The sequence below is a fragment of the Saccoglossus kowalevskii genome, chromosome 21, assembly GCF_978046115.1.
Source record: "Saccoglossus kowalevskii chromosome 21, keSacKowa6.1, whole genome shotgun sequence".
In the NCBI taxonomy this organism is placed as follows: domain Eukaryota; kingdom Metazoa; phylum Hemichordata; class Enteropneusta; family Harrimaniidae; genus Saccoglossus; species Saccoglossus kowalevskii.
The window spans coordinates 18,050,433-18,194,611 of NC_140661.1; the positions used below are offsets into that span (position 1 = coordinate 18,050,433).

Here is a 144,179-nt window from a genome sequence, read left to right on the forward strand (position 1 = left end):
AGATTTCATTCCAGTTGTGTAAATTGTATACTGAAGTTGGCCCCGGATTTGGTTTCAATTCATTTTCGGGTTCGACTTGAGTGACAGCCTACATTCCCACGATGTTCCCATGTTTCTGTCACTTGATATTTTAAACACATGCGTTTTTAGGTAAGACGCACGTGTACTGATAAGAACAATTCGTTTAAAGGGCGGCAGTCGTCGTGCCGCGTTCTGTTCGATATGGGACTCATAGCGACGTAAACAACGCGTGTAAAATACATTGTTTATTTACATGAAGTTCGAACACGCGCTGCGCAACGACCACCGCGCTTTAACTTACAAAACTTGTAGCCCCCCCCCCCCGTAGCCCCACGGTAACACGCCTCAGTATGGTCGCGACTACTGCAACTTGTGCTTAATAATATTAATATTCATATTATTATTTATAGTTATTTTTATGCCGCAGCGGCAGTTTTGACATTGATGAAATACCCAGCTCTAAATAGGATTATACGACCAGCAAAACAACCATAGGTGGGTTTGAAAATGGAACTCCGGAAGGAAGGAAAGAAATGGCCTTACCTACATTCACAGTCCTTTGATCTACCGATAATTCGACGTATGTTTATTGAGCCACGGACTACTCGTATAGCCTGTACGCCATGATATTCAAGTTGGTCATTATATAACTGTTCACCTGCTACAATTTCAATATGCAAATTTTATGAAAACATTGGCAACAGATAGTAACTTTTTCCGAAATAGAATTTCACTGAATGTTTTTGAAAGTTTGCAACTCTCGCCAAACACATATTCATAGATGGCGTGATGTTGCAAATTTTAAAGCGCTACAATCTGGAGTCGCGCAGCGCGTGTAAACAAACAATGTATTTTCAGACTTTTACACGCGTTGTATACGTCCAATATAAAACACGGTGCGGAGTGATTGGAGAGCTTTAAGTCAGATTTCTACCTCCATGGTCAGATGAAGCACCACGGATGTGGGCTCTTCTGGGAGATAAATTCCTCCCCGCAATAACATAATATGATAAGCTAGACCATAGAGCTATACATCTCCTTTCCGGTCCATGGCCGGACGTTATATCTTCAAATAGACCGCCGACCCGTCCCGCCTACTCGGGCTTTACAATGTATATATAAATAAACCCTGTAGATAAAAGTGACATATTTTTAGCTCTATGAAAATACTGAACATCACATGTGGCCACATACTGTGGAATACGTTGAAATAGCTGCATGCAATTTTAGCGGATTTGACTCATGGCATGAATCTTAAAAGCGCGGCAGTCGTCGTGCCGCGTCCAGTGTTCGATAAGGGACTCATAGCGACGTATACAACGCGTGTAAAATACATTGTTTATTTACATGAAATTCGAACACCGCGCTTAAAGTATCGACTTGTCCAAGTAAGAATATACTTTCTGTTAAATTAGCTGCATCTTGAATTAGCAAAATTACAGATTAGCAAAATTAGCTAAAATAAATGCTAGCTAAAAAGACATGTTTTACATTAGTTAGTTTTTAATGGTTAGAGACATTGATAACTTATTATAATTACTTGTATTAGAGAGTTTAAGATTTGCGTACGTAACGGGAACGTAACGTGATGTTCTAATTGCGTTTGCGTTACGTTCTCGGGTGTCAGAAAACGATTAAGTACAAGCGCCCACAACGGGAACGTAACTGAAACCAGAACCATGTCAATCCGTCTCTCATTGGGCAAAATAACTACCTAATAAAATTTGTTATGTCATTTCACGTCCGGAATCAGAATTAGTAGTTAGTTCACAGACATTTGACAGAGCTCTCACTATTTCCATCCACTCTGCTGAGGTCCTAGGCCTGTTTGCCGAATCCTCTTTTAGCAGATCAATGTCATGCGTTTTCACTGGGTATAAATGTCAGCTAAAATGCATCCAATATTTCTTATTTCATCATAAATATTCAAAAACACTCTAATATAAAACGTTTTATCAATGTCAATGAAAATTATTCAAAATTGACAACGAGAAAAGCTCTCGGAAATCAACTACGAGTGAGTCAGTCACCTTGATCACGTTCAAAACGACTGCCGAACGACCAGGCAACCGATGACGTCATTGGTTTGTGCGGAGGTCATGCACAAAGCAGTGACGTGTCCGTTCTCGTTCCGTTCTCGTATGCGCATCTTAATGTCTCTAATGTTTATATATTTCCGAGTCCACATTATGTTTAATTAGAATAATACAACTTGAACGTATACTGCATTCATGAGTGACCGGTCGCGCACAACGGCGACCACGAAGAGATACATTAGGCCGAAAAAAAAACTTATGTTGCCCTCAAGTCGGAAAATTTAAAAATTGGTCAGATTTTTTTTTTTTAAGCGACATGACTTTGGTAATTCATAATAGTTGATCCAGCTTTTGCTGTCATGCACACAGCAAACGTGTTCGCCATACCGCTGTACACACGATGACAAACCCGGAAGTGAGAATACTGACAGCACTAAAACAACGTGCATAAGCCGTCGTTTTGTTTGTGATGTAGGCGGATAAGAGTTTTAATATAAAATGTCACGTTTTGTAAATTCAATAACATTTTGTGCATTTCATAAATTAAAAATTATATTTACTACAACAAACGTGTTGTTTTTGATTCAAAAAAATGTTTTTATTTAATTAAGAAAATACTTGGTGCGGCGATACTTTTAATATTGTGCATCAACTATCCGTCGATTCGCAAATGTCAAAATGGCCTGAAATGGCAAAAGACGTGTTTGCTCTTCAGACAGTATTCGGAACATGACAGAAAAATACAGATCAACCAGAGGTTCAAAGTCGTCACTTAAGCCCCCGGGGACCCTGGGGATCAAACAAATGATTTTTAGAGGAAACCCTTTTAACTGCTTAAAATGGTGAGTTTTTAATAATTGGGCCTATTAAAAAAAAACAAAACCGCCACCCGATATTTCATAATTTTCGGTCGGTCGCTGAGAACAACAAAACAATTTTTTTTACCTTACTTATGCATTAAGCGCACATACGACGACTCGCAAAGCGGAAGAATAGCATAATCAAAATTAGTTGACGAATATTCTGAATTCTACAGCAGGGCTGTAATATCGTTTAATTAATTGATGACTGATGACAGTTGATATAATAACTAGTCAGAATACTAGTACTCTCTGAAAAATAGACACTCCCGTGAGTGTCTGGTTGCCATGGAAACCACGTACAATTTTCTCAAACAATGTATGTACTAGATTTATAGACGATTGAACGTGCACGATTATGGTGGATTATGTCTGCGATTGTTGACACTTTCATCTAATGCATGACGAACACATTCTCAAACTAACACGCTACATAATTTTAACTCTAAATATGCAAGATAACACCTAATTTGCACATTGCGGACAGTAGTGGCTATTGACATAGTACATCACCTGGACTCGTAATATTCAAATTGCGATGTTGGCATTTACACTATATATAGTGAATGGTAACCTGTTGACATCAAACCAAACTCAGCTCAGATTTTGTCGACAGCACTCAAGAGGAGAAACTGTCTGTAACAAAGGCGTTGTGTATTACTGATCTTTCGTCCGTCCTCAGGGGGAAGCAAATCACCTGGTATTATAGCATCATGCCGGTACAGAAGGTTTGTCCGTCTTCTTTACTGGTTGTCTGTCTTCTACCCACTTTAACGCCAATGTAAATCGATCGATGGTGAAAAGGACAAATTGCCTGGCAGCAGTGCTCGCAGTTCCCAACTACGTCCGGCCATGGAGGTTACCTCCATGGTCCGGCTTTATATGTGGACGGGTCGAAGCTATCTCTAATGTTTGTCCCCAACATGTTCCGGGATAACTTACTAGTTGTTAATTTGGGACCTGGTCAGCGAAGCTAAGACAATCGCTGTTAAAGAAATAAAATATTTTTATTTTCCTCCTGAAAATGTCATCCAATTCATTAGTAGAACTTGAAGTAGCATAGTCGCCACACCGCGTGTTGTTTGATATAGCCCCCCCCCCCCCACTGACGTATACAACGCGTGAAAAACACTTACTGAATTCAAACGAGTGGCCGTGGATATTCGGCATAAAATCAAGCAATGAAACTTGCACCCTCCATTAACTAATTTTGTATGACGTCATCGCAACATCTAACAGTAACTGGCTGATCGTCTTATTCGAACACAGACACTGTACTGTAGCGTTAATATTTCACGTAAACAATACATCCTACAACGATTGTACAAGTCATGTGGGCCAATGTCGAACACTATTTTGTATTGCATGCTAACTATTTCCACTGATTGTTATTACCATGTAAATTGGGCTTTGCGACAAATCCAGAAATATTAGAACACTGCACCGTAGCTCTGTGCTGACGGTAGTTGTATCCATTAAATCGCCAAATCAGTCAATTTTTGTTTTCGTAAGCAACTTTACATTATTTTTTTGTGTGACGCGCCTATACATTTTAAACTACCGGATTCCGTTGAATAAGATCTCTTACGAACTGTTGGAAAATAGAAGGCGCGTGTGGTCCTTGGCCCTAGTGGGGTGGGGGGTTCTGCATACCAATTAGTAGGAATGCAACGTTGAGCCACAGTCAGTCTGATAGAGGGACTGTGATTGAATCGACACTTTCCAGAAACTTCTATTTTATATATTTTTTGTAATCTAGATAAATTAGTCACAATGCATACGAGACGAAATAAACTCTCGAAACCAATATCTGAATGATTAGTTTTCTGACGTGCACTGCGAGATCTCGCATAATGTGCGAAAGGCGCGGACCGAACGCCTGCTACAAAAATTGAATGATTTAGATCAGTACCTTGAGATGTTCAGTTCAGCAAAATTGAGCACCAAATGTGTATAGCATATTATTTGGCGTGACCCCTCCCCCCCCAAAAAAACTTTCCATTCAAGTTTGTCGAATACCACGCCACGCTACGGCCATTGTCTGTCCTGTTTTTGCATTCGATTTCATATAACTCTCTCTCATTTCTTCAAACGTCACGGTTTGTTTTTCGAATTTCGAATGGCATGTTTCTCACGAACAATCCAATAGAAATTTTTTTGGTGCTTTTTTTAACTTTCGAATAATGGCCCAGTCTATCATTTCCATGTAAGATTTGTCGTCGTTTGTAGGACCCCGAGCTTATAATAGTCGGCCCCTTATTCCGTGCCAATTCCTCTAGGGATAGACATTCAGGTCATGCTGGCGGACAAGATGTTTTTTTTTCCTCTTAAAATGCTACAGTTGTCGCCCAACGCGACTTTCGCGTAAACAATGTGTTTAAGACGCGTTGTATGCGTCGATATGGTTTTCATATCGAACAGGACGCGGCACGACGAATCAATTTAGTATTGGCCAGTATTGTATTTGATCCAACTCTACTGATTATTTTAGCGCGTTTTATTTTTTTTTGTTAATGAAAAGGATGAAGTTATCCCTCGTGTTCATTGCCAGCTTATTTTCCCCTGCATGTTCGTTCATTTATCAGTTAATGTTGAGATGTATATAACAATTATGTATGTATTTGTCTTGTATTCTAAATACTAGTAAGTAGGATTGGCGGGGTATTAGACCACCACTCTCGCAATTTAGAAGTCAACTTCGTTTGAATCCGAATAGCAGGCACAATCAAGATTGCATAAACTAAAGTGGAGAGGGAAAAAAAAATTTATCCGAGACGAAAATTTTGTAATATATATATTTTTTCAAGCGCCCCACCCACCCGACCCCACTAAGCGCTACAGTCGTAGCACAGCGCGTGTTCGAATTTCACGTAAACAAAGCATTTTACGCGAGTTGTATTCGTCACTAGAAGTAGATCGCTACATAAATCGAACACGACGCGCCGCGACGCGACTGCTTTAACCCAATTAAAATGTGATATTTTTCATTGCAACAAGGTTACAAATTAGAACCCGAATCTCAAAATGAGTTTGCTGCTTGACACCAGTACCACCCCTCCCGTTGGTGACAAAAATGTCGTTAATCATAGGAAAGTAGTTTCCAGTCAAATATCCATTTTCAGATCTTGTAGTTGTACCAGATCCCAATCAGTGTCACGGTGCAGAAAACTTGACATCTCCAAATACGCCTCACAACACTAAATTACCCGGTGATATCAGGCACTAAACACAAAAATTAAAGGGCGGCAGTCGTCGTGCCGCGCCCTATTCGATATGGGACTCGTAGCGACTATACAACGCGTGTAAAATACATTGTTTATTTACATGAAATTCGAAAACGAGCTGGGAACGACCACCACGCTTTAATGCAATCAAATCAGTACTGTGATTTAGTAGAGGGTAAAAATTGCACACTGCCAACTCAACAGACCCAGAAAGCAGACTTCAAGGTTCAAACTTGATACAAATGAAGCAATATGTTAAATTAGCTACAATTTAGACTTTTTCGGGTTAGGGATGCTAATCTCACAAAATGTCGCATATCGGTTGGACACTGAGCTGCGACGAACTAACTTATTTTGAACAAATGCATTAACGATGTTTACAACAGCGACTCTAGTGAACACTCGTTTATGTCCCTAAGAGTTAATATACCACGCTATTTAGTTTATGAAATATTCCCTATCCGCCCGGGCCCACCGTCAGGTTGACAAGCCTGACCTACATTGAACACGTGTGAAATAGGCGCATATTTCTATTACCCGCGGAAAAGGAACATTCTATACATACTCTTTATCGTGCACAGTTGCCTAAATGTGCAAGTATACCTAAACGTTGCTAAAATCGCATTATTTTCCACTTTTTCGAAAAACTGAAATCACATGCTGAGCAGAAAGACGCAAAACAGTACTTTTCGATTTTAAAGTTCTCAGCGAGTTGGGGAAGCCCAATGAGCAAAAGTGGGACAATCGATTTTTTTCGCGGCCGTATTTCAGAATTTGAGCAATAATTAGTTCCGTCCATCGTAGTCGTTGTAGTATATGAACTAAGTCGCGAAGATTAAACAAGCATTTAATATCGAATGAAATGAAACAATTATCTGAACAAATTGCAAAAACGAACTGGCAAAGATATCGCAATTTATCAACCCCCACATGAAAAATGGTTGTGTCTGTCCTGCGTAGTCTGTAGGATGAGAATTAGCACGTGATAATGATGCCAATGTATTTTAGTCTATAACACTGAGCAAAACCTGTGCCATGTTTTAGCCATTTTCTTCTAATCATGGCTTATTTTTGAATATTCCAATACCACAGGGCTTTTCACAGGATTGTCGCGGAGACGATTATCTCGGAGAGATTCCATTGACTGCACCACACATGGGTGCAAACCCATTGCATTGTGGCAACACGGACCTCTTCCATAGAATCAATGCAATTCTGGACAACTCGCTAAACTTGTCTGGAATCTGTGCGAGTCCTCCGCCTAAGTTTGGCAGCGAACAGCTCTCCCGCAGTGGACGAGACTATCGCGACGGTAAGATATTTTTTTCTTTCAGTTATGTGTCGAAGTTAGTTGGTTTTACATTGTCATTTAAAATGAAAACTCATTTTATTGCTCTCTGATGGGTGGGAAGAATTATTGTGTCTGGCCATGAGATCGACACGCCGCTCTGACTGTGACATGAATACATTTTAAAGCAATGTCGCATATACGTATTTTCAGTCTCGCTCAAAAACGCAACGCAACGTAGCAAATATTCACCAACAGGTTTTTAAAGACGTAAATCTAGTAATCAAATCATCCGAAAATGAAATACTGGTATGTTATTGTTATAAAGAGGTTAAAAAGCGTTTATTTTCTTTAATGTCAGTGGCCTCAAAAGTTGAAAGGTAAAATTGAGATTCTTTATTCTAGACCACTGTATTGTCAGATACATTGTTGGACTTTTAATTACAAATTAAAAAAAAAATTAAAATAAACAGTATTTGTATGCAGCAGGTACTTGTAGTATTGTCCCGAATGGAAATACAATTGTAATCTTACTACATTCATTGACAATGTGTTGTAAAATTATAGAGCTAGTTTAAACTGCTTTTAAAACTGACTTTTTACGGCTTCATATTATTATAATCGAGAGATTCATTCATGCAATGTTTTCGATACCAGGATTTCTTTGTTGATAGGTCATCCAGTCATATTTGTCTGAGCCAAATATATTTAGACTAGCACCACTGTAAAAGGGATCTATTGTTTCAAGACGGCTCTATATTGGAATAATTTTGTGCAGTTTTATGTTGCAAAAAAAGTTGCTTTGTTGCCAAGCAATGTTACATTAGACTGTTCAATGACATTGCTACATATTATGTGACTAGTTTCAAACCTTGTGGCTGCTCTTGTGCAACAAAGGCATTCCCTTTATCTTTATAAATATTCATAAATTTCACAATTTAAAAAAAGAAAAAAATTTCCAATTGTTTGACTAGTATGACAGTTGTTGAAAATTATAAATGTTGAGGGAATGCCTTTGTTTTGCCAAGAGTATATACTGATGTTGTCAAACCCATGTATACCTGTGAACTGTTTTCATTTGAAAACATTTAGATTATATTAAATCAAACAAAAACATTTGATTGGCTAGGCTGGCAGGTGCCTCACCACTCTGTGAAGCACTGGTGCATCACATTGAGTTCCCAAAGTCTCGTCACAAGCTCACTCAATGAGCAAACTGCAGTTGAAGTTAATCAATCTTTGTCTATAAATGATAACATGCATGGTCTTGTTGACTTCGGTGTATAAATAAAACAACAAATGTACCTCACTAATAATATTCATGTCAAATTTCAATGAAGCCATGCATGACACAATTAAGTAGCTTATCAATTTCTAGCTCAGTGTGGCCTAGTTAAATGTGAAGGAGTATTAACCAACTAGAATTCCATATCTAGAATCCTGATCAGTAATACCGTATATATAGATTTTGTGAACTTATTTTAGCTTTTCAGTAGTTTGTATGACTGAATGTCTGGCATCAACTTGTTTCATTGCTTAATCATTTTCAGGTTCGACTGACAGTAGTGCTACATTTTCAGATAAATATTTATTACATTATTCAGTGTTCTATTATTGCAGTGTCGCAGTTACTGCGCAGTGCACGTTTTGTTAAATGTTTTTATAGTTGTGTATGTCTCGAGGGTCCCACGATGGATGTATAATAAATTAACAAAATTTTGATAAACTTAATTTATTTTGAAGCACATTTTGTCAGTGGCCTGATATCAAGCGACTTGCTCTTGTTTAATAGTGCAATGCACTTTAAAGCTGATGAAATATTTGTAAATACTAGCATTTGAAACATTTAAGATATTTGAATGGTTTAATTTTGGGAATCTAAAAACAGACTTTGTTGTGGATTCAGTCTGCCATAATTTCTTAGACATTCCTTGATTTATTTTTGTTCAAAATTAGAAGATATATGTATTATTATTAAGGTCAAGATGTCAAGTTTTGCAGACAAGCCTGGGTTAATTTCATTTTTTGAGCATTAATATCTTGCATGATGAATTATTGATTTTTGCATTATTTAAATTGTGTCCCAAGCCGGGACGTAATGGGTTACATTGTAGATCTGGAAGGAGGGGGTTGAAATGATTAGTGACAAATTTTATTATAAAAACACAAAAGCATTGAACCTTCATCATGAACATGCCATATTATGGACGATGTTGGTATGGGAAATTGTGTGGGTCTGTCCTTTGCATCCATAGCCTTGTCCTCAAATGGTGCTTTACGACTAGTTTTGATATCCATATGAGAAATTCAGTCAGCAGGTGCTTGATTAGTGGTTGTCACTGGTATGGTACATTAAATTGCCATATAATGACATTACAATAGATTTTTGTGTATCTGTGTCACATTTAATATTGGGAACTTGCCTGGTACGAAATATATTTAAAAAAGAAAATATTCTTATTAACATTTTATAAAAGCTGAGTGAGGTATTGTGATTAAATTAAATTCTCAAGGTATAATGTTCCTGATTACTGTCGCACCATTACTTTAAAATGGTTAATTTTCTCTTTGCAAGTGTTCTTGTTTGTTTTTGGACACTTCTTTTGAATTTTGTTTTTAAAAAAAAATAGGCCAGGCATAAAATGTGTTAGTGCACATAAAATTGGTTCACGGGGACTAACAATGGTTTGTCTTTCACTTCCCAGACTGCAACATTATGAAGATGTTAAATTTGGCGAATTCACACTCACCATTTTCTGTGGATGCCTTTCCAATGGTAACTTCGGCGTCCATGCAACCCTATCAGACCAACCCACCAATTAATACCAGTGCCTGCCCCAAACCCAGCGTTCCCAATGTGTACTCCCAAGATAACAGCAAACTAGACAGTCTATTCAGTGGAGCTGGCCTTCCACTTGACTACTACGTCAACTGTCAACATCTAGATGCCGATAGCAGTATGTCAACTAGCTCGTTTGGATCCCCATCCCCTCCATCTCCTCAACCATTCTGGGATCCTGGCTTCAGAGCTAAAGATCGTCTGCGCAGCACAAGTCCCTGTGATTCAGATACTAGTGGTGTCAGCTCTGGTGGCTCGGAATCGATGGTTGATGGACTGTCAGATCTCATGGTAGGTGTTGCACATTTAACCCATTGAATACTGGTATCATATTATTTAAATATTTTGCACATTTGTTGGGTGGTGGTGGTGGTAAAAGTTGACCAATCACTATGCATTACCAGATGCATGATAGTAAATTGACTAGTGTTTGAGGGTTACTTGCCGCGACCGGCACTCAGAATTTCCGACCAGGGGAAAAAATGTTGGCGATTGGCACTATTCTATTTGATAGACACAGGATATCACTGAATAATCGTTCTATCGTCTTTGTTGGTTTTAACACACAACACAATGCAAAAAATTAACACTCAATAAAACTTTAATGCAAGAAGACAAAATCAACGTACACATGTGACATCGTCCTTATGTGTTTTTGTTTTAACCTCAGATTGACATTCTGTTAGTTTAACAAACGAACCAGATCGGAATAAGTCGTACATCAAGATAATGAAAGTGACGACGACGACGACGACGACGATAAATAAACTGAAGGATTACCATTGCAAGTTTAGTTGGGTGGGATTTGTCGAGTTGAACAATAACTTGCTCACTTCACAGGCAGCGATGCGTCAAGTGCCGTTAGTTTAATCTGCACTTCGAGTGTAGTAACATTCATCAATGTCTTTGGCTACATGACTCGTTCATAAAATTAAATTCATAAGCGATATTCAGTCAGCAATACAAGGAATACTTATTTCTCACTATTAATTTGATTTACCAGCATTCCATTGGAAAAGAAAACAATTAAATTCTTGTTTCCACTTTGGCCGTAACAGACGACATATTATGACAAAAAAATGGCTGCCAGGTCAGAGGTTAATGTCTCAAAATACGTATTTTAGACATGATTACGAAAATAAAGTGTATATATTTTTTCACTTTTATCAAAGCAGATTAATTTTACATTGAAATTTAAAATAAAAGTTAAAATAAAGTAGTTAAATCCTAGCTAGTAGAATGGAAAAATGAATATTAATTATCTCGTGAATATATTAATTATCTCGTGAATATATTAATTATCTCGTGAATATATTAATTATCTCGTGAATATATTAATTATCTCGTGAATATATTAATTATCTCGTGAATATTAAATAGCGACCAGCACTCAAATCGGGCCCACTTCAATAATTGATTGATTGATTGATTGATTGATTGGAGTCCGGGAAGCAAAATATTGGTTAACGCAATCCCTGTTAAAATTTGCCTAATTAACTAGTTCCTTATCAAACATGAGTTGGACAACTTTTTTTTTTTTTTTTTTATATAAACAGAGGACTTTGAATATTGATAACCAAGCAAGACTTCAAAGTCAATGTCAAACTCCAACTCAGAGTGAAGTGATAAGAAGACCTCAACCAAGACGTGCACCAAGACAAGACGACCTTGCCTATGATGATACCTCTGTTGTCGCTGGCTTGCTATCAGATCGACGTTGGACTGGTTTAGACTCGCTCCTCTTTCCAGATCCCTATGGTATTGAACAGTTGGCAAAGCAGTCAAGACAAGCTGCAGGTAATATTGCTGTAAAGACCACTGAATCGCTTTAATTACGCTATCGCTATAGACAGGTTTTCGTAAATTTTGGAAACTTTGTGGGTGGCATAAAGAATATAGTCCTATGAAACTAATGTCGTCATGCAATCATGAGTCTCTAGTGATGAAAAAAACAGATGGTTAACAGTATCTGTCTATCCAATTCATGCTGTTGGTCTGTATTCATTGTAAAAAATGGGATTGAGGTGAGATTTATAAATGAATATAATCGGTTGTGTAGGTGCGGCTGGTGGCATCCAGTCGGCATACTTTTTATAACTGTCTGCCAACTAAAATCAACAACAGATTACAGCCCATCGTGTACTTTAGTTCTTATAGGTTTACCTCCTGCCCAACGGTCTAATATTTCCACCATTCAAGAATTTAAAATTTAATTCAAAGTTTACAACCGAGATTTCTAACAATGTGCATCATACTGTACGGTTCATGATTGGATTAAATAAAGGCAGTTGTCAGTGAATTATTCAATGCTAGCTAATTCTGACCATCACGATTGCACATGCAAATGTTTTGTGTCAGCTCGGTTAGGCATTTTATCACGCCATGCAAAACAAAAAACTTTTTTTCATTCAGTATTCAAGACTCTAGTAGATATTATCAACAACAATATTACAATACCCACTATCCGTCCACATAAGGAAACTATAAAATTATTTTATTTATTCTGTCTCTAGCTATGTGTGAGCCAAGCTACACCTGGAGTGGTCACTTGCCAAGCAGACAACATAAAAATCCCACCTACTCTTGCAAAGTCTTCCTTGGTGGTGTACCATGGGACATTACTGAAGGTGAGTACATCCGACCCCCCATGGGACTGGTTGGTGAACCCTAGACTCTTGCTCTGCTAAGAGTTCTCGGTTAAATTCCTACCCAGGGATGAGTCATTTATAGGTGAGTGTTGCACCAGATGTTGCAACCCTTGGTTATACGATGATGCAATTATCAACTCACTGATGTGAATCGGGGCAAACGTAGTTTATTTGCATTCAGATGCCCGTATAGATGGTCCGGTCCGATCCGGTCAACTGGTTATGTTTAGTCTTAATGTTTTTTTTTATAAAATTGCACATAAATGAGTAGTGAAGGAGCACATGACCTCCAGCAGGAGCACATTACTTCCAGCAGGAGACGGCCTACCCCCCTCTCCCCCAAAACAAAAAAAATTCGCACCACCATCTCTGCTGTGATATCTGAATGAATACTATATCTGTTTTATACTCTATGTTGATGAGAATGAGGTCATCTGTAGGCAACAGCTGTTGCAGAAAAGTATTTAATTTCATGTGTTCAATTTTTTTTATAGATTATCTAGTCAATTCTAGGGTTAATATTTTTTAGTATTTTGTACATACAGTCACAGAAATGCTGGAAGTGAATACAGTTCTTAATTGAATTTATTTGCAAAAATTTTTTTTCTGACTGCCAAAACTAGTTTGCGATGTGAACCTCAGTTGTTAATATTTTGATCCATTTTTCAATTCAAATGGACCCTAGAGCAGTATTTTAACGCTATGGAAACCACAAGTTTTAATGCACTCTATTTCTGACTCCAGCATGCAAAGCAAACAATGGAGGTCTTTGCAGTTAGTGTATGTATACACGAGTCTGTTGCAGTGATATCTCAATAACCACATGTTGGTTTTTGATGAAACTTGATGCATAGATGATCTGAGCTAATGTGCATATTTGTTTAGGTTTTTGTTTAAATAGGCTAATTATAGCATTTTTACAATTTTCTTGTGTTCTATTAAACAGATTTCAATGAAAATGGGTACATAGATGTCCTGGGATATTGCACAAACAAGTTTAGTTGTTTGATTGAAATCCCCATGCATATTAATGACCTAATTTGCATATTAATTGGCCAATTTCTCTTGCTTTACAATAATCACCGGATTTCAGTTAAATTTGGTACATGGGTCCACAGATTTGATGTGCATTTTGTATCATGGGAAAGGGGTAGGGCCCATGTATGCACTGTATACTGAATAAGCAACCATTAATATTGAGAATTGTCTCTTAAAACTTTCAAATTGAAATTTCATTTTCAAATCAATGAAAGGGGTTGTGTGATCTTATTAAGATGCATAATTGAAATTCCTTAGAACTGTAGCAGATAAATGCATGCAACCAGGCCTATAGAAGGCACTGGAGAAGAGGCATGATTTGCATATCTGACCATATATAGTCATGTAACATTATGCATAATTATATTATAGCATTGTCAATACCAGTGAATTTTATGACGTCATTGCCACAGATTATTTGCGATAATGTATGTCATTGTTTGAGCATCAAGGCCCTGTACCATGCATATGAATGGTAGCACCCTTTGCACTCCATAATGTGCTCGGCTACGCTTCACACATTATGTTGTGCTAAGTGTGCTTTCATTCATTATGAGCCACTGGGGAGTACATTATTGTTTAACTATATTGGATGTCCCTAAATGCACCAGCATTTACAACTACTATGAATTCATTTGACTCGAAATATGACTGACTAACTTATAAAACACACTTGCAGGTATGAATATTTGCCATTCATTTTAATAGAAAATTTTGCTGGGTTAAAATTGTTTTTATATAAATTTTTAGCAGTGTCCATCCTTAACAGGTTTACCATCTTGCACTCAGAACTACGCAAGACAAATGAGAAATAGTCTCTTGATTGGGTCAACATTTTTACAACAGATTGCTCAAAATGCGCTTGCAGCATAAAAACCTTAATCTATACTTGTTTTGCAAAACAATTAAAGACTGCATTTTGTTTTCGTTCAATTTTTTTCGCCCCATATATTTTGATGAATTTTGAAGAATTTGCGGTAATGACTGAATGACTACATCTGGGGTGAAAAATTTGTGCTGTGTGAACAGCTGGTAAATGATTGGTTGAATCAATCACAAATCTATTTCCTGTTATGTGCATGCTGTTATGTTGGGTCAATATTGCAATACTTTAATCTTGCTTAGTGTCTAAAATAAAGTACCATTTCGACAGTTTACCCTTTCAAGTTTTCTCAATTCCAAAGTCTTCACGGGGGTTTTATTGAAACATTTGCATTTCAGGGCCTTGTTTGGCGGCCACTAACGCATGACAAGACCAAATAAAACGACAAAATAAATGCGTATATTTGTGAAAAGAAAATTGCATCTAAATATATATAACATGCACATGCAAAGATTGCATGAACAACATTTTAAATTTCAGTTTTATATTTAGCATTGTATTGAAATACAGAATTGGAGAAAAAAAAATGAAAGAATAAAATGCACAAAAGTTCTCCATTTTATATATAAAAAAAAATGTTAGCACATTAACAATTTATAGCTATATACAAATTTGTGTTTGTAGTGGGGAAATTATATATACAAATATTCAATTTTTATTGAAGTCATTTTATGAGTATTTTTTTTTTAAAAACTGTAATAAAAAATGTACAAAGTGAGAATCTTGACCATGTTCGTTTTACCAATCCTTGACGATCACATTAGCACGACTGCTGGTGTATTTATGTATATTAAATTAAAGAAAATCTTGTCAGAATCGAGAGTTCATTAATTATATTGTCTCGAAAGTCAGACCCCTAGAATTTGCTAACCTTCCAAGAAAGGTTATCTGAATTGGTCACTGTCCAGGGGTTGAAATACTCTGGTGCACTATGCACATAGATTGTTAGCTAGTGCAAGTAAACTCAAAGTACAATGTGCATGTAGAAATTAACACAACATTTTCTAGTTATATTCACTAAGCCTAAATTAAGTTCAACCAATGTTGTAAGACAACTAAAAAAAAGCAAATTCTTTCTTGATCGCATTGATAGAGAACCCGTAAAATTCATTAAAAGTGGTGGCCATGCATTTCACAACAAGTTAGTGCAGGTAAATTTCAAATTGAACATGCACATTGTGTATGCAGGGAAAAAAATTCTATTTCAATTCCTGCTGTCATTCAAAGGGGCATTATTCTCCAGGAGATGTCATTCCTAAATTGTCGGTGATGGCCTATAGTCTTCCTGGCGCAATGTTGTGCAGGTGGTTGTCTGCTCTCTTGTGCTCTGGTTTGTTAGTCCCCGTTCGGACGCAGTCCGAAAACGGGGACTTATGTTTTGCCCTGTGTGCGTCCGTGCGTCCGTGATCACCTGTATCTTGAACATGCATGGACCAATTAAGTTCAAACTTCACTCATACATCACACCTTATATGGGACATATGCACATGCATTTTTTTCATGATCCGATTAACGATAGCCGAATAGCGGCCATTTTAAGGCCGAAAATGCATCAAAATCGCACATTTTCACCATTCCGGACCCGGATCTCAGTTATGCATGGACGGATTTTGTTCAAATTTGGTACATACATTAAACATAATAGGACCTTGATGCACGTCATTTTTTTTTTTTGGATCGGGTTCGAAATGGCCGACTGGCGGCCATTTTGTTTTAAAGAATTCAGTTCTGGATCCGTATCTGAGACATGCTTGGATTGATCAAGTTCAAACTTCACACACACATGGTACATCATGTCACAAATAGATATGTGCATTTGTTTCATGATCTGCTTAACAATAGCGGAATGATGGCCATTTTAAGGCCGAAAATGCATCAAAATCACATATTTTCACAATTCCAGAACCGGATCTCAGTCATGCATGGATGGATTTTGTTCAGATTTAGCACAATGTGTTGTACATATGCAGGTGCATTTCGGTCATGATCTGCTTTGAATGTATATGTCACTCAAATATGAACGGAACGGGGACGTGTCATTGACAATGACTTGTTCCATTTAATTTTTAACTAGGATTTCTTCATTTTTGGGTCGTCCTTAATTTTCTGCCAAACATTAATTACCAATATTTTTTTTTCTTGGCTGCTGTTTTCCCACTGATATTCTGGTGGCATTTTCTATTTGGTGGATAAATTTAAACTTTTAGTTTCCCATATGTTGCTTTTAAATGGTTTGTTAATGTCAGCCTGGAATAACAGCACAGTGTGATTGGCTTTGGCTTGATGTAGAGCAGGTTCATCTTTGTTGCAAAATGGCCGCAGAATAAATTGAATGACTGTGTATGGAAACTAGATTCTTCGCAGCCAAATCTTCTCGTGTCGCGCTATCTCATTTTAGTAGAGCTGTTCATATAGGTGATAGTCTGTTCCAATATCCCGGGCAGAGTTCTATTTCAACAATGTGTCACTGCCGCCACGCAATCTTATCCTTGTTGATTAGTGGAAGGGTTTTTCTAGAGAAAAACTGCAAGAGGGAGCACTGCAATTCAGTGGAGCCACCAAGTGGGGGAGAAAAGGTTCTCCCTGCCAGGGTGTGGAGAGTTTTTGAGAATTCTAAGTTACAATGGAGCATTCTATGGCTTCCTTGGGGCCAAAATTACTGTCAGACAGGTCACAGTTCAAGACTGGCCACACGCGATTCCTGGTCAATCAGAATGTTGCCAGAGAGTCTGCTCCCCAGGGTAAGGGGCGCATGGCCATGATACTTGACTAGAACATTGTGGCCCCGGCAAATTCTGTGAAATGACTAATTTTCACTTGGTTTAAATTTCGCTATTTACCATTTCAGGCATATTCAGTGGGTTTTAAATTCTTGGTTTTATCATTTAGATAATGTGTTCTATGCTAAATTTCACATATTCACTGGGTTTTTAATTTAACTCATTTTCCAGTCAGTGAAATAAGCAAAATTAAAACCCAGTGAATAATTAACCCCTTTAAATCTCAAATTATAGAACATATCAACTTTTTTTTGAAGGCAATTCTTCTAACAATATCTAATAAACATTAAACGTAAACATTAATAAAATATGAAGTACACAATAAAAGACTGCCTGAGATCGCAATTTAAAACGGACATCTGCATACATTGACTGGATTCCATTCCAAATGTGTGCTATAATAATTCTGTATGCGATGCAAACGTGACAGTGTTTGAATGCGATGCATCACTGTTGATGCAGTTTAACCCAATTAAAGATTTGAATATTTGATGAGGACAGATAAATTTTAGAATACCAATACTGCTGCTTTTGAAATGTGAATTCCATTGTCTACTGTGCTAGACATCTTATAATCAATGATTTTGTTATTTTTTTACAGCGGGTTTACAGAATGCTTTTAAACCATTCGGTAATGTCAAGATTGAATGGCCAGGGAAAGATGGTAAACACCCAAGATATCCACCCAAAGGTAAGGGTTAGTTTTCCCAATTTATCAGCTTTGTATCTGTTCACAAGTCTGATACTACATTGACCCCCTCCCCCCACAACCTAAATAGTTTCTTGTTCACCATTGCAATAATGTCGCTATCTGCTGTGATGACACATCTCTTGAATTGACCTTTTCACCACCAGACTTTCTTGCCAAAATTTGTTTCAATCGTCTGAAGGAAAATGCTTTAAACCGGACTAATTTGTGACTAAGAGGGAACTGGTGATGAAAACGTGTCAATATTGTTACCTGCAATTTTGTAGTTGCGATAAATACCGTATGTTATTTCACAATTTGATCATTTTCAAATTATGCTAATTGCTTTGGGTAAACAAATGTCTTCTCCTCCAACTATTGCTGATTTAGTGAACTTTTTGTAGAATATTCTGGTCATGTATGCCGATATTTATGACTAGTTTCATTTTATAATTAGTCCGAAAACGGACTGCTTATGGATTAACGCGTGCATGCATGCATTGGTACAAGATGACTGAATGTCACTCTTTTTATTGTTGAAAAATCATCATAATTGAGTCGGCTTCGGATCCATATCTGACACATTTACGTTAAAACTATCTTAAATTTGATAACTAATGAGGACTTGCCACTCGCGGCTCGTTTACTAACCAGTAGCTATAGTTTGTTTGTTAGTTGCTGGCGACCATTTTGTTTAACAAATACTGTTCCAAAGTCGCATCTCTGCCGTCACTGTTCATTTTAAAACTTTATACATTTCTGAAACTTGACAGTGCAATTACTATAGATTTTTTTTTTTAAATTTGGTATATACATTGAACACAATGGTACCTTATTAGTGAATGTTGTCTTGTACTAAAAATAGAGGGTAAATTTGTCATGTTCACAATTTAGGCCAGACTTTTATTATCCCTTGTTTCGCGAACCCGCCGAATGAACTGGAGCCGAAAATGAAATAAAAATGAAATTTTAATTCAGAGTAATTTCTCGCGCCCGCCGAATTGCAAGTGCAAAAAATTACTAAAAAAAATTATTTTTATCTTTTTTTTTTTCCCCGCCCGCCGCATACCAAATCCAAGTTGTATTTTTGTGGGAGTATTATGATCAAAGTCTCGCGCAGATGAGAAACAAGATTATACATGGAATAAAATTTTTGTTCATTTCTTCTCTCCGATCAATGATCTCACTTACAATTCTTTGAGAATCACACAAATCAAAAAAAAATTTGCCTTATAAAAACTAGGATTAAAGTCTGGCCTTATTGAACTAACGTGTTATTGTGGAGCGATGTGTATGAAAAACAATTTACATTATCTGATTAGTTTTCTTTTATTTTCTTAGGGTATGTGTACATTCTCTTTGAGAATGAGAAGTGTGTCAAGGCGCTGTTGCAGTCGTGTACCCACGATTTCAGTAACGGAGGAGATTATTACTACAAATTGTCGAGCAGAAGAATGAGATCAAAAGAGGTGAGAAAATCACCTGTGTCTGTTATGTTTTATTGCATCTTTAGAAATGACATATTTATCAGTATACAGCAATAAAATGTTACAAAATCGTTTAAAATGAAAAAAAACAGGACTCTTCGCACTCCTTTCACGTGTTTCATCATCACCAGTTAAATATTGAATACCGTACTTCCCAAGCAAAAGCCCTTTCAAGAGTATAAGCTTTTAGATATTTAAAGAGGTGAGGGCATTCCAGAGTATTGGCCCAGGGTGTTTGTACCAGGTGTCGACAACATTTATTAAAATATCCATGTAAGGTGTATTGGTACTGTAGTTTGGTTCCTGCTTTTAAGAGAAAACTTGCATTAATTTTAGAGTGCATGACTGGCGAGCATACAGAACATTTTCTATTCTGTTATTTACTCAGGATGAACCCCGATGTTGCAATACTTAAAGTAATCCGTAGTAATTTTTAAAATGCCAAAAATGCGATCGTCAAGTTGTGAAACCTGGTCATTGAACATCGTATCCATTGAGACTATCGTGAATGAGCAAACTATTCTTTGGCACGACTTGTTTGCGACTGTAAAAGGTTTAAATACTTCCTCCACCCTCGATTTACCTGTTTAATTGTGAATCAACAGCTTTTAGGGGAAAAAAATCAAAATCGGTATTAATAAAATGCACGTTTCTTCATTGTAAAAAGTGTCGGGAGGGAGAAACAATGACTCGTTTTGCATTTTCTCTCTCAAAAAGACATATTTCTCAGACAAGTACTGTGAATGAAAAATGTAATTTGGATAATTTCCCCATGGTTGGGAAGACGGTTACAATTTTAAACCCACCAAAAATTGTCTTTTCTGAGGTGGTCCTAGAGTATAAGCCCACCCCCTAATTTTCCCGATTTTTACATTTTCAGGCCCCCGGGCTTATACTCGGAAGTACAGTATAAGAAACGTGCAGGAAAACTTGGAAATAGGAAACTGGTAGTAGCTTAAATAAACCAAATAGCAAAAAATGTTGTATAAAATATTCTCCAATCTGTCTGACCACGTTGTCCGTATGAACTTGGATGTGTAGAGGCTTTGTCATTCATTGTCTGTGCGAATAGATTTAACATTTGAATTGCTTTATCTGTAGGTCCAGGTGATCCCATGGATTATTTCAGACAGCAACTCTGTACGCAATCCATCTCAGCGCTTGGAACCGAGCAAGACAGTGTTCGTGGGGGCCTTACATGGTATGCTGACAGCTGATGGATTAGCGCATATGATGAATGACTTATTTGGGGGTGTTGTCTATGCGGGCATCGATACTGATAAGCATAAATATCCAATCGGTGAGTTGTATATTTCATTTGTTAAAAGTATGTTCACCTTTGTATATTAATTGTGGTATCGAATTCATTTTCAAGACATTGTTGGAAAAACTTTGTTTTGGAATCGGTCAATCTGCCAACAATTGAAGTGATTTTCATAACTGGTAGGAAGACGATGCATTATAGTATGCATGCGTGTTCGCCCCTGGATACAAACAGTATTATTGTTCCGACACAGCACTTTGTTTTTTAGCTCCGCTGTCAACTTTGTGGAGCGGAGCTTATCATGAGTGATTGTCCATCGGCGTCCGTCGTCGTCAGTGTTTTACTTTTTCAACTTCTTCTTGAAAACTACAAGCCTGAATGCTTTGATACTTGGTGTGTATGTACCTGGGGTAGACCTGTCTCAGATTTGTTCATTTCGTGATGATATCTTCAATTATCTAATTTTGATGAATATTTGTCATTTTTGGTAAACAGTGATATTTTTGATTTCTTGTTGAAAAGTCAGATTGCTATACATATTGTTCATTTTATAATGATATCTTCAGTTCTTTAATCGAAATGTGCCATGCTAACAGCGGAGCTATCTCAGCCAAGAGGCTGCTTGTTCATTATCCTGACTGCCACAGTGCTAATTCTGACTTTTTAGCTCCACTGTTGACTTCGTCAAGTGGACCGAATCGTATTATTGATTGGCCGCCATCGTTTCTGATTGGCGTCCACGTCAATTTTCAATTTTCTTGACTTCATCTTGAAAATCACGAGTCAGATTGCTTTGATACTTGGCGTATACTGGGGTAGACAACTCTTAAATTTGTTCATTTCCTGATGATATCTTTAATTCTTTAAATTTGATGAATATTTTTTGGTAAAAAGTGGTATCTTTGACTTCTACTTGAAAACAGCAAGTCTGATAGTTTTGATATTATACATGTAGGTATCTTAGGTGGACCTCTTAGATTTGCAATTGTATTGCTAACAGCTATCCCAACAGAGGCTGCTCGTTAATTTTGAGATTGCTGAAAATTTAATTTATGTGTACTTGTAACAGTGTAGTCTGCGTGTTCTTGAGGCTGCAAGTTAATATTTTTGTAAATCTAATTATGCAAATTAGTATATAAATTGTGTAAAAGTGTGTCGAGAGATACTGATGTCGTTTATTTTTTAGTTTTTCATTGACATTTGATTGACTAAAAAATGCCCAAGACACGTGATGTTACAGTGGATGTTGGCGATGTTACAAACAGTGGTTAAATTTGACAATTTTTTTTCTTCCTTGCAGGATCTGGACGTGTAACTTTTAACAACCATAAAAGTTTTATGAAAGCTGTGACTGGTGCCTTTGTAGAAATAAAGACTGCGAAATTTACAAAGAAGGTGAGTTTCACTGTATGGTAAGTTAGTGTACAACACCATGTGTGCATTTACGAATGTAAATGAACCAAGATCCCAATATTTAAATGTTTGCAAATGGTTTTTAAAGACTTGTCAGATTTCAGTCAACTGACTATACCTTTTACATTGCTATTCATTAGTATCATTTTGATTGGGTAGTCGCTGGGCAGACCCTTGTGTGGATTGGGTAGTTGCTGGGCAGACCCTTGTGTGGATTGGGTAGTCGCTGGGCAGACTCTTGTATGGTTAATTATAATTTTTTTCTTTTCTTTAAAAGGTACAAATTGATCCTTATTTAGAGGATTCTTTATGCAGTTCTTGTCAGACTCAGCCTGGTCCTTTTTTCTGCCGTGAAATCACCTGTTTCAAGTACTACTGTAGATCCTGTTGGCTTTGGCACCATTCGCTCGATGCCCTTCGCAATCACAAGCCTCTGATGCGCAACAGCAAAAGCAGAGAGAGTGGTGCAGGAGCAGCAACTACTATCATGACCAACTATGCTACAGCTGATCTCTGAATATGCAAGGCATGACATGATGGTAAAAGTGCTTTCTCCAGTTCCAGATGGTGGATGATCCACTTAGCAACCAATGATGTTGCCGAAGAATGATGCATAAATCGCCAGTCTGATGCTGATCAAGAGAACTCCATGTTTAACCTGCTGGAATATCATTTTATCACTATATTAATGAACGAAAAAAAAAAAAAAAAAATGGGACACTTTTGTCTGCCGAAATATGGTGCTAAGTTGTCTCTGTTATGGGTGACCAGCAAATATATTTCTTAAAGGTGCTATAAGTTGTGTGAAGTGAGCTAAGCATTCTGGGATATACCGTAACTTTTAATTCTAGTTAACTTTCAATTTATTCAGAGTGATTATGATGGAAAATTTCTGGACTAGCGCAATCATGATAAACATGGGACTCCATCCATGACAAACTAGCATTTGTAAAACGTTCTACTGGGATTTGAAATCACAAGCAGCTGAACGGGGGGTCATTGAAAACATGACGCTACTAGAAAGTTGATTTTGAATACTTTTAAAATAACAAAACAAAACAGATAAAAGGTTTTAAGTGATGTTATATTTTAAGGCTTGAAGCCATGGAGGTCAGGGTTCATTTTAAGGTCAGAAGGTGACATTTGTGACCAAAAGACTTAACATTGATGGGCAAAGGAAGGGTTTTAAAGTTGATATAAAACTACTGAGGGCATGCCATTGAAATTCTATGCAGTTCTTACTGGCTACACACGTACAATATTATTATTGCCCCAAAACTGCATTTTTAGACAATCCATAGTTCCTTTGTTTCATCAGTATTTTTTAACTTCTTCATGGCAAATTGTATTTCAGTCTCGTTCCGAATTCTTTACACGTCGGAATATGCCAAAGTATTTCTTGCAAGTTTACTTGATGGCAGACATTTTTAAAATGAAGCTTTTCAATTCAATAACCTAGACAACCTGAACTTTTAGACTACTGGAATCATAACTATACAGTTTTTAAACACTCTTTACTTTCTCTAAAAATCAAGAGACATTGCCAATCGCTTCAAAGATTTTCTGGTTATATATAAAGTTTTTTGATGGGTTTTACATTTTTTTTTTTTAGGGGTACAAATAATCCTGTGATATTTACAAAATTCTTTTGACAGGACATTTACATAATGCAATGCAAGTTGTCACCAGAAACTTTATACTATTTTTTTTGCAAGTTTTGTGCTTTAAAGAAATGTGAAAAACAGTCTGCTTGACAAATCTGAGTTTGGGTTTGCACATGACTGATTTACCGACTATGACTGGAAATGAAATACGACGCTGAATTAAGATTCGTACTTAGCTACGACGTGTTATTTGTTGCCAGTTGTTTTTTTGGCATTTTGTAATGTTCACTAGTTTTTTATTCCTCTAGTATTGTATCATTTGATTAGGTGAGAGAAATTTGTTTTTTTTGAAATGTACAATTCTTTAAACAAAGATGGTTAATTTATATGTAGTTGAAAATTTTAATGAAAAGACAAAAAAACCTTGATGTTCATTCAATTTTGAGGCTGAACCGTTTTGGTGCTCTATATTTAAATGACGGAGTTCAAAGGTCAAGTCGACTTTTTGAAGTTCTAGTTCAGACATCTCTTACCAGGGTATAACGTTGTATTTGAACTACCTTCAATATTGTAGATTCACTCTTGCCTAATGCATTTAACTTATTGTCTTAAAAGTAAAGTTTGTTAATGTTGCAGCATAATAATATCCGCTTCATTATTTTGTCAGAACTGTGAATGTATACGAGGCATGATTTTATTTACAGCAAGTCTCAAAAGTATTGGGGCAGCAGATTTTCTCCCTGATTTATAGGAAACTGTTTCTCTACTTTTCTCTTCGTTTAGTTTCAATCGGTGTTCAAGATGGCTACCCCATATGGTAAATATCGGAGTAATCGCATTTATCATATTATCACTTGTGTGCCAGCTGACTCTGGCCATTCCCAGGCCTCGCAAAGCAAACCATTCAGGGGAATCCAGACATGCTCCAGGCTATGTAAAAGCATACTATGTTCCCCAATGCGATAGACACTTCCAGAGTGGACGCGACCACGAGTCGGCACCAGCGAGATTCGAAAGCCAACTGTTTAGTCAAAACCCAAGCAGTTAGCCAATTTGCTAGCGAGTTTGCAAATTGGCTGCCCCAATACTTCTGAGACTTGCTGTAAACGTGGTAGTACAGATTCAGATGTATTGCATGTACGCAACATGCCAGTTTGAGCAATCTGCCTAGCAGTACCGCAGTTGTATAATCAGTGGCATGGAGTTCATGTAAATTCATGTCAGGTTCGCATGGTTTCAAAGCAAACCACTGCAGTCTTCGTGAACCTGTGCTGTACTTGACCTTTGTTAAATTATTTGATTTGATTGGAGATGCCCGAGAGTTTGATCAATCTGCATTCTTGTAAGTCTCGTCAATTTCAAATATGAACCAATAGATTTTGTCGTATGGTTTCATCTTTGATTACGCTGACATAAAAAAAAAAACGAGACAACAATTTCTCCCATGGAAACTCGTCGCAGTATGTGCTGCTTGATTTAGTCAAAGATGAATACAGGTTTGTAGTGGAAGTTCTGCCAAGTATAATGGTGAGTTGAAGATGGCGTAAATCATACATTTTTAGTCCCCATTCGGACGATGTCTGAAAACTAGGACTATTAATTTGGGTTCCGTGTGTCCGTCCGAAGCCATTTCTCAGACACCCTTTGACCGATCTCGTTCAAACTTTGCATACAGACAATGTATGATGACCTACATATGCATGCCAATTTTCGTTATGATTTGATTAATTATGGCTGACTGGCAGTTCAAAGTTGAATGGGGCATTTTCAATCCAACTTTGTATGATCATATGACCTTGCATATTAGGTTACAGTGCAAGCCATATTTCGATACTCTAACAACAATACCAGACTGGCTGCGTTTTTCTTTCATGCTATTTCCTCTGTAAGATATAGTTCAGAAGTTTCACGTAGGTACTATATTGACAGTTACACAATCTATAATCTGTGTTTGTGTTAAAAAAAACATTGATCTTTCATTTCTACACGTCTCTTGTACTGAACATTTATATTGACTAATACTGAACAGGGACTATGAATTACCAATGCTTGTTATCACTATAGATCATGCGATCCATTTTTCTGGTTATTTTATTTTAGTAAAACCACAAGTCTTTGTTTTTATGCTAATTGTAAACTGACCACACTTGTATATCATATGCAGAGCGTAATTTCTACACTAATTGTAATTGCTTCAGATATGTGTGGCATATTTTGTAAACATTAATCAAACCCTGGATAAGAGTAGGCAGCTTCAATTGCAGTGCAATGTCTGGAGTTGACAAGGAAAGACTTCATCCTCAATTATTGAAAAAAGTTGAGGGTTCAAACCTTTTGTATACTGTAGAATACTTTATTTTTGCTTGGAATTGATTTTCTCTGAAGGGATGATCTAGTGAAAATAAAGTCCAGCGAATATACATTTTTCCTATGTTACATTCAAAAATCAGCGGAAATAGGTGATTTTCCGTACAATTGCGAGATCTCGCGAGATGCATGAAAGACGCGCGTCGAACGTCTGCTGTAAAAATCGAACGATTTGATTTTCAACTCAAATTTCTTTATTTCGTAGCTCACATCGACCGGCCGATCTTCGACAGAGGAATATTGCTTCTGAATACCCTCACTTAATCGAAATTGTCTATCATCAAATGTGTACAGCACATTATTAAGCATGGAAATGTCCCCCAAAATACTTTCGCGTTTGTTGAATCCCACGCGATGTTTGACGCCACTACGACGCTATGACCTTTGTTTGTCCTGTTTTTAAGTTCGATTTCACGCATAACGCGTGATTCTCGCAGTGAACGGAAAATGAAGTATTCTATAGTATGTAAGTTTACATGCGCTGTGCACTGGTAAAGCAACAGACTGCAGAATCTTTTAATTTTTCAGTCTGCTTTGGTGTACACGTTATTAATTGAATCTGTGACGTTTACAAACTCATTCAAACTTCCATATCAAACACTGGGCACATACACGTGTACCATTTTTCTCTCTCAATATTTGTATGAATTTCATCAGTGTGCTTTGAAATACATAGATGGGGAAAATCTTAATTGAGTTGCATTTCCATATTTTTAAAATAAATCCTTTGAATTACCCCCCCCCCCCCCCAAATGTTGAAATCTACTTAGCAAATATACCCAGATAAAATTTGTAAAAGTAGTTCTTCAGATGTGTAAGCATGCTAAGATTAAGTGCACAAATCAAATTGGGCAATTAACGTGCATGGACACCCCCACCCACCCCAAAAAAAGAACCTAATTAGGCCTACAGTATGTAGCATCACTGAGAAATCTTGTCAGTCAGGCACTTACGGTACTAGTTTAAAACAATATTATAATTAGAATATATAACACGTCATCAACAAAACATTATGGCAAAGTTCCAATGAGGTTCCTTTCATAAAAACTTAATACAAAGACCAGTTTACTGCTTTTACACGTCGGAAGGAATATTGAAATGCAATTCACAGGTTAAAACTGTAAGGTTTATTGCAAGTCCTTGACATGAAAAATCAAGAGATTTGAGCTGAATTGAAGATTGTCATCTGTCATATTTTTTTATGGGTTATTGCCTTCAGAATACCGAAAATGAAAAATAAAATTGCGTCGTGGATAATTTACTTTTTGCACTGGTGTCCATGGTGAAACTATTTGTTTACATCTCTAAACCTGCTCAGTGGCATGGGATGAATATGTTACATTGACGTCTTATACTGGAAACTGACTAACTTTTCCATTTTATACAATGGGAATTTCTCTCCCAGAATGCTCTGCATATATATATATATATCGGTGTATATATATATATATATATATATATATATATATATATATATATATATATATATATATATATATATATATATATATATATATATATATATATATATATATATATATATATATATATATATATATATATATATATATATATATATATATATATATATATATACATACATACAATGACATTTTAATTCTGCTCGGACTTCCTTAGTGTTGTATTCACAAGACATCCAAGTCAAAATACATTTTGTCTGTATCTCAAAACAGCAATGCATGGTGGGATTTATTGTAGTTAACACGATAATAACTAATTTATAAATGGTGAAATGTGTCTCGTTTCAAATGGAATAGCTCGTGAACGTTGCAACTTTCTATTGGTTTTTGGCTCAAGTTATTCAAAATTTAAGACGTAATACAATTATAATATAGTATAATAAAATATAATCTGTTTAACAATGTCATGTGCACATTAATTAGCACCATACTTTAAAAACACGCTTGATTCATGTAGGGCAGACAAACGCTCTGTAAATCAGGATTGTGGTACAAGTCTCTCAGTGTATTGCGCCAGCGGATTCTCGTCCACGTACTTCTGTACAAACCAACAATCCAGTCTCAGTTTTAGATCTTCAGCAACAAAGTGGTCTAATGCAGCCTGCAAAACAGTAATTGAAAAGGGCATTACATGTATCAAGTTGTTGCTTTAGGAAAGATTTAGGGAATGAAGGATGATGCACTCTCCGCTACTGTGTGATAGCAACGCAAAGACTGGGATGTGCACAGACCTTTTCCAAACCCTGTTATCGTTTAATAATGTGCAGTGTAGAGTACTGTAAATTACTTTATATTCGCTTGAAATTAATTTTCGCTCAAGGAATAATTCAGTGAAAATGAAATCCAGTGAATATATCGTTTTTCCTATATTTTACATTCAACTTGTGAAAAAACCAGTGAAAATAAATTCCATACAAAACATTCAAAAAGTCTTTTCAGCGAAAATTAATTCCACCTAAAATAAAGTATTTTACAGTATTCAAGTTCAGAAGACGGACAACCAATCCCACAAAAACCTGGTTATAATACCAACACACTTTTTCTGCCAAACTAGTAATGTAGAAACCAGGGATATTGAAATAAAAATAAATACCTCTCTAGAGAATCCAAAATATCAATTTAAAGCATACTAACCTTAGCTAGACATTTGGCAATACCTTTTCCTTGATATGCCTCCGGTACCTCTGTGTGGTACAGATTCACTATGTCTTTTCTGACAATCTCGTACTGAAGTAAAGCCTTTACTTGAGAATCTATAAACAAGAACACAAAGGTCATTTTTACACCCATGATATTTATAAATACAAACAATTTGTTATAAATTGCTTTTTCAGTAAAAAAAATACTAGCCTGATTGTTTTTATATTTGATACAAGTAGCGTTCATGTACAGCGCTCTTTAGCATGGGCCAAGAGGTCAAATATGTCCGTGCTAAGAAAACTTGTGTGAACGTTTAGCACAGGTTAAGAAACTGTATGTACGGATTAAATCTGGCCTGTTTTAAGACACGGTGCAGATCCTTAGCATGGGCCACAGTGTGCACAGGCTAACAAAGTATGCATGAACGCTTAGCCTGGGCAAAAGCGCCCAAAATGCCATTGTATTCAATGTTCATTTGGAAGATTTACTATTATATTCATAACTATTCATTTCAGTATGCCATTTCCGACATGGCAATCAACGCGAGCACATCAAGAGATATTTTTCTCATGAAAAAAAAATGAACCAAAGATGGGACTACTTCCTGTTACCCTGCAATCTGCACTTTCTGAATTGTTTTAAAATCGTGTAGAACCATTGTTTTAACCATGGGAGAACAATCCAAGACGTGGGTAGTATTCTGTTTACATAGCATTGTTACCGTTGGTCACAACTAAGCATTACTTCAGATTGACGTTTACATGTAAACAGGCCATGGCTACACAAAACAACCGTAGGACATTTTATAAGCCACAGGGACTGTGAATAAACGTGTAAGTAACAGCAAAGTCGTGTGACCGAGGATCTAATACTCAAGGTATATATAGAACTCACCTTTTTCAATTTTCACGTAAAATTCACGGTTTACTTTGTCATGTCCAACTATGTATTGCATTTTGCGGGATTTTTCAGTTACAGAAAAACCACTTTTGCGTGTGGCTGCCATGTTTAGTACGGAACAACGCGTACACAACTGCAACATACGATACGGTGTTCTCAACATGATCCAATACCCCAGAAAAAGCTGGCGACCTTTGACATCATGCCACCTGACTATGTTACTAATGACCCTCTGCTTTATGGGTAGCGGCGCCATTTTGAAACAGTGACCCGAAGAGGCCAGACGTGTAGAGCTTGATTACGTCAAAAATACGAGGTAAAATTTAATTTTATAACAGTTGTTATTATTGTTTTTATCAAAACATCCGTCTCGTACATTGTTGTCTGATGGTTCATCAGACAAAATAACACTTGCACCCTTCTTCGTAAGTTGTTGACATTTAGTGAACTTCATTTTTCTAACGGACGTAAACAACCCAATGACAGTCAGGAGTCGGTTCACATCTCTCAAAATAATAAACACAATATTTCCGTATACATTGCATTGAATTTTTTGATTAATAGTTCTTTCTATCAGCCATACCATATTAGCTGTTTCGTGCATAATGTGACAAATATTGATTTTTAAATCAAAGCTTATTCTGCGTACTAAATCAAATCGACGTGATGGGACATGTTTTTTTTTGTGTGTCGGCGGAATTCCTTTTCATTATATTTCCCCTTTCTTTGAAAAAATAGGAGGTATTTTCATGCTATTTAATTAAATATATGATTTGCATTGCATGTGGTCAGCGCTGTACACATGTTCCATAAAAGCCTGTTTCCAAAATTTATATAATTTTTTTTTTAAATGCGCCAATATTACTGTTCTTGTTAACTGAGTTTGGCATATTAAAAGTACATTGTAAAGAGAGAATAAATTTGTTTGAGAATGAAAATGTAATTTCATAAACTGCATGAACATGGACACTTCACATGGAATACTTTTAACCTTTCTTAGTGGTATTTGTCATTTGTGCGCTGCAAATTAAAGTAATTTGATCAGTACTACTCTAAAATACTTTATTTCAGCTGGAATTAATTTTCGATTGTTTTGTATGGAATTTATTTTCACTGATTTTTGACACGTTTAATGTAAAAAGGGATATTCAATATTTAATTTTCACTGAATCATTCCTTCAGCGAAAATAGCAAAAATTTATTCCAAGCAAAAATAAAGTATAAAATAAAATTAAAAATTGTGAGACATTAAAGTAATATATTAATAATTAATAGTTTTTTAAAAAGTGTCTTGTGCACTAATACAGTGCATGCATGAGCATGATTATTAAAATCAAGCTTGATCATTCTTTATGATTATGTGATTATATTGAATGATCAAGCATGTAGACATGTAAATAATTATTTCAACATTGGTCATTAATTATAATTAGTAGTTTTGTCAAGCAATTTTAGTTACATTTATAAAAAAAATGCCATGCCATGGCTATGTGCCCCCTTACCTTAAAATTCTGATTGGCCAGGGATCACTTGTGGGCAAAATCTTCAACTGTGACCTGTCTGATAGTAATTTTGGCCCCAAATAAGCCATAGAATTGCATTTTAACTTATCAAAAACTCCACACCCGGGGAGGGAGAACCCTATCTCCCACTTAGTGGCTCCGCTGAATTGCAGTGCTCCCTCCTGCAGTTTTTTTTAGAAAAACCCCTGGGAATATTCTGGAATGCAGTGATGTGAATTGTAAATCATAAAATTCTGTGAGTTGTCTGTCATATCTCAAACTTGGAAGGTTTAAACACTTTTAGGTAAATCTATTTTTCGTAAAATCCCAATGAAGTTATCGATGGAAATTACTAGTATAAGGAATTCTGACTGTGGGTACTACATGTACTAGTACATACCGGTACACTATTTCAGAACAATAGGTCAAAACACTAACATTATGGGCCCGTTATGCGAGAAATTCAATATGGCGACCAAACCGAACCACTTTAATTATTTTATTTTTCTCATAATGAGAAGCTACATGCAACATATCAAGTTGATTGTTTTAAGTACACGGAATAATGCCAAACATGATTTTGAACATTTTTGACCAACATTCAAGATGGTAACCATATGGAAAAATGGATGTGAATTTATTTTGTGACATTTGACATTTAAAGGTTGAAGTCAACTTCAATTTTCACAGTAACTGAAATCATTGGCATTATACATGTTATATATGTTCTATTCAGATAAAAACGAAACAATCGTCTTGAGCTGAGCTTAAATTGGTTTGGATATTGATTTGTTGAAATATTGTATGCATGTGCATTGTCACTATAACACTAAGGTAAGTCTCTTTGCTGACACAAATGCTTGATTGCCCTAAACTACTAGTGCAGTGATGTATAGGTGTGTTACAATTTGGGTCAAATCTCAAATTCTTTGTAAAGTTTAACATTCACCTTAAGTACTATGAAAGTAAAAGTTGTTCACATTTTCAGGGTTCCTGGTATTCACTTATTAGCTCTACTATCAGTGATAAATACTTTGCTAAGTTGTTAGTCCCCCATCAGACGAAGTCCGAAAACGGGGACTATTAATTTGGGATCACTTCGTCCGTCTGTCCATCCGTACGTACGTACGTCCGTCCAGAGCTATATCTCGGACACCCATTGACGGTTTTCATTTAAATGAAGACAATACATTCAATTTACTTTATGATCGAAGCAAAAATGGATGACTGGCGGCCATTTTGGATGTAAAATTTGCTATTTCTGATACCAAAACATGTCTGCAGCAGTTTCTCGGAGATGACTGTGCCGATTTGGATCAAAGTTGGTATGGTGATCATACATATTGGCTTATAGGTGCACGTCATATTTTTTTGTGATTCGAACAAATATGGCTGACTGGTGACCATTTTGTTTTTTGTGGTACCCAAGCTACTTTCTCTTGAATGCAATGAACGTTTCTCTTTAAATTTTGTGCAAAGATAGTATACCAAGGGATACATTTGTACCAGCATTATTTTTGTGATTCGATTCAATATGGCTGACCGACGCCCAAACTTCCTGTAAAAGTGTTAAATCGTCATTTTTTACATGTCCGTGCCTGTTTCTCAGAGATGACTAGGCCAATTAAGATCAAAGTTCATATGTAGATAATACATATTGGATTATAGGTGCACATCATATTTGTTTTCGTGATTTGAACAAATATGGCTGACTGGTGGCCATTTTGTTTTTCATGGTTATCATGCTACTTTCTCTTGAATGCAGTGAACGTTTTTCTTTAAATTTTGTACGAAGGTAGTATGCCAAGAGATACATCTGCACCAACATTATTTTTGTGATTCAATTCAATATGGCTAGCTGACGCCCAATTTTTATGTAAAAGCACTATAAATCGTCATTTTTACATGTTTGTTGCTGTTTCTCAGAGATGACTAGGCCAATTTTGATCAAAGTTTGTATGATGATCATACATATTGGATTATAGTTGCATGTCATATTTTTTCTGTGATTCAAACTAATATGGCTGACTGGTGGCCATTTTGTTTTTCATGATACTCATGCCTACTTTCCCATGAATGCAATGAACATTTCTGTTTAAATTTTGTACAAAGACAGTATACCAATAGATACATCAACATGAACATTATTTTTGTAATTTGATTCATTATGACTGCCCAATGTCCAAATCTCGTGTAAAAGCACTAAATCATAATTTTTAGATACAACGTACTGTAAAACATGTCTTTTTAGCTAGATTGCTAATTTAGCTAATCTGTAATTTTGCTAATTCAATGTGTATGGTGTTATTGAAAGCTATGCTAGCGAGATACAACGTACTGTAAAACATGTCTTTTTAGCTAGATTGCTAATTTAGCTAATCTGTAATTTTGCTAATTCAATGTGTATGGTGTTATTGAAAGCTATGCTAGCGATGTACAATGTACAGCTAATCTGTAATTTTGCTAGTTTAAAAGAAGGTACATTCTCACAGTAAGAATATTTGCTCTTTAGCCAAATTCAGATTCTCTTAATCTGTGCACTGAGTCAAGTTCGCTAAAATGGTACATGTATGTAGCTGTTTTAATATTTTACAATACATGTAGTATATTTTTCTCTATTTCAGGTTATATAGTACTAATCATGATTGAGAGTGTACAAGCTAGGCAAAGAGGAGCATACGACTTTGGTAGTCACTATGACAATCTATGTCTACTTCAGAATACATGTCCCCTACATTCTGTCAAAGCACATATTGAGGAAGGTGTTTTAGATGTAAATGCTGATAGAATACGCCTATCAGATTGGACACCCTTATTGAATACGCTGGCCATCAATAAAAGTTTACAGTACATTGGGATTCGAAGTTACTATCAAAATTGTGATGATGGTGAGTGTGAAATTATTGTTTTTGTTTTAAAAGTAATAAATAACGTAATATTTGACCTGAGTATATACAAAGTACTTTTTTGGAAAAACATGCTAAAATTGACATTTTTGGAACTATTGCCATTGGAATTCTTGTCAGGGAATTATTCTTTTAAAAAGAAGTGAAAGAAATGAAAAAGATGTTGAAATATGATTTAAGATTTTCACCATAGAAACCAATAGTTAAATGGCTTGAAAATCATCATTTTATTTTAAGACATTTTTTATGCAAAAAATAGTTCAGTCACCATTTTTTTTTACTTTGATTTTGTGAGAAACAGCATAACTGTGCTCTCGCTGTCGCTCGCAAATGTCGTAAATTACGAAATTTGGACAAGATTTACGAACAAAATAAATATCTATTAGTAGGATTTACGAACACATTTTGTACAAAATACCCTCGCAAATCGCCCTCATTTAATTGTCAAGACTCGACTGTGATCATCACGCGTGTTACGGTTTGAGTGATTGCCATTTTAAAGTTAAACAATGTCCCGTTACTTCTAAGATTGCAACAATTGTTACATGGTGATCGCGATCAACACGGAACTGCCACTGAATGTATTTTTCCACTCTTAAGTTATTTTGGTGTCATCGCACATGCGTAGTTTAGTCGACATGTGTTTCAAGATACCCCGCGACTTTACTCTCAGTATGGGACGGTTTCATGTCGCCTTCAAACACGTGATTTGTTTATTTATTGAAAATGGAGAGTACTAGTACGTCAAAAAGGAGCAGACAACTGCTCGACGAGTATTTTTTACGACGAGATGGAGAAACCGCTAAATCGTGTTCAGAACCAGAAACCCATGGGTGTCCTAACCCTGACAGCACCAAGAAACGGAAAGTTGATCGTACTGCAGCACGATTTCAGAAATAATGGAAGGTTAGCTGCGGTTCCATAGCCTTTGGTGCGACATACAATCTAATTTTGCCCTACCAATTTCATTCGGACGTCTTGTTTTTATTTTTGTTGTTGTATGTCGAACATGGGCCGGCCAGTGTCTGTCACGTAAATAATGCGGTCGGCAACATAGGGCTATGATTCCACAGCTAATGGAAGGTGAGACAATGTTAGCGAATCGATCGAAAAATACTATAATTTGTGTAACATTCTTACCGGGCATTCTTAGCATTGAGATCGAGTTACAAGACCGAAAGTTACTTTAGTTACTTTTTCACTTTAATTTAGAAATTTCGATGAAAATAAATAGTCATTTTGTGTCGTCATAAACGTCAACATGCGGGTTTGCATGAGCACGGGAGATAACTTCATAAGAGTATTGATTGGCATAGAGTTTTTTTCTGAGAAATTTTCCGTGAAAATTTATTCACAGGATGACTTGTGTTCTAGGCAGTGAACTTAGTGAACTTTTGAATGATGACTATTTTCCCCACTGTTAACAATGTGAGCTTATCATGCATATGTTTAATTAATACTGAGTTATTCAAATAAAGGTTCTGGTGTCTACATTGCATATTTTGTTGTGATGTTTTGTTGTACCATCATAAATGGTACATTTTGTGGAGCAGACTGCCTAATTTGATGTCATGAAATTACAAAGTACACACAAAATTAGAGCTCAGGTTGCACCAGCAAGCACCATTTTCAGCATGCTGTTCTTGTTTTCGGCGGACGACAGAGGGGACACCTCCCTCTCCTTCTCTCTTCCCCGTTGTGCTCAGTCGCGGGAAAATGCTCTGCAGTTTCCAGACAAAGTTTACTAATACTTTTTTCTTGATTAGTAAATTTACTATTACCTAGCAAATTCCAGAGAGAGCCCAGCATAAAATAAAGGCATATGATAAAAGTCAAGGAATCTTGTGCTAATGTTAGCAAACTTCCTGAACCAGTCTTTCCCTAACCCTATCACCAAACTAACTGTTTTCATTATTAAACTGTCCCTAACACAGTATTTACTACCATGTGGGCGGAAGCTGCCTGGTATTACCAATATTTTTTCTATACTTAAACGTCATGTAGATTTTATTGTATGTCACATGGAGATAATTGTTTCGCAAATTGTTTTTGAACATTATTTTATTTATTTTTAGATAAAGTGTCAGAGTCCCAGAAATATACTGCAAAAAAGAGAGCTCCCCCTATTAGGAGTAAAGAAGTTACTTACAGACTATGTACAGCACTAAAAGATTGTCTCTCAGTATCACCTGCATTGACCATACTAGAGTTACAGGGACTACCCCTTAGGGAAAGAGATCTCACTGCTCTCTCAAAGGTAAGATAACGCTTATTTCTCTATGAATACAGCACACATGTTCAGTTCGGTAGTGGTGATCACATGATTTTCATACTACTGGGGAGGGGTTTTTCACTTTTTGTGTTCTTGACTCAAAATTTTGTTTTACTGGAAGGCGAATGTGCAGGGTAGACAATAATCGGCCATGGCAGAAATGGCCAAGAAGTAGTGCAGTGTTACTGTAGTTTACTTTGGAAATATTTATTTTACCATATAATAATAATAATAAAAAAACAACAACATAATAGTCACAATATAACAGGTTTAAAAATTAAAACATGCACCATTCTGTGCACTGTACCATGAAATTATTTTTCAAACTTTTTGTTTGTTTGATATTTGTGTTTCATGAATGTCTACACTGCCAATCTATTTTTTTAATGCAATGTACAGTAAAGTAAAAATGTTACAAAGTCACACATGTTCATTTTTAGATTCCAGCAGTTATGCTTTTCTGTTTAATGTTTCCAATAGGATGTTTTGTCTACCACAATGTGAACCTTAAGTCATTAACCTTTTCAACACCAGTTCCCTTTTTTCATCAAAAATTCACAAAAATATTTGTGTTATTTGTGTCTGCACTTTTCCTCAGAAGATTTGACGAAAATAGCCAAATTGTTTGAGTAAAAACTAAAAATTGTCTCATTGCTAGAAATATTGAAGAATAGAAGAAAAAAGTGCAGAAAAATTGAGACACGAAAGGCTGCTGGTGAAAAGGTTAATGTTGCACAGAGATTTGTTGTGGAGCAACTAGTTCTGCTTATTTCCTGACGTGTCATTAACTCAATAGAAAATCATACATTGAAAAAATTACCTTGAAAAATATTTTAGTATACATTTGTATATTTACTGTAGTTTAGGAATTTGCAACTGGGTAAAAGAAATAAGTAAAAACTAAGAAAATCAAAGGACACACCATTTTGTTTGCTGCAGCCACATATCGTCTTGATTTTCAAGACCTCTATCCCCGGCAGTTAACAAGATGATCTAACTTGATTTTTTTATTCTATTTCGACTTGAGTTCCCTAGAAAATCAACCCTGATGACACACTGACCAAAATATAGTACCGGAAGTCCTGCCATAATTTCACAAATGTTTCTTTGTTCGTAAGAGTGGCTTGTTCTGCTTGTATTAAAAGAACGATAGACTGTTTACTGAGAGATCCTGTGTTATGAGTGAAACAGGACAAACAAAGCTCATAGCGTTGTAGTGACATCAAAACATCGCAAGAGATTCAACAATTGTATATTTTTATAAAACTATTTTTTGAGTATTTCCATGCCTAATGATATGCTGTACACATTTGATGATGGTCAATTTTGATGAAGTAAGGGTATTTCAATACCATAGTTCCCTCTGAAAGATGGGCATCTCAACATTGAACTATAGAAAAATTAGATTTTTGCAGCAGGCATTGATTTGCATCCTTCACACGTTATGCAAGATTTTGCTGTGAACGGAAAATCACAAATATTTTAGTGATCAAGTGTTAATTTGTTGCCGTTCTCTTCACTCCTTCACTCACATCAGTTTATGTGTATTATTTATTTTTGACAGGGTATATCAAAGAATAAATCTTTAAATCATTTATCTTTGGAATACTGTATGATTGGTGACCAAGGTGTGCAGATTATATGCCAAGGTCTCAAGAACTCTGTAACCATTCATTCCTTGAATCTCACAGGGTGTTGTATGACATGGAAGGGAGCTGATACGCTAGCAAAGGTCATCAAGGTTAGGATTATTATTTTATACACAATAAATGTACAGTTGAACTTATGTTAGTGACTATCTTTAAATAAACACCACTTACCCATAGTGACAGCCTTTGGGCTGTTTGAATGAAATTTACCTGTAAAGTTACATGTATAAAAATCTAATGTGAATTAATTAATCAACTTGCATATAAAAGACTGTTTGTCTATAAAGTTGAATTTCTACATATTGTACACCAGCAGGGAAAAATTTATCCATTCAGAAACCACTTTAGAATCTTTATTTTGAAAATGTGCATCATATTATTGACACATTCAAAATGCACACATTTTCCATAATGGAAGAAGACTGTACTATTGATTTTGCTGGCAGATGTCACACAGCATATGTTCGAAATTTATGTAAACAACAAATTTATTTTACCTGGGTTGTATATGTTGCTTGAGTTCAATATTGAACAGGGCATGGTGTGACGACCACCTGCCTTTTAATATCATATTTCTGTTTTCTTTCTCAACTACATTCCTACTATTTACGCACACAAGAATAAATCGCCATTAATGCTGCCATTATTAGTCTCAGTTTATAGATTGACCCCTGTGTGTCAGTACCTACCGGTATATCCTAGATTTGCCAGACTTGTTACATTCAAAATTCACACATACATAATACATAATATTATACATATGCACATCAATTTATTTCACGATCTGATTCAAGATGGCTGAGTGGCGGCCAATTTTGTGCAAAAAATCATCAAAAATCAAGCTTTTCTGGTATGGATGGATTTTGATCAAACTTGGTACATACACAAGACATTATGGGCCCCTGATGCACGTCATTTTATTTTTCAAATCTAATTCAAAATGGCTGACTGGCAGCCATTTTGTTTTAATGAATGAAGGTGTATCTCTGATATGGTTTGACAGATTATATTCAAATTTTATATATTCTTAATAAATCTTGTTATAGATATACAGATGTATTCAAAATGGCCATTTTGTTTTAATTAATGCTGTTCCGGAGCAATACTGTAAAGGGGGTAATTATTCACTGGGTTTTAATTTAGCTTATTTTGCTGACTGGAAAATGGGCTAAATTAAAACCCAGTGAATATGTAAAATTTAGCATAGAACACATTATCTAAATGACGAAACCGTGAATTTAAAACCCACTGAATATGCCTGAAATGGTAAATCAGTGAAATTTAAACCCAGTGAAAATTAGTCATTTTACAGTATCTCTCCATATAGACAAGTACTCGTTTGACGATCAGACTGAATGTCAATCATTACAATGTTAACAAATCATCATATTCAAGCATCAGCTTCTGGATCTATATCTCTGACATGTTTAAGTTAAACTATATTACTGTAAACAAGTTTGATTACTAACGGGGACTGTGCCATACATGGCTTGTGTTAGTTTGAAAATATAATACCGATATATTTGGCTTGGCTGCCATCAGATCACATTTTTCCTTCTTCTGATTTTTTGCGATAATTTTATGGTATTCACTGAGAAAGAATTTTGCGAAAGCCACCGAGAAATTTTACTGCATACAAAATTTTATGATTTTCACTGAAAAATTTTGTCTTGCGAAATTGAATCAATTTAAAGTATATACGGTAATATGTATAGAACATGGACATATTGAATTCAACATGGTTACTACATGGCATGTACATAGTTACCATATGGCATGTACATAGTTACCACACGGCATGTACATAGTTACGACATGACATGTACATGGTTACCGGTTACCACGATGGCATGTACATGCTTACTACATGGCATGTACATGGTTACAACAGGGCATGTACATGGTTACAACATGATATGTACATAGTTATCACATGGCATGTAGATGGTTACCACATGGCATGTACATAGTTACCACTTGGTATGTATGTGGTTACCACATGTTATGTACATGGTTACGACATGGCATGTACATGGTTACCACATGGTATGTAAATAGTTACAACATGACATGTACATAGTTATCACATGGCATGTAGACGGTTACACATGTACATGGTTATAACATGACTTGTACATGGTTACAACATTGCATGTACATGGTTACCACATGGCTTGTACATGGTTACCACATGGCTTGTACATGGTTACCACATTGCTTGTACATAGTTACCATGCGACATGTACAGCGATTTGATAATAACCTTACACTTGTTCATTTCAGCACCAGGCAACCAAGAGGCACAGTGAAGCATGGCAGGATAGCTTAAGGTATAGAAGACCAGATTTAGATAGGATGTCTGGACTGAGGAGACTCACACTTAATTCAAATTCTTTGGTCAATGATTCAGGTGCCATTGCCTTTGCGGATGGACTTCGGGATGATCTATGGCTCAAAGGTCAGTCGTGCCTCAGATTGCCATCACATAATTTGTATACAAGATGCAAATGATATATTATTTGTTTGAACATTTTCATTGCTTGCAGCAAATCACAAATTTCATTTTAAGTCAATTTGTCACCTTTCACAAAATAAATCCACACAAATGTTTCCAGATTTAATAAAAAAAATAATTGTTAAATAATGTACCAAAAGTTTGTTGGGGATCATGAAGATGATGTGTTAAAAAGTAGTAATCATTCAAATTTGTGATTTGATACTTATAATAGTTTATTTGATGTGTAGCTCTTGAAATGCAATAGCAAGAATTGTGCTTGCATGTTGTTTTTTAAAAGCAAGTCTTTGAATATCAGCTGAGCTGCAGCATAAAAAAGTCACTTTATGTTTAAATTATGTTTTAAGTTTGGATTAAAGCAATCCCCTGAACAGTGTGATACATACTGGTTTAATATGATACAAGGTTTTCACAAGTTTTGAAGGCAGAATTGCGTTACCGGTAGTATTGACCAACAAGTAAAAAAGCTTGAAACAACCCAGTACTGCCTGAGTGCATACTTTCTGGTATTTTTTGATAACCTCATTATTACATATTTTTCATGCTTGTTGTAATACTTTATTGAGAGGTGATGGCACGTAAAATAAGTTCCTAATTCTGTCTCACTCTATAGCGCTTCTGCGTCCAATCTATACATAGGAGAGTGTTCAAATGTGATGTCAGTAACCTTGAATGCTTCGCTGTTGGTGCGTTTATCCCATATAAGGGAAAATTTGAAAAGTGCTGAATATGTTTTTACAAAATGACTCATTCTGTTATTTTTTATGCTGGATATACAATAATATAGTTTTAAATTATTTGTGTAGCTCTTGATATGCAGGGGTGTGGTATATCAGATGTGGGTGCCAAGGCATTATTGGATGTACTCAAAACCAACTCAACATTAGTAGTTTTAGATGTCAGGAAAAACCCTCTAATTGGTGAGTAGCTATTGCACTCTTGTTTAGTCTTGATTTGCTTCTATGCTCTCTAATGAAAGTATCGGTAATTATTCTTTATAGTGTTAGTGACGACTGTCAATATCATTGTTACCTTTAGAAGCTCCCTACAGCCCAATACATGTACAATTTTTTATTACCTCTTTTTTTAGCAGTCACCTAGTTGGCCAAACTTGATTTTCTGGGATTCGATTTTGGACTTGCAAGGACACCCTGATCACTATCACTATAGTACTGTATGTATCATAGGTTTCTGTGTCATAGTCCGATCATCATATATTTCTAATTTTACAGATAGAGAATTACTGAAAGACGTTATGGAGCAAGTACTCATTAACAGTGGTGGAGAAGAGGTTGAGGTAAAAATTGACATATTAGGAGTAGTACTGAATATGTATTGCAGCTTATGTTGATAAGCCTCTGAAAATAAAACCAGTTTTTTTCATTACTAATAGGCAAATAAACAAAACAGATTACATCTGTTTAGTATCCCTGAAGTTACCACTCTTTTTGGATTTAAATACTTTGTAAGGAATACCTTAGAGCATCGGGAAATGCAACAAATTGGCTTTTTACATCCCGAAATTTTAAATATATAAGTTTATGTGTATGACATGGCTAATAAATGTAAATATGTTTGGTGAATATTTGTCTAAATGCCGTCTTATTTTGAGATTTAAAAATATTGTTTCTTTCAGTATAAATGGCTAAAAATGTCTTCCCCTAAAGATCCAAGCAAGAGAGGTAAATCTCGAAAGAAGACGAAGACACTGAACAGTACGTTTGGTAGAAAAACAACCATCAGGTTGCGTTCAGGTGCATCTAAGACGCATGGTAAAACAGTGGCTTGCATTCGGTCGGCAAACAGGCATTCCGGATACTCGCCACCAAATGTCAGTAAACCTGGACCTGGGTTCATTCCGTGGAGGACTGCTGCTAGAGCTAGTAGACACAGGTAATTTCTATCTTGTATGTAGATGGGAAAATTGTACTGAATGCCAGATTTGAAAATGCAGAAAATGACATCAACAAATTATGTGTTGTTTAGTAATCTTTTACAGTGAGCGCAAGATATTTACATACACCTAACTCCCGCATCCAACAACCGGTAATGGAATAGTCCAACTACTCCTCATTCCTCGCAGCCAAACTTCAACGGCATTCTGCGTCCGGTGTTTTGATTAACTGTCACGTAGGCATGTATGCAACTTTATTGCGTCTACAACGGTCATTGAAGTGTCTGGGGCTGTTGCAAAGTTCCTCGGCAATTGCCTACTGGGTGCGGGAGTTAGGTGTATGTAAATATCTTGCAACCGCTGTAATAATATGACTAACTTTAGGGTAAGGGCAATTAGGACCACTATACATTGTCAGAATTGCTCTTGGAACACGTCTTGATTCATCACCCAAGTCTTAACATCTTATGGACGCACATGAATATTAGCTAAATGAATTGCAAACACTTGCATTCATACCTTCAATTAATGCATAATATCAGTAACAAATCTTCGAACAAATCCAAATGTAAAACAAAGCATGCACTAATACTGTGATAAAACAGCTCTCTGATTAACTTTAGGTCAACTTTGTTTTTATATCACAGTGCATTTTTGTGTGTGTACCTACAGTACATACAATTGTCTGTTCATGGTTGTATGTTGTAGCAGTGGACGCTGAAATTCAGCATGATTCACTCGACCACAAAACTGTTATCTACAAAATGTTATGGGTTAGTAGCAACTGGAATTGCACTTGAGTTTGTTGACAACAGTCAAGTGTAACATCATCAATGACATGTTCTACAGAGGATGTTTAACTGAAATACATAAATTCATTCCTTGCTTCCCAAAAATACTTCTGACATTGGGGCATCTTCCATTCATTACATGGAATGCTCTGATGCATTGTCACGGCCCAGTGCTAGGTAGCGACAAATGTTACCTCTCAATGCCAGGAAGTGACAAGGATCGACAAAAAAAGATTAAATGACAATCAAAATATAAATTTATTTGTTCTGCGTGCACAAGGTATCATTGGATTGTACAGTATGCCAGGCATACAAAACTATTTACTGTAAACACCAAAATTATGTAGAACTGTAAAAGAATTATTCACTGGGTTTTAATTTTGCTTATTTCGCTGACTGGAAAATGTGCTAAATTAAAACCCAGTGAATATGTAACATTTAGCATAGAACACATTATCTAAATGATAAAACCGTGAATATAAAACCCACTGAATATGCCTGAAATGGTAAATCAGCAAAATTTAAACCCAGTGAAAAGTAGTCATTTTACAGTATATGAAAAATACCCAAGATTATTTACAATGAATTACTATACATTCAATATTGGTCAAATACAATACATACCTCAAATATCAAGAACTCATGAATATAACTTCTCCAACTGTATGTGACTAGACTATAAAATGCTAATGTAAATACATATGATGGATACACTCATTAACCCATAGAATCAGAAATGTGCATATAATAACACCGGCATTCTCAACGTATATAATTCCTTACAAACTGAGGTCAAGCATTCAGAACATTTCATGATTGTGGCCCAATACCCTAACACAATCATATTATAACAACCTAACTCAAAACTAATAATATTATAATTATTCAGAATGCTTGCCCCATAAAATAGTTAATCAATTTCAATATGATGTCATTCAAATACATATCATAGGCATAGGGATTTCATATAAATACAAATATGTATGCAAATACCCATGACTTCAGTTTATGAAAAAGGTCCACAAAAAATACCTTTGACCACAGTAAAGTAGCATTGAACAATAACGCTGGAACGGCGACATAGAATCACTTATTTGAGATGATGACATTCATGCACCTTGCAGTTCTCTAACTATGAAGTTGAAGTTGGGGGGCTCGACCGGGAGCTGAACCCAGAACCTTTCACATAATTTGCCCAGAAATTAAGGGTCTAGTTTTAGAGTCAGCAGATCCCCTTGCAACATGACTGACTTCGCAAACACACACAATGCTCATCTCTTTGTGCACATACGAAATGTCAATCAGGAACAAAAGAGACCAAAATGCATATACTTCACAGTTTGAAAACCACAATACATTTTATTCTAGAAAATAGTGTATTATGGGCATCATGTTTTTTCTCGTCAAAATTTTTTTGCAAAATTTTGCTGATTTTTATTTATTTTTTTCTATTACTATTTTGATAATTTTTTACCAAATGTATACAAGTCCTATTTCTTCCCTATGGTAACTTGATTCATATATTCAAAAAGTTATGAAAACAAATTATATGTTCAAAGGCTTAATAACATCACCAAAATTATAAATTACCAAAATATGTCATGTGGAGGTGCTGTACTCATCTCTTCATACATTATCTACCTTCTTAAATCCACAGGGGATTTCCACATGACCGAGAGCCAGGAGAATTATCTTTTGAGGCAAACTGTGAGACCTCCACACCAGATATGTCATCTGTTGTTATCAACCGTACAAGTACACCATCAGACATGGACACTGAGATGTCAACGCCTATCACAAGTATGAGATTATTACAACATGATAGAGATACAATAGATCACAAAGATGACTCAAGATTTATTATCAAAGACATGAAAGTATGTAAATTGCTAATAGTTTAGTTTTACCTTGACGACTGTGTACTGTGATTGAATACAGACTGTTATAGTTGTTTTCATTTCTGTACAGTGTCTGGAGTACTCACTGAGGTCATAAGGTTTAAAGGTGGTTTCTCGACCAACGTTTGATGATGAATATGAAAACTCGTTTTTCAGTTGCTAAAGCCTCTGCTGTTTGGGTTCAATATGACATTGATAGTGCAGATTTGGCCAATGAATGTCAATCAAAATACAGAGGCTTTGGGAACCAAAAAAACAGATTTTTATATTCAGGATCAAGTTCAAACCTTTTCTTCTCAGATAGTTAAAGAAAAGTGCCTCAGCACTTGTACTAGTTTGCAGAACCAGTCGTTAGTACTCAGAAATAAAATAATATCAATGTTCACTACTTATATGCATCACTCTTAATAAAACAATTCATGAGCAAATGTTGTCACTTATCGCAAACTAGTGGGCGACATTGGACGTTCACATACTAGGAGATCTCTTATTTTCTGCTTAGAAATGATAATTCTGACTCAAATGATAACATATTTTTAAAATTTCTGTGGACTGAACTGTGTTTTTGTTTTTGGAGAAATTTGCAAATTTTCCCTTTTTCAGTTGTGAGAGTTGTTTGTGTGTTTTTGAAATTTAGTGTTAGAAATTCTATTCGGTATAATTGTATCATTTAGAAAGATAGTTTTGATCAGGCGACATGTTTTATTATACATTTAAGTTTATAATACTCTATATATTTTTCATGTGTGAGGTTACAGGTAGGTGTATGTTTTCAAATATGGCGTTAAAATCTACCGGTACTTAGTTTTATTGACTCCTTTTGAGTTGTATTTGTTTCAGTGTACCAGGGAGTACTAGTTACGGAGAAAATTTAGACAAAAGACGTCACAGTGCAAAGACCTATACACAAATTTTAGACCATTGAAAAGCATATGCTTGGGAAAAATAGGAGGTAATAGCTTCACATTAAATGATCAATTTCTGAACACAGTATAACTACAATCTGGTATACCTGCTATTTTTTTCCCTATAGGTAGAGCTTGAAGAATTAAGAAGGCGACTTTTTGTTGAGAGTAGAACCCGTGCTGCAGCTGATAGCAGAATAATTGAGGTGTGTGAACTCTTTATGTATGCATTATGTTTGCATGAAAAATGAGGCCATTTCATTGAATACATCCATATAAGTGAATGCCTCCTGCAAAAATGTGTGCATGGCGTGACAACCATCATCCTGTAATAAAAATTCTCATGATCCCATCCCTTCCTCTACTACTGTTAAATACTTTATTTTCGCTTGGAATAAATTTTCGCTATTTTCGCTGAAGGAATGATTCAGTGAAAATAAATTCCATACAAAACACCCAAAAAGTCTTTTCAGCAAAAATTAGTTCCAGCTAAAATAAAGTATTCTACAATACCTTCTAGTTGTGAGAATGGAATGAGCTGTATCACCATTTATCCTGTCTTTCAGTTGGAAGTTGAAAACAGTCGTCTAAAACATCAGATTCATTTGATGGAAGCCCGAGGACCATCATCACCATTTAGAAGCAAACCCACAAAAAGTGGCATAGGAGCAGATGACTTTGAAGATGACACTGTGTTAGACAGTATAGAGGCCTCATTCAATAAATTTCATGCATTTCTTGATCTACTCAGAGATGCTGGGTAAGTTAGCTACAATAGTTTATGTGTTGAATGAAGCCCTGATACAAGGATTCTTCTGGTACTAGTATCTAAAGTATGTCCAACCGGAGATGAAATGTTGACGCTGTGCAGGCAGGCTGTGAAACTTTATCTTGGGGAGGATTTTATATTCAAAAGAGATCAAATAGGAGGGCTTTATTTGATTTAAAATTAACAGTTGTTTCAAACTATCTATGCAAACTCTTGATGCAAAGAAATTTATGCCATAATGTTTTTCTGCATTTGACCTGAAACAACAGGTCAAGTCTATCATTAAACAATCAAAATGCTGTGTAGTACTGACGAAATTTTCCAGAAAATTCTGATTATTGATAATGTAATTTTTTAACGCAATGTGAAAGTGAATTACCGCTATGTTAAAAAACAATCTGTAAACACTGATTTCAACAAAAACACACCCCTCCCCCCAAAATGGTGATTCAAAGGAAGTATTTAACGTCTCTCATGGTGGCCAACAAGTCACCTTGAAGCCTAGATTAATTTTTTACACCCCATTTATGATAGTCTCAATGGACACTGATTATTCAGAAAAGTAAAATAATCTCCAATGACCAAGTTTCACAACTTGACAGTCACATTTTTGACATTTCAAAAGCTACCACTCAAAGAGATATGGATTTCTTTTCAGTATTGCAACATTGGGTTTATCTTGAGTAATAACAGAACAGAAAAGTGTGAACCATGTTGCTTTGTTTTCTCCTAAAAGCACAAACTAAACCGCCCTTGTCAGGGCCACTACACACTTCAAAAAAAGAACTAACATATCAATCACGATTTCCATTCAATGAAACACCATTTACACACATATTCTAATAAATTTTAACCAATCACTGATGCCCAGTAAAAACAACTGGGTGTATGAATAGAGGGGTTGGCTTGTACCCAGGCAGGGGGTTATGAACAGGGAAGTATGGTATTTTCCAGATAGCTCAATGGGCACTGTGTCTGGTGCATAGCCTTTGTTTTTGTTTCAGGTTCAAACACAACCTTTGTGGTTTCTTAGTAGATAGTAATACTTGGTCATCCTTTTAAAAGTTCTAGAACAGTTCATAAGAACAATGGCATATAATAGTCCTAGGACATTTATGGTATGGAAGTCCCTAGACAACTTATGAGTCAGTCTCTGAAACAACACATTGAGTGTAAACTCTCGCAATGGGATATTCTTGGGAGTGGCTTGTATATCAAACATGGTCTGGGTTTATTTTTATAATATTACCGGTATCCCAAATAAAATAGGAATGTTATGGAAAAGACAGACACAAACACTAATATGCCAATCTGCAATGAGCAGTTGTGATTGGCTGTCGACAACATATGGTATGACACCACATGGAGTCATTCTCTTTTAACTCTATGAAGTTGATTTTTGTCACCTTTCACAAAATTTAGTCTACACAAACTTTTCTCTAGTTTTTAAAAAAAGAATTTGATCAAGAACAGTAACAGTAGCCAATAAAAAACTATGTCCTTTTGGTCTAAAAGAATAAAAAAAATAATAGAAAAATACAGAAGAATTTGCAAAATATTGCACAACAATTTTGATGACTAATGTATGGTGTTTAAAGAGCTTATTGTATGTATTTGATGATTTAGTAATTTATGTTTTCTTTCAGTCTTGGTCAGCTGTGTACTCTGGTTGGCTTATCGCCTGAAGACATCATGAGGCCTGGAGTAGCATCCATACTACAACAGTATCAACCACAACCAACCCATCCAGTATTGCACCAACCACAACCAATCCATCCAGTATCACACCAACCACCCCCTCCACCACCAGCATCACATCAACCCCCTCCGCCTGTTGCACCCACGGAGGCTTGGATTCGACAACCAACAAAAGAAGACGCCGCCACTCAAGAAAAACAAAGAAACACTGACACAGATCAGGTGGGAGGAAAACAAAACAACTTTGGGAAGCGAGATGATGAAGCTAATGTTGTCAAGGCTGGGTATGAGGAGGATGGGGTGGGCAATCATGAGTTAGCTAGGGGGGGCCTCGAGGAGGAGATCATCGACTCGTTACAAGAGGGGCTCACTCCTCAGCCCATTGTGATTGAGGAAGAGAGACATCAAACAGAACAATAGAGCAATGGCTCGAAAATTAATTTACCAATGAATGTGATTTTGTAATGCCGATCACACCATAAGATGAAATATAGTGCGCTTCATTCATTAATTAAATCGTTCAGTGCTGATGCACTTTGTATCGTATCTTTGCAGAAAGACTTTTGAACCATGTATTTGTGAAACAAATGTTGATATTTGAATACAGCTGTTTACATCTCATGACAGCAAAACTAGAAATATGCAATGACCAATAAAAGTGCGGCTTGTGAAATGAACACTGCTACAAAAGCTACTGTGCTCGCTGTCTCGCAGACTTCTGTGAAATGGTCACTGTGCTCGCTATCTCACAGATCTCTGTGAAATGGTCACTGCCTCGCAGACCTCTGTGAAATGGTCACTGTGCTCGCTATCTCACAGACCTCTGTGAAATGGTCACTGCCTCGCAGACCTCTGTGAAATGGTCACTGCCTCGCAGACCTCTGTGAAATGGTCACTGCTTCAATATTTCACAATGTTTCTTGAATTGTGAACATTTTTCTCCCACAAAATAAAGCAGTACCAGTTCATTTGTGATGTAATGTAACTGGTCATACAAACTATAAACTCATGGGTTTAAAAAAATCATTTAGTGTTTAGAAACAGTTCTGTGCAAGCTTGCAGTTGAATTAAAGGCAAAATTTCATATGTTAAAAAAAAAAAAAAATGCTGCTCTCTTATTGGTCTGTCTACTAGGTGTTAGGGTTTGGCAGCCAATCAGGTACAATCTTGTATGTAGCCTTGCATTGTACTTCACCACTGGGGTACTATACTATATTGTTGGTTAAGCTTGTTACAGAGAGGGCCAAGAAAATTCGTGTTAATTGATTGGTTTATTAATTGGGACATGGTCCAAATTATTTTTTGGATAAATCTTGTGAAAGCTGCAGGCAAAATTACAGTGTGCAGACCATCTTTTTGGAGTGACACAAACTTTCTCAGTAAAGAATCTGCTAATTTCTATGTAGATTGTACATAGGTGCTCATCGTGCATGAGACAGCCACAAGACTTGTTTTCCCTCAAATTGTGTTCAATTCACATTCCACCTTTCCCTTGAACTATGTAACCCTTGTATTTGGAAAAATGGGCAGGATAACGAGAGAGAATTAAACACTTGGTAAATACAAGTCTCTTGGCTCTCTCTTCATCAAGATCTTAACGTTTCCTTAATGGCCAAAAATGGTAAAAATAAAATTTCGCTGAACATTCCGTAATGATTTATTCTTGATTAAATTTTTTTTTAATTTATTATTCATGTCAATATATGCACTTGTAAAAATTAATGTATTTTTTTATCCACTTTATACAAAGTGGCAATGTACTTATTAAATAAATACTTTATGAATTAGTAGCAGCTACATTGGTGATTATTTCTGACCCAGTCGCATGACTGATGAATCCTAACCAACTAAAGTTATGTTTATATTTTTTTATTTCGCTTAAACCAGCAGAAAGACACATGACCATTAGAAAGTACGATGGGGGGGGGGGGACTTTGAAAAAAAATACAGGGGAAAAAATACAAAAAAAAACAGATACACACACATTTGATTTAGACAAGCGCATATGTATACAGTAACTTCATTCATTGTGAACAGATCTTTCTCAAAACTAAGTGAAAACAAATTTTCATAAAGTTTCGAGTGGTCAACCCCTAAAAAAATTGTTTCGTTTGATGTCTATCAATCAACTTTAGGAAATGTACCCAGAGTTTTGCTATGTTTAAATTAGGTGAAGATCGACATGAATACATGACATGAAATCACTACCCACCCGTACGGTCGCGACTGGTGATTTTCTAGTCTGGCTCGTAAAAATTGAAACTTGCATGACCAGGGGTTTGGGAAAATATTTTGGTCTTGTTCAATCCAAATTTTAAAATGTAATTTAATTAATAATCTTATTCAATAAAATTGAATGCCCTTTCCTTGGAAAATAGGGGAGAGTTTACAATGGACTAGAAAATTTGTTTCATCCACAATTATAACTGAACCAAAATCACATGGTTTCTTCTCAGTGGCCAAGTTTGAGAATATATTAAAAGAATTGCTTGAGTCTTGAAAAATTATTTAGTCCAAAAATTGCTAACATTTATGAGGTACATCATTTTTTTGGACAATAAGTTGAATCTGTGGACTAGGTGCAGAGACATAACATGAAATAAATCACTTCACTGATTTTTCCATTACATAAAAAAGTTAGCAAGAAGGAAGTCTATTACATAAAAATTTAGCAAGAAGGAAGTCCATTACCCCGGTACATAAAAATGTCATAGGGAGAAAGCCAATAGTTGCACTACATGTATATCTTTATTTCAGCTTGTCAGAAAATTGTTGATCTGACTTTCTACTTGAGAAACATTCGCTGTAATCTTTTGGGCGGTGTTCCATAAAATGAAATGATATTTCTTTTACTCTGACATCCCTTCTTCAGAGCTATCCGAATTGGTGTAATTGACAAGTAAATAAATAAGTAATTCATTGTACTTTTCTGTCCAGTTAAGTTACTGATCGTACAACCAAATAATTATATTTGTGTTAATTTTCTTTTCTTTTTTCCTCAATATAGTCACTAACAATTGTTGATGTGATACAAATGCCATCATTGGGTCCTATTTGTTTATCGCGCTTAAATGAGTGCGCCCTCAAACACAATATTTATAAATCCTTACATTACTGTCCGGTTGATCAACTTGAATGGGATAAAAAAAATTTACGAGTCATCATTGAAATTATCTTCTAGTCGCATCTTTTCACGATGTACTCTGTTGACCGCAAACTGTATTTGACCTAAGGAATATAATTCTACCAGTAGATTAACGCAGATCTCATTTTGATTTGTTGATCGGTGTCATCATCTTGGGGCGTTGTGTCGTCTGATTTGATTGAAGCGGCCATTTTGAATATATTCACCAGTTGTGACCGATGTCATTGATCTTCCGAGTAAACAGCAGTCAAGGATTCCATGCCCCCTGTTACAGAACATTTGCATACAATTGAAAGTAGTCAACAGTCTGCTGCTGTCGTCATGTGGATTGAATCCATGATGTACATTGATGAAACGAGTTAAACGTGGAATTAGATGGTGATTTGATCGATGTTTCAACGTGGATCGGAAACTTTGGCTCAGGCTCCGTTTAATTCACAATTACAAGTGTATTTGTAAAACGCATCATGAGTGTTGACCAGCAGTACGAAGGTGGGTATATATTTTTTATGTCCATGATCTGCATCGATTTTGTGAAATATGCTTGTTACTTTTTCTGTTGAGCTGATGTAACTGCGATCGACGTAGTTAAACCCGGAGGTTAAACATTTCCAAAAATAAATATATAATTGACTTCCACGGACACGTTTCAGTGAAATTGGAAACTGCGATAATATTCCACATGCCGGTAGATTGTATCACTATCGTACGTGAAATTTGACTCTTATTTTTTCTTATCTCTCTCTTATTTTCTTTCATATGCAGAGGCCTCAGTTTGGTAAGTTAAAACTTTGTTGCTCTTCAGCTCGGGGCCATATAAACTTGGCATGGATGATGCAACTGAAAAATATATTATAGGGGTTGACCATTATAAATAGGGGTCCGGGGTGATTTTTGGAGATAATTCTATAGAGAAAATTACAGAAAAATAAATTTATATTTAAAAAAAAAAAAAAATCTTTCAACAACAATAAATTAACTAAAAACTACTATCACTTTGAAATATGTGCATGCCATTTTACATGAATTTGACTCAATGCATGAATTAACAGAATCTAAAATGTTAACCATCCCTTTCTGGAATATACTTCATTTCGCGACATCTTGAATTAATGAAATTACGGATTAGCTTAAATAACATGCTAGCTAGAAAAAAACAAGTTTTACAGTAAGCGAGGGAAGACATTATTTACATTTAAAAAAAATGTCCACTACAATTAAACCAGAATTTTTCTTGTTTATGAAGTTATTCTATTTAATATTTGATTCTCTTCATTTTGCAAAAAAAAAATGTTTCCATCGCCATACCCCCATTCTATTAAAGTTTACAATTGTCTAATTGATCAAAGTCTGATAGTACTGTACAATAATTTATTTTAGCTGGAACTAATTTTCGCTAAAAACACTTTTTAGTTTTGTAGGAAATTTATTTTCACTGATTTTTGATGAGTTGAATGTAAAATATAGGAAAAAAGGTATATTCGCTGGATTATATTTTCACTGAATCATTCCTCAGCGAAAATAGCAAAAATTAATTCCAAGTGAAAATAAAGTAATTTACAGTTTTTGATATGCACAGTGACTGTTCCTATGACCCTTTGTACAGCACCCTAACTCCCAGGTTCCTACTGCCTAACTCCATTTGTGCAGTTTAATTATTCTGCTTTAAATGTGCTGAATCACGGGACTGTGGCTGAATGTACTACACATGTTTTTTTCCAGTGCCATGTGTAAACATGTGTTCATTGTTGACCTTGTGTTGACCCTCACTTTTGGACATGAATTAATTCTGTTTTGGCAGTGATTGAATCAACAATGTACAAGAGTTATCAGCAAAAAAAAGAAAAGAAAAAAAGTTTCTGTTCAGTTTGTTTACAAAATAGGTGTGGGTGCCATTTTTTGCATGATTAATAATAATAATAATTGTAATGATAATTGATTAAACTTAGATATCTTTGAGTTTTTTTTTTCTAAAATTTTTACACCTGTGTTAAACCATGGAGGTAAAAACATAATCTGTTTTTTACTTCCATGGTTAAACTGAGTCAAAAAGACTTTGTCTCTCTTTGTAACATATCAATCAAAGAACATTCATATCCTGGTTTGCATGGTGATTGTTTATAACAATTAAAGGCCCAATTCACTTGCCCAGGGCAAGTGTGAATTGGAGGTGTGGCTATTCTAATGCATGGTGTTAATCACTTGCATAGCCTATGACGCATCCTGTTTCAGCGGTCCAGCATCACGTGACTTTGATTGACAGTAGTAATTATTCAAGATTAGTCGCGCATCCCTTTCCCCGGTTCATGTTTTTTACTTTTATCCGCCAAAATCTCAGCTCGTACACAATTTATTGTCATAAATATTACACACAGTCACTGCTGTGATATTCATAGTCACATGCATCCACTTTGGCACGACATAATCGACCTGTAAGTTCGAGAAAACACGTTTTTACCGGAGCTTGGCTGGAGCTGTTTACTACAGCGTGACAAGCAAGGAAATAATCCCTATTGTTTAGGAGCGTATTTATAGTATACCTGGGCCTTTAAGTTAGAAGTGACATCATTGATATTCAAATATTCAAGGAAAAAAACAAACCATAAACTAATTTGCATAAAATCAGGTTAGCAGCTGCTGCCGAGGAATGCCGAAAGACGCACAATGTGGATATTGAAATGTTGATCAGAAACTGTGAGAATTGTGCTCGTATGATAGAGGGTATTCAACAGATTGAAAAGAATCCAGTCAGAAAGGTAGGTTTTATTATCATAGCTACAGCAGTAATCTCACTAAATTATGTTGGATGTGCGTCTCATTGAACATGGTGAAATACGTTGTTCATTTAATTCTGTGGAGCAAAAACCAACAAAAAAATCTTGTTTAATAGTTGATCAGTATAGTTTTATGACAGTATTTGTGGATGAGCTTATTGCTGTACAAAATCCTTTGTGAAAAATACAAAATTGGGGTCACAGTCCAAATTTCATATTACTTATTGTAGTTGTCTGGGTAAGCGCCCAGGGTCCTGAACATGGAAAATTGCCAACAACTAGGGGTGGTGTATGCCCGAACATCCCCCTGCAAAGAAAAAAGGAAATGGTGTTTATTACTTCACTAATAACAGTGAAATATTAATTCTAATTGTAAATTTTTTAATGAATAGCTCAAAAAAAATCATTTATCAGCAATAAGAATAAACAATGTCTCAAAATGTTTGGGTTATTATGTTTATTAAGTTGTTTGTCATTTGTCCCACCATGAATGCTTTTCTTGTAATCCCAGTTCATGATGTTGTATACTGTAAACTATTATTTTAGCTGGAATGAATTTTTGCTGAAAATGCTTTTTTGGGTGTTATGTATGGAGTTTATTTTCACTGATTTTTGATGAGTTGAATGTGAAATATAGAAAAAAAGATATATTCGCTGATTTTATTTTCACTGAATTATTCCTATAGTGAAAATGAATTCCAAGTGAAAATAAAGTATTTGACAGTATATAATGTGGATCATGTCAGACGACTTCTGCCAAAACAAAATCCATTGTGTATATACAAAATTGTAGACTTCATTTTTACATAAACATTTTTTTGTACATGTTTTTATTTCTTAATAGTGATTAGTAGACATTTTGACATTGAGCTTTGAAAGAAGAAATTCAGAATCAAATTTTGCAGCCAGGAATGTTTTTAAACAAGGAAACAGGTGCAGCGCCCTCATGCAATGTTTGGTTCACAAATTTCATGTCATACGTGTGATCTCACAGTGAATAGAGAATCCATTCCTGCATGATATGCATAGTGTCTTAGATTTACATGTAGTATACACTGGCTGCAGCATATTAATCAATAATAATTAAGGCCATGGAAATTTTAAAATGGCAATTTTTTTTTTTTTTTTAATACTGAGCTAAAAGGGGGGAAATTTGAGACAAGTAGAGTACAAGCGCATTTTGGAATGCTTTAGAAGGAAAAAAGACATTCAAGGCACATAGTTCAAAATAATGCGCACGGAAACGAGAAACAGAGAGTGACTAACCCCTACCTTTGTCAGGTTTTTAAGATCAGAATGTTGCATCTGAGGTAGCAGGGATCGAAATACTATGGTGCACACTGCATTATGCACATAGATTATTAGCTAGTGCAAGTAAACTCAAAATATAATGTGCACGCTGTGCATGTAGAAACAACATTTTTTCATTATATTCACTAAGCCTCAATTAAGTTCAACCAACATTGTGAAACAACTAAAAAAAAAACGATTCTTTCGTGATCGCATCAAACGAGAACCCGTAAATTTTATTTAAACTTTAAAAGTAGTGCATTTCACAACAAGTTAGTGCAGGTAAATTTCAAATTCAACATGCACACTATGCATGCAGGGAAATAATTCTATTTCAGTCCCTGGATAGCCAGGTTATTCGGACAGTAAATAATGGTCACTTGTCATGTACATTGCAGAAAGCATTGGATGAACTGAGCATCGCCATATGTAATCATTTGACGGTATTGAAAGCCAAGAAAGAACAGTTAGATGATTGCATGCTGGATAGCTCCGTATCAAGTCAGTCCAGTACAAGTGGTAAGTTGACTGAATTCATGTTCTGACCAGTGTACTGTAGGTCGTACTGTTTAAATACATTCCTTATTGTTGTAGTCAAATTAGAGCGTTAATCAGACCTTGTCTGGTGAGCTAAAAGCGGCTCTCTTGTACACTAGTGCTTGGACGTTGCGAGTTTGATTGAAATATAGAGGGCAGTATACGTAGTCATTGTGCTGAATGATCCAATCCTGCATGTGTACTATTGTTTCAACAGATGCTGGTAGCAAGAGTAAAGATTCCGCAGCTGACAGTGGTCAGAAAAGTAAATTACGTTGCGCCATAGCCGACACCATAGTACAGAAAGGACATATAAAGTTTGATGATGTTGCAGGTCTTGTTGAAGCTAAGCAGACGCTAAAAGAAGCCATCATCATGCCTGTACAGTATCCGCATTTATTCACAGGTGGGATGATCTATTTCAGATACCGTACTCGACCGCGTTAGCGCTCATGCCCGGGCAAGCGCCCACCCCCCACTTTTGCGCAATTTTTATATTTGGGGTCACATTCGGCAAAGCGCCCACCCCTTCAAAATGCAACTAATTTAAAACTTGGCCTTGCGTAACGAATCTTTATAATCGTTTTTATATGATACAGCGTGGATATCGATCGCTGTGAACATGTTGTGAATGCGTAGAACACGGTAACCGTGCGTAAACTACGCTTCGACAATGACCTGTTAATACAAGTAAAATGCGGTAAATAGTTCATGCCATATTCAGTTTACCTCTCAAAAATGACTAGTTACTAGTTTTTTTGGAAAAACCATGTCGTTTATTTGCTGAAATCAATTCCAAGTGATCGTACTTCGACATTGATTATTCACTTCCGCATTGTGTTACCAGAAAGTCTTCGAGAATTTCCGAAGAATTGCGTCAGTACATGTCACGATTTCAACTATAAGCCAAGGGTGGACAAATTCCCCTATTTTTCTCGGGTTGGACTATTACCAAATAATGACACAAATGTATGGGATATTATATTTTACTTTCATTTATAGTACTTGTAAATAAATTAATAATACGGCCATAAACATATAATTAACTTACACCACTCAAATGCATAAATAAAGTTACATTACAAGGATATGCTCTAAAATACAGGAAATAATAGGGTCTACTTATCAAATAAATGTCAAGTACATTCCAGCTGGTCCGAATGGCGTACGAGTCTTCACCACGTGGCCGGTCTTTGTTGTATCACGAAACTTGCAGAGCGACGTTCCTTTGTCTTGATATTGCGTACAGGTAAGGACTTCGGGCGGCACTGACGAATTTCGCGGATCACTGAAACGACCTGAAACAGAAGACACCTAAAACAAGCTCTAAATTCAAGAAAGGGAAACAAGAGGAAAATAAACAACACATGTCGACGGTAAACCAAAAAGTGACCAAAACCCTCAGCTTTCGTACGCAAAGCATTGTGGATTCAAAAACGCCATCAACGGCCAAAACCACATTTAATCAGACACAGTGGAGGGCGCTATTGAATTGAATTTCTAAATCAAAATACATTTAAATCTGTTTGTAATATTTTATATTTAACTTGAGCCATACATAACAGTACAACACAGCATTCTGATTAGTTAATAACCAACACGACCCATTAGATCAAAGGACGCTGCTGTAGGTCAAGTCTGCAATTGCATCATGGCGGAAAGTGATTTTCATCGAGAGTTTGCGTACGATCCAACGACTTCGTCATTGGAAATAATATGACAATTTTGACTTCGACTGTGTTCCAACAGAGTTAAATGTTTTTAATTCCGTAAATTATGGTGGTACGTAATTATTATTGTAATAAAATGTGCGTATTTTTTGTGACCATTTCTGTTTCTTCATTGTGAAAATCAATGACGACGCAACTAATTTAGTAATTTTATTTTTCCTCAAAGACGTAATCTGTCACTTGATGAATCAAAATTTTCGTTTGCACTCTTTTTCGAGGGGGGTGCTCGGGTAAGCGCCCACCCCTACAAAATCGTGATTTTCTGAGTTGAGGCCCCTGGGTGCTAACGCGGTCGAGTACGGTAAATATCATGTGTAACCATAGACAATAGAAAGAGCTTAGACGTGAATTTCTGGTGTTTTCTTTGATGAGATGTCTATTCTTGAATCTGAACATCACATATCAAAACACTTGTCATTTTGCTTGTACAGAAACACAAATGTTAACATTTTGCCAATTTCAATTTAACAAATGAATGTAAAAATAAACCTATGTTTTATGTACCGACAAAGAAAATGCATAGTGAAGTGTATTTATACAGAAAATACGAAAACTGGGATGAGTTTTTTAAATCCAATACAATTGCACTGTAGCATTTTAAAAGTCGAATTTCATTCCAAGTACCACAATTTGTAGAGCGTTGAACAAGCAACTAGGAATTGTGCCAGACACTACTGTAAAAGAGGTGGCGGAATCACTTGCTCACATAAATTGACACGACACGCAATATTGCGCTGAGCTCTCCTACCATTCACTTTCATGTTTGCCGCAGTTAAACATCTCTTTATTCCAGGAGCAAGGATGTTAACTGCTGTTTATATCTTTCATCATCTAATGTTTGAACATTATGGCAGCCATGAAAGCCAACACTGGCACTCAGGGTAGTCAAGACGTACACTTAAAATTTCGTTTACATTACTTTTCAGGTGGCAGAAAACCATGGAAACGAATTTTATTATATGGTCCACCCGGAACTGGCAAATCAAGACTTGCACAAGCCGTGTCCTCGGAAATTGATTCAGTGTTCTATTGTGTGTCCAGTTCTGATTTGGTTTCAAGCTGGGTTGGTGAAAGTGAAAAGTAAGTTTGAAAGGGGCATTAGGCCAAAAAAAAAAAAAAAAAACTTATGTTGCCCTCAAGTTGGAAAATTGAAAAATTGGGTCGGTCGGTCAGATTTTTTAGTCCCCGTTCGGACGCAGTCCCAAAACGGGGACTTATGTTTTGCCCTGTGTGCGTCCGTGCGTCCGTGCGTCCGTGCTTCCGTGCGTCCGTGCGTCCGTGATCACCTGTATCTCGAACATGCATGGACCGATTGAGTTCAAACTTCACTCATACATCACACATTATATGGGACATATGCACATGCATTTTTTTCATGATCCGATTAACGATAGCCGAATAGCGGCCATTTTAAGGCCGAAAATGCATCAAAATCGCACATTTTCACCATTCCGGACCCGGATCTCAGTTATGCATGGACGGATTTTGTTCAAATTTGGTACATACATTAAACATAATAGGACCTTGATGCACGTCATTTTTTTTTTTGGATCGGGTTCGAAATGGCCGACTGGCGGCCATTTTGTTTTAAAGAATTCAGTTCTGGATCCGTATCTGAGACATGCTTGGATTGATCGAGTTCAAACTTCACACACACAAGGTACATCATGTCACAAATATGTATGTGCATTTGTTTCATGATCTCATTAACGATAGCCAAATGGCGGCCGCTTTAAGGCCGAAAATGCATTGAAATCGCACATTTTCACCATTCCGGACCCGGATCTCAGTTATGCATGGACGGATTTCATTCAAATTTGATACATACATTAAACATAATAGGACCTTGATGCACGTCATTTTTTTTTTCGGATCAAGTTCGAAATAGCCTACTGGCGGCCATTTTGTTTTAAAGAATTCAGTTCTGGATCCGTATCCGAGACATGTCTGGATTGATCGAGTTCAAACTTCACACACACAAGGTACATCATGTCACAAATATGTATGTGTATTTGTTTCATGATCTCATTAACGATAGCCAAATGGCGGCCGCTTTAAGGCCGAAACTGCATTGAAATCGCACATTTTCACTATTCCGGACCCGGATCTCAGTTATGCATGGACGGATTTCATTCAAATTTGGTACATACATTAAACATAATAGGACCTTGATGCACGTCATTTTTTTTTTCGGATCAAGTTCGAAATAGCCGACTGGCGGCCATTTTGTTTTAAAGAATTCAGTTCTGGATCCGTATCCGAGACATGTCTGGATTGATCAAGTTCAAACTTCACACACACAAGGTACATCATGTCACAAATATGTATGTGTATTTGTTTCATGATCTCATTAACGATAGCCAAATGGCGGCCGCTTTAAGGCCGAAACTGCATTGAAATCCCACATTTTCACCATTCCGGACCCGGATCTCAGTTATGCATGGACAGATTTCATTCAAACTTGGTACATACATTAAACATAATAGGACCTTGATGCACGTCATTTTTTTTTTCGGATCAAGTTCGAAATAGCCGACTGGCGGCCATTTTGTTTTAAAGAATTCAGTTCTGGATCCGTATCCGAGACATGTCTGGATTGATCAAGTTCAAACTTCACACACACAAGGTACATCATGTCACAAATATGTATGTGTATTTGTTTCATGATCTCATTAACGATAGCCAAATGGCGGCCGCTTTAAGGCCGAAACTGCATTGAAATCGCACATTTTCACCATTCCGGACCCGGATCTCAGTTATGCATGGACGGATTTCATTCAAACTTGGTACATACATTAAACATAATAGGACCTTGATGCACGTCATTTTTTTTTTCGGATCAAGTTCGAAATAGCCGACTGGCGGCCATTTTGTTTTAAAGAATTCAGTTCTGGATCCGTATCCGAGACATGCTTGGATTGATCGAGTTCAAACTTCACACACACAAGGTACATCATGTCACAAATATGTATGTGCATTTGTATCATGATCTCATTAACGATAGCCAAATGGCGGCCGCTTTAAGGCCGAAAATGCATTGAAATCGCACATTTTCACCATTCCGGACCCGTATCTCAGTTATGCATGGATGGATTTTGTTCAAATTTGGTACATACATTAAACATAATAGGACCTTGATGCACGTCTTTTTTTTTTTCGGATCAAGTTCGAAATGGCCGGCTGGCGGCCATTTTGTTAAAGAATTCAGTTCTGGATCCGTATCCAAGACATGTCTGGATTGATCAAGTTCAAACTTCACACACACATGGTACATCATGTCACAAATAGATATGTGCCTTTGTTTCATGATCTGCTTAACAATAGCGAAATGATGGCCATTTTAAGGCCGAAAATGCATCAAAATCACGTATTTTCACAATTCCAGAACCGGATCTCAGTCATGCATGGATGGATTTTGTTCAGATTTAGCACAATGTGTTGTACATATGCAGGTGCATTTCGGTCATGATCTGCTTTGAATGTATATGTCACTCAAATATGAACGGAACGGGGACGTGTCATTGACAATGACTTGTTTTTTTTTTAAACTTGTGAAAACTAAGGGTATCGTGAATAGCCTAGGTATATGGCAATCAATCAAATGCATGCTAGATATTAAATACAAAAATCAAAGTGTTTCTTTCAGTCTTTTGTATTTAAATACAGATCAACTCAAGGTTCAAAGTCGCCACTTATCCCCTGGGGACCCTGGGGATCAAACAACGGTCCAGGATCGTTAATTTTTTGTTAGGAAACAATTTTTTACTGCTTAAAATGGCGAGTTTTCAATATGTGAGCCTATTAAAAAACAACAAAAAAACATGACCCGATATTTCATATTTTTCGGTCGATGCTGAGGGAAACAAAATAATTTTTTTTTTGGCCTTTTTCATTTCATTCAAGAGTTTGTACGTTCCGTGAACTGTATCTCGGGAATAGTCTTAGTACTTCAGAAGACCTTGTTGTATCTGTTGTTGTCAGTTTGATTAAACAAAAAGAAACTATAAAAGCCTTGCCTTCTGGAAAATTTGCACAAGGCAGGAAAAGTAGCAAGCATGGGGCAGTTAAAAATATTGGGATGTAAAATATAAACTTTGATGCAAATGCTAAAATAATCACCTAAATTTTTAGATTTTTTAGACCAATTGGAGATACCTGCATGTGAAATTTAAAGTTTGAACACAAAGTGGACAAATCTGAAAATCCATGAAACAGGACTGCGTTTATATCTTATAGAATATTCTTGCACATACTCACCTCTGTTTTGTTATCATTTAATAATGGTCTACAGAATTGCAAAAGGTAGAATTTAACTATTTAGCTCCACTGTTGACTTTGCCAAGCGAAGCTTATCATATGAGTGATTGTCCGTCGTCCGTGTCAATGTTTTACTTTTTCGACTTCTTCTTGAGAACTACAAGCCTGAATGCTTTGATACTTGGTGTATATGTACCTTGGGTAGACCTCTCTTAGATTTGTTCATTTCATGATGATATCTTCAATATTTTTGGTAAAAAGTGATATTTTCGACTTCTTGTTGAAAACTGCAAGTCCGATTTCTTTGATATTACATATATATAGGTACTACATTTGGACCTCTCTCAGATTTGTTCATTTCAGGGTGACATCTTTAATTCTTAAATTTTGATGAATATTTTTGGTAAAAAGTGATATTTTCGACTTCTTGTTAAAAACCACAAGTCCGATTTCTTTGATAATACATATATAGGTACTAGATGTGGACCTCTTTCAGATTTGTTCATTTCGTGATGATATCTTCAATTCTTTAATTTTGGTGAATATTTTTGTAATTTTTGGTAAAAAGCGATAATTTCAACTTCTTGTTGAAAACTGCAAGTCTGATTGCTTTGATATTATATATATAGGCACTACATGAGGACCTCTTTCAGATTTGTTCATTTTGTGATATCTTTAATTCTGTAATTTTGATGAATATTTTTGTAATTTTTGGTAAAAAATGATATTTTCGACTTCTTGTTAAAAATCACAAATGCAATTGCTTTGATACTATACATATTGTTCGTTTTCTAATGATATCTTCAGTTCTTTAATTTAAATGGGCATTGCTAACAGCGGAGCTATCTCAGCCGACAGGCTGCTTGTTTCTCTATGTATTTCACTCTCCATATGTTTTTCATCATTATTCATAGTTTTATTTGCATAACAATATTAACAAACAGATCCAGAATATATACTAATACATAAGATGAATCAGTTTGGAAACAAACTTCTGAGCTCACAATGAACCAGAGACGAATGATGGAAAACAGACATTTACCTTGCCCTGAACTGTTGTTTAAGGGCTAGAAAAATGGCCGACTCATAGCCATTTTTTGTCAGAATGTTGCTATACTGCTCATTTATTTGACCCTCGTATCATCAAAGCTAGAATTTATCACCAACAAATAAATTCTACATAAATCATTATTTTTTCCAAGTTTTAATCAAGATCAGTAGTAATTAGAAATTTTGATTCAAAATTAACAAAAAAATTATAGAAAAATAATTTAAAACATTTTTTTCATATCTTTTATATCTTGATTATTACAGATTAATCAAAGAGTTGTTTCAGCATGCTGTTGACCAAAAAGGAAGATCGGTGAGTGAATACCTTGCAGGTGTTTTTCTAGAAAAAAAATGCAAGAGGGAGCGCTGCAATTCAGCGGTGCCACCAAGTAGGGGAGATAGGTTTCTCCCTACTAGAGTGTGGAGTTTTTGATAATTCTAAGTTGAAATGGAGCATTCTATGGCTTCCTTGGGGCCAAAATTACTATCAGACAGGTCACAGTTGAAGATTGTGGCCACATGTGTTCCCTGGTCAATTAGAATTTTATGGTTGCCAGAGGATCTGCTCCCCAGGGTAAGGGGGTGCATGACCATGGCATGAGGGCGCTGCACCTGTTTCCTTGTTTAAAAAAATTCCTGGCTAGTCTATGTCCAATATACACAAATTTTGTACTGTATATTTCACATAGATTTACAGTGAAATATTTTGTCTTCATCTTGGATATTGTAGGTTGTATTTATTGATGAAATTGACAGTATTTGTCGCAAGAGAAGCTGTCGGGAGGAAGAACACACAAGGCGAATAAAGACTGAATTGATGAAACAGATGGAAGGTGCTGATAATACAGACAGCGCAGATAATCTCTTTCTACTCTGCGCTACTAACTGTCCCTGGGAGTTGGATACTGCTTTTCTGAGAAGGTTTCAAAAAAGAATTTATGTTCCACTACCAGACAGGTAATGACATGCAGTGTGTCTGTTCGTCTGCTGTGCTGAATGTGAGCATGGAACTTTATCAGCTGTACTGTGTTGGACAGACCACTGACATCATTAAAATCACAAATACTAATCTGGACACGATTCTCTGGGCCATCACAGCTAAAATACTTAAGAATGACTAACTCCATTTCTTTCTATGATATAATCGCCTACCTTAGAGCGTATACTCTGAGTGGAGAATTGGAAGTTTGGTAAACGCATTTACATCTCTCACCTCAAAAATTTCTCACAGACTGTCGGATCACCCATAGACTGGGCCAGCTGGTTAAAACAGCAATATATAAATTACTGGGTAGGGCATCGCATGCAAAATTTGTGTTGATAAACATTGATTTTCCTACAATCCAATGTATACTACAAGTGAGAAGTACCATATAGTCTCTAATTTAGGCGTTATTTTTCGATCATTTCAATCCTTCCTGACGTCTAATTTTAGATTTTTCATAGTCATTGACTCCTATTGAAGAGTACGTTGTTTATTGTCGGTAGTGTGAATGGGTAAACAATGAGCTGTTGTCAACGTAAAATATGTTAAATTCTTCTTCAATGCTCAGTTTACCTTTCGAGAAAAAAATCATGCCGTTCTCCCATCGAAATGTTGTTCTTATTTGAAACTTTTTTTAGAATATACTTCTCATTACAAACAAAAGTAAAAAAAATAAATGCATATTACATTAAATATACTGAGTACCATAAAATCTGTATTAGAGGCCATTCTTTTTGAATACTTGAGAAATTCATCATTACTCGTATGTGTAGATGCTCTAATAGAAGCCACATCCCCCTCTATTGCATTGTACCATTTTAATAGAAGCAGTTGTTTCTAATACAGATTTTACAGTAATTTTTGTTATCATGTGAACAGTTTTATAGATTGACTGTAATTTTTCAACATTTCGTGTCGCCTATTTTAGAACCAAATTAAGACTCTTCACTTCCCTCTATTCTAGAGATTATACGGTACATGTATGAATTCAAGTTTTGATCTAGTAGCCAAGTGCACTAGATACCGACTCCTTAGTGAGCTTTCAGGTGTTTCAACCCTCTCAGGAATTATCTACTTGTAGGTAAACATTTGTAGTGCCCATTTTTTAGTAAGTCTGTGTAACAATCGGAGCAATAATATGGATTTTGCATATGCATGTGGCCGCGACTACCACCATTTAAGTAATGTGTTCTACTAGTAAACAATCAGGGAAGTTATTTCAATGTCATCCAGTTTCACAACAGTGCTGGCACTGTCTACCGCCCCTGATCTATTTTGCAGCTAATCTGTGGAGCGAATTATTTCTTTAGATGTATATTGCCGTATATATATTTAGATTCTGATACATTATATTTTCAGAGAGGCCAGGATATCATTGATGAAGATTCATGCTGTGTCTAATAACATTGAAACCTTAGCTGACGCTGACTGGGATCTACTAGCTGATGAGACGGATGGCCACTCTGGGAGTGATATAGCCACATTGACGTTAGCTGCTCTATTTCAGCCAATCAGAGATATGCAACATGCCACACACTGGATATGCACTGCAGGTAAACATTTTTTTTTTCTGACGTAGGGATTGGCTTGTGGGCACTTGGAAACAGCTAATTGCAAAAGAGCTGGTGTTTGACAGAGGTGCCTGGTATGCAGGGTGCCCACGGAACAGATACGCCATTGACGCACAACTATTTGCTGTGCTAACTCACTTGCCCCTTCATTGAACCAAAAAAACAACAACATTACATTGATATATTGATCCTGAGATACATTTTACTATAGTTATGAAATTTGTAATTTGATAAAATGAAATTCACATTTTATAAATAAAATAAATGTAAAATCAAGGGCCACAATATTTATGTCTGCACCTCGACTTACCCACACAGTCCTACAATTTCGCTGTTTTGTTGAAGGCCAACCTACTAGTTTTGATGATTGTCACTCAGGATTCTTACAAAATCAGTGCTGTTTGTGGGCACACTGCTGGTATGAGGATGCCAGTTAGAGGCCAGGCTTGACCAATACTGTGCGTGAATCAACAATTTCTTCACCTTCATTTGGATATATAACGTTTAAACAACAAACCCACTATGCTTTGTCATTGTAAAAAATTCAGGTTGTTTCTCTTCAATACCATGGACAAAAAGTCACTGCATGACAACTTGGAAAGTATAGGATGAGCTCAAATTATGTGTGTGGCATAATTAACCTATAATATTTGGCGGTACTGATATTGTACATTTCATTCTCAGATGATCGGTATACGCCGTGCAGTGCTTCTGTTCCTGGCGCCGTGAAAAAAACAATGCAAGAACTGCCACCTGATAAGGTTCAACCCAGAGACGTTGTGGTAGATGACTTCATCACATCGTTACAGACGAATCGTAGCACGGTCACCAAAGATGAATTAGAACGCTTTGCAGAGTTCACCAAGAGCTTTGGACAGAATGGCTAACATAAATATAATTATGTTATAAAAGAGAAGACTTCGAATGCAGTATGCTTTATCAGTAGTCAATGCATGTGTCTATGGACAAACTGATTTTAATGATTCATTTATACAATGAATACAATTTTTGGCTTGTATGCACTTCCAAAAAAACAAATACGATAGGTCACAATGGAGGAAACGATGACATATTGCTACTTTAAACGCATCTAAGTGGATCGTTTGACTTCAGCTGAATTCATGTGAACATGTAAAACAATAGATGTTTTTGAATTTAAAAAACCCAGTGAATTCACTCAAAATGAAGAAATTAAATACCAGTGAAAGCCTTCATGTCCATGTCCAGTCAAGTGATTTTGGGGGAAAGTTTACCTTTGCGTCTATTCCCAAATTGTACTGTCTAGTCACGAATTTTTGTCACTGAACAGCGATTTACTCTTCAGAATAAATAAATTACAGCGTGAATAGGGTGTGAACTGCTGTTTCAACTCTGTTTATCTTTCAAAAATTGCTAATCTAATCATCAGTATAAATCCAATCTTTTTTTTAGTCCAAATCAGTGGCATCATATTGCACATCAGAAATTCACTTTGCATTGAAAATAATATCGCCAATATTTGGGAATCCACAGAGAATTGTTTCAGTAACCTAACTGTATTCTGATTGGTTAATAACAGACCTGACATATCAGGTCAAAGAATGTTGTTCTGGGTCAAATCATGCATACACTCAAAATCGTTTTGACAATGAAGATAATGAAGATCTTGGCTTTGACTGTTTTCCCACATGCTCCAAATATTTTTGCATCTTAAAATATAATGATACATGTACATAAATAATATTGTAATTAAATTGTGTGTATATTTGTGAACAGTTAGGTTGTGGAAATCAATGATAACTTGTTTTGTAAAACAAGGTTTTATTCCCACTTCCTGTTTTAGGAGTACTATGCCCACCAAATATATTAGTAATCATAATTTTGGTGGGTGCTTGATTTTCTGAGTTGAAGTCACTATGCGTTAGCTAACACTGACAAATACTGTTAGGATTTTACAGTACTCTACAGATTTTCAGACTTCTCATTGCTTATATTGATTGCAATAAAACAATTAATGCTAACCAAGTTTTGTCTAATTCATTTATTAATGTTTATCCTCGTGCCTTCTTGTTATCCGTGTGCAGGGTGGTTGTAATTCTATGATAGTGATGAAAAACATTTTTGCATTGTGACGTTGTCACCACAAATTATTTTGAATTGTTTATTACAACTGATTTCAAAACTTACTTTTAATATTTAAAACCTTATTTAAGGTAGCGGGACTATTATTTGCATACTTGTTTTCATCTTCTAATTGTGACTAAATGACTACAAATAGACCCGGGAAAGTATATATTTTTAGAATCGCCAGATTTCAAGCTTTTCACAAGTGTATTTTGCATGCCGGTATCTGCATTCTACGACGCGTTACTCAATCAAAGGTGAAAAATTACTTTTTCTGTAAAAAAAATAATTACGCATTTATGCTGGTGATAAGAAGTATTTTTGTCACTTTTCCTAGTTGTTCAATAGTCTGGTAAATTGAATGTGTCTGGTCAGTTTTATTCAAGCAACGCGTTTTAAAAAATAGTGTGCTGAATTTCAATTACTGTTTTAGTCGCATTGCCCCCAACTCAAACCACAACTCGTTGTTAAATAATCGATGAAATAGTTTGTCTGGACACATTCAAGTTCCTCTCACTGTCACCTTAAAGCTGTGAAAATTTGGTGTTAATTTGACGACAATAAGTATATGTTATTTTTTGTTAAAGACCTTGTATTTTGTAAAACATAAACTCCTAGAAAACGTCCATGAAGTAACAGCAAAGATTTTCAAACTTGTTTATCGGCACAATCAATTTGTTTTCCCATCAAGGTCTGTTTTAACATGTGTAGGGACATCCAAATGTGTAAGGCTATTGGAAACCAAAAAATAAAGGAATGGGATAGCTATAATTGGATAAATTTGTCATATGAAAAAAACAAAATCAATGATTTTTTTTCAGTGACTGTATGACCTTGTGTCTGACACATTCATATGCAAATGACTAATCTGTGAAACAAACAGGGGCGGAGACAAACCACTCAAATGTTTGGAAACACTCATTGTGTGTTAGATAGCTACTGATAACACATCCTAACATTGCTTTGTCTTGAGTTTATCTTTGAAACTTATAGGCACACAGATTAAACCTGTGTTGTTGATTTTGGAAAACACTACTGAGGCTGCCTTGCTTCCCTTCAGAAAATCTACATTTTAACCAACTTACATGACATTCTATGTTATGTTGACTTTATCACATGAAAGTTTATAGTGCATTTCATCAATTAATAAATAAATGTGAAAATCGTAATTTTCAACACAAATAATAGTCTCGCTACCTTAAATGGAAGAATTCTGTTGAACTGGTGATTAATTTTCACCAAATTAATTCAACTAATCAAATCTAGTTGCAAAGACAAGTCTTGGTCGAGTATCGTACAATGTAGTTCCAGACAAACAGTGCCCTCTGTCGGTTGGTATAAATAAAAGCATATACCTGTAAAACTATAGAGGGCACTGTACTACATTTACTGCCAGAACATTTACATAATTTATTTTTTTATTTGAAATTTTATCGATGGTGTCCATCTCAACATACTGGGATCTATGATCAAACTTTACTTGCAGATGCACATATTTTGTCTTTCATTGATGTCCATATTAGTTTTTAATTTTCTACCTCAGTACACAGATTGTTCATCCTTCATATATGTAATCCGATTGAATTTGGATGACCATGTGGCCACTGCAAGGTACGAGTACCTAGAGATTTTGGTAAAAAATTCAACCAAAAAAAAAATTTACTAGCATGTGTCAACTATTCTGTCACTGGCAACTTTGAAACAAATCTGTCTTAGAGGTGACTGCAGACAGACATGTAAAACAGAGAAACATTTTAAATAAAAACATAAATACAGGATGCACACCAGTAACTGATAATCAGTAAATCAAATTAGAAAAAAAAAATTGGGAAATGCATGTCCAAAAAAAAGGACCCAAATTGGATATTTTTAATGACTAAAATTCGGACAAAAAAATGCGCATGTCAACTATCATTGTACCAATCGGTCAAAACATGTCTGAAAAATGGCGCCAGATATGCAAAACCATGAAATGCTATTTGGAATCAAAATGAAAAAAAAAACCCCATCAAGCACCAAACTATCATACCAAGTTTGCATCAAATCATATACATGTTCAAAAAAGGTTTTTTTTTTAAATGGCTGCTGGTTAGCCATTTTGAATTGAAATACATGTATAGAAAAACTGGATCAGGCACACAACCATCATACTAGGTTTGAAACAGATCGGTCTACCAAAAATTATGCAGATTAGCTACCAAAAACTATAAAAATGTTTAAATGACTTCTTCTATGACATTGTTTTGTAAACATGGCTGATATAGATCACATGCAATGGGTTGACCTTTATTAGTTTTGTTGATAAGGTAACAATCTTCAATTACGTACATTTTTTTTGTCATTTTTGTTAAAAAAAATTACATTTTTGACTTCTTGAAAACTACCAGCTAATTTGCTTTGATACTTAGCATGCAGGTTTCTTGGGTAGACCAATGTCAGATTTGTTCATATTGTGATATCTTCAATTCTCTATTTTTAGCAAATGACATTTTGGTTAAAAATGCTATTTCCGATTTCTTAAAAACTACCAGCCAAATTGCTTCTGATTTCAATGATGCTTAGTGATAATGCGCAGACTTGATATGGTTTCAGTGCAAATCTGTGTATGTTACCAACATATGAATATATATAATATGAAACGACATTCTTTTTTGGCAAAAACCGTTGAACAGGCCAATTGGCCTATTTTTAGATCCAAAATAGCAACAGGGCACCTGTACCTAATAAGATTCTAGCTATGTGTAAAATTTGAAGAGAACATTCCAGAGATCAGAGATACAGGTCCAGACGAACGCATGGATGCAACAAGTCCATGTTTGAGACTTCGTCTAAACTGGGAATAAGTTTAAAATCAAAGAAAATCAAGGGGCCACACCAGTTTAGTTTGTGCAGTCTTTGTGTAAATTTTGAAAAAGATTGACATATGGACAAATTAACAGTCCAAACATTGCCTGACAAATTTTACAGAACTATGCTGACTACACAACATGTAAGGTTGACGCCTATTTGCAGTTAGCACCAATAATTGTTGATAATTGTGAAATACTGATATTTTTACAAAACAAACTTTCAAGTAGCATAACTGAACAAATGATTTCCAATGCACCATGCAAGATACATTTACATGGTAAAAATGAAACTGAACACTCATTGAAAAATCAACTGTGCCTCTTGAGTAATCGCAATGCTCCATTACCGGACTATATCTACACTAAATATCTTTATTCTAGTCAAGTCTCCTTGTTCTCCTAAAGTGTTCCAAGAACTTTATGCAATCAACATTTTACATTCCTTTGATCTCAAAGAGTTTTGAGACTTGTTCGCAGATCATGTGATATCAATGATGAAACCCCGATCAAGCTGACACATCCTTGTCAATTCTAGAATAGAATGGCGTTGATCGACTATTTTGCTCTATAATTAGATCATGAATATTCATAAATTGATCATTGTGCAGATCTTGTGTATATGGTACACCTGCCATTCCAAAAGGTCAACACTCATAAACGTGTGTACATCGAGTCATGTTCTCGAATTTTAATAGCGTACTCCAGGGGATGGTCCCACCATCTCATCAAAAAATTATTCCAGAAAGTTGACATGTCGAATATATATATAGTTAGTTTGAGGTGTTTATTTGTGGACATTTTGTTCACATTACTTACTTACCAAAATATGAATCATTAATCACTGACATTTAATTAGTATAAGTAACATAAAATGTGACAAAATAAACAATAAAAGTTTTATTGTAAACAAAAATCCATAAAAACATCAATATGAAGGGATGCCAGATAGACAGACATAGACAGGCAGGCAGACAGGCAGGCAGGTACTGTTTTGATCTTTGAGAGTCACTGATATCATGAACTACTAGTAACTGGGATAGTAGTTGATAATACCAATAAAATCAATAATATTATGTATAACATCGATGCATTATATAAGCAATTCACAGTTGCCATAATTTATAGGCACCAGGGAAAACTTGAAATGTTGGTAGGTAAAAATATTGTCAATAGACGTCCGACTTTTGACACCACATCAACTTTGATACTACTAATAATCAACGGCAATCTGTGAGACACTTGCAACATTATGTACTCACTTCTAAAGATCACATTTGATATTTGAACACAGTTGTCTGGATATTGATGCCTTTTCAACAGTTTCCTATATTTCAAACATGTACAACATCGTGTGGTAACGTCATATAAAAAAGGGTCTATACTTCAATTGACTGGGTTACAGTGATGAATTACTCGGTTGCTTTAGACTTTGTCACAACAATTGAAAGTTAGTGTATTGACAAAATAGTCCTCCAATGCTTCATAGTTTTTTTTTTTTTATCTTTTTCCTTTCTTCTTTTTCTTTCCTTGGCCTTGACCACCAGCACTATCACCACCACTTGACTTTTGTGTCCGTGTTTTGAGCTTTGGAATAGTGTCACAACAGTATAGTAAAACTGACTTTTCTGAAAGTAGAAATGAAAATTAGTTTCATGACTGACAAAAACATCATTGAATGTCTCGACGTAATCAACACGTACATCATTGATTAATTTGTTTCATATTACCGGTACTTACTGTTTGGAAATTGTTCGTACATGGAAGCACCATCCTCATTTAACATTTTTATTCTGATACGCCCTCTAGAGTTGACATCTCTGTTAGGATCTCTTGGATACATTTTATTCTACAAACGATCAGAAAAATTGCGTTAACCCCATATTTTGCTTCCCGGACAATTATTGAAGAGGAACCCAGTTTTTCAGGCAAGCTGGGGTCCAATTTCTAATGAAGTTATCCAGAGTCAAATTTCAATTTCTTAAAATTTTGTAAGTGGGACTCGTCTTGCCGAGACATTAGCGCAAACCCTGACTGATAGTCAATGAAATCATTCTTGTATTCGACTGAATTCACATTCACAGTGGATCATCAAATATCAAAACACATTCATGCACAATGTGTCATGTCTCATGAGTGCATATAGTTTTCCAAGAATCGCACATAATTTAGTCCACCAAGTTGGACCAATTAAAATCTTTTTCATGTCATTGCATCAGTACATTCTATTCCATGAAAGTTTTTTTTCATATAAAATAATAATAAATGTATAATCAATTCCAAAGGACAGTTGAAAACAATCATAATCTCCACGCTTTAGTAGATGCATGGCAGATAAACATTTTATGAATATTTTATAAATTACCATGAAAGCTGTTCACACCTTCCTGAAATGTACTAACATAGTACAATGTAATTCCTAATTACCTCAACACCTATTAATAAACCTGCAGCTAATAATACATCTTTTATTTCATGTGCTGTGGGATTCTCAATTGATTTTTCTTTTGATATTCTTCTCCCCTCGGCTATTGATTTCTTACTGTTTATATAAGCCGGGTAAATGCAGATCCACCTAATGAAAACAAAGGAAAACACATATTAATCAAATTGATAACAACACCTTGCAACGCTTTTCATCAGAAGCCGATAAATCATTGCTACATTCACTTTGAAATTATTATTTCAATGGAGGAATTTATCCCCGTACTTTGATAAATTTACTTCCTACTCTAGTTTTAGTTGTCTATAGCACAGTACCTCTATAGCCTAACATGTAGGTGTGAGTAGCGCCCTCACCGACTGAACGGCACCATACCTCACTAACGCCTGACAGAATAGTGTATATCTCGTTGGCAAGATCAATACTGCCAATTCAAAAAGTGTCTTCTTGCAATGAGTTTCAATGAATATTCATTTTAGTGGCCATGGAAACACCGTTAATCAAAGCTGTGTTTGCATTGCCATAAGTTTTCAACAAGATGATAAACATTGAACGGAAATTTGCCAGCAACTTATCACACATTATGTCAACAAACAAATAAACTCTTTGATGGCTGTCACTATCTAACATTCCTGAAATTTGATTGGTATCGACAAAAAATCGTTGGGGAAGTCTAAACTACATCGTTCTTTAATCGTACATCAAAATTTAAAATCACACAAGCTAAAGTGGATGCAAAAGTGCCTGAGTTGAAGCACAGTCCCTCTATCCCCAGTCTGGAAATGAAATGCAATCTATTGTACCAATGCTTGTAGTGGGTAAATAAACTGTTGTCATCTTCCAATAAGTATTATACCATCTGCGAGGTGACCCAAATAGGCATGCATATAATTATATTATATTAATTTTTCTAACCACCAAACATATTTGTATGACTGATTTAAACCATTCACACATAATTGGCGCAAAAACTTAAGCGTTTTTGTGAAAACTGTAATGGACCAAGTACAAAATGAAAAGCATAAAATCATTCTTGTTACGACATTTAACTTTATTCTAGAACATATGCCATTTTCTTACATATTGTAAATTGCTCAATTATGTAAAAACATTATTAACTCGTTAACCAAAAAAGAAATGTCACGTTATCTTTACGGTTAAAATAAAGAATTCTATTCTATAGAGATTAACATAAATATTGAAAAAGGCTGCCTAATAAACTTATTCATAAAATGGGTTTCATTCTTGCCAAAAACATGAAAATTTTGATCAAACCACTGTGACCGTATAACTCGTATAAGTCACCACCCTTTGTGAAATGCCATTATGAGCGTTGAGACAATAGAGAGTTTAAGGTTTGCGTACGTAACGGGAACGTAACGTGTTGTTCTAATTGCGTTTGCGTTACGTTCTCGGGTGTCGGAAAACGATTAAGTACAAGCGTCCACAACGAGAACGTAACTGAAACAGAACCATGTCAATTCATCTCTCACTTGGCAACCATCTATCCAATCAAATTTGTTATGTTATTTCACGTCCCGAAACTGAATTAGTAGTTAGTTCCAATACATTTGACAGAGCTCTCGCTATTTCCACCCACTCTGCTGAGGTCCCAGGCCTGTTTGTCGAATCCTCTTTCAGCAGATCAATGTCATGCTTTTTCAGTGGGTGTAAGTATCAGCTAAAATACATCCAATATTTCTTATCTCATCAAAAATATACAAAATCACTCCAATATAAAACGTTTTATCAATGTCAGTGAAAATTAATCAAAACTGATAGCGAGAAAAGCTCTCGGAAATCAACTACGAGTCAGTCACCTTTATCACGTTCAAAACGACTGCCGTACGACCAGGCAACCGATGACGTAATTGGTTCGCGCGGAGAACATGCACCAAATAGTGACGTATCCGTTCTCGTTCTGTTCTCGTATGCGCATCTTAATGTCTCTAATTTAAACAAGCGTTTTCAGATTGGGACTGTGACTGTGGTAAAATGCAATAAATGTTAATTTCTGTCTGTTCTTTGAGTTTGAGGGTGCGTATTTGCATACAGTGGAACTCGGCCAGGTCATAACAGTGAACCATGGCCAGATGTAATTGCGTGATGTGAAGTGGTCGAGGGCTGATGGGTAATGGGTCAATAATTATCACTTTATTTCATATCTGTTTTTATAAAGTGTAATTCAATTTTCAGATGATATATCTGCCACACAAGACGCTCAGTGATGCTACCCCTTCACTGATATGTTGTCGATTTCAATGACGTACACAGACATCACTTCGGCGACCGTCTGGCTCTGCTAACTAAACACCTGAAATCCACACTTGCCGACTTTTATCGCCGGTCGAGTTTAAATCTGGCCGAGTTCGTATTTTGGGCTACTCTGCTGACAGTTCATGTTTAGGAGGACGCCAATCCCACTACATTCGCCCATGTTCCCTATGTGTGTACCACATTTGTGGTCTGAACGGACAAAGAGTTGAAAGATTCCATCAAAACAAACGAAATACGTGTCGTTCATTCAATCCATATGGAGTCGCTGAATGACATCGCCTAGTTCCACGCTCTCTATCGTGTCAAACTAAAAAAAAAACACGTAGCCTATCACAACATAATCATTACAATTACCACATGATTTCGAAAAAAAAATATCTTACTTCTCCTTTTTCGCCTGTTCTATCGTAACCGGTCTTCTCGCCGATGGACTTTCCTGCTGGGTCGCCATTTTGGAATTATCCTCCCGCAAACGGCGAGACTATAACGAGATCTCGCAAAGCTTTATTTACAGCGGGCGCACTTTTCTAGACACTCCAATGACCATTTCGCTGGTTCCCGGCGTCCTTTGCGAATGGTCTTGTGGCTTGGTACGCCATGACACTTGAGGCGGGAACCAGCCAACAATGACCATACGCAATAAAGTTACATACCCGCTCCCGGGACACTTAATCAAAACACCGGATGTAAAGTGTTTTGATAGGTAGTTTGTTGAGATAATAATATTAGCGTTTGCCAGGAACTCATCGTCCAGTCAATCTGTCCCTTATTTATCCTGTGGGGGGGGGGGGAGATTTTGTGGGGGGGGGGGGAATCCATGACAATGCTTGAAAACAAAAATTCTTCACTATATGCATGTAAAACAAATCTGAAACTTTCAGACCCCCTGAAAAAATCAAGACAAGACAGGACAAAAAATAAAATCTTTAAAGAATGATTTTTATTGATCCTTTCCCTTAACAATTTTATCAACTATGTTGTTTAACAGTTCTTTCACAATGACTTTCTGCTGTATTTCTGTATAAACTGTCTCTAACAATGCATTTATTATCGATAGGGGTGGTGGATTGACGAACATCTTACCAACTGAGGGCAGTATTGTAATAGCTAACTAAATACGTAACAGATGTATTATTCCGTGTTAAAATATTTCAGGTGTGATCCCGATAAAAGTAAACACGGAAATAATGTTAGAATACGAAACTAAATACGAAGAAAGCCTATGTCGATACAGCACTCAAATTTATCCGTAATTGGATTATTCACTAGTGTGATGGTGCTGTTTCGGGTTCTTTGTTGAACCTTCATCAGTCGGAACAGTACTTGACCGAATCGACGTTAATACTTCCATTATACAATTTAGTTAAAATGGAAAGTAATTTTTCGTCGTTTCGTGTGTCGTTTTTAACGAGTTTGTCAGTACGTAGAGTAAAACTTGTAAATTTGTCTTTCAAGTTAGTATTTCTACGAAATACAATAAGGGGAGGATTTGGAAAAATTTATTGAGTAACTGATCATTCCGTCCCAGTTTTTTAATAGGGCTCTTTTGAGCTAAGACCCTTGTATATAATGCTGAATGCAGTTGTGAATATTGTTTGCCCTTCACGTAAATTGTTGATACGATTGTCATGTTCATTGAAGAGTATTTTTTCGATATCATTATCGCACAATTTTTCAATAGATTACGTTCATGTAAGAAATCGTTTAGATTATTACATGTTCGAGCATACCGAATGGTTTTGCCTTTAATAAATTCTTTGAATACTGATGTAGGGTGACAAGAATTACGTTTCAAATATTGAAACGTTTCCGTTTTCTTGGTGTGCGTTTTCACGTCTAATATATTCAGATCATGGAAGCGTTGTCCTTTATATAGATCAAGGTCAAGGTAAGTACGTGACTTGTGTCCTGGAGTATTCAAATGTGAGCCGGTATTTGTTATGAAGCATATTAGCTCTCTGAACAAATTTGTGTAATTCAGATACGGTACTTTTGAATACCATGAAGATGTCATCTCGAAAACGATACCAAGTTTAATATATCGAGCATCAAGTAGTAAAATTCGATTTTCCAGTAGGTGGAATGTAATGTCAGCAATCTGAAGATAGTGGTCCCATGCTAACTCCACATGTTTGGGTATAATATTCATTATTAAACTCGTATGTGTTTCTTTTCAGAATGATTTCAAGGAGTTTAATTATATATTCCAAAGGTGGTGGTTTCAAAGGACTATAATTGTGATTGTAATTCGATTGCATTGCATTAGCGGTTGCTCGGATCGCTTCTTCGTGACCAGTATTCGTATATATTGATACGACATCCATGGTTACTATGTTGCCTTTTAACGATTGGAATTAAAAAGTGGTAAACCAATTCTGATATTTTCTCTGTCGGACCAGAGCAGCCACTGACTGATTATTGGTCTACCGACGAATATACTGCCCTCTGGTGGTGGTTTGTGTACTTTATGCAGTAAATACCACCGGGGCGTTCTAGCTTTGTAGTTAAATGGGTCTGTATATTTATACTTGTCGTAATCGATTAATTCCAGAGTGTGTATTTCTGTAACAAGCTCATGGACCAAATTAGGTGTAACTATGGTATCGTTACCACTAATTTTTAGTATAGTATTGCTCGTTGTTTAGTTGACGAAGGCTTTCATACATATAGTGGAGGGGGGGGGGCAAGGGTTATTTTCGTTCAACGTAATTGCAATATTTTTTTGTTCGTACAACGTAAATAGAAAAAATAAATTCCGTAATTCTGTAATCACCGGCTAGACGTACAACGTAATCAATCAAATATTTTTTTCGTACACTGTAAAAATGTGCCATTTTTCTCGTTACGTACAAGAATTTACATCCAAATAAAATAATCGTAAAAAAAATCCAGGGAAATTACATTTCAGAAACTGTAAAACGACTAGATGACACAATTCACTACAAAATTGACTGTCCAAGACGTAAAAGGCCCTCTAATCGAACGAAGAGCATTACGAGGGTAATATGCGCATGCGTCTACACACGGCACAGTAATGGCGGAGCATTTGAGTCGGAGAGCTTTTTGGACCATTCAATGCTCCATTTTTTAACATTGTAAACTGTAAAAACGTCTTTTTTTCCTTGTAAATTGTAACAAGCCCTTTTTATTTCCCGTAAAACCGTACCAGCTAACCCCCTTGCCTCCCCTCATAGTAAGTTGTATTCATGATTGCAATGCCACGACATTTGTTTTATTACAACTGTGTTATCATGATTTAGTCTACTTATTGCTGCTCTTTCGGCAGAATTCACGTTTTGTTTGGGTTTATTGGTAGTAATTTTGGATATCTCAACTTTGGTTGCCCCAATGTAATTTTCGAGGCTACTGTTATGCGAGTCTGGTGGGTTCCATGTTGATTTCATTTTGAAAGGATGTTGTTGAGATTGTTTATTGCGCATTATATATTTGATACGCATTCTCCTAGATAGCATGGACATGTCTCTGAGCAAAGTGTGATCGGTTGGTTTAGGTGGGGTTGGTATAAATTCGAGTCCGTTGCCAAGGACAATGACCTCTGTTGGGGTTAGAATTTTACTCGAAAAATTCCGAATAAAATTTGAGACAAACTGATCAGACAATAGTTTATTTTAAGTCAGTTTTGCATTGTATCTCTTTATTCGTTTGCATCTTGCAATGTGTTTCTTAGTTGAGAAGTGTCTATTGCGTTTTGTGTTATTGATTGTATGGACAGAGTCCATAGTAATAACGATAGTTCTCTTTTGGGAGGATGTGGTGGCCCTGAAAAATGTACTAGTAGTTTGGTTTGTGTGCCGAAGCACTGGTCCATTTAAGGCTAGAAGTGCGTTTCCTGCCCTTTCGGGGGCCCTGTACTCTTTTCTTCGATTATTTGAGGAATTGCCTTAGTTTCTCAGAGCCTGATGTTCCTCTCCAACCAGGCGTTTGATATCTGCAAACGCTTCCTTCTCCTCCTTTACCAGAATGGTCTGAAATTTTTTGAGGTGGATCGGTAAATAAATGTCAAGTAGTTTAGTACTGTTTAGAAGCCTGGTTTGGAAGATTGTAGTTTGGAAGAGAAAAGACATCAAGGAGGCGGACTGGGCGAAAAACAACAACTGTTGAGTGCAATACAAGAAAATAGAGACAAGGTCTGCTTAAAAAAATCCATATCGGATAGGAGGGAAAAGGGTAGGCTTCATTTCAATCTTCCTGGCCCACCAGGATATCAAATCGTCCGCCCCTTAGTTTCACCTCCACACCGTCACCACATACCAGTTTCAAATATCCTTCAGATCTCAGACAAAATTCGATAAACTAAGCGATTTCTTGTGTAACCTTCATTCGACGGCGGCCGCTACTCATCTCGGAACGTATCCAACCGATGCGATAGAAATGCCACACAATCCTTTGAACCGTTGCCCTCGCTAGTCCAACTTCCTCGGCGATCATTCGCAGAACACGAATGATCCCCATATTAGTTTCTTCGTCTACGCGCTTAGACATAAATAGCAATAATTGTTCAAATTCAGAAACTGCATTCAAAACTAATCTCGTTCCCACGAGGGTAACTTAGGCAAATTCATTTTATGTTAGGGGCATTTTAAAATATTTGCATCAACTAGGTTATTTTCGCAAAACTTTCAAAATAAAATTTATTAAATGAAAGAGCTTATGTATGCCTGAAATAATAAAGTGTCCGATATCAACGATGAGTACTAAGTAAAACATGATTGTTTGATGAATGTTTGACTGGACGCTTACATGATGTAATAGTTGAACCCATCTGAAACCCTGGTCCGTTGTTTTGATTAACTGTCGCGCAGACGGGTATGTAACTTTATTGCGCCTACAACGGGTACTGAATCGTCTAGGAAAGTGCCTGGGGATGTTGCAAAGTCCCTGGGTAATTGCGTACCAGGTGCGGGAGTTAGGTGTATGTAAATACCTTGTGCCTTCTGTAAGATAGTTATGTTTGCCGCGGAGATTTGTGGGTATAGTCTTATGACGTCACTCAATGGTTCAAAGGACGGAGCGTTGTCGCGCGCATAAACAAAAATGGAAGAATGAACCATTGTCTTCCATTTCCTGACTAATATCTTTCTCGTTTGCTTAAAACTGTTTTCCATCCATCCTGAGAGATAACACTGCCTCGTGCTAACTCCCGCGCCCGACATATTGACAGACAACGATGGCGTCAAGAGTGAGTAGAAAAGAGTAAACATCACACAGTTATATCTATCTTAAACGAAGTGCCAGACGGTTTGCAAAATAATATTTTTTTTTGATAATCTTACAGAACTATTATTATAGTAACTATGTGGCTGATCCTGACTCTGACTCGGACTCAGACTATGACATCGATGAGCGCGAACACCATGACTATATGCTTGGGATGCAGGAGGTCATCCATCAGGGAGTACATCACAGCAAAATAAAAACTGGAATCAAGAGGCGTCCTGGACATTACACGGTATATTGATTTTAATAGTTTTGTATTTTTCTCTCAATCTAATCATAATTCTGAAGGTTTCATATTCACATGCACTTTTCATCGAGCGTTGAAATAAAGACTGCAATCTTTTTATCAATTTTCCTTGAAACAACTATGCAAAACTATTATTTCTTGGAACATTTTTAACTGTGTTATGACTTGGTCTTCAACAGTTGGACATTTGTATATTGAAAGTCTCACAATATTTGATGGGGGTATTAAAATGAATTGAAATGAAGTTGTACACATGTAATTTCAAATAATCTAAGAATTTAGGATCTAAATTCTAATTCCATATATACTATTTAACAATGTAGCAGAGGGTTGTGGAAAGAAAATACACATTAATTATTTTCATAAAAAGAACTGAAACCATATCAAACTTATAGATTTTATGAAATCTAATAACTTAAAATTGATTTTATGTCAGATACAATCTTCATGTGGTCATGTGATCGCTAAGTAAATAAAACCTTTATAGAAGATTCAAATGAAAACTGAAGAAATTGAAAGGGATACCACATTTTTTTTATTGGGAAACATAACAGTCAGTGATTTTGGACAACTTTTAAATTCATATTTTTGCATTTTCACTAGAAAAATGTGTTAGTTTTTACATTTAGATAGTAAAATCTTCAGAATGCGTGAATTAAAAAAAAATCGCTATGACTGTTACGTTCATATATTCATACAATATCTGAAAAAATTAAAAAATCCGACGAGTGCCTGCTGAGAAGTACTTTTTTGATTGAACATTTTAATGTCACAATTAAAACAAAGGTGTAAATTACTTTGCATATAAATAGATGAATAGTTGAATTTATACAATATTTAAATGGTCATGACATCCTCTTTGTCCAATGGTTTGATGTCTATAAATTGTAGATGAATTATTAAAATTATTTCATATTTGACTGTGTGATTATTAATTATTTAAAGTACATGGGAATGTACAAATTTGGTCATCAAAACAATGCAGGTTGTTAATATTGACCACTGTTTTACAGCCATTCTGAGAATTATTCGGACAGTCAGTTAGCAATATATCTTGGAACTTTGCAAAACACTTGGGTCGTTTTCAATTTAGACTTGATGGCGCTGTTGTATTGGCACACCCATAATTGGGATCATTCCATTATTTTGCTAGATGCGGGTAAAACTCTGTTTTCAAAACGACACACATTGGTTACCATATATTACCAGGTTATATGTTGTATATGCATTCAAAGTGTTATTTTAAATTGTTATAACCATCTGAGTCCACCTGACATAGCGCAATTTACAAAACAACTCCCGAGTGTTGAGTAACCCCAGGTATTAATGAACTCGTCGTTGGCGAGAAGGCTCAAAGTAAAGTTTATTAGCGGGATTTTATACCAAGGTGGGAGAGTACATCAGGGATACACAGACGGAATCTTGATTATAACGGTTTGATGGACTTTGTCAAATCAAAAGTGCCTTTCTTGAGCGAATAACTTTTTCAACTGCAGTTTGAAAATGACTGGGTATGACGACCGTTATTAAGTCTAGTCCGTTTTTGTAACAGGTACAACTGACTAAAATTAGCGAGGGGTTGACATTTTTCGACAAATTTAGCAACACCCAACTTGTGATTTTCAAATTTACTGAAAATAATTACAATATAAATATAACACATAAAGAATGGTTGCTGTAAACGCATGCTAGATAATACTTGCAATTCACTATGTCGACAACCCCTATGAAATAGTAATCCCAAACCACGCACCCATCAATCAAGTGGAGCCGACAAGTCTAGATTGGGCAAAGACCAAAGTGTTTTGCAAAGTTGCAAGTCATTTTGCTAACTGACTGTCCGAATAATTCTCAGAACGGCTGTAAGCATGTTACATTTATGTCAGAGCTTTGAATTTTTCATAGAACAATTAGGTATACTTATATTAGATTTTATAAAGTATAGAAAAATCATTTTGATCAACATGTGCCAAAAAAACTAATACATCCTTTAAAATTGTTTTAATTGCTCACTACATGTTGAGTGGTTTTTCATTGTACTTAGCTGTGTCTTGTCCACAAATTCGTTACGAAAGTTGTTTATAGTTATAATCCTGCGATATCTCTCAAAACCCCTCTCACATATGGATCTGTTGAAAACACATAATACCAAGGTGGGTCACCATAGAAACATCATCCATGAAAATAACCATCAATTATGAATAGAGCACCATCTTATTTATCAGCAATAATGTCACTAAAGTTACTGAGGTCACTAAAGTTACAATCTAACAGATGCCGGTCAACTAATGCGTCACAAACATCATGGCAGGTCTGTGTTTTTTGTTGAATCGATCGAGTGATAAAAAATAATCGTTCCAAATAAAATTGTACTTTTATTTCATATCCAAAAACAAAAAGTAAAATTTGTTGCATGGCATCATGACTGAGTGAGAGGAATTATTGGTATAACTGGTGTAGAAAATAAGTTAATAAGATCATGAAATTCATGAACATATCCTGGCTAAAACATTTCAAATGCGCTTCATTTAACCTTTTACAAGAGACATTAATATTGCCACAAACAATTTATTTGTTTCTGTTTTTAGTCTGCAGCATTTGCAGTTCGAGAATGTTTCATTTTTTAATTCAAACTCTTCTAAATTGTGAAACATAATATTTTGACTCCAATAAAAAAAAATTATTTGCACTGTGACCAAGCTCATTAATATTCATTGACTAATTAATATTCATATAGCTCATTAATATTCATGAGTGACCAGCACTCACATTGAGCTGGCGAGATCCATGTGAGAGCATACTTTGTGGTATTCTCATGATATTATTATACATTTTTTCCTGACCGAATTAGCAAAAGAAAACGCTTTACGCTGTGTTGAGTAACAGGATTCTATTTCTGTCTTCCGCTATAGTGCTTCTGTCAAAGTAAACAATAGAATGAAAATGAAAAAAAAACAGTGAAGAATAATGTTTTTTTATTTTATCAGATTGGCACGCGTCTTAATGCACCCAAGGATGGTGGTCTTGATCATTTCTACAATGGAAAACACTGGGAAATTGATATGGAAAAGCCATTAGAAAGAACCACTAGGGGACTGACTTTGTCTGCTGTTGCTGAGTAAGTAAAAACTTCCAAATTTACGTTTTACAAGTCATTTATTCGATTATAAGAAACATTGATTTCAGATTGGCAATCAAATTACTAAACATAAAATGTGTAACAAAATACTGATGATAGTGAGATGCGGAATTGTTTGAGTTGCAAACACCGAGTTGAACATGCCAATAATTTAGAAACCACGCCCAAATTGTAACTCTCTGTTCAATTTCCATTTAACAGAACTTTGAGTTACGAGCAATATACATTTTGGTTAAACGTCCACATTAACATGTTAAACGTCCTCCACATTTACAGCAAGTCTCAGAAGTATTGGGGCAGCCAATTTGCAAACTCGCTAGCGAATTGGCTAACTGCTTTGGTTTTGACTGAATGGTTTGCTTTTGAATCTCGCTGGTGCCGTCCTGTGGTCACGCCCACTCTGGGTGAATCTATATAACAGTAGGGGGATGGTCATCATACTTTAGTTGGATAGCGATTTCGCTTTCAAATATACCAGGGAAAGTGTGTTCGTATACAAAGGAATTGTCCATGCAAAAACGATGAATCAAATTTTATTAGCGGTTGGTTTAATGTTACCCCAACGAATCGTTTGGATGTGAAAATTTATTTTCTCCCTGATTTATAGGAAACTGTTTCTCAACTTGTCTCTTTATTTAGTTTCAATCAGTGTTCAAGATGGCTACCCCCATATAGTAAATATATGTGGATTAATTGCATTTATCATATTATCTCTTGTACTCCAGCTGACTGTGGCCATTCTCAGGCTGACCAGGGAGACTACTTTCACATTATCACGCCTCGGATTCAGAGGAATCCAGACATGTGCAATATAGACTCGCCCAGAGTTGACGCGACCATGAGTCTGCATCAGCAAGATTCAAAAGCCAACTGTTCCGTCAAAACCCAAGCAGTTAGCCAATTTGCTAGCGAGTTTGCAAATTGGCTGCCCCAATATTTCTGAGACTTGCGTAGTAACTTGAACTTTCATTGACAGTTGATTGAACTTCGAGTTACAGGCAACATAGATTTTGAACATCAAGTTACAATTTGGGCATAGTTTCGCAAAAGTGGTTTCTAAAATATGTGCGTGATCATTTTTGTAACTCGATGTTTTCGTAACTTGATGTCCGTAACTCAAACAGTTCAGCATCTCGATGATAGTATGTTAATTGGCTGCGGTTTACATTACCAAGACAAAATCAAGTTACGCACTTGTCAATCAGGCAAACTATGACCTTGCCTTTGACAAGTTTGTAGATAACTTGTTTGAAGCTTAAGATTATTTTCTGGCTCTAAATCTATGTTCCTTTAATAGAATGGTTGAAAAGGAGCAGCTGAGAAGAGTTCGGGAAGATGCCAAGATAAGGCAAATGGCATGGAAAGTCCTGTCTGAGCTGAATAATGAATTCAAAAACACCATTATAAAAAGTCAGGTAAACAAAACAATTTCTAGTTTTATTGCACTCTATGTATTTCAGGAAGAATTATATTTGTACATTTGAGTAGCAAATTTGTAGTTTTACTAGTTTGGGAATAATTTTTCACTATGGGGATGGGATTTCAATTGTTCACAAGTTTCTTTGATCTGCTCTAGAAGTAGAAGGTGATTGATAAAGTTCAGCTATTTTCATACAAAATGATTGATGTTTCACAATTTCAATTAGACAAAAAAAAAAGTGAAATACTTAAGGTATAAAAGAAGCTACTGTAATGGTTAGTTATGCACAATCAATTAATTTAAAATGTTGAATTTATAATGTACCCTACATTATTACCATACATTTTGTATTGATTTAAGATGGCCAACTGGTGGCCATTTTGTTTTTTCATGATGATATGCTTCTCTGGCAAACAATGATGTGTTCAAAGTTGGTGCACTAAGCTGCTCCTCCAGTGTCTTAACCCTATAAACACCAAAGCCATGATTAGTCAAATTTATAAAATTTTTTTAGAAAAATACATGCAAATAGTAGCGCCAAAATAATCACTCTCAAAGGGTTAATATTGTTAATGTTAATTTCTTACTTTAACAGGAGGATCACAATGTTTTCATTGTGGAAGAAGTTGAAAAGGTGGAAGAGCGGAAGAATGATGTGATGGTTCAATTGGGACGTCTTAGAAAGAAGCTAATGAATACGGCAATGGCTGAAGATGAAAGAGCAAGAAGAGTTGAAATGATGAATGAATTGAGTAAGACTGACCAGGTAATAGTGACAGAATCTCATATGTGATGCAGTGATGCAGTCATTTGTGATGCAGTGTGTTCTGTGGTCGTATTTTCACAAGCGAAGCAAGTAAAAATGCATCATTGATACATCACGGTACATCACATGAAGTCTGGGAACATAATTATGTAATATTAACAGAACCCCTTCAAGGCCTTGAAAATTTGTCATAAAATCACAAAATTGATCTTAAAAAAAGAGTGTGAAAGAGCTGTATTTTCTCGGCATTTTCACAGCCTTGCAATCACAACCGGTGAAAACAGAAAACTCTCACAAAACTGTACTTTGGGCTAGTTGTGACCCTTGCATGTGGAACATGTATAAATTTGCTTGTTGTCTCATAGTCAAATTTGTGCTATTCCTCAACTTTATAGCTGTTTTACTGGCTCTTCTTTACAGCAGCTCGCTCGAACCCAGCCCATAGAAATACATAGTACAATGTTGCATGTCTTGGCAACATAAAACATTCTGTGACCTAGCTCCACTCCCCAAGAATAGGAATCTTGTTTTTATGAATTCTGTTGATGTTCACTTTCAGTATGAGGATGATTTCATACTTGGTGTGTATGCTAAAGCTTATGCTGATGTCAATAGGAAGTGGGCTGCAGTACAGAGTGACTTTATGGATGCTATGAGTGATCTAGATGTAAGTATTACATAATCCTTCTCTGATTGTATGAATGAATCATTACGATCCACTTTCCAGTTCCCATTCTGGTGACCTAAAAAATGAAACTTAATTAATTACATTATAGTTCCTGTTAGTCATTCTGTCAAGTTAAACATTTTCAACTTATTCTTCAGACTGTCAATAAAAGTGCTTTCAAATTTTCTATCTTTGAATCTCAGATTTTAATTTAAAAACTTTTTTTTGAGTGAATGTATTTGTTCCTTTTTAGATAAATTTGATTTCTCCTCCAAAACTGTCAAATTAAGATCCTGCCTTCATCTTGGGTGGTGTTGCTTTCGATGGGTTTATCATGGTTGCCTCAAGGAGGTTTGCGCTGAATTGAGTACATTTTCATTGTACTTCCATTACCGGTATTATGTGTTCATGCCATCAGGATATTGAAAATGAAAAATAAGAAAAACGATCGAAATTGTCACGAAAAATGGTTAAAATTGGCATTTTTAGTCTGGATTCTATGACAAGCGTATTTTGCTTTGTGACATGGGATAAAAATTATATTTTTGTTGATATGAATCTTAACATTGCTAAAACATTTACGTAAATTAGTTTCCAATATTATAATAGTTTTCCATCATAAACAATTAGAAGTTATTGTCCATAATGCATTGCATATATGTACAGTAAACAGTATTGTAAAATTTGTATTGCCTCAAACTCCCTTGATATGCCTGATATATATCGTGTTGAGTGGTGCCCTTTTGAAAGACCATATGCACCATGCAGGTGCTGGATTCCATGCTACACATAAATGTATGGAGTCTGTGTGCATTATTTTTCCATAATGTAAACTAGGAATCTTTTACATAGCCATGAGGCCTCATACTTGTGCATGCCCCACTGTGTTAAATGTACGTGATTTTACCCTTCGTTAAAAAAAAAAAAAAGAGCTTTCTTATTCAAATTTGTTGTTGTTTGTTATTCAGGAAGTAAGAGATGAGGAGGACCATGAGATTGATGATAGGTACACCGAGATCAAAGATTGTTTTGTACTCAACTTTAAACGTGCATCTACCATGATTCGTATCCAAGTTGCGGTAAGTTTGCATTTATCACATTGTAGCAAGTGCAATAAGAGTGATCAAATAATTTTAGTTTTTTGTTGATCCTTAATTTTAAATGTTAACGAAAGGTAAACTACTTTTTAACAATGAAAGTATAGAAAAAAAAATGACAAACAATTGTTACTATTATTGTTTTAATCTTTAATGTACCATTTAGGCCCAAGCTGAAAAACGTCGTCAGTTGTTGGAAAGAAGACAACTTGATCTGAACACTGATAAAACAAGACGTTGGGGTATGCAGCGAAAGGACCTGACACAACAACAACTCATCCGCCACTTTGCTGCGTTATTGGTAGGTTATTTATTTAACTTTCAACAATTCAGCTAAAAATTGTATTTTCACATCAAAATCATGAATTACTAAATTAGTCAATCGAAATTGTATTGGATCTCTCTGTCTTCTTAGCTAACAGAGTCAGTCATACTACGGTAAATCAATAAAGGACAAAAAAATGGGATTTAGATCAATACACCGTTTGTGGGAGTACATTTTGATATAGCCAAAGGACTTTATAATGTTTTTGTATGACTGAATATACCATCAACAGCTCTCTATGTCCAAAACTAAAATACTGAGATAAACAGAGCTAGAAGTTTAACCTTTTCATCATTAGTCTTTCTCACCCAAATTTGTCTGCACTTTTTTTCTTGTATTCTTCAATATTTCTGGCAATATACTTTTTGAGCCAACAGACAAAATTTGATTAGATTTTCAGTTTTTACTCAAATAATTTGGCTATTTTTGTCCCAATCTTCTGAAGGAAAGTCTATAGTCTATAGACAGGACTATTTTGTGAATTTGTGATTTGTGATTTGTAACTTTCTTTCAGATTTTATTTTTTTGAACAAAGTTTGCTAACAACACAACTTTAAAATACCAGCGAAACAGTATTTTTTGTTGATGAGTTTAATCATTTTAAAGCTATTAGTGCCTGCTTGTATCTTGAATTACTGAGGGACATTTACAATGCATTCTGTTTTTTTTCTGTTTCAGCATCAAGAAGAGTCTACCAAGTTAATTACTATGAGCATGTGTATAAACATCAATAGTATGGTCATGGAAGAAATGGCGAGAAGGTGAGCTAATAGATATTATCACGATAATAATAATGTTGGTCCCAATAGTATTCCACATGATGTTGTGTTAGAGTTGACAAGTATTGTTACTGAACACATGTTCATGTGTCAGTTGACTAGTTTTGAGTTCTTTGAGCGTGTATGACTGAAAATATTTTCATATTTTGCAAACTATTCGTAAATTAGCTGTCAAACCTGCATGTTTGTTACAATACAAAATTGACATGAGCAGTATGGTGCGTAATGACGCATGCATGGTGGCAACCAGAGAACCAGTAATAGTATCTAGACATCTACACGACTGTTAGCAGTTTTTTAGTCCCCGTTTGGACGAAGTCCGAAAACGGGGACTTATAATTCGGTCTAAGTCCGTCCGTGTGTCCGTGCGTCCGTACAGAGTCATATCTCAGAATCCCTTGGACCGATTCTGTTCATTCTTTGCATGTGCCTAGTACTTTATGTGGGACATATGCACATGCAGTGGTTTAGCGATTCGATTCAAAATGGCCGACTGGCAGCCATCTTTTTTTTTGAAAATGTCGTATTTTGGACATGCTTTGTCAGTTTTCATTCAAATTTAGTACATAGATCATACATGTTAGGATACATGCCCCCGACCGTCCGTGAGTTCCTGAGTCTGTCCGTCCGACTGTCTGTGTGTCCGTCTGTCCGTGCGTCAGTCTATCCAACGTCATATTTCAGAATCCTGTGGACCGATTCCGTTCATTCTTTGCATGTGCCTAGTACCTTATGTGGGACATATGCACATGCAGTGGTTTAGCGATTCGATTCAAAATGGCCGACTGTCAGCCATCTTGTTTTTTGAAAATGTTGTATTTTGGACATGCTTTGTCAGTTGTCATTCAAACTTGGTACATAGATTATACATGTTAGGATACATGTCCATGGCGATTTATTTCGCAATTGGATCAAAGATGGTCGACTGGCAGGCATCTTGTTTTTGTTTTTTTATGTGGTATCTTGGACGTGCTCTGTCAGTTTTCATTCAAATTTGGCACATACATGTACTTTATACATATTAGGATGCATGTCCATGACAATTTGTTTCAAAATCTGGTCAAGGATGGCCGATTGACAGCCATCTGACTTTTTGGCCTTACTACTATATTTCCACAATTTATGTACCATTTTCATTCGCATTTGGCACATACATCATACATATCAGTGTGTTTCATAATCAGATCAAAGATGGCTGAGTAACGGCTGTTTTTATTTTGACCATATTACTATGACACGAAACACGTGTTTTGATGTAAATAAACAATCTCTTGTATACGCCACTTGGAACTCAAGTTTCAAGGACACGCTTGCGACAACCCCTCCGCTTTAATATGACGAGCACAAAGAACTTAACGGGGACTGTGTCATTTTCAATGACTTGTTTATTTTAATGTTCTTGGTTGTCACCTCGCAAGAAATATACTTAGATACATTGAAGACACAAATCACTCTTGCATCGTCATCACAAATGATATCAATTTTGCAACTCCACTTTAACTTTATAATCAATGTCCTTCAAGCACCTTAGTCATTGTGCCACATCATGTTTGGTATGGGTCCAATGCGGTGTATTCAAGGCATGTAAAACACATATTCAAAATTCAAGCATTACAACTATGTATTTTAAATCATTTAATTACGTTCATTTTTAACTATTTTTACTTTCTATAGAGATTAACATTTGATATATTTTATTGATTCAGAGCATCCATTAGGGCAGCTGATCGTGCTATGGCAATTGAGAGGATTCGTAGGATTAAGGAAGCTGAGGATGAAGCCATGGGCAGAGTGGACCCAGTCAAAGAGGCACTCAAGGATTACATGGTTCAAATACAGGAACAGATGTTGCTGCAGAAATTCCATGGTCATCGAGTGAGTCAAATTGGTTAAAGGAAATAGGATTTAAAGAAAATAATAAGAGAAACGCAAAACTAAGAAGAAGAAAAATAATTCGCACATTCGTTCTACACCCTTCAAATGGTTTCAAATGTTTCAATCCCTAAGCTATCCAAACAAAAATAAACTGTAAAACCATTTTGACAATAGCTCCATGTTCTGCCTAACTGTTCGATCATAATGAATTGTGGTTTTGCAAAAAATCAAAAAGGAGTAATACTATGTTATCATAATATCCCATAACAGAACACACTTCAAAAACACATTAAAGCATTACTTACTACAGAATTAAACCTTTTACCTTATCAATATGTTATTTTCTTTTATTTCCTCCTTCTATATGTTGTATATTACTATTCTTGGATGTCCTACCTACCTAACTCCTAATTGAATTATTCTAATCATTATTTAATCATTTAACCAGTTGTATTACCATAATATCATACAATAAGTTGGTTCTTGGACTAGATTAGTTCAGACCAACTATTTTCCTTGGACCAAACCAGAAAATTTCAAACACCCTTTTTTTTCATTCTCACATTGTTTGTTTTCTGTTGTATATTTTCCGGTGAAATAAATCAAATCATTTTAGAATAGAAACAGTTGATAATTTGGTTTTATGCTGTGATCATTAACACACAAGTATGTTTTCTTGTAGGTGAGGAAAGTGAAGAACCAAAAGAGAGAACAATACTATCCAGCTGAAAGCCAACAAGATAGTAAATTACGTAATATTCGCATGAAATCACGCCGCCAGTCCTGCGTTATAGTGTAAGTAATATACTGTAAGATTCTTTATTTTTGGTTGTTTTTGTATGGAATTTATTTTCACTGATATTTGACAAGTTGAATGTAAAATTTTGGTAAAAAAAGTATATTCGCTGGATTTTATTTTCACAGAATAATTCAGCGAAAATTAATTCCAAGCGAAAAAAATAGTATTCTACAGTACTTAATATTTGTTTATTTGTTTTCCCCATGACCTGACTAGCTGTACAAACACTACATGCCATTCTAAAAATTTGGCTGAATGCATGAGCAAAGTGATATTTTAGCCAAAGGTGCCAACATACTTATTGTGAGAATAGACTTTCGGTTGAATTAGTGAAGTGTAAGGGCAGCTAAATAAGACAAAATAACTATGTTCACAGTGTATGCCATAGAGGGCGCTCTCCACAAATACTACTCCATGACAATTTTCCAAGACTTTTTTCATTTCAAAGATTTGAATGCGTCTCCAATCTACAAATAGTTTCAGACATTTGCAAAAGGGCATTTTTGTTACAGACTTTGTTATTTGCAATTCGTCACTCCCCACAACCCCATCAAATCAACAGCTCATATTTACCCAAATTTATTCAAAGCAAGTGCATATCTTCAAAAGTTAGTTTACTTGCAAGCAAGTTCTTTCATTAGAACCAACTACAAACAAGGAAATCAAAATGGCGAATAATTATAGTGTATTCAAACGAAAATACCATGTGATACGAAAACTTACAGTCTATTAATGTAAATATAGAAAGTATGAATATTACTACACTTATTTTAATCCAATGAGTGCCCAAATATTATTTCACGCCAAAAATTCAGTGCGAATATTTCCTAAAATTGTTACTAAATTTCATCATCATTTTGGACTATACGGATAGTTTCTTTTAGTTTCATTGAAAGGTTTGTCAATTTTTATGAACATTTCAAGTGGGAGGATATTACATATTATGTAACACATTTTACTTTACTTTTTTGAGGTTACATTATAACTATTATTTTTTTGTCCATTTTACAGGGATTTTTAGAAGAGAGTATCAGATTACAGTTGATTGATTGATTTTGAAAGGATTACTTTGTTGACCATAAGTCAATAAATTGGATATTTATTCGTGATATACGTTGCCTTTTATTTCCTGTGCATACTACTATATATATAATTGGTATATTATGAATTTATTGTAAGATTCCTGGAATTATAAATGAGTATAAAAACTAAAATTGTACTGTGTTGTGTTATCTGTCCTACTTTAAAGAGAAAACAAACTGGCCATTCACGCAGCATTCTATACCATGGTCTAGGTAAGTTCTTACATGTTACATCCATTTCAATGCTATAATATTGAGAACAGGGCCCAGTATAGTATCAACCAAGCTTGGATCATCAAATCTTGAAGAAGAAATATCAAAAGTATACAAGAACACTAATATTGATATGCCGCTGGAAGGTGCTTCCCCTGTTAACATATATCCAGTGATGTACAGGTACCCAGTATATTTAATCATGGATAGGGCTAATAAAGTGTTTGAAATAAAGGGGAAATGGGATGAAAACAAATTCAAAAACATAAGGTGCAGATTCATGTTCTAGGTAACCTATGATGATTTTGTGATACCACCAGTAAATCTAAAATAGACAATTAAGTTTTGAGTTTCCCAGGTTGTGATAGAAAAGAATGGTAGGAATAAGGGTATGAATCAAAAATATGTCTGTATTTCACTAACATTTCGTAAACTTCTACAAATATTGAATCAACATGTTTGAAACAAGACATGGTGTGAATATATTGGGTGTATTGTACATATTGAACATATCAACCATTTCTCAGGTTACCAAGGTAAATTTTATTCAAACTTTGTACCACAATGTTACAACATATAATGTATTTTGTGTATTGATTCAAAATGTCCCGGGAACTAATCTTATTGCTAGGAGTTGCTATTAAGTCTGAAGAAGACCTGGAAACTATGTCATTGGCAATAACTTGTTAGCCTGGACAGACAGGAGGATGAAGTCCGTTTGCTTGTTCTTGTGTCCCATTTCAAAAGTAGGATTTGTGTCAAGATTAAATCCAAGATGTTTTTTTGTAAAAAATCTTGTCTATTTCCGCTAAGCAATAAAAATTTATGGTCAACTGCCAGCCATTTTGTTTGACCAAATCTTTAGTTCTCGTCTATTTTTGCATACTCCTGATTATATCTCAAAGTCACAGTTAATTAATTAACTGTTAGTTAATTAGAATAAAACATGACAACTGGGTTCGAGCACATCAATACAAACAAATCTATCTCGCAATCTAATTCATGATGGTTGACTGGCAGCAATTTTCTTGAGGAAAATCAGCAGTTTTGTATTTTTTTTTTTGCATAATTCTGCTCAAATCCACACAAACCAATTAGGTTTAAACTTGGTACACAGACACAGTTAATAGCTTCTATCTAGCACATCAACACAAGTTAATCTGTGTCCTGATCCAACCCAAGATGACCAACTGGCAGCCATTTTGTTTTACTTTTTGCAAACATAGACAAGCAGTGCTTAACAAATTTAGTTCACATGCATTTGCACAAAAATGAGGCTGTGGTCATTAAAAAACATTTTCTAAATATACATTTTGATAAATCCAAATGGATGTTAGATGTTAGAATTCAAATCGTTAGTGTTAATTAATATTTATGAGATAGTTCAACATTATTCAATCAGTAAGTGCATCATGTGGGTTAGCCGTGGTTTCGCGGTGTTTTAGGTCCGACTGTATACCGACGATGAATATATAATTGACAGACGAAGCAAAATACCCTCCCGGACCCAAAACGCCGCGAAACCACGGCTACATTTGGATATGTAGCCATGCGTGTAGACAACGTTAAAGGGCGGCAGTCGTCACGCCGCGTCCTGTTCGATATGGGACTTATAGCGACGTAAACAACGCGTGTAAAATACATCGTTTATTTACATGAAATTCGAACACGCGCTGCGCGACGACCACCGTGCTTTAATCTCTAGAGCCAATCACTGTTTAAAACTGCAATAGCTGTGATTTTGAACATGTTTGTGTTTTATTATAACCACATAAAGATGACCAAATCTTACCAAAATATCGTCTTAGACACATGGGCACGAAGGGTTGAGTAGTCGCTATTTCCTTGAAATTGGTCGTATGATGTCGCACAACCCCACACTACTAGTATTACGAGAAATGGCACCTACAATCACCAGTGAGAGGCCGTTAGAGAAACGATTAGAGGCTTCTCAGTATGGCATTTCGCCCAGGAGCCCGAGTAAGAGGGTGTCAGTCAGCCAGTATCGTATTCCTTAAAGCGGGAGTGTCGTCACCTGCGCACGCGCGGAAATTGAGTCCCAAGCGACATGCAAAAATGCAAAGGCTCATGGGTAGACAGACGCTTGTAAACAATGACGTGTTTATGGCAATCTGACGCCTGCGAAGGTGACGACTCCCCGCTTTATTAAGCTTTGCTTAACAAAACAGGGTTTCAACAAATGCCGCCCTCTGGCCATATGGGCTTTCAGTGTCTGCCTACATTTCAGCGATGGCCGCTATAAATTGACACTGACAACTCAGGAAATGTTTTAACAATTGGAGAAAAAAAGATTGATAGTTACCACAATTGTTTCTTTAATATTTGAATTTGAATGAAAACTGATGATCGTTTGTTACAATCTTTGTTATAAATATGTTTATAAACAAAGCCCTAGCTTTTTACCTCTCACCGTATTTCATTGGCTCTATAATAAATAATAATAATAATAATAATAATAATAATAATAATAATAATAATAATAATAATAATAATAATAATAATAATAATAATAACTTTATTGCATCCTTAGAAATACAATGTTTCTATCAATTACTAGCAATAAAGATCATCCTGTGTGTGTTTCTTGTGGCAATGTAATGTCTTGTATGATTTGTTGGCATAGTACTTTGTATTGAGTGCTCTCAATACATATCATAAGAAAGTGCTGTTCATCTTCGATTTCATTCTGTGTACATTGTTTGCAAATTCTATTTTCAGTAGGTATTTTTGGTTGCATATGCCTCTCTTTTTATATTGCTAAATTGTGTTTACTTTTTCGAAATTGTGTCATTTGTCATGTACGTACAGGTGATTTCTACTAAGCCATGGATAGGGCCAATGAGGTGGTTACATTTTGGGAAATTGAATGAAAAAACGCAGAGATAATATTCTAAGGTAAATACAATTTTATTGAGCGTACTATATATATATTAAGCACATGAGACGTAAACAGGCGTCCAACATTAAAAACTCACTCGATCATGTTCTAGCGCCACCTATGGTCATATATAGTATTAATTTTGTTTAAACTGAATCTGTATTAACAAAATGTATGTCTGAATGTTTTACTAATTGAAATAACAGTGAATGCAAATTACCTAATATACGAGTTTCGACCCCCTGGACCGTGTTCCCTGGTTATCATGGGGTTTTAGAATGAAAACACGTTTTCTATATTTTACATTTCACAAGCTTTCGAAAGTCGGAAGTCGTCGCGCTGCGCATGTGTGACATTTGTGTTGATAAACATTGATTTTTACACAATCCAATGCGTTCTTCTAATGGAAATCACAAGTATATGGGGTTTGACCTGTGCGCGACTTGCACTGATTACCGCCGGTGACTCCTTCGATACCTTCCAATCACATGAAAATTGCCTAATTAAAGCTTGGAGACATCTCAGTTCGTACTCGTTGATCTGCGCAACAGTCAAAGTCGCCATCTTTGTTTATATGAGACCCATATATCTCGCACATGCGCAGCGCGACGACTACCGCGCTTTAAAACTTCACTTTTCTTGTGACCGGAAGTGAATCAACGTACACTGACCCACTACTCATGCGCATCGTAGCTAAGCAACCAGAAGGCACGAAACTCGTCCATTGTTGATATCATGGGAACGGATTTGATGGATGAGTAGAGTAAGCGGTGAGGGTGGCATGACGTCAGAAATGTATGTATGCTTGATTCTAAGCAAACTAGTAAAAATACAGAAACTAGTATAGTACTCAATGGATTGGTAGAACGAGGCTTATATGGGCGTGTCCCTAGCAACCCAAAAACATAGTGACCATGCATCACCATTTTCTATATTACCCAAATCTTCAGATATTTATTTATTAACACACAACATCCCCAGGAGGGAATGAAAAGGGTCAACGTGTCGTCAACGTGTCGTTTAGAATCATTGTTGCTGCATAAATATCCTAAACATGTCATCAAAAGAACGTTTTTGACCCCCATCGACCGTAGCAACCACACACAGTACATAGTAACCATACACCAATCAATTTCAGGCTACCCAAATCATGTCGTTTTACAGAACATACAAACCAGTAAGTTGGCAGGTAACAACCATGACCACACGCCTGACAAACATATTGTCTTTCTCGTGTCCTGTTCTAAACAACAACAAACTGGTCCAAAGAAATCCCAAAGATTAGTGCATGGATCATCGACATTGAGTGCGAAAGCATACGGGTTTTTAAAACTTCTATTTCAATCATGCCAATACCTCTAGCAAAAAGTGTATTTTCTTCGGGTCTTCACCAGCTTACTAATGAAAGCTGTCCAATGTGTAGTAGTAGTATACGTATTCCAAGTGTTCTTGTTGCTTAGTTTATTTCCAGTACCAAGTAATATATTTTAACCCTGGGTGCCTGGATATCTGCAGATGAGCCGAACAGATATACAAGACTGAATTCGATACGTCGAACAAATACTGTCTTCACAAACGAGCAAATACATATCGCGTCCATTGTTTTGATTGCCTGTCACGTAGGTGGGTATGTAATTTTATTGCTTTTACGACGGTCACTGGAGCGTCTAGGAAAATGTCTGGTGGTGCAAAGTCTCTCGGCAACTGCCTACCGGGTGCGGGAGTTACGAGTACCTGCATGTGAATATCTTGCGCCCGCTGTAGCTGGGAAAAAATGAGCGATGCTCATTTGTTTTTGGAACTGGGATAAATTGATTCCAAGTCTAGCGCATCCGTTAAAGCGCCACCAAGAGTCAAGTTGGTGAAATGTAGCTGGTGATAACTGCTGATAGCACTAATTGCATTAATTGTAATTCCCCGCTAATATCGTTGTCTACTTGATGTGAACATAGTTTAGTCCCGCTAATATCGTTGTCTACCTGATATGAACACAGTGTAGTTCCGCTAATATCGTTGTTTACTTGATGTGAACACAGTGTAGTCCTGCTGATATCGTCGTCTACTTGATATGAACACAGTGTAGCCCCGCTAATATCGTTGTCTACTTGATGTGAACACAGTGTAGTCCTGCTGATATCGTCGTCTACTTGATATGAACACAGTGTAGCCCCGCTAATATCGTTGTCTACTTGATGTGAACACAGTGTAGTCCCGCTAATATCGTTGTCTACCTGATGTGAACACAGTGTAGCCCCGCTAATATCGTTGTCTACTTGATGTAAACACAGTGTAGTCCCGCTAATATCGTTGTCTACTTGATGTGAACACAGTGTAGTCCCGCTAATATCGTTGTCAATCTGATGTGAACACAGTGAAGTCCCGCTAATATCGCTGTTTACCTGATGTGAACACAGTGTAGTCCCGCTAATATCGTTGTTTACCTGATGTGAACACAGTGTAGTCCCGCTAATATCGATGTTTACCTGATGTGAACACAGTGTAGTCCCGCTAATATCGTCGTCAACTTGTTGTGAACACAGTGAAGTCCCGCTAATATTGTCGTCTACTTGATATTAACACAGTGTAGCCCAGCTAATATCGTTGTCTGCTTGATGTGAACAGAGTGTAGTCCCGCTAATATCGATGTTTACCTGATGTGAACACAGTGTAGTCCCGCTAATATCGTCGTCAACTTGTTGTGAACACAGTGAAGTCCCGCTAATATTGTCGTCTACTTGATATTAACACAGTGTAGCCCAGCTAATATCGTTGTCTGCTTGATGTGAACAGAGTGTAGTCCCGCTAATATCGGTGTCTACCTGATGTGAACACAGTGTAGCCTGCTAATATCGTAGTCTACTTAATGTGAACACAGTGTAGTCCCGCTAATATCTTTGTTTACCTGATGTGAACACAGTGTAGTCCCACTAATATCGTTGTCTACTTGATGTGAACACAGTGTAGTCCCACTAATATCGTTGTCTACTTGATGTGAACACAGTGTAGTCCCGCTAATATCGTCGTCTACTTGATATGAACACAGTGTAATCCCGCTAATATCATTGTTTACCTGATATGAACACTGTGTAGCCCCGCTAATATCGTTGTCTACTTGATGTGAACACAGTGTAGTTCCGCTAATATCGGTGTCTACCTGATCTGAACACAGTGTAGCCCACCAATATCGTCGTCTACTTGATGTGAGCACAGTGAAGCCCCGCTAATATCGTTGTCTACTTGATGAGAACACTGTGTAGTCCCGCTAATATCGGTGTCTTTCTGATGTGACCACAGTGTAGCCCCGCTAATATCGATCTTTACCTGATGTGAACACAGTGTAGTCCCGCTAATATCGTTGTTTACGTGATATGAACACTGTGTAGCCCGCTAATATCGTTGTCTACTTGATGTGAACTCAGTGTAGTCCCGCTAATATCGGTGTCTTCCTGATGTGACCACAGTGTAGCCCCGCTAATATCGATGTTTATCTGATGTGAACACAGTGTAGCCCGCTAATATCGCTGTCTACCTGATGTGAACACAGTGTAGTCCCGCTTATATCGTTGTCTACCTGATATGAACACAGTGAAGTCCAGCTAATATCGTTGTCTACCTGATCTGAACACAGTGTAGCCCGCTAATATCGTTGTCTACTTGATGTGAACACAGTGTAGTCCCGCTAATATCGTCGTCTACTTGATATGAACACAGTGTAATCCCGCTAATATCGTTGTTTACCTGATATGAACACTGTGTAGCCCCGCTAATATCGTTGTCTACTTGATGTGAACACAGTGTAGTCCCGCTAATATCGGTGTTTACCTGATGTGAACACAGTGTAGCCCGCTAATATCGTCGTCTACTTGATATGAACACAGTGTAATCCCGCTAATATCGTTGTTTACCTGATATGAACACTGTGTAGCCCCGCTAATATCGTTGTCTACTTGATGTGAACACAGTGTAGTCCCGCTAATATTGGTGTTTACCTGATGTGAACACAGTGTAGCCCGCTAATATCGTTGTCTACTTGATGTGAACACAGTGTAGTCCCACTAATATCGTTGTCTATTTGATGTGAACACAGTGTAGTCCCGCTAATATCGTCGTCTACTTGATATGAACACAGTGTAATCCCGCTAATATCGTTGTTTACCTGATATGAACACTGTGTAGCCCCGCTAATATCGTTGTCTACTTGATGTGAACACAGTGTAGTCCCGCTAATATCGGTGTTTACCTGATGTGAACACAGTGTAGTCCCGCTAATATCGTTGTCTACTTGATGTGAACACAGTGTAGTCCCACTAATATCGTTGTCTATTTGATGTGAACACAGTGTAGTCCCGCTAATATCGGTGTTTACCTGATGTGAACACAGTGTAGCCCGCTAATATCGTTGTCTACTTGATGTGAACACAGTGTAGTCCCACTAATATCGTTGTCTATTTGATGTGAACACAGTGTAGTCCCGCTAATATCGTCGTCTACTTGATATGAACACAGTGTAATCCCGCTAATATCGTTGTTTACCTGATATGAACACTGTGTAGCCCCGCTAATATCGTTGTCTACTTGATGTGAACACAGTGTAGTCCCGCTAATATCGTTGTTTACCTGATGTGAACACAGTGTAGTCCCGCTAATATCGTTGTCTACGTAATGTGAACACAGTGTAGTCCCGCTAATATCGTTGTCTACTTGATGTGAACGCAGTGAAGTCCCGCTAATATCGTTGTTTACCTGATGTGAACACAGTGTAGTCCCACTAATATCGTTGTTTACCTGATGTGAAAACAGTGTAGTCCCGCTAATGTTGTCGTCTACTTGATATGAACACAGTGTAGTCCCGCTAATATCGTTGTTTACCTGATGTGAACACAGTATAGTCCCGCTAATAACGTTGTTTACCTGATGTGAAAACAGTGTAGTCCCGCTAATGTTGTCGTCTACTTGATATGAACACAGTGTAGTCCCGCTAATATTGTTGTTTACCTGATGTGAACACACTGTAGTCCCGCTAATATCGTTGTCTACGTAATGTGAACACAGTGTAGTCCCGCTAATATCGTTGTCTACCTGATGTGAACACAGTGTAGTCCCGCTAATATCGTTGTTTACCTGATGTGAACACAGTGTAGCCCGCTAATATCGCTGTCTACCTGATGTGAACACAGTGTAGTCCCGCTTATATCGTTGTCTACCTGATATGAACACAGTGAAGTCCAGCTAATATCGTTGTCTACCTGATCTGAACACAGTGTAGCCCGCTAATATCGTTGTCTACTTGATGTGAACACAGTGTAGTCCCACTAATATCGTTGTCTATTTGATGTGAACACAGTGTAGTCCCGCTAATATCGTCGTCTACTTGATATGAACACAGTGTAATCCCGCTAATATCGTTGTTTACCTGATATGAACACTGTGTAGCCCCGCTAATATCGTTGTCTACTTGATGTGAACACAGTGTAGTCCCGCTAATATCGGTGTTTACCTGATGTGAACACAGTGTAGTTCCGCTAACATCGTTGTTTACCTGATGTGAACACAGTGTAGTTCCGCTAATATCGATGTTTACCTGATGTGAACACAGTGTAGTCCCGCTAATATCGTCGTCTACTTGATGTGAACACAGTGAAGTCCCGCTAATATTGTCGTCTACTTGATATTAACACAGTGTAGCCCAGCTAATATCGTTGTCTGCTTGATGTGAACACAGTGTAGTCCCGCTAATATCGGTGTCTACCTGATGTGAACACAGTGTAGTCTCGCTAGTGTCGTCGTCTACTTGATATGAACACAGTGTAATCCCGCTAATATCGTTGTTTACCTGATATGAACACTGTGTAGCCCCGCTAATATTGCTGTCTACTTGATGTGAAGACAGTGTAGTCCCGCTAATATCGGTGTCTACCTGATGTGAACACAGTGTAGTCCCACTAATATCGTCGTCTACTTGATGTGAACACAGTGTAGTCCCGCTAATATCGTTGTTTAGCTGATGTGAACACAGTGTAGTCCCGCTAATATCGTCGTCTACTTGATGTGAACGCAGTGAAGTCCCGCTAATATCGTTGTCTACTTGATTTGAACACAGTGTAGTCCCACTAATATCGTTGTCTACTTGATGTGAACACAGTGTAGTTCCACTAATATCGCTGTCTACCTGATGTGAACACAGTGTAGTCCCGCTAATATCGTTGTCTATCTGATGTGAACGCAGTGAAGTCCCGCTAATATCGTTGTTTACCTGATGTGAACACAGTGTAGTCCCGCTAATATCGTTGTTTACCTGATGTGAAAACAGTGTAGTCCGGCTAATGTTGTCGTCTACTTGATATGAACACAGTGTAGTCCCGCTAATATCGTTGTTTAGCTGATGTGAACACAGTGTAGTCCCGCTAATATCGTCGTCTACTTGATGTGAACGCAGTGAAGTCCCGCTAATATCGTTGTCTACCTGATGTGAACACAGTGTAGTCCCACTAATATCGTTGTCTACTTGATGTGAACACAGTGTCGTTCCACTAATATCGTTGTCTACCTGATGTGAACACAGTGTAGTCCCGCTAATATCGTTGTCTATCTGATGTGAACGCAGTGAAGTCCCGCTAATATCGTTGTTTACCTGATGTGAACACAGTGGTGTCCCACTAATATTGTTGTTTACCTGATGTGAAAACAGTGTAGTCCGGCTAATGTTGTCGTCTACTTGATATGAACACAGTGTAGTTCCGCTAATATCGTTGTTTACCTGATGTGAACACAGTGTAGTCCCGCTAATATCGTTGTCTACGTAATGTGAACACAGTGTAGTCCTGCTAATATCGCTGTCTACCTGATGTGAACACAGTGTAGTCCCGCTAATATCGTTGTCTACCCGATGTGAACACAGTGTAGTCCCGCTAATATCGTTGTATACCTGATGTGAACACAGTGTAGTCCCGCTAATATTGTTGTTTACCTGATGTGAACACAGTGTAGTCCCGCTAATATCGTCGTCTACTTGATGTGAACACAGTGAAGTCCCGCTAATATTGTCGTCTACTTGATATTAACACAGTGTAGTCCCACTAATATCGTTGTCTACTTGATGTGAACACAGTGTAGTTCCACTAATATCGTTGTCTACCTGATGTGAACACAGTGTAGTCCCGCTAATATCGTTGTCTATCTGATGTGAACGCAGTGAAGTCCCGCTAATATCGTTGTATACCTGATGTGAACACAGTGTAGTCCCGCTAATATCGTTGTTTAGCTGATGTGAACGCAGTGACGTCCCGCTAATATCGTCGTCTACTTGATGTGAACGCAGTGAAGTCCCGCTAATATCGTTGTCTACTTGATTTGAACACAGTGTAGTCCCACTAATATCGTTGTCTACTTGATGTGAACACAGTGTAGTTCCACTAATATCGTCGTCTACTTGATATGAACACAGTGTAGTCCCGCTAATATCGTTGTCTATCTGATGTGAACGCAGTGAAGTCCCGCTAATATCGTTGTTTACCTGATGTGAACACAGTGTAGTCCCGCTAATATCGTTGTTTACCTGATGTGAAAACAGTGTAGTCCGGCTAATGTTGTCGTCTACTTGATATGAACACAGTGTAGTCCCGCTAATATCGTTGTTTAGCTGATGTGAACACAGTGTAGTCCCGCTAATATCGTCGTCTACTTGATGTGAACGCAGTGAAGTCCCGCTAATATCGTTGTCTACCTGATGTGAACACAGTGTAGTCCCACTAATATCGTTGTCTACTTGATGTGAACACAGTGTAGTTCCACTAATATCGTTGTCTACCTGATGTGAACACAGTGTAGTCCCGCTAATATCGTTGTCTATCTGATGTGAACGCAGTGAAGTCCCGCTAATATCGTTGTTTACCTGATGTGAACACAGTGGTGTCCCACTAATATTGTTGTTTACCTGATGTGAAAACAGTGTAGTCCGGCTAATGTTGTCGTCTACTTGATATGAACACAGTGTAGTTCCGCTAATATCGTTGTTTACCTGATGTGAACACAGTGTAGTCCCGCTAATATCGTTGTCTACGTAATGTGAACACAGTGTAGTCCTGCTAATATCGCTGTCTACCTGATGTGAACACAGTGTAGTCCCGCTAATATCGTTGTCTACCCGATGTGAACACAGTGTAGTCCCGCTAATATCGTTGTATACCTGATGTGAACACAGTGTAGTCCCGCTAATATTGTTGTTTACCTGATGTGAACACAGTGTAGTCCCGCTAATATCGTCGTCTACTTGATGTGAACACAGTGAAGTCCCGCTAATATTGTCGTCTACTTGATATTAACACAGTGTAGTCCCACTAATATCGTTGTCTACTTGATGTGAACACAGTGTAGTTCCACTAATATCGTTGTCTACCTGATGTGAACACAGTGTAGTCCCGCTAATATCGTTGTCTATCTGATGTGAACGCAGTGAAGTCCCGCTAATATCGTTGTATACCTGATGTGAACACAGTGTAGTCCCGCTAATATCGTTGTTTAGCTGATGTGAACGCAGTGACGTTCCGCTAATATCGTTGTCTACCTGATGTGAACGCAGTGACGTCCCGCTAATATCGTTGTCTACTTGATGTGAACACAGTGTAGTTCCACTAATATCGTTGTCTACCTGATGTGAACACAGTGTAGTCCCGCTAATATCGTTGTCTATCTGATGTGAACGCAGTGAAGTCCCGCTAATATCGTTGTATACCTGATGTGAACACAGTGTAGTCCCGCTAATATTGTTGTTTAGCTGATGTGAACGCAGTGACGTCCTGCTAATATCGTTGTATACCTGATGTGAACACAGTGTAGTTCCACTAATATCGTTGTCTACCTGATGTGAACACAGTGTAGTCCCGCTAATATCGTTGTCTATCTGATGTGAACGCAGTGAAGTCCCGCTAATATCGTTGTTTACCTGATGTGAACACAGTGTAGTCCCGCTAATATCGTTGTTTACCTGATGTGAAAACAGTGTAGTCCGGCTAATATCGTCGTCTACTTGATGTGAACGCAGTGAAGTCCCGCTAATATCGTTGTCTACCTGATGTGAACAGAGTGTAGTCCCACTAATATCGTTGTCTACCTGATGTGAACACAGTGTAGTCCCGCTAATATCGTTGTCTATCTGATGTGAACGCAGTGAAGTCCCGCTAATATTGTTGTTTACCTGATGTGAAAACAGTGTAGTCCGGCTAATGTTGTCGTCTACTTGATATGAACACAGTGTAGTTCCGCTAATATCGTTGTTTACCTGATGTGAACACAGTGTAGTCCCGCTAATATCGTTGTCTACGTAATGTGAACACAGTGTAGTCCTGCTAATATCGTTGTTTACCTGATGTGAACACAGTGGAGCCCGCTAATATCGCTGTCTACCTGATGTGAACACAGTGTAGTCCCGCTAATATCGTTGTCTACTTGATGTGAACACAGTGTAGTCCCGCTAATATCGTTGTCTACTTGATGTGAACACAGTGTAGTCCCGCTAATATTGTTGTCTACTTGATGTGAACACAGTGTAGTCCCGCTAATATCGTTGTCTACTTGATGTGAACACAGTGTAGTCCCGCTAATATCGTTGTCTACTTTATGTGAACACAGTGCAGTCCCGCTAATATCGTTGTTTAGCTGATGTGAACACAGTGTAGTCCCGCTAATATCTTTGTCTACTTGATGTGAACACAGTGTAGTCCCGCTAATATTGTTGTCTACTTGATATGAACACAGTGTAGTCCCGCTAATATCGTCGTCTACTTGATGTGAACATAGTTTTGTCCAGCTATTATCGTTGTCTACTTGATGTGAACACAGTGTAGTCCCGCTAATATTGTTGTCTACTTGATGTGAACACAGTGTAGTCCCGCTAATATCGTTGTTTAGCTGATGTGAACATAGTTTTGTCCAGCTATTATCGTTGTATACTGGATATAAACACAGTGAAGTCCAACTAATATCGCCGTGAACAGTTGATAAAAAAAACGAGAAATTAGAAATGTATATTATGTCTATGCGAGTTTATTTTAAGTTTTTTTTGTTAGACGACGTTCAGATAATGAGGACAACCAGAGTACTGCAATCATGGGGCTGGGCTGAGAGTGTGTGAATGTAGTGTTGCCTATAGAGGGCGATGTATACATTTGTGAATCGAGTCATACGACCGCTCGAACATGAAGCAGTTACGCTGTATACTACAATCATCCAATACTTCAAAGTTCACACCGATCATAATCAGTGATAATCAACGTTATAGAAGTGTCAATCAATTTCAGCAATTATGTATGAATTTATATCTTCAATTGGAAACACAAATGACCCTAATTAGCTCAAATAATATTCAAACACACTGATAAATCAGAAGTATTGAACGTACCTCCAGTCACTATATAATCCACTGGGTGGCGGATAAAAATACAATATAGAAAACGAACAAAAAGTTCCCGTTAAAAGCAGAGCATGTATATCATGGGATAAGTGTATTCCTTCATCACGATTCGCCGCCGACTCGATTTTTCCATTTTAATTTTAAAAGAACGAGTCTTGTGTTTGTACGTACGTTTGTGCATGTGTGTGAGTGAGTTAACATTTTTTTATTTCCAAACCAGTGGACTAATTTATAATAGGTTGTCATTTTTATTGCGTCATATATCCACTAAATATTCGTATTCTCTTGATATTGCGATGGTAAATCAATACACCATGCCAAATGTTACTGGATAACAACATGATACTTCATATTATATTATACTTAGGAATATATAGAAGACGAGTTGTTGTGGTTGAATATTCTTATTTGTTTACCGCTCCACAGATAGTTACTATGGCAATTTACTAAGCTATGTCGGTTTATTTATTTAATTATTTATTTGTTTATTTATTGTGAATGAGTGTATGTCATTGTTGCAAGAATACTATTTTACGAATTTAATATACAGCCACTGCAGCTCAGTGTGTCGGCGCTTTAGCTGAATTACGATTGATATATGAGCCAAATTTACTAAAATGACATGTACTTATTTCTAAGTGTTTTACAGTATGTATTATTTGAAAATATAACCCGTGGTCAACGGCGTGTTGAGGGCGCTCGCCCAATTACCGCCGACAACTCGAACTCTATGGTTATTTATTGTGTTAGTTGAATACAGTTTGCAACACACTAAGCGAGTCTTCAGCATTGATACACCGAAACATGCGTTGTTTAAATTGTCAACCACTTTTAACCATGTATATCAACGCCCTGAATATACTTTACAAATTAAACTCTATAAAAGCACGATCTGTACTCGCTGTGTCGTTGATAACCTGGTATCTGAACTTCGAGTTATCTGCTTGACCATGGTAATTTGGAAACCGGACTCTAAGGTCATTGTGATAAGATTTAGAACAATTGTGTTGTACTGTACACATGCTACTAAGTGTGGGAAACTTTCAAATGCCGTGTAAGTAAACAAACCGTGTATTTAACACGTTTTGTATTCGTCGCATGGGACTCATATCGAACAGGACTTGATGCGGCGGCGAGGCGGCCTCTTTCTTTCCGCTAAAACTGTGTGGGATTCTGCCGCTTTAATTAGTTTCAAGTTCTCCTGGTTGATTTTGTTCAAAAAAAAAAATACACGACGAAACATGTACGTTGTATAATTAATAACACATAAACGCGAATCAATGTGAACCGAAATGTATACACTGTGAACCACTCTTGTACAAAAACAATTAAAATATGCTTACCGTTTTAAATCCGTATGGTAATAGAATATTAAATCAAAAATGTTGCGTTATTTATTTATTTATTTTTGTCGTCGAAATTTTCAACATCGCATTTTAATTAAAAATATATATATATCATTGTTTTTGTCGAAGCAAAGACATTCTTTATATTTTTTTAATATGTTTTTGAACAAATACGCCAAACTCCGAGTACACTCCTGCTTGCTACGATATCGTACCCAATATAATCCACCACTGAACCGTTTTTTAAAGAATATCATATTTTAGGCAATTTACAAAAAAGATAATTTTTTGAAGTTATATCGGATAAGTTTAATAATTATATTCGACTTCTTGACAAGCCCAATGATTTGAATTTACTTGAATTTAGGTGTTGATATTTACGCATCATCGGCATTTGTCTATTGTTACCTGTACATTCAAAGGTCAGAGAGTAACTGTTGTTCATTTCTATAAGAGTAGACATACACGTCTTTAACAACCTGGCTTTGGGTTACAAGTCGATGCACATCAATTTAGCGTTCATTATGAGTTATTATGCTGACTTCTAACTGATGCATCGAGAAACATGATTCTCATGTATGTCTCGTCCTATAATTTGAACCTAGCAGGCAGAAATGTGAAACGAAAAATGCCTGAAATTTTAAAATTGTCTCTAACCTACAGTCGGTTAACTGGTCAGGCCCCACGGCCAGCCGCTGAAACACAACGGAGGTTAGCAAGCACTGTATTCCGCGGGGCGAACAGTGAAGCGGTTGGCTTCTGAAAGGTTAAGCCTTCAATACTCCGAAATCGTTTTAATGAGCGGAAGTCAAATGGATGAAAGTTATACGTTTGGGGGAGGGAAACGTAATTTCTACAAATCTAGTGAAAATTAAGATGAAGAGATTTAGTACTTTCGTATATGTATCATATTGCGCGGATTCTGCACTCGACAGCACAATGGAGTGTTTTAATCCAATTTATCGTTTGTATTTAAAGCATTTAATATTGTAATGCTATACAGAGCCTGTTGTCGAGATTCCTAAATCTACGTAGGCTATCTCGTTTTTTTAGCGACATCATTATCAGTTGGTACTCGTAGGCGTTGTAGTTCTATAATGAAAATGAATTAATATTTTCTGAATATGTTGTTGGACATTGTATAATGTTTTTGATTATTATTTCGCCGTTGATTCCCTGTTAATTCCGTCGTTTTAATTTACTATTGTTTATGTTGTTCATATCACGAATTCCATTGTCATATATTGATGCATTTATCACTGACAGACCGGTTGATCGATATATTACTATGATTGATTGTTTAATCAGTAATACATCCCTCATTCGATCGATCTATTGATTGATTGATTTACACTACTTAATAAAATGCGAAAATTGTTTTAAAAAAAATAACGGTTATTTTATGTTTATGCTACACATGTTTAATTGAAAATACAACGTGAATCACAGATATATAGAATAAAAGTGTTCCGACAGCGTGCGGTGATCCGATTGAGATGAAATGCAATAAGAGATATATTGGACACGGTAAAACGATGTGACACCGACTATTAATTTAGAACATTCGCAAGAATTCAGACAACCATTAAAACATATGAATAATTAATTGGTTTCACTTTCTCTGCATGTGTTATCCCCTGCGTTATCGTCTATCCTCTACTTCATTACAGGGTCGACAGTTGTAGCCATGTTGCCAAGGTAACTAATGGTTTATTTTCAGCAGAGAGACTCGGATAATTATTTAGCAGTAGCATTTTCGAGCTTGGTGGGGTCAACCTTTTTATTTTGCGTACACATAGACTGAATGGAGTTTAATGATGGAACTTGGTTGGTGCATTTACTAGCTAACGGCGGCACTGCAATCATAAGCACAGAATCCACACTGTGAAAGTTACATTCATCAGTCGATCTTAGTTAGACACTACTGAAATGGGGTCAGGCTCGCGAGGAAAATAACAGTGCTTCCCATATCGCCATATTTCTCAAAATATACGTATATGGCACAAATGAGGAGATCCGATTGTCTCATACCGCCACAACATTTTCTCTCTTATTTTCATGCTGAGTCGTCCAGATGCGAGTTGTAGGTCACGCGGACCTTTACAGTACAGAATGCAAGTGACTGGTCCATCTACCGGTCTGTGCCCCCATCACTTGTGTTTATCTTGACACAAATCTTGCGTATTATTATAAGTAAACTGATTCGTCGAATAAACAATTTTAAAGCATTTATCTCTGTTATTCTGCTATTGGAAAATTACACGCACTTTACTGGTACCAATAATACGTACCGGACTTAAGATTATGCATACAAAGTCACAAACACGCAGACGTAAACCGGCGCACTATCACAAGTACTGGTAGGTAGATTTGGATAGTTCATGATATTCGTAGAAACCATTCTCAGATCGGTCGCACTCATTTCCATGCTGATACGAAGACAGCTGTTAAGCAGAGAGAATATTCACAACATCCAACCACTAGTACATAGAAATAGAGTATGACATTTCACGGCGGGTTCCCGTTTATTTAGTATACTTAATTCAGTTCCTCGGTTTTTTGGAGATTTGTGGCCTGTGAATAACAAAAAAATATATATATAAATACAAAATCGGGGTGTTTTAACCCATTAAACTCATATATTGTAATTTTTCGAACTGATTTGCATTTTCTACGCTCGATATAATACAGAAAGTACCCAAAGTGTGTCACGAATTACAATTTTAAAAAGAGTCCCTCTTTTCGTTTTAGGCATCCTTTTGTTGCCAGAACGGCAATATAACGCAATCGTTCCTGCTTGTGTTGCTGTCACAGCAAACATAGCAGTAATCGACGATTTAGACGATAACACACACACACACACACACACACACACACACACACACACACACACACACACACACACACACACACACACACACACACACACACACAATGCAATCACGAAAAATATCTGTCTGTGCCGACTTAAAAACAAACACCATCATGAAATAGATTCCCCAGTTCAAACCATCATCACAACCAATCATAATGATATCATTATTCGCAAATTGTTTTCATGTTGAAAGAATTAAACAGTGGTGCGGTGAAAGTAGGGAATATTAGTGCGGTGAAAGAAGGGAATATTGGTGTAATGAAAGAGGGAATATTGGTGTAATGAAAGAAGGAAATATTGGTGCGGTAAAGGAAGGGAATATTGGTGTGATGAAAGAAGGAAATATTGGTGCGGTGAAGGAAGGGAATATTGGTGTGATGAAAATAGGGAATATTGGTGAAATGAAAGAAGGAAATATTGGTGCAGTGAAGGAAGGGAATATTGGTGTAATGAAAGAGGGAATATTGGTGTGATGAAAGAAGGGAATATTGGTGCGGTGAAGGAAGGGAATATTGGTGTGATGGAAATAGGGAATATTGGTGTAATGAAAGAAGGAAATATTAGTGTGATGAAAGAAGGGAATATTGGTGTAATGAAAGAAGGAAATATTGGTGCGGTGAAGGAAGGGAATATTGGTGTGATGAAAGAAGGGAATATTGGTGTGATGAAAGAAGGGAATATTGGTGTAATGAAAGAAGGAAATATTAGTGTGATGAAAGAAGGGAATATTGGTGTAATGAAAGAAGGAAATATTGGTGCGGTGAAGGAAGGGAATATTGGTAAGATGGAAATAGGGAATATTGGTGTGGTTAAGAAGAGGGAATATTGGTGTGATAAAAGAACGGAATATTGGTGCGGCGAAAGAGGGAATATTGGTTTGATGAAAGAAGGGAATATTGGTGCAATGAAAGAAGGGAATATTAGTGTGATGGAAGTAGGAAATATTAGTGTGATGAAAGAAGGGAATATTGGTGTAATGAAAGAAGGAAATATTGGTGCGGCGAAAGAGGGAATATTGGTGTGATGAAAGAAGGGAATATTGGTGTAATGAAAGAAGGGAATATTAGTGTGATGGAAGTAGGGAATATTAGTGTGATGAAAGAAGGGAATATTGGTGTAATGAAAGTAGGGAATATTAGTGTGATGAAAGAAGGGAATATTGGTGTAATGAAAGAAGGGAATATTAGTGTGATGGAAGTAGGGAATATTAGTGTGATGAAAGAAGGGAATAGTGGTGTAATGAAAGTAGGGAATATTAGTGTGATGAAAGAAGGGAATATTGGTGCAGTGAATGAAGAGAATATTGGTGTAATGAAAGAAGGAAATATTGGTGCGGTGAAGGAAGGGAATATTGGTGCGGTGAAAGAAGGGAATATTGGTGTGATGAAAGAAGGAAATATGGGTGCGGTGAAGGAAGGAATATTGGTGTAATGAAAGAAGGAAATATTGGTGCGGTGAAGGAAGGGAATATTGGTGTAATGAAAGAAGGAAATATTGGTGCGGTTAAGAAAGGGAATATTGGTGTGATGAAAGAAGGAAAATTGGTGCGGTGAAGGAAGGGAATATTGGTGTAATGAAAGAAGGAAATATTGGTGTGGTTAAAAAAGGGAATATTGGTGTGACGAAAGAAGGGAATATTGGTGTGATGAAAGAAGGGAATATTGGTGCGGTGAAGGAAGGGAATATTGGTGTGATGAAGGAAGGAAATATTGGTGTGGTTAAGAAAGGGAATATTGGTGTGATGAAAGAAGGGAATATTGGTGCGGTGAAGGAAGGGAATATTGGTGTGACGAAAGAAGGAAATATTGGTGTGGTTAAGAAAGGGAATATTGGTGTGATGAAAGAAGGGGATATTGGTGTGGTTAAGAAAGGGAATATTAGTGTGATGAAAGAAGGAAATATTGGTGTGGTTAAGAAAGGGAATATTTGTGTGGTTAAGAAGAGGGAATATTAGTGTGATGAAAGAAGGAAATATTGGTGCGATGAAGGAAGGGAATATTGGTGTGATGAAAGAAGGAAATATTGGTGTGGTTAAGAAAGGGAATATTGGTGTGATGAAAGAAGGGAATATTGGTGTAGTTAAGACAGGAACATTAGTGTGATGAAAGAAGGAAATATTGGTGTGGTTAAGAAAGGGAATATTGGTGTGGTTAAGAAGAGGGAATATTAGTGTGATGAAAGAAGGAAATATTGGTGTGGTTAAGAAAGGGAATATTGGTGTGATGAAAGAAGGGAATATTGGTGCGGTGAAGGAAGGGAATATTGGTGTGGTTAAGAAGAGGGAATATTAGTGTGATGAAAGAAGGAAATATTGGTGTGATGAAAGAAGGAAATATTGGTGCGGTGAAGAAAGGGAATATTGGTGTGGTTAAGAAAGGGAATATTGGTGTGGTTAAGAAGAGGGAATATTAGTGTGATGAAAGAAGGAAATATTGGTGCGGTGAAGGATGGGAATATTGGTGTGGTTAAGAAGAGGGAATATTAGTGTGATGAAAGAAGGAAATATTGGTGCGGTGAAGGAAGGGAATATTGGTGTGATGAAAGAAGGGAATATTGGTGTGATGAAAGAAGGAAATATTGGTGTGGTTAAGAAAGGGAATATTGGTGTGATGAAAGAAGGGAATATTGGTGCGGTGAAGGAAAGAAATATTGGTGTGATGAAAGAAGGGAATATTGGTGTGATGAAAGAAGGAAATATTGGTGTGGTTAAGAAAGGGAATATTGGTGTGATGAAAGAAGGGAATATTGGTGCGGTGAAGGAAAGAAATATTGGTGTGATGAAAGAAGGGAATATTGGTGTGATGAAAGAAGGAAATATTGGTGTGGTTAAGAAAGGGAATATTGGTGTGGTTAAGAAGAGGGAATATTAGTGTGATGAAAGAAGGAAATATTGGTGCGGTGAAGGAAGGGTATATTGGTGTGATGAAAGAAGGAAATATTGGTGTGGTTAAGAAAGGGAATATTGGTGTGATGAAAGAAGGGAATATTGGTGCGGTGAAGGAAGGGAATATTGGTGTGATGAAAGAAGGGAATATTGGTGTGATGAAAGAAGGAAATATTGGTGTGGTTAAGAAAGGGAATATTGGTGTGGTTAAGAAGAGGGAATATTAGTGTGATGAAAGAAAGAAATATTGGTGCGGTGAAGGAAGGAAATATTGGTGTGATGAAAGAAGGAAATATTGGTGTGGTTAAGAAAGGGAATATTGGTGTGGTTAAGAAGAGGGAATATTAGTGTGATGAAAGAAGGAAATATTGGTGCGGTGCAGGAAGGGAATATTGGTGTGATGAAAGAAGGAAATATTGGTGTGGTTAAGAAAGGGAATATTGGTGTGATGAAAGAAGGGAATATTGGTGCGGTGAAGGAAGGGAATATTGGTGTAATGAAAGAAGGAAATATTGGTGTGATGAAAGAAGGAAATATTGGTAAGTTTAAGAAAGGGAATATTGGTGTGATGAAAGAAGGGAATATTGGTGCGGTGAAGGAAGGGAATATTGGTGTGATGGAAATAGGGAATATTGGTGTAATGAAAGAAGGGAATATTGGTGCGGTGAAGGAAGGGAATATTGGTGTGATGAAAGAAGGAAATATGGGTGCGGTGAAGGAAGGGAATATTGGTGTAATGAAAGAAGGAATATTGGTGCGGTGAAGGAAGGGAATATTGGTGTAATGAAAGAGGGAATATTGGTGTGATGAAAGAAGGAAATATTGCTGCGGTGAAGGAAGGGAATATTGGTGTGATGAAAGAAGGAAATATGGGTGCGGTGAAGGAAGAGAATATTGGTGTAATGAAAGAAGGAATATTGGTGCGGTGAAGAAAGGGAATATTGGTGTGATGAAAGAAGGAAATATGGGTGCGGTGAAGGAAGGGAATATTGGTGTAATGAAAGAAGGAATATTGGTGCGGTGAAGGAAGGGAATATTGGTCTAATGAAAGAGGGAATATTGGTGTGATGAAAGAAGGAAATATTGGTGCGGTGAAGGAAGGGAATATTGGTGTGATGAAAGAAGGAAATATGGGTGCGGTGAAGGAAGGGAATATTGGTGTAATGAAAGAAGGAATATTGGTGCGGTGAAGGAAAGGAATATTGGTGTGATGAAAGAAGGGAATATTGGTGCGGTTAAAAAAGGGAATATTGGTGTGATGAAAGAAGCAATATTGGTGCGGTGAAGGAAGGGAATATTGGTGTAATGAAAGAAGGAAATATTGGTGCGATTAAGAAAGGGAATATTGGTGTAATGAAAGAAGGAAATATTGGTGCGGTGAAGGAAGGGAATATTGGTGTGATGAAAGAAGGGAATATTGATGCGGTTAAGAAAGGAAATATTGGTGTGATGAAAGAAGGAATATTGGTGCGGTGAAGGAAGGGAATATTGGTGTAATGAAAGAAGGGAATATTGGTGCGGTTAAGAAAGGGAATATTGGTGTAATGAAAGAAGGAGTATTGGTGCGGTTAAGAAAGGGAATATTGGTGTGATGAAAGAAGGAATATTGGTGTAATGAAAGAAGGAAATATTGGTGCGGTGAAGGAAGGGAATATTGTTGTAATGAAAGAAGGAATATTGGTGCGGTTAAGAAAGGGAATATTGGTGTGATGAAAGAAGGAATATTAGTGCGGTGAAGGAAGGGAATATTGGTGTGATGAAAGAAGGGAATATTGGTGCGGTTAAGAAAGGGAATATTGGTGTGATGAAAGAAGAAATATTAGTGCGGTGAAGGAAGGGAATATTGGTGTGATGGAAATAGGGAATATTTGTGTAATGAAAGAAGGAAATATTAGTGTGATGAAAGAGGGGATTATTGGTGTAATGAAAGAAGGAAATATTGGTGCGGTGAAGGAAGGGAATATTGGTGTAATGAAAGAAGGGAATATTGGTGTAATGAAAGAAGGAAATATTGGTGCGGTGAAGGAAGGGAATATTGGTGTGATAAAAGAAGGGAATATTGGTGCGGTGAAGGAAGGGAATATTGGTGTGATGAAAGAAGGAAATATTGGTGTGGTTAAGAAGGAAATATTGTTGTGATAAAAAGTGCATATTGGCGTGGTTAAGAAGAAGGAATATTGGTGTGATGAAAAATTGGAATATTGGTGTGGTTACGAAAAGGGGAATATTGGTGTGGTTAAGAAGGGGATGGGAATAGGGAATATTGGGGATGAAACAAGGGAATATTGGTGTGATGGAGAAAGGGAATATTGATGTGTTGAAGAAAGAGAGTGTTGGTGTGGCGGGAAAAGGGAATATTTGTGTGGTGAAAAAAAGGAATATTGGTGTGGAGAAGAAAGTGAATATTGTGTGTTAAAGGAAGAAAACAATTGTGTGAGGTGTGATGAAAGAAAGAAATATTGATGTTATGAAAGGAGGTAACTGAATGTCAGTTCAGATATTATTCACTCGTCCGTCAAAATGTTAATATTAATTTAATAATTAAATATTATTTGACGTCGAATAGCTCCCATAATGATTGTTCACTCCGGATAATTACTGCCACATTAAGTAAGACAAGTCCAGGAAATGTTATTAGTTTTTTTTTATTATTGGAATTCTGATGCATTAAAAATATACTATTATTCACTTCTTCCGAAATCGGAACTTCGTTTGTCCGCTGCCATGGTGACCGACAGTGTGTTTTAATTGCGCATTTGTTGCTTTATCACTAAATTCGATCATCTGTGAAGATGTGGTCTCAGAATTAAGTCGCTGTCTACATGGTTGCAATCAGGGGCCTTTGTGTCGATTTAATGCGTTTTAGAAAACTGCTAAAGTTTGAGCATTTTTCTTGACACGTACATAAACAAGTCGTTGCACTTACTTAGTCCATATGAATGCAATCTCGTTATATCCCTGGTTATCTAGCCAACCCAGCAGGCTAGCAAACCGTCTCCCCCTCTGAGTACGTGTCATTAAAGCTACGGCTAAAGAATTCAGCACCCCAGTCGATTTACCGAGATGAAAGAGGCTGTTAAGAATTCGGTAACCTAGACAGACATACCGCTGCTTCGGATTCCAATCGAAATTCTATAGATCAACTGGGGAGAAGTTTTGTTTGTGTTATTTAAAAATGGCGGGTCATGACCTGCGTGGAAGGCGACAAAAATACTGCAAGTTAGAGTGTCATCTCATTCTGTATATTGTACCATTTCTTGTTGAAAGATGATCGGTTTCATTTCACACTTGCGTAAATGGTCTACTCTCGCCAACTTACCACGTGCGGCATGTAAATTAAAAAAAATGTTCTTGCAGCCAATCGCCACGGGAACTGAGTTGATTGAAACACGAGTAACGATGATAATTTGAGCATACATGAATACCAAATCAGTTAATTCTCGTTATTTTCACTGATTGCACGCACTATTGGTAGTCGGTAATCATCATGAATTACATTTAAAAACTAGAATACAATCCAAATTAGATTGAAGCTTTATAATTGTAATCTATATCATATCTTGTCAATATAGGCTTGCGTCTAAATTATATTTATCATTAATAAAATTATACTCTTGATACGTTAATTCTTTTCTCAAATTAATGTTTTATGTGCGCCTTGGAAATGATAAGCGACATTTGCTAATAAATGCTTAAAATAAAACAAATGTTTAAACTTGCTGACATTATTTTCACTATAGGTGAAATAAAACGGAAATCATAATCATAAACATTTGGATGCGATGGCCAGTATACTCATAGTACCCACATCTGAGCTGACGGTCAATATATTGTACATTACTCAGTAAGACATACTTCCGGTTGCCTTAATAGCTGTTTACCATCATATATAGTTTAAAAAATGAACTTGTCCCCATTAAACAATTTTTATTTTGATAAATATGACAGAGTTCGTAACCGGTTTAATACATTATAGTTTAAACTTGTTGTAGGTGGATTAATATCGGTGAGAACGAATTTGTCAGGCAGTGTATTGTTAATAACTTGGCGCTGTTTGAAATAAAATGCGTGATTTTGAAAATTTATATTGAAAAGAAATGTTAGTCCAAACATTTATATTATGTTCAGTCTGAGAAAAGTTGGTCTGAAATTGTGATTAGACGTCTCGAGCCCGAGAAAAAAGTTGAACATTTGATACAGTAATAACGAATTTGTCGTGTAATGAAAGCGCGCCAAGCGTTTGGTTTCAGGTAATCATTCTCTGTAATTTCCTGCTGCGAGTATCCTTGAAAAGTGCTCAAATTTTAGAACTTGCTTATTTTAAATTAGTAGACGTTAGTTAGTTTATTTTCTGAATTTGAGAATACCTGGCACGGAGCTAATTCGCAAAAGGTCGCCGACAATTATTCGGTGGCAAAAACAAGTTGCTTTCAGCGAGTTCCCGGTGGCGAACTACGACTAAGATATGTTGTTAATGCGTGAACTGATCGTGTGGGAAATGACACGGCGGTGTCAACGTTCGTACTTTGACTGAAAGTTGGTGTGACGATAAAACTGTGAGCGACCCTGCAGTCGTATCTGTAAATGCTCGCAAAAAAAGTGTTTTCGTGGAGAGTAGAAATATATAAATACACGAATACTTATTCATTGTCGAGTGGAATCGAAAGTGTTACGTGTAAGTCAGACATTTGTATTTACAGATATTGTAGGTTATCCACTACATATACAAATGAAGCAGCATCCGTAAAAATGTCATGTCATGGCGTCATTATTTTCAAGACGCTGCTTACGTTTTTTGAACGTTCTTTTGGAGTGGCGTGATATACAAATATGCGCGGGGCATTAAAATAGCAATATCTTTGGTGTCATATCATGACAAAAAATGTCACGATTATTTATGAAATATATTTATATATATATATGTACATATGAGTTTGGCGTATACTCCAATTGACCTCAACGTTTGAGTTTTACCCGGTATAGTTTTGGGAGAAAGACAGGGTAATGTCCGGACTGTAGGAATCACCCACGAGAGACAATATCAAACTGATCACTACATACGAATATTTTAATAAATGTTTAGATACTGATGACAAACCATAGGAATGCATGGTTGGTATAATGCTTACAAAATCCAATTTTTCATGGATGTTTGGCCACTTTTTGTTAGTGAAGTATAATAAACATCTACATAAAAAACTCGCACTGCGTTAGCTAGACCAGAGCGAAATGATAACTTAAAAAACGTAACATAGACAAATTTGCGATTTTAAAATATGATTTTATTCAATATTTCATGTTAGTAAGTATATTGGATTACCTCAGAGAGGAACCAAATACTGAAGTACGCCTAGTGCGTCGCGTTTTATGAGCCACGTTCGTCTCGTTCACGACATGTGCTTGATATCAGCGTACGAATACGGTGTTATCTACAGCATTACGACAAAGCACTGAGACAAACAAAGCTGAGAAGTAATCAACAACATCCATATAACCGCTTTACAATTCTCTTTGAACCCATATTTTTTCACCAAAAATTATAGTGTAGAATTTTACACATTTTTATATTTTGTTTGTATTGATTTTGGACAAGATCGACACAAATTTCTACGAACCATCTAACTTGATCAAAATATACTCATTTTATCTCGTCCCCAAATGTCTATAATGCAAAGCTACTTAAAAGATTGTGTCTGATTGGCTACTCAACCCTAACATCTAACAGTCAGACCAATCAGAGAACAGCTTGTTCGTTGACATGTTTTCTACGTATCAAATTTTGTCTGCTTTGACTAAACTGCTAATTTATGTATTTTGTACAAACAAAATTATCCCGTATTTTTTATTCAAAAGTTTAACTTAGTTGTTAAATCGATTTTATTTTCTCAGTGTGAAAGATTTTATGAAAATTTTTGAACTGTTTTCATAAACACACAAATAGTACTTTATATTTTTATAGCTACATGCGATCACAACACGAAGCCAACCGAAATTTTGAGATTCGATGATAATTTTTTTATCATGTTTGTATATGACCATACATTATCTGAATTTTTTGAGAAACAGAATAATATAAATTAGTACAATTACAGATTACGGAAATCGGACGACATGTTTCAATTGTATGCGACTACCTTAAGCAGCGCAATTCCCCCTAAACGTGTATTTGAGATACACTATGGGATCAACACAATACAGATAGTGCAGACATGACATTAAAGCGCGGTGGTCGTCGGGCAGCGCGTGTTCGAATTTCATGTAAATAAACAATGTATTGTACATGTGTTGTATACGTCGCTATGAGTCCCATATCGAACAGGACGCGGCGCGACGACCACCGCCCTTTAATCTAGAAGCGAAAGCGTCCGATTTTTTAAAATCCCTCTGGCTATATCTTCAGTGTATATTGACCTGGTGGCACACGCTAAAGACATTCGCCTTAGACTGTCGCTATAGCAAAAACAACCCGATAATTCCAGATTTTGTGAAATAATGTTATTTCTTAAAATCCATATACAGAGCTAACAATATATATCTGTGTGTGTATGTAGGTAGAAAAAAAGAGGAAATTAGAGAGTTGGAAATAGCTCCCGGGAATGTGAACCCGGTTCACATCCTTAAATTCATCAATAATTTAAACGCTATGAATGTGATCGGCTTTTGCAACTCTATGCAATGTACCCGCGTATTTGGAAGACATCTTGCAGAATGGGATCACGATAAATTTTAAAATGTAATGTTTTGTCAATGTTTCGACCTGAAAAAAGATAAAACAGCACGATTTCAAAATATGTGTTCTGTACATAGTATTGCTTTGCTAGTGTCTCACTGCGATTAAATATTATGCTAACGTGAACGCCAATAATCACCAACTAACGTGAACACCGTACCACTACTGTTGATCGGTTCGAATGTCGCAGCAACACGGCGGAGTGTATGCGACATTTATGCTCTTCACTGACAAGTACACCAAGGTAACACAGATTGAAAGGAGAGAGAATATCTCAGTTTCATGATTGACAATATTGTTAAAAGCTCCATAAAGCAATTTTCATAACAGATTAATTCTAGCCGAAATTAGCCATGTTTTAGCGGTAAAGGTTCAATACCTTTATAATGTAATCGTAGCCATGTATATCGTTACTCCGATGTCATTTATGTCTATAGATAATCAATTTAACCAATAATTATAACAAAACGATGGCATCATTGCAATAATGTAACCCGAAAAATGGTCCTTTTTGGTAAGATTCGAATACAATAACAACTTTAAAATGAAACGTGCTCAGTTGTAACATATTATCTATCGATGTTTTCATCGTTGTGCGCACAGTTATGGGAGAATTGCGCCTGCTTAGCGGCTTTCAAACAAGCTCAACTAGCTCACAACACAATGAACACTGTATACAGGGTATGATACAGTGAACACTGTGTACAGGGTACGACACAGTGGACATTGTATACAGGGTGTGACACAGTGGTCACTGTATAAGGGTGTGACACAGTGAACACTGTCTACAGGGTGGGACACAGTGAACACTGTATACAGGGTACGACACAGTGGACATTGTATACAGGGTGTGACACAGTGGACATTGTATACAGGGTGTGACACAGTGAACACTGTATACAGGGTACGACACAGTGAACACTGTATACAGGGTGTGACACAGTGAACATTGTGTACAGGGTACGACACAGTGGACATTGTATACAGGGTGTAACACAGTGACATTGTATACAGGGTGTGACACAGTGAACACTGTATACAGGATGTGACACAGTGAACACAATATACAGGGTGTGACACAGTGGACACTGTATACAGGGTGTGACACAGTGAACACTGTATACAGGGTGTGACACAGTGACATTGTATACAGGATGTGACACAGTGAACATTGTATGCAGGGTGTGACACAGTGAACACTTTATACAGGGTGTGACACAGTGGACAATGTATACAGGGTGTGACACAGTGGACAATGTATACAGGGTGTGACACAGTGAACACTGTACACAGGGTGTGACACAGTGGACACTGTATACAGGGTGTGACACAGTGGACACTGTATACAGGGTGTGACACAGTGAACACTGTATACAGGGTGTGACACAGAGAACACTGTATATAGGGTGTGACATAGTAAACACTTTATACAGGGTACGACACAGTGGACATTGTATACAGGGTGTGACACATTGAACACTGTATACAGGGTGTGACACAGTGAACACTGTATACAGGGTGTGACACAGTGAACACTGTATACAGGGTGTGACACAGTAAACACTGTATACAGGGTACGACACTGTGAACACTTTATACAGGGTGTGACACTGTGGACACTGTATACAGGGTGTGACACAGTGAACACTTTATACAGGGTGTGACACAGTGAACACTGTATGCAGGGTGTGACACAGTGAACACTGTATACAGGGTGTGACACAGTGAACACTGTATACAGGGTGTGACACAGTGAACACTTTATACAGGGTGTGACACTGTGGACACTGTATACAGGGTGTGACACAGTGAACACTTTATACAGGGTGTGACACAGTGAACACTTTATACAGGGTGTGACACAGTGGACACTGTATACAGGGTGTGACACAGTAAACACTGTATACAGGGCGTGACACAGTGAACACTTTACACAGGGTGTGACACAGTGGACACTGTATACAGGGTGTGACACAGTGAACACTGTATACAGGGTGTGACACAGTGGACACTGTATACAGGGTGTGACACAGTGGACACTGTATACAGGGTGTGACACAGTGACATTGTATACAGGGTGTGACACAGTGGACACTGTATACATGGTGTGACACAGTGAACACTGTATACAGGGTGTGACACAGTGAACACTGTATACAGGGTGTGACACAGTGAACACTTTATACAGGGTGTGACACAGTGGACACTGTATACAGGGTGTGACACAGTGAACACTATACAGGGTGTGACACAGTGAACACTGTATACAGGGTGTGACACAGTGAACACTTTATACAGGGTGTGACACAGTGAACACTGTATACAGGGTGTGACACAGTGGACACTGTATACAGGGTGTGACACAGTGGACGCTGTATACAGGGTATGACACATTGAACACTATATACAGGGTGTGACACAGTGGACACTGTATACAGGGTATGATACATTGAACACTATACACAAGGTGTGACACAGTGAACACTATACACAGGGTGTGACACAGTGAACACTGTATACGGGGTGTGACATAGTGAGCACTATATAAGTGTATGACAAAGTGAACACTGTATACAGGGTATGACACAGTGAACACTGTATACATGGTGTGACACAGTGAACACTGTATACAGGGTGTGACACAGTGAACACTGTATACATGGTATGACGCAGTGAACACTGTATACGTGGTGTGACACAGTGAACACTGTATACGGGGTGTGACACAGTGAGCACTATATAAGTGTATGACAAAGTGAACATTGTATACAGGGTATGACACAGTGAACACTGTATACAGGGTGTGACACAGTGAACACTGTATACAGGGGGTGACACATTGAACACTGTATACAGGGGGTGACACATTGAACACTGTATACAGGGTGTGACACAGTGAACACTGTATACAGGGTATGACAAAGTGAACACTGTATACAGGGTATGACACAATGAGCACTCTATACAGGGTATGACACATTGAACACTATACAGGGTATGACACATTGAACACTGTATACAGGGGGTGACGCATTGAAGAGTGTATACAGGGGGTGACACATTGAACACTGTATACAGGGTGTGACACAGTGAACACTGTATACAGGGTATGACACAGTGAACACTGTAAACAGGGGTGACAAAGTGAACACTGTATACAGGGTATGACACAGTGAACACTATACACAGGGTGTGACACAGTGAACACTATATACAGGGTGTGACCCATTGAACACTGTATACGGGGTGTGACACAGTGAGCACTATATAAGTGTATGACAAAGTGAACACTGTATACAGGGTATGACACAGTGAACACTGTATACATGGTGTGACACAGTGAACACTGTATACAGGGTGTGACACAGTGAACACTGTATACATGGTATGACGCAGTGAACACTGTATACGGGGTGTGACACAGTGAACACTGTATACGGGGTGTGACACAGTGAGCACTATATAAGTGTATGACAAAGTGAACACTGTATACAGGGTATGACACAGTGAACACTGTATACAGGGTGTGACACAGTGAACACTGTATACAGGGGTGACACATTGAACACTGTATACAGGGGTGACACATTGAACACTGTATACAGGGTGTAACACAGTGAACACTGTATACAGGGTATGACACAGTGAACACTGTATACAGGGTATGACACAATGAGCACTCTATACAGGGTATGACACATTGAACACTGTATACAGGGTATGACACATTGAACACTGTATACAGGGGGTGACGCATTGAAGAGTGTATACAGGGAGTGACACATTGAACACTGTATACAGGGTGTGACACAGTGAACACTGTATACAGGGTATGACACAGTGAACACTGTATACAGGGGTGACACAGTGAACACTGTATACAGGTTGTGACACAGTGAACACTGTATACAGGAGGTGACACATTGAACACTGTATACAGGGCGTGACACAGTGAACACTGTATATAGCGTATGACACAGTGAACACTGCATACAAGGTGTGACACAGTGAAAACACTGTATACAGGATGTGACACATTGAACACTGTATACAGGGTGTGACACAGTGAACACTGTATACAGCGTATGACACAGTGAACACTGCATACAAGGTGTGACACAGTGAACACTATACAGGATGTGACACAGTGAACACAGTATACAGGGTATGACGCAGTGAACACTGTATACAGGTTGTGACACAGTGAACACTGTATACAGGAGGGGACACATTGAACACTGTATACAGGGTGTGACACAGTGAACACTGTATACAGCGTATGACACAGTGAACACTGCATACAAGGTGTGACACAGTGAACACTGTATACAGGGTGTGACACATTGAACACTGTATACAGGGTGTGACACATTGAACACTGTATACAGAGTATGACGCAGTGAACACTGTATACAGGGTGTGACACATTGAACACTGTATACAGGTTGTGACACATTGGACACTGTATACAGGGTATGACACATTGAACACTGTGTACAGGGTGTGACACATTGAACACTGCATACAGGGTGTGATACAGTGAACACTGTATACAGGCTATGACACATTGAACACTGTATACAGGGTGTGACACATTGAACACTGTATACAGGGTGTGACACATTGGACACTGTATACAGGGTGTGACACATTGGACACTGTATACAGGGTATGACACATTGAACACTGTATACAGGGTGTGACACATTGAACACTGCATACAGGGTGTGACACAGTGAACACTGTATACAGACTATGACACATTGAACACTATATACAGGGTGTGACACAGTGGACACTGTATACAGGGTATGATACATTGAACACTATACACAAGGTGTGACACAGTGAACACTATACACAGGGTGTGACACAGTGAACACTGTATACGGGGTGTGACATAGTGAGCACTATATAAGTGTATGACAAAGTGAACACTGTATACAGGGTATGACACAGTGAACACTGTATACATGGTGTGACACAGTGAACACTGTATACAGGGTGTGACACAGTGAACACTGTATACATGGTATGACGCAGTGAACACTGTATACGTGGTGTGACACAGTGAACACTGTATACGGGGTGTGACACAGTGAGCACTATATAAGTGTATGACAAAGTGAACATTGTATACAGGGTATGACACAGTGAACACTGTATACAGGGTGTGACACAGTGAACACTGTATACAGGGGGTGACACATTGAACACTGTATACAGGGGGTGACACATTGAACACTGTATACAGGGTGTGACACAGTGAACACTGTATACAGGGTATGACAAAGTGAACACTGTATACAGGGTATGACACAATGAGCACTCTATACAGGGTATGACACATTGAACACTATACAGGGTATGACACATTGAACACTGTATACAGGGGGTGACGCATTGAAGAGTGTATACAGGGGGTGACACATTGAACACTGTATACAGGGTGTGACACAGTGAACACTGTATACAGGGTATGACACAGTGAACACTGTAAACAGGGGTGACAAAGTGAACACTGTATACAGGGTATGACACAGTGAACACTATACACAGGGTGTGACACAGTGAACACTATATACAGGGTGTGACCCATTGAACACTGTATACGGGGTGTGACACAGTGAGCACTATATAAGTGTATGACAAAGTGAACACTGTATACAGGGTATGACACAGTGAACACTGTATACATGGTGTGACACAGTGAACACTGTATACAGGGTGTGACACAGTGAACACTGTATACATGGTATGACGCAGTGAACACTGTATACGGGGTGTGACACAGTGAACACTGTATACGGGGTGTGACACAGTGAGCACTATATAAGTGTATGACAAAGTGAACACTGTATACAGGGTATGACACAGTGAACACTGTATACAGGGTGTGACACAGTGAACACTGTATACAGGGGTGACACATTGAACACTGTATACAGGGGTGACACATTGAACACTGTATACAGGGTGTAACACAGTGAACACTGTATACAGGGTATGACACAGTGAACACTGTATACAGGGTATGACACAATGAGCACTCTATACAGGGTATGACACATTGAACACTGTATACAGGGTATGACACATTGAACACTGTATACAGGGGGTGACGCATTGAAGAGTGTATACAGGGAGTGACACATTGAACACTGTATACAGGGTGTGACACAGTGAACACTGTATACAGGGTATGACACAGTGAACACTGTATACAGGGGTGACACAGTGAACACTGTATACAGGTTGTGACACAGTGAACACTGTATACAGGAGGTGACACATTGAACACTGTATACAGGGCGTGACACAGTGAACACTGTATATAGCGTATGACACAGTGAACACTGCATACAAGGTGTGACACAGTGAAAACACTGTATACAGGATGTGACACATTGAACACTGTATACAGGGTGTGACACAGTGAACACTGTATACAGCGTATGACACAGTGAACACTGCATACAAGGTGTGACACAGTGAACACTATACAGGATGTGACACAGTGAACACAGTATACAGGGTATGACGCAGTGAACACTGTATACAGGTTGTGACACAGTGAACACTGTATACAGGAGGGGACACATTGAACACTGTATACAGGGTGTGACACAGTGAACACTGTATACAGCGTATGACACAGTGAACACTGCATACAAGGTGTGACACAGTGAACACTGTATACAGGGTGTGACACATTGAACACTGTATACAGGGTGTGACACATTGAACACTGTATACAGAGTATGACGCAGTGAACACTGTATACAGGGTGTGACACATTGAACACTGTATACAGGTTGTGACACATTGGACACTGTATACAGGGTATGACACATTGAACACTGTGTACAGGGTGTGACACATTGAACACTGCATACAGGGTGTGATACAGTGAACACTGTATACAGGCTATGACACATTGAACACTGTATACAGGGTGTGACACATTGAACACTGTATACAGGGTGTGACACATTGGACACTGTATACAGGGTGTGACACATTGGACACTGTATACAGGGTATGACACATTGAACACTGTATACAGGGTGTGACACATTGAACACTGCATACAGGGTGTGACACAGTGAACACTGTATACAGACTATGACACATTGAACACTGTATACAGGGTGTGACACATTGAACACTGTATACAGGGTGTGACACAGTGAACACTGTATACAGGGTGTGACACAGTGAACACTATATACAGGGTGTGACACATTGAAATGAGTCAACCGTATGCGTGTCTTTATTCTTGTTTTTGAAACATAATTGCGTACACTTTGTAGCATGGAGTTGTAAATTCTATTCTGTTGCCAAGTGATAGTATCACTAAAGAGCGAGGAAATGTTTTAGTAACATTGATATATTTTTACACAGATTTCCGAGAATCAGCTTTAAATTCTTAAACAGGATTTGTTAATTTAATAAGGTGCGTTCTTTCACTGTGTGGTTTTGACTGAATCGTTTGAGATGTAAAATACTCGGCACAATTTGTCGCCTATGAAGCTATGCTGCACCCCGTACAGAACACACAACGTTAACAGCGTGAGTTTAGACTGTCGCGTGGATTGGTGGCGTTGATTTACCGATTGACGGGGGTCCACCTTCACAATTAGCAATTCCCATTGCCGTATTTAATGCGCAGTTGGCTATCAGCACGGACAAACAATCGCATCTTTCAATATTAAACTAAAAGGTCTTGATAATTTGTTCAGTTTTTTTCTTATCTTATCGCCATGCATTTTAGGTTTAGTTAGGTTTAGATATGATAATTAATATCTTTTGTTCATTTCCATTTTTGTCGCCGCCATTCGAAATCAAGTGATACGTCGTTTTGCCGTTATTCGTGATTTGTTTATCAGTAACCCCTTGCACGCAGAACAGTACTGCCCTCGTAACGTTCATATACGCTATACTGTGTGTCGGTTCCAGAGATTCTCCCCTCCACGACATCATCTAAGTTCGCGGAACCGTCTTACCATTATTATATAATATCACACATTACAAAACTATACCAATTGTAAGCGCATAATCAGACAGTTAGTATTATTGGTAATTGTTTAAAGCTGGTTGCCGACAGTATCGTTAATTCAATAATGAATTTGAATTCGTTATCTTTTCATATATCCATTGGAGTTTCATTTGTGCAGTGAAATGAGCGAGTGACTATTTGTTAAATTAATAAGGTGCGTTTTTTGCTTTGTGGTTTTGACTGAATCGTTTGAGATGTAAAATACTCGGTCACTAGGTGACCACCTCAAACCCTGCTAACAAAATCTTAAATAACACGCGAGAAGAGAGGTTTTGAGTATACTTATTTACGGTCTTAATTAATTAATTACCAATTAATGTAATCAATTGAGTTTCGTAACTAATTGAGGCTACACAAAAACAATGTAGGAGCCGATTCCTAATAAATGTGGGATTTAATCAGCTTACTGATAGATTTGTTAATGATCCACTTATTTTACAGTGAACAGATTTATACAGTCATGTGACCCGAAAGCCATATGATTTTAAATCAAAACTTGTTTTCATATAACACATCCCATCGTTCAGTATTGAGTGGCACATAGAAATACAATGTAGCGTTCATCTGTTTAGATGTGCCCATGAAAGTCAATGTGTCGCGAAGCGTGATTCTCTGTTGAAATGTGCCTCCAATGGTGTTCTGTACCGTTCTGTGGTAGTTCTATGGCTCTGGATGTGTGGTGTCATCCGTTTAGCTATACCTATGGCTGTGAATGTGTAGTTTTCATCTGTTTAGCTAGACCTATGACTGTGAATGTATGGTGCTCATCCGTTTAGCTATACCTATGGCTATGAATGTGTGGTGTTCATCTGTTTAGCTAGACTTATGACTGCGAATGTATGGTGCTCATCCGTTTAGCTATACCTATGGCTGTGAATGTGTAGTTTTCATCTGTTTAGCTAAACTTATGGCTGTGAATGTGTGGTGTTCATCTGTTTATCTAGACCTATGACTGTGAATGTGTGGTGTTCATCTGTTTATCTAGACCTATGACTGTGAATGTGTGCTGTTCATCTGTTTAGCTAAACCTATGGCTATGAATGTGTGGTGTTCATCTGTTTATCTAGACCTATGACTGTGAATGTATGGTGTTCATCTGTTTAGCTAGACCTATGGCTATGAATGTGTGGTGTTCATCTGTTTATCTAGACCTATAGCTGTGAATGTGTGCTGTTCATCTGTTTAGCTAGACCTATGACTGTGAATGTGTGGTGTTCATTTGTTCAGCTAAACCTATGGCTATGAATGTGTGGTGTTCATCTGTTTATCTAGACCTATGACTGTGAATGTGTGGTGTTCATCTGTTTATCTAGACCTATGACTGTGAATGTGTGGTGTTCATCTGTTTATCTAGACCTATGACTGTGAATGTGTGGTGTTCATCTGTTTATCTAGACCTATGACTGTGAATGTGTGCTGTTCATCTGTTTAGCTAGACCTATGACTGTGAATGTGTGGTGTTCATCTGTTTATCTAGACCTATGACTGTGAATGTGTGGTGTTCATATGTTTAGCTAGACCTATGGCTGTGAATGTGTGGTGTTCATCTGTTTATCTAGACCTATGACTGTGAATGTGTGGTGTTCATCTGTTTAGCTAGACCTATGGCTATGAATGTGTGGTGTTCATCTGTTTAGCTAAACCTATGGCTATGAATGTGTGGTGTTCATCTGTTTATCTAGACCTATGACTGTGAATGTGTGGTGTTCATCTGTTTATCTAGACCTATGACTGTGAATGTGTGCTGTTCATCTGTTTATCTAGACCTATGACTGTGAATGTGTGGTGTTCATCATTTTAGCTAGACCTATGCCTGTTAATGTGTGGTGTTCATCCGTTTAGCTAGACCTATGACAGTGAATGTGTGTTGTTCATCTGTTTAGCTAGACCTATGACTGTGAATGTGTGGTGTTCATCTGTTTAGCTAGACCTATGACTGTGAATGTATGGTGTTCATCTGTTTAGCTAGACCTATGGCTATGAATGTGTGGTGTTCATCTGTTTAGCTAGACCTATGGTTGTGAATGTGTGTGTTCATCTGTTTAGCTAGACCTATGGCTGTGAATGTGTGGTGTTCATCTGTTTAGCTAGACCTATGCCTGTTAATGTGTGGTGTTCATCTGTTTAGCTAGACCTATGGCTATGAATGTGTGGTGTTCATCTGTTTATCTAGACCTGTGACTGTGAATGTGTGGTGTTCATCATTTTAGCTAGACCTATGCCTGTTAATGTGTGGTGTTCATCCGTTTAGCTAGACCTATGGTTGTGAATGTGTGTGTTCATCTGTTTAGCTAGACCTGTTCGGCTAGACTTATGCCTGTGAATGTGTGGTGTTCATCTATTTAGCTAGACCTATGCCTGTTAACGTGTGGTGTTCATCTGTTTAGCTAGACCTATGCCTGTTAATGTGTGGTGTTCATCTGTTTAGCTAGACTTATGGTTGTGAATGTGTAGTGATCACCTATTTAGTGCTTGTAGTGGTAAATGTGGCTCTCATCTGTTTAGATGTGTCTATGGCGGTCAATATGGGAGTGTTTAAATAGATCTGTGGCAGTCAATATGGAAGTGTTTAAATATATCTATGGCAGTCAATATGGAAGTGTTTAAATGGATCCATGGCGGTCAATGTTGGAGTTTTTAAATAGATCTATGGCGGTCAATGTGGGAGTGTTTAATTGGATCTATGGTGTCAATATGGGAGTGTTTGAATGGATCCATGGCGGTCAATATGGGAGTGTTTAAATGGATCTATGGCGGTCAATATGGGAGTGTTTAAATTAATCTATGGCGGTCAATGTGGGAGTGTTTGAATGGATCCATGGCGGTCAATATGGGAGTGTTTAAATGGATCTATGGCGGTCAATATGGGAGTGTTTAAATGAATCTATGGCGGTCATTGTGGGAGTGTTTAAATAGATCTGTGGCGGTCAATGTGGGATTGTTTAAATATATCTATGGCGGTAAATGTGTGAGTGTTTAAATGGATCTATAGCGGTCAATGTGGGAGTGTTTAAATAGATCTGTAGCGGTCAATGTGGGAGTGTTTAAATAGATCTATGACGGTCATTTTGGGAGTGTTTAAATGGATCTATGGCGGTCAATGTGGGAGTGTTTAAATAGATCTGTAGCGGTCAATGTGGGAGTGTTTAAATAGATCTATGGCGGTCTATGTGGGAGTGTTTAAATAGATCTGAGGCGGTCAATGTGGGAATGTTTAAATATATCTATGGCGGTCAATGTGGGAGTGTTTAAATGGATCTATGACGGTCAATATGGGAGTGTTTAAATAGATCTGTGGCGGTCAATGTGGGAGTGTGTAAATAGATCTATGGCGGTCAATTTGGGAGTGTTTAAATGGATCTATGGCGGTCTATGTGGGAGTGTTTAAATAGATCTGTGGCGGCCAATGTGGGAGTGTTTAAATGGATCTATGGCGGCCTATGTGGCATATGGCATTCGTCTGTTTAGATGTGCATATAGTGCTCAATGTGCAATGTCGCGTTAATCTGTTTAGATGTCCTATAGTGGCCATTACGGTCTGTGACGTTCTTCTGTTTAGATGTGTCAGTGACGCCCAGCGCGACCCGTGGCGTTCATCTGTTTAGATATGCTTGGGTCGGTCAATGTGGAGTGTTCCATTATTCTGGATGTCAGTGTCGCGTGTTCCATTAATCTGGGGGTCAATGGGGCTGTGTAGCGTTCGTCAGTTTAGTTGAGCCTATAGCGGTCGCCGTGTCGTCACAATTTATACTATATTATTCAGATATTATTTAACCTTTTTATGATTATCAGTATATGATGAGCTTCCACGAGGATAAACATGTCGATCTCTACTGGGACTGACCATCCATTGTCGTATTTCGCTACGCACTTATTCCGCTCGTTTTTTCACACCTTAATTGCCCTCATAATATCATTATAACGAAAGTGATGACTCCTTCTAAAGGGTTAATTAGAAGCCTTGTAAAAACGATTAATTAATAGAGATTTATTACCATTATTTAAATGAATAGAGGGATTTATTCTCATTGTTCGGCATAATAAGGGATTTATAACTATTGTTTAATATTTAAGACGCCAAATTGTGCTAATGTCATACACCCGTCCGCGACACCTCGGCAATAACGAGCAAATTAGCCGCCGATTGTAGTATGCATATTATTAGGTTGGTATATACTGAGAACGCACCTTGTTTAATTGTCAATACGTGAAATGGAGCGAATGTTGAGGTGGAGATAAACTGATTCTTATCGCTTTGTATAAGGAGTCCCATCTGTGCGCTCACCTACACGCAGTACGGCATTTGAAGTTCGCGACGAGTTTTTAATTGGTAGTAGTTTTATTTAAAACGCTTGCATTACTAAAAGTCACTTTTTAAATATAACTTGTTATTAAATTACACTTGATACTTTATCACTAGTCGTAGTATATATAAACAGGGCATTTACAACAAGTTTTTTTTTATATATTTAATGCAACAGTATTGTCTTTTATAATGAAATTACACACAACACTTTGTTTTAAAAAAAATACACATTTCCGTTTAAGGGCGGTGGTCTCAGCGACGCGCCGTTTTAGATATGGGTGTCATGCGATGTATACAGAGCGCGTAAAAATGCATTGTTTGTTTACAGGAAATTCGAACACGCGTTGCACGGCGAATGTCGCCCTTTAAAGTGTTCGGAGCAGCATGGTAGAGCGAGTGGTAGTTTTGGTACCACGCCGTACTAGCAACGAATTAAACTCCAAAGAATCCATGCAATTTTCCCGCGCAATCGCAATTTATCCTGATCGATATTTAGTACAAAGTAAAAAGTTGAATATGATCGCGTTAATCAAGTCCCGCATGTTGTACAAGGTCGTCCAAAAACCGCGAATACTGCGCCATCTTGAAATATAACTATAAAAGTCAAGTGTTGTATACAGCTTGGGATAGGCGAGATTTTAATGCGCACATTTATCGCACAAGATCTGTGGTCACGATATAAACCGATTCTTTAAGCGCGAACAATCACTTGGAGTTATAAAGCGCTGTTAATATCTGCTAAGTACGAAGTTAGATGGGATTACGGCACCATGGATGGACGCACTCGTGCATATTCGTATGACCTGAATATCATATTAAATCATAATAAAAAGTAGTCATCGTAATATTATCAAGTGAAACAACAGCACGCCTCTCACTTGAACTCATAGCATTATTTAATTTTATTTTCTATGTGAATAGAAATTAATCGTCTTAGTAGTACCGTTATTGACACTTTTGTCGAATTCACGGTGTAAATCGCATAAAAAAACTTCAATTTATATAATTCTTCATTCCTCGCAAAAACGTAGGATGCCAAATATTACTATTACACGGAGCCAGATATACAACAATAAAATCAACTCCGTGTCTCCAACTCCACATTTCCACACCTAATATTAATTAAATGTCAATGTAATTACACGTGAACTCCTCAAAAAATTAAAAACAAAATGTTCGATGGGTGATGACGCTAATTTAATTGACATAATAAAGCATTAGCTGAACGAAATGGGTTAAATTCGGGTTATTCTGCGAATGTATCAGCATAGAGTGGTATTACATATAGTTAGATCGACCCAACTCCCATCATGCAAAATTCGCCGCTCCTTGCACGACGTTTTCCCCTTGTCAACATTATAGTACAGCGTGTGGGAGTTTCATGCGAACAAACAATATATTTTCCACGCGTTGTCGCATGGGACCCATAAATAACCCAGGCGACGTCTCTGGAACTGTTCAGTTTGTGAAATTGGATTTTGAAGCTATCCCGTGATTGTGATCGCTGATGTATGTTGTTATCTCTCTCCCCTTGGTTACACGGTTACTGAAAAAAGAATCTTGTTTTAGTAACTGCGATATATATATCATGAAAAAAAAACAACTATTAAAGGATGGTCAATACTGGTACCAGAAATATTAATCTCAACGACTTCGATGCTATATCGTGTAATGCAAAAAAAATAGTGCATCTTGCTAGTGGTTCCTAGTTGAGTCATTCATTTAAATGTGTCAATTTTCCAGTCGTCACGGTATTGGAATAGTTCCAATAGTACAGTCGCTTCTACGCTAATCACAAATACAGTGCAATGACCAACGAGAAAATAATTCAGCTTGATAGAAATAAACCATTTCGTGAAATAAATGACACACGCACACACACGAAAATTAGCTGGGTTTGAAATTAGCTCCGAAATTGATGGACAGTTTAAGTTGACAAAACAAGTGAAACGAAATATCATTATGTGATTCGTGATGTTTACCAGTCTTTTGTTGGATTTTTTCGATTAGAACGGTACACTGACAGAGTGAGTGTACCTGCTTCACGATTACTTGTACTACGTGTTTAGTGGTCGCAGACCATCTCACTGGTATAAAGAGTCGCTCTCACTATTGTTGCAAATTATTGTTATCATGGAAGCAGATTCACTCATTAATTCGACAGCGCTAAAATACCAACCCACACACACATTTCGATGTTATTCACATGTGAGTTATATGGCATCGTCATCAAGATGACCACGAACTCCTACGTTATCTCCGACGTATTGTTCCCCGTAATGGCTATAATGATAATGGGTTTCCCCAATTACGACAATATACCGTTACTTCGTACATGGACGATTATTGATAGCGAACTGTGTGACTACTACAACGACCTGTTGTCATGGCATAATGGCCAAAGTTTTTAATTGAAATAATAATCTGAAGTGAAATCGTTACTTTAATTTTGTTGTTGTTTAATACCATTTCGAAATGGAACTGAAGTTAATTAAAACATATATATATACGCTTCTCTGGCAGAGATGTTTTGTTTACAAAACATAATAATGACCACCGTACACATTGATAGAAGTATATATTAATTTCAACTTTTAAATTAACCATGGATGGAAAGCGAGGAAAGTCGGTGAATATTTAGTCGATTCATACTCGATAGAGTTGTGATTCACTGACAAGTGGAAACACCATGGCAGCAGCATCGGCCGAGTGCAGATGAAATAATTCGTCACGGTGAATTAATGCATTTACAGAAATACTTAATTTGGTAAAAAACGTTATTTTCAGCGGTTGTCAAGGTTACAATGGACCAATTATTTTCACGTGCCCTCTTTATTATTTATTTGCACTCGTTGTTTCCCACATTGTGGCTGCGTTCCATTTCCTAACTCAGACTTTGAACTTCAAAAGTCTGTATACATACATCTTATACGCGCAATATGAATAACATCACAGCTACAAGCTACGGACTTACAATCTGAAGTTTATGAATTCGTTCCGCATATTTTCAATTTTTTTTTTAGAAAACGGCGGTCTTCTGATTTGCTATTATTTTTAACTAGAATTGTTATATTTTTTGTTTGTTATCGGAGCTTTTTATGTCCAATTCTATTCTATTCTATTCTATTCTATTCTATTCTATTCTATTCTATTCTATTATATTCTATTCTATTCTATTCTATTCTATTCTATTCAACATCTAAGTATGCGCAATCCATACGGTTTATATCATTATAAGATTCTAGTAGCAAGCACCTACACTGAGTGTAATACCCTATATAATATTCTCCCCGTGACAACATTGCTACGGCAGTCCAAGGCGCTGCGCAGTGTACCCGCTTCCTATACAGTCCTGTCATACGCTGAATTGCGATAACTCAAAATCAATTTTAAATATGGTCATTTTCTCCAGTCTTTTGTCACGCATCAGGCTGTTTCCGCGTGTCAGAAATAAACAATTTTCTGTAATTACTGGAACTTGTCGATTTCGCGTCAGTTCTCACTTGGCGGCATAGTATATTGTTTGTCCTAATCTCATTGCACACTATTGTACTGTTACAGACAAAATTTCGCATTGCGTATTGTTCGTTTTCATTCGGCAAAATCAATGACATTCAGGTAGGGACATAATTAGGGTAATTTGAACGTAACGAGCTTCTCTAGAATGAAAATGTCTTCCAACGGTGTATGTTCTTTGTATCTGTGATAGACGTGAAAAAAACTCTCCGATGTCATCAAGAGAGAATGACAAGTTGTCAGTTACCTTCTCGTGTTGCACATTTCTGGGGAATATATTTATTTGTTTATTGGCCCCCCAAATCCTCAAAGTGTGAAATATTACACATAATCAATTTCGAGTAATAATTACGAAAAAAATATAAGGTGAGCTGTGATAATATTTGTTTTTCTTTAGAGAGAATGACAAGTTGTTAGTTACCTTCCTGTTCGTCTAAAAGTATTACACATTTCTGAGCAATTTATTTACTTGTTTAATAACCCTTAAACTCTCCAATGTGTACTACACATAATCAATTTCGAGTTATAATTACTAAAATATTATTGTGGTATTAATATTTTTCATGAAAAAATACAGATTTTCAACAAATCTGAAAATGTATGCCTGGGAATCGATGTATTGACAGTTAATGTGCCACCGATAGATAGACACACAATTTTTTTTTTATTACTGAATTATTCATTCAAAAAATGAACAGAGAACACAAACAATAATATGGATGCAATACATAAATATATGATATTCATATTTTGTTTAGTTATACAGCCTCAAACTTTCTTAGCAATAACATTATCTTATACCATCATTATTATCATTAAGTTTCCATTGTATACTAAATCACTAGTTTTAAACGTGGCTATAAATGTCCATATCTCACCAGAGTGTCGTTCTAGGATTATACAGCGACACGATCGATCTATCTGTTCATTGGAGGTATATTTTATTATTTTAATTGTTTTACTGGTAAATAAATATTTACAGTTATATTTAAATTCATTCAGTTGCTCCCCGTTTATATATGAGTTCAAGTTTTATATATTGATTTTGAAAAAAAAAATGGCATTATTATAGTTTATCAGTGTATCGCTCTCTTTGATATACTATAACTTGAACCATTCTAATAACAAATTCAGTGTCACATGGCATGGTTGAGTTTACTAATTGAAGAAATGATGACCATTTATTATTGTCAGTAATCTTGAGTCTGTATTGGCGTCATACGGCGAGAAAATAGTTTGTGTACAGAAGCTATTTTTGTAAAATAATTTCATGTGTGATTGTCAAACTCGACGTACTCATATTGTACGCATATCGGTTTATTCGGTAACTACTGTTGGTTCAAGCGATCCACACACAAATAAGACTGTTTCGCCGTTTAGTTTATGTCATTCTCCTCAAACAATAACAACCATTAGTCTGAACTGTCCGTAAATACCTCATTGTAAACATTGACTCAGTGAAATTACCTCTTTACTGACGAGATTGCCATCTACTCATGGTGAAATGAACAACTGTCCGATCTGAGAGTGGAAGTATAATCCCGACCATCCTTCCAAGGTCAATGCGCGGCGTAATCTCCTTGACGCGTGTCATCAAAACGTCCAACAGCCATATAAACTACGCTAGATAAATCCCCTGACAGTTTGCATAGTCACGTCGTACTTTAAGTCAAAGCCTTGGGCTGGATTGTTATCCACAAATTGATTATTGTACATTGTTGTTTGTTAAATATAAAATCACAGAGAACGTTGATATTAGATTGTTCACATAACTTTTGAACAATACATGAGAGTAAGTTTCACTAATAAATATTAAAAACACATTTTCAGTTTTACTTCGATCGCTGCGTTTGGCCGGAGACTATTAATTGCGCATTATATTTTTTTTTGTGAAAATAAAAACGACAGAAAGCGTTGATACATCGATGTTGTGGGTTGTTCTAATAAATACAACTTGTTAACAATACACGGGCAGGATGAGTAACTTTTACCAATAAAAATAAAATACTTATTAAGATTCCGATCGCTGCGTTTGACTGGAAGTATTAATTACACTTTGCATTGCTGTGAACATAAATTAACTGAGAGCGGTTATTTTTTAATGAACTTGAACGCACCTTGTGAACAATCATGATACTGCATGTAGTACATTGACAAAGCGAGAGTCCCGAACTTTCCCAGTAAACTTGGAAACACAAAGTAATATTTCTTCCGATCGCTTCATCTGCCTGAGTACTAGTATTAATTGGACATTATTCTATTTATGTAAATATAAAATCACAGACAGTGTTGAATGATTGTACATTAGTCTATCAAAACATAACTTGTGAACAATAAAAGTTGGAGGATTGACTTCCCAAATAGGTGAAACACGTAGCAAAGCACAATATCGTGTTTACTATGGGCCCCATGCGACATGTACAAGGCGTGTATTAGATTGTTTATTTACGTGAAATTTGACTACGGTGACGCGCTGCACGCCGACCGTGAAGCCCAAACAGTTCTTCTATCACTGTGTTTAATACTTGGGTAATGTTGTACATTGCATTTTTGAAATATACTATACTATAATTTTATTGTTAGAGTCAGTTCGATCTTAACTGTCATATATTTCATTTGTCTTATTTTGTTATATACACATAGTATTACGTTATTTTGATGACGTGTACGAGGTTACAAACAAACTACATCCTCGTACGCAACTACTTTTATTGAAAGTTTCAAACTTGCCATGACTACTATGATTTCTGATAAAATGTCTAAATATGTTTAAACAAACAAACTAACAAACAAAAACAGCCAGATTAAAAAGAGAACTTTGTATAATAGTAATTTAAGAAAAAAATGTGTCGCTGGGAATGCATATAAACAACAATAATTGTTAGGTATCGATCAAATACGTAATGTCGCAAGGCATGTTGGGAAATGGAAACGAGCACGCGGTAGCGTACTCAAAATAAAAATATTAATTGTAGCAATGGTCCAAGAAAAATAAATGCATTATTGTGATTCGGTGAGATTCAAAGCGCAGTCGAAATTACGACCAAACAGTTTCGTTTCAGGGAGTTCTTTATAATTTGGGGAAACTAGAATAAAACTTCCCTCGGTGACAGGTAATATACCATGAAGCCGAGCATGTGATTCGCTTGTTTCTAATTTTGTCTGTTATTAAGCAAATCTATATATTCTCTGAGGCCTCAAAAACATCGGCGACCCGAGGTAAAAACTTTAATTTGTCGTTTTCTAGGAGGGGCCACATTATTAGGCGAGACCGGGGTCGCCCACAGGCCGATTCAGATAATTGTACAATGGAAAACGTTTTTATGTAATGAATACAGGTCCAAGTCATTCTGTCCCTATCATACCCTCACTGTGAACACCGCGACCCTGACTCGCTTTCAATTGTTTAGTACAATGAACGCGTGCCATGACGTCACGGGTCGGTGGTGTTCAAGTGGATAAGAATGGCATATAGCAGGACGAGAACAGGGGATCACTAAACTGAGGCAACGTATCACGTGATCGCGGTTGTGGACGCATTATCTCGAAATGTAATCGGTAGTCCATGGGAACTGTTGCGTATTATGGGATAGCATTGATCCATTTTTCGATTCCCGCGATTTGAACGTCAGTTTGCCTCTCGGTGAACGAACTTATATATATATATATATATATATATATATATATATATATATATATATATATATATATATATATATATATATATATATATATATATATATATATATAAATATATATATATATATATTTGCGGATTTTACACCGATGATGTTGCCGATTTATAAGACAGATCAATACTAGACACGGGAACCAACCGTATTGTAGAATGAGCGACTGAATTAAGAAGGACCAAGTCAGCTCCCTGGGGCATTACTATTAGTGTCAAGGCAAATTAAAACGAACGCACAATGCAGCTCCATGCGGACCAGTGCGTTTCAATAAAACATGGGCATGGAATCAGTGAGCGCTGGAGAACAGAATTTGTCACGTATAGCTATACACGGGGCCCGTCATCCACAAAATTCATAAGAAATGACAGGATTGCGGAAATTATATTTGTCACAAAAAAGGCGAACTTTACACACATGAACAGTTAATAAATAAATATTATATCGACACTCGCGCCCGCGTCAGTTAGTACGATTCCCATAGTTATGGCTCTCATATATGGATCGCGTACGTACTTTTTGAAATATAAAAAAGATGAAAATACGTAATAGAATGCAAAACAAAATTTAACAAAAAACAAAAAACGATGCAAGTAGTACAGCCTGATAGGGTACGGGTTAATCGGTTAAACATGGAAATGAATGAAAGACAGTGTATGGCTAGTAAGTAACGACAAACATGGGGTAGGATCGGCCTAGAGGCGGCTACACTGTTACTGAGTTGATTCAAGCAGATGGGGAGATTCCGAGCGGTGATAACATCTCGTTCGAGTTGTCAACACAATCAGATATAGGTTCCACACTTAACACCTTACCCCAGCGTAAAGCACCCAATCAACTGTACACATATATACAACATACTCGGGTTTTCCAACGTGAACACGCCTAAACGCTTGGATTATCTAGACTATATCGAACATATATCTATTAAACCCAACGAGTGGGCTAGATTTACTTAAATTGTGCGGTTAGTATTTTTTATTTTTGATATTATATTTGAATAAACATAATATATCATATTTGATCCATAACGAGTTGCGATTTCGTTTTCGCTGCAACTCAAGTCCGAGATTCATGATTTGTTTTTTTCAATTGTGCCCCACCAACTGTTTACTCTAATCGATCGAGACGATGGTGGACAGCTTCGATAGCAACTGTCGGAGAATGGAGTTGTTGGTGGGTAACCGGTACTAGAAGGTTATCGAGACGACTGTCCGTTACTTTAAGATAATGGAGGAGACTCACCGGGAGTTGAGGATAATAGTGGCGACTGACCGGGACTAGGGGATAATAGGGGCGACTGACCGGAACTGTGGAATAATGGTCGGGACTAGGGGTAATGGTGGTGACTGATCGGAATTGAAGAATAGTGGAGCCGACTGGCCGGGATGATAATGAAGGTGATTGGCCGCGACTTGGGAAAGTTGAGGGTAACATAAGGACAAAGCTGTGAGAGACGGCACGACTGACCGAAACTGGAGCACAACGTCGGCGACTGACCGGGACTGAGAGATAATGAAGGCGATTTGCCGCGACTTGAGGGAGATTAAGGTAACATAAGGATAAAACTGTGAGTAACGGAGGCGACTAACCGATATTGGATCATAATGTAGGCGACTGACAGGGACTGGGATATAATGGAGGCGACTCGTCGGAACTAGATGATGTGTTGCGAGTCAAGAATGATAGCGGCCAGGTAATGACGTACTCCGAAAGCCAATTAGCGGATTATCCGCCTTCAAACATTAGGCATGAGTGAAGCAGAACAAGATACTAGGTTGAAATATGAGACACCGATAAGAATTGAATGAACACCACAATGATAACGAAAACAATGACGGCGATAAAACCGTGTCCGTCGATAAAACACAACACGAAAGTGATTTTGTTATTTAGTGGTAGTGTTTAATGTTGTTATTATTACCATACAGTTCGCGTACACATTTTCGGTAATAATCAGTTAATGACGACGATATAAATTTTAAACATATCACTGTAATTTTGATAGAGATTAATCGAAGTTAAGGAAAACTGGTATTATTTCAATAAAGTGTTATTTTTTTAATGTAACAAGTGTCTTGTATTTGATATGATGATGGTATTTTCGCTGCTTTTCTCATGACCTTAACGACCCCCAGGAGTCTACCTATATTGTAACTCTCTTGAGACGTCCAATTACAAAAAAAAACAAAAAAAAAACAGGAAAAAACAAAGAATATTATCAATCAATAAGTAAATAAACAAACAGACCATCACATGAATTCTCTTCAGTTTTCAAGAAGACTTTGCACACAAGAATTGAAATTATTCGTTAATGCCACACAAATGATATCAAACGACTGGCATACAAGTCGATTTGGTCGAGAATCGCAGATGGCTTGATATTGTGGCAGTAATGTGTAATTTCAATAAGTTAACACAGTGCATTTCCCATTATCCTCATTTCCAATACTTTCATAAGGCTGAATACCGTGTTACAGGGAGACACGCGGCCAGTCTATCCCGTCGCACGATATGCACCGCACTTCCCTTCCTTCCGCAAAACTTCCAATCACCAGCTGTCTGTTATAAAACTCCACATCTCGTCGTCTCCACTAGTAGTAGCAAGTTTTCTTGAGATTGTGATTGGTTTGATGACGATAAAAAGCGAGAAAACGCGACAGAAGTTTGGGCTGTCTTATCTTAAAACTAGATCTGATTCGTCTCTCCTTAATCCCCGGTTAGCAGGCTTGTAGATGGCTATTTATACATTGGCCAATTGTCACCTTTGGGATTCTCGTTAACGATAATTGAAAAGACCGTCTAACCCTCATTAAGGTACAAGCAGTATAGATATTGGATCATTTCTTCACGTTCCAAATGTACTTCCATAACCTTAGACTGAAACCCACAGATGGGTGACTGCTTTGCCGGTTTATTTGATGCCTGTATCGCAGTAACATCTTTCCTGGTAAGCCTCGATCGATCCACTCAATTGTAACACGCTCTTCTACTGTCTCTTCATTAAATCTGTAACTTTATTCACCTTCTGTTGATCAAGTCGAAGCATAATCACCGACGATCTCAATTAACAAGTGATTTATTTGGCTTCACTTGTTAAATGGACTTTTTGTCGGTCGATTACAAATATGGTTAACACTTTATATTGCAATGTAGAAAGCGTTGTCACTCACAGCCAAACGAGATGATATATATATCGCTGATTTTCAGGGAGATAACGACAACCCACACGAATTTGCGATACAAAGACATTATTGAAACTTTAAAGACACCAGAACTTGGCGCATGTCTGTATCGACGCAATGTCAGTTCCTCTACAAACTGAAAGACGTATATTACCTGGTTCATACCTGTATCGACGCAATGTCAGTTTCTCTACGACCTGAAAGACGTATATTACCTGGTTCATGTCTGTATCGACGCAATGTCAGTTCCTCTACAAACTGAAAGACGTATATTACCTGGTTCATACCTGTATCGACGCAATGTCAGTTTCTCTACGACCTGAAAGACGTATATTACCTGGTTCATGTCTGTATCGACGCAATGTCAGTTTCTCTACGACCTGAAAGACGTCTATTACCTGGTTCATGTCTGTATCGACGCAATGTCAGTTTCTCTACGACCTGAAAGACGTCTATTACCTGGTCAATGCCTGTATCGACGCAATAGCAGTTCCCCTACTACCTGAAAGACGTCTATTACCTGGTTCATACCTGTATCGACGCAATGTCAGTTTCTCTACGACCTGAAAGACGTCTATTACCTGGTTCATGTCTATATCGACGCAATGTCAGTTTCTCTACGACCTGAAAGACGTATATTACCTGGTTCATGCCTGTATCGACGCAATGTCAGTTTCTCTACTACTTGAAAGACGTCTATTACCTGGTCAATGCCTGTATCGACGCAATATCAGTTCCCCTACTACCTGAAAGACGTCTATTACCTGGTTCATACCTGTATCGACGCAATGTCAGTTTCTCTACGACCTGAAAGACGTCTATTACCTGGTTCATGTCTGTATCGACGCAATGTCAGTTTCTCTACGA

At 36.9% G+C, this 144,179-nt stretch overlaps 6 protein-coding genes across 7 annotated transcripts; 4 read left to right on the top strand and 2 right to left on the bottom strand.

The window, feature by feature from the left end:
* Positions 1–3,507: 3,507 nt before the first annotated feature.
* LOC102802520 (cytoplasmic polyadenylation element-binding protein 1-like) lies at positions 3,508–24,717 on the top strand. Of its 2 annotated transcripts, none has more exons than XM_085494784.1 (10): positions 3,508–3,645; positions 7,234–7,453; positions 10,135–10,559; positions 11,825–12,065; positions 12,782–12,895; positions 18,219–18,314; positions 19,647–19,774; positions 20,894–21,092; positions 22,357–22,451; positions 22,747–24,717. In XM_085494784.1, exons 1-10 carry the CDS (start codon positions 3,631–3,633, stop codon positions 22,984–22,986), a joined length of 1,773 nt encoding a protein of 590 aa, XP_085350910.1. In that variant the 5' UTR covers positions 3,508–3,630; the 3' UTR covers positions 22,987–24,717. The 2 variants fall into 2 exon arrangements, with proteins under 2 accessions (XP_085350910.1, XP_006822079.1); XM_006822016.3 differs by having other exon boundaries at positions 18,219–18,308.
* A 3,395-nt stretch (positions 24,718–28,112) lies between these two features.
* On the bottom strand, positions 28,113–30,175 carry LOC102802831 (protein NATD1-like). Its single transcript, XM_006822018.3, has 3 exons — positions 29,956–30,175; positions 29,056–29,174; positions 28,113–28,522 (listed from the first exon to the last, which is right to left on the bottom strand). Exons 1-3 carry the CDS (start codon positions 30,122–30,124, stop codon positions 28,400–28,402), a joined length of 411 nt encoding a protein of 136 aa, XP_006822081.2. The 5' UTR covers positions 30,125–30,175; the 3' UTR covers positions 28,113–28,399.
* Positions 30,176–30,194: 19 nt separating this feature from the next.
* Positions 30,195–50,553, top strand: LOC100368803 (centrosomal protein of 78 kDa-like). The gene is made up of 12 exons (XM_006822019.3): positions 30,195–30,277; positions 34,088–34,351; positions 36,445–36,626; positions 38,206–38,382; positions 40,574–40,748; positions 41,612–41,725; positions 42,038–42,102; positions 42,442–42,698; positions 45,148–45,367; positions 46,422–46,499; positions 46,860–47,053; positions 48,709–50,553. Exons 2-12 carry the CDS (start codon positions 34,105–34,107, stop codon positions 49,178–49,180), a joined length of 2,181 nt encoding a protein of 726 aa, XP_006822082.1. The 5' UTR covers positions 30,195–30,277; positions 34,088–34,104; the 3' UTR covers positions 49,181–50,553.
* A 1,337-nt stretch (positions 50,554–51,890) lies between these two features.
* On the top strand, positions 51,891–68,103 carry LOC100368955 (vacuolar protein sorting-associated protein 4-like). The gene is made up of 10 exons (XM_002739139.4): positions 51,891–52,397; positions 52,671–52,683; positions 54,532–54,661; positions 56,368–56,488; positions 56,724–56,912; positions 59,163–59,316; positions 63,808–63,856; positions 64,274–64,500; positions 65,888–66,081; positions 66,784–68,103. Exons 1-10 carry the CDS (start codon positions 52,373–52,375, stop codon positions 66,984–66,986), a joined length of 1,305 nt encoding a protein of 434 aa, XP_002739185.2. The 5' UTR covers positions 51,891–52,372; the 3' UTR covers positions 66,987–68,103.
* Positions 68,104–71,933: 3,830 nt separating this feature from the next.
* Positions 71,934–76,261, bottom strand: LOC102802721 (signal recognition particle 19 kDa protein-like). The gene is made up of 4 exons (XM_085495418.1): positions 76,152–76,261; positions 73,476–73,623; positions 72,789–72,897; positions 71,934–72,676 (listed from the first exon to the last, which is right to left on the bottom strand). Exons 1-4 carry the CDS (start codon positions 76,217–76,219, stop codon positions 72,549–72,551), a joined length of 453 nt encoding a protein of 150 aa, XP_085351544.1. The 5' UTR covers positions 76,220–76,261; the 3' UTR covers positions 71,934–72,548.
* Positions 76,262–80,795: 4,534 nt separating this feature from the next.
* On the top strand, positions 80,796–93,334 carry LOC102809824 (uncharacterized). Its single transcript, XM_006814277.3, has 12 exons — positions 80,796–80,968; positions 81,065–81,238; positions 84,241–84,371; positions 85,690–85,807; positions 86,408–86,578; positions 87,138–87,245; positions 88,214–88,324; positions 88,509–88,643; positions 89,346–89,428; positions 91,153–91,321; positions 92,004–92,116; positions 93,132–93,334. The coding sequence occupies exons 1-12, from the start codon at positions 80,957–80,959 to the stop codon at positions 93,139–93,141; spliced, it is 1,335 nt and encodes a 444-aa protein (XP_006814340.2). The 5' UTR covers positions 80,796–80,956; the 3' UTR covers positions 93,142–93,334.
* The last annotated feature ends 50,845 nt before the right edge of the window (positions 93,335–144,179 follow it).

Coding starts and splice junctions, on each gene's coding strand:
- LOC102802520 (XM_085494784.1), top strand. Junction 12,896..18,218: donor ACCATGGGACATTACTGAAG/GTGAGTACATCC, acceptor ATTTTTTTACAG/CGGGTTTACAGAATGCTTTT. Junction 19,775..20,893: donor GAAGAATGAGATCAAAAGAG/GTGAGAAAATCA, acceptor CTTTATCTGTAG/GTCCAGGTGATCCCATGGAT.
- LOC102802831 (XM_006822018.3), bottom strand. CDS start 30,124: ATGTTGAGAACACCGTATCGTATGTTGCAGTTGTGTACGCGTTGTTCC. Junction 29,175..29,955: donor TTACGTGAAAATTGAAAAAG/GTGAGTTCTATA, acceptor TCTTGTTTATAG/ATTCTCAAGTAAAGGCTTTA. Junction 28,523..29,055: donor TTGCCAAATGTCTAGCTAAG/GTTAGTATGCTT, acceptor ACTGTTTTGCAG/GCTGCATTAGACCACTTTGT.
- LOC100368803 (XM_006822019.3), top strand. CDS start 34,105: ATGATTGAGAGTGTACAAGCTAGGCAAAGAGGAGCATACGACTTTGGT. Junction 42,103..42,441: donor GTGGTGGAGAAGAGGTTGAG/GTAAAAATTGAC, acceptor TGTTTCTTTCAG/TATAAATGGCTAAAAATGTC. Junction 45,368..46,421: donor TTATTATCAAAGACATGAAA/GTATGTAAATTG, acceptor TTTTCCCTATAG/GTAGAGCTTGAAGAATTAAG.
- LOC100368955 (XM_002739139.4), top strand. CDS start 52,373: ATGAGTGTTGACCAGCAGTACGAAG. Junction 54,662..56,367: donor AAAAGAATCCAGTCAGAAAG/GTAGGTTTTATT, acceptor TGTACATTGCAG/AAAGCATTGGATGAACTGAG. Junction 56,489..56,723: donor AAGTCAGTCCAGTACAAGTG/GTAAGTTGACTG, acceptor TTGTTTCAACAG/ATGCTGGTAGCAAGAGTAAA.
- LOC102802721 (XM_085495418.1), bottom strand. CDS start 76,219: ATGGCGACCCAGCAGGAAAGTCCATCGGCGAGAAGACCGGTTACGATA. Junction 73,624..76,151: donor GAACAGGCGAAAAAGGAGAA/GTAAGATATTTT, acceptor TGTTTTCATTAG/GTGGATCTGCATTTACCCGG. Junction 72,898..73,475: donor GTTTATTAATAGGTGTTGAG/GTAATTAGGAAT, acceptor GATCGTTTGTAG/AATAAAATGTATCCAAGAGA.
- LOC102809824 (XM_006814277.3), top strand. Junction 87,246..88,213: donor ATGCTATGAGTGATCTAGAT/GTAAGTATTACA, acceptor TTTGTTATTCAG/GAAGTAAGAGATGAGGAGGA. Junction 91,322..92,003: donor AGAAATTCCATGGTCATCGA/GTGAGTCAAATT, acceptor GTTTTCTTGTAG/GTGAGGAAAGTGAAGAACCA.